At 64.2% G+C, this 138,402-nt stretch overlaps 2 protein-coding genes across 6 annotated transcripts; both read right to left on the bottom strand.

Moving 5' to 3' along the window:
- Positions 1-19,994: 19,994 nt before the first annotated feature.
- RIPK4 (receptor interacting serine/threonine kinase 4) lies at positions 19,995-44,020 on the bottom strand. Of its 2 annotated transcripts, none has more exons than XM_070073138.1 (8): positions 43,778-44,020; positions 36,319-36,610; positions 31,758-31,906; positions 28,931-28,980; positions 25,780-25,938; positions 25,061-25,164; positions 23,077-23,341; positions 19,995-22,312 (listed from the first exon to the last, which is right to left on the bottom strand). In XM_070073138.1, exons 1-8 carry the CDS (start codon positions 43,957-43,959, stop codon positions 21,153-21,155), a joined length of 2,361 nt encoding a protein of 786 aa, XP_069929239.1. In that variant the 5' UTR covers positions 43,960-44,020; the 3' UTR covers positions 19,995-21,152. The 2 variants fall into 2 exon arrangements, with proteins under 2 accessions (XP_069929239.1, XP_069929240.1); XM_070073139.1 differs by lacking the exon at positions 43,778-44,020 and adding an exon at positions 43,033-43,164.
- Positions 44,021-65,388: 21,368 nt separating this feature from the next.
- On the bottom strand, positions 65,389-129,396 carry PRDM15 (PR/SET domain 15). Of its 4 annotated transcripts, XR_011388317.1 has the most exons (25): positions 129,320-129,396; positions 108,293-108,338; positions 106,462-106,555; positions 104,195-104,348; positions 102,388-102,640; positions 97,154-97,255; positions 94,296-94,517; positions 93,115-93,244; positions 92,030-92,211; positions 91,711-91,805; positions 90,586-90,673; positions 86,469-86,636; positions 82,500-82,594; positions 78,609-78,740; positions 77,605-77,739; positions 77,282-77,445; positions 76,736-76,815; positions 75,381-75,500; positions 73,896-74,027; positions 72,688-72,771; positions 72,158-72,336; positions 70,056-70,136; positions 69,195-69,413; positions 66,242-67,654; positions 65,389-65,654 (listed from the first exon to the last, which is right to left on the bottom strand). XR_011388317.1 is itself a non-coding variant. In XM_070073125.1 (24 exons), exons 2-24 carry the CDS (start codon positions 108,327-108,329, stop codon positions 67,163-67,165), a joined length of 3,438 nt encoding a protein of 1,145 aa, XP_069929226.1. In that variant the 5' UTR covers positions 108,330-108,338; positions 129,320-129,396; the 3' UTR covers positions 65,389-67,162. The 4 variants fall into 4 exon arrangements, 3 of the variants coding, with proteins under 3 accessions (XP_069929226.1, XP_069929228.1, XP_069929227.1); XM_070073125.1 differs by having other exon boundaries at positions 65,389-67,654; XM_070073127.1 differs by having other exon boundaries at positions 65,389-67,654; positions 72,158-72,333.
- Between the last annotated feature and the right edge of the window lie 9,006 nt (positions 129,397-138,402).

The raw sequence follows: 138,402 nt of genomic DNA, 5'->3' as shown, positions 1-138,402 counted from the left end.
GCCACCCATGTGTGCATCTGCATCCACACCATGCACCCATGCACTCATGCACCCGTGCCCCATGTATTTGAGCACCCATGTACCCATGCACCCCTGCACCCATGCACCCGAGCACCCACACCATGCACCCATGCACCTGAGCACCCATGTACTCGAGCACCCATGCACCCATGCACCCAGACCTTACGCACCCAGCCTGCCGCGCAGCACTAGTGCAGCCCAGCACTCTGCTGGCTGCTTGAGGACGGACTCCGGCCCGGCTGCGCCCATTGCCCCGAGGAGCCCACTCGCAGAGCCGTTGGTGCCGTAACCCACCAACATGTACAGTGACTCCTGTCGTAAAGTACTTCCCGTCCGTGTCCTGGGCACCATGCCGCCGCGTTCAGTCCACAGTGACGACGGCGCGCAGGGGAAGGGGGCTCCACTGTTCCCAGACCGCCCGCGCTCAGAGCATCTTCACAGCGGAGCGTGGGACTGTGTTAACTTCCTCAGCGCCTCCGCTGCCTGAAGTCCGCCAGCCCTGCCCCCCCGGAAGCTGCCCACCCTGCAGACTCCCCCTCCCCACCCAGCCCAGAACGCCAGAGCCTCCAGGCCTCTGTCACCTTAACTCTGTCTAGAGCATTCCTTCCGGAAAACGTCCCCTAAGTCGCAAAGGCGCCAACGCCTCCTTCCCTGTGTCTCCTCCCTCCAAGACACCGCAGCCACTTCCCACGTTCACCAAACTCTGTTTTCCAAAACTTATTTATTTATTTGAAAACCAGGGCGGCAGAGGAGGAGCCAGACAAGCTGGAGAGCTTCTGCCTGCGGGTTCACGGTGCCTGCACAGCCAGGTCTGGGTCAAGCCAAAGCCAGGAGCTGGGAACTCGACCCAGGTCTCGCACAGCGGGGAGCAGGCACCCAGGCACCGGAGCCGCAGTGTGCAGCAGCAGGAGAGAGACTGGGAGCAGAGCTGGGGCTCGGACCCAGCGATGTGGGGTGCAATGTGGGGTGCACCAGACGCCTGGGCGCCGGGAGGTTCTTTATAACGGATCACGCCATCCCCTGGGGGCGCACCGTGACTGATTCCACCAACCTCGTCTCAGGATGCCGGTTATTTTCAACACCTGGCATGTGAACAGCTCAGTAGCAGTCCTGTGTTCACAGAGCCGGCGCTCCTCCTTTGACGCGGATCTCTGCGAGCGGACTCCCAGAGCGCGTGCGTTTCAGACTTCACGATGGCTTCCCACACAGGCTGCCCAGTCGGGCTGCAGCGAGGCTGGAGGAGGGGCTGCTTCCGCCCAGGACACCGGGCGCAGCATCATCAGCGCCCCCGGAGCTGAGGCATCGCCTTCACGGTCTCACACTCCCTGGGGTCTCACAGGGTCTGCAGTGCACCCGCTGGGCTTCCCCTGAGGCGGCCTTAGAGGGCCCGCACCCAGTCATAACACGCTCAGCCACGGCCACTGTCCTGCTCCATCCCGGCTTCTCCTGTGTGTAGAGAGACTGTGCGCTCAGACAGGAGTGAATGAGGGGTCCCCGCTCTCCTCTGACAGCCCGACGGGTCCCCCTCTCCCACAACAGCCCGATGGGTCCCCCTCTCCCTCTGACAGTCCGACGGTCCCCCCTCTCCCTCTGACAACCCGATGGGTCCCCCTCTCCCCTGACAACCTGATGAGTCCCCCTCTTTCCCGACAGGCCGACGGTCCCCCCTCTCCCTCTGACAGTCCAACGGTCCCCTTCTCCCACAACAGCCCAACGGGTCCCCCCTCTCCCTCTGACAGCCTGATGGGACCCCCTCTCCCCTGACAACCTAATGAGTCCCCCTCTTTCCTGACAGCCCGAAGTGTCCCCCCTCTCCCTCTGACATCCCGACGGGTACCCCCTCTCCCTTTGACAGCCCAATGGGACCCTCCCCCCTGACAGCCTGACGGGTCCCCCCTGACGGCCCCTAGGGTTGGAGCAGCAGTCCTGTCCGCCACTGCCTCCTCCCTAACTGGACCTCAGACAAAGGAACGGGGGAGGAGATGAGGCAGCACAGGGCTGGGTCAGCGCCCGGACCTGCCACAGGCTCCGTGCACGTTCGCTTTGCTTTTATTGATCTTACAAGACAGGCAGAGAGAGAGAAAGAGAGAGCCGTCCCATCCAGACTGCAAATACCAGCAGCTGGGGCTGGACCACGCTGACGCCAGGAGCTGGGGACCCGATGCAGGTGCCCCCGGGGGTGGCAGGGACCCAGGAACTCAAACCATCACCTGCTGCCCCCCAGGGACCGGGAGCAGAGCGGGGCTCAAACGCAGGCGCTCCGACACGGGATGAAGGCGCCGCACGCAGCGTCTTGGCTGCTGTGCCAACGCCGCCCGACCACGAGCGCCCCGGCAATGCGCACCCGTTCCTTTCCAAGGGCTCCTGATGCATCCTGGGAGCAGTGTGACGGGACGAGGCCGCGCAGGCGGGGCCACCCAGCATCTGAAGAGGGTTGCACCTCCTCCCTCCCTGCCGTCCAGGAGGCCGAGGGGCCCGTCGGAGTTCACAATCTACTTGTACCAGGGGTCCTCAAAATTCACGGAAAATCTGAGTTACGAAAAAATTATGGGGCCAGCGTTAGGGTGCAGCCGAGAAAGCCACCGCCTGTGAAGCCAGCACCCCATGTGGGCACCGGTTCAAGTCCCAGCTGCTCCTCTTCCGATCCAGCTCTCTGCCATGGCCTGGGAAAGCAGTGGAAGATGGCCCAAGTCCTTGGCCCCTGCACCCGCGTGGGAGACCTGGAGGAAGCTCCTGGCTCCTGGCTTTGGCCTGGCCATTTCCGTCATCTGAGGCATGGACCAGCGGATGGACGATGTCTCTAACTCTGCCTTTCAAATAAGTATTTTTTAAATATGAAAAAGCAGTAGGCATGGATTTCACGTTTGTGCACCCAAACGGACTCATCCTCTGACGCCGGCGCCAGCTGTGCTTAGGCGCCGCGTGCAAACACTGCGGAGGGAAAGGTGGCGCCCACGGGGCCTGCGGCGGCCGTGCTGGGGGCCCTTCCGCCCCCAGGTCCCCTCCCCGGCCTGCACCTGCCCCGGGCTGTCGGGCCTTCCCGCTGACCCCCGGCCGATGGCGGATGACCCGCCCTTGTCACGCCTCAGGCCCGCTGAGGGGGCCGCCTGGGCCGGGCAGTCCTGCTCCCGCGCCCGCCTCCTGCCCCTGTGCGCGGGAGCCGGAGCCTGCGAGCCGCGAGTGACCGCAGCGGCGCGGACCGCCCATCTCCAGAGCCCGAGGCCCATAGCGCAGGCGCAGTGCGAGGACCCGGACACGGCCTCAGCAGAGCGCATGCGTGCGGGCGCTTCCGAGCCACGCCCCCAGTGGGAGGAGCCTGAGGGACTTCTAAGAAGGGAGGTCATTTGGTGCGTGTTCCACGAATTCTTTGAGGACCCCCGGCGCGCGTGTGCACGAGTGTGTGCATGGCGTGTGTGCAGAGTGTTGAAGCATTGGAGGCGGAGGGGTCCCCCGACCTGGCATCCGCGGCTGGACCCCCAGGAGGCTGGAGGGGGTTCCTTCCCCGATGTGTGGACTGGGGAGGCCCCCAGCTCGGAGGGCTCTGCCCGGTGCCGTCCGCTGACCCCTGCCCCTCTCCACCGGGCACCGCACCCCAGGCACAAAACCTGCCGTGCCCTGCTCGGCCCCGCCCCGGCCGTGTGCTCCCTGCCCTGGGGTCCCACAGTCCACCCCCCTCAGAGAGGAGACCTGGCCGTCTGGCCCGTGTGAGCCTCGGGGCCGTCGTCTCCGCGATGGGACACTGCCTCCCCTGGGGGCTGCCACTGCCCCTTCGGCGTGGGGGGCTGAGCCCAGGGCGGCTTCCGTGTCCCCAGCCGCTCAGGGCAACAGGACCCAGGCCTCTGTCTTTGGCAGGCTCCCAGGTGGTGCCAGGAAGGTATGGGACCCGTCGGGCAGGTCCCGGGAAAGCTGACCGTGTGCCGTGAACAAGGGCAGGCACCGCACCCAGTGTGTCAGCCTCCGCGAGGCAGGGAGGCCCCAGCCTTCTCTTCTGGGCTCCCAGGCCGTGTGGGGCAGAGAGCCCCGCCCTCAGCCGGGCTTCCCTGGTGCCCCTGTGGTCCTCACCCCAGTGCTGTCACTCACCCCGCCCTGCTGCCTCCCCGGTGCCCCTGTGGCCCTCACCCCAGTGCTGTCAGTCACCCCGCTCTGCTTCCTCCCCGGTGCCCCTGTGGTCCTCACCCCAGTGCTGTCAGTCACCCCGCTCTGCTGCCTCCCTGGTGCCCCTGTGGTCCTCACCCCAGTGCTGTCAGTCATCTCGCCCTCAGCCAGGCTTCCCCGTGTGCCCCTGTGGTCCTCACCCCAGTGCTGTCACTCACCCCGCTCTGCTGCCCCGCCGTGTGCCCCTGTGGTCCTCACCCCAGTGCTGTCACTCACCCACTCTGCTTCCTCCCCAGTGCCCCTGTGGTCCTCACCCCAGTGCTGTCACTCACCCCACTCTGCTGCCTCCCCGGTGCCCCTGTGGTCCTCACCCCAGTGCTGTCACTCACCCCGCTCTGCTGCCTCCCCGAGGGTCTGCCTCCCCGTGGGTCTGACTCCCTCTGCACCCACAAGCACTTCCTGGGTGCCTGCTCAGGGCGTTGTGCTGAGCACGGGGCGCATGCACAGACCCCGGGAGCGGTGGATCCAAGCAGGGGGTCCCGACCTGCAGAGACGCAGGACGTGGTGGGCGGAGCTGAGCAGGCACCTCTTGGTTGGGTGGGCGGGGCCACCTTGCTGAGCAGGACTGGGTGGAGGTCGGGCGTGGGGCTTGTTGTCCCATTCCACAGATGCAGAACCTGAGGCACATTCCGCACAGCTGGTTGAGGCCGCATCTCTCTTCCTGTAAGGGGCGGGAATGCGTATTCCAGGCATTGCAGGCTGTGTGTGGTCTGTGTCACCAGGCTTCCTGTCAAACCGTGAAAGCAGCCTGGCTCCCGGGCGGTCCAGGAACAGGAGCAAGGGTGTGGCTTTCTGCCCTCTGCACCCAGGCCTAGGCACTCCCCTGATTAAGTTAAACCTCAAAACCCCACACACATGCGGGGGATGGGATAATCCCATTTTACAGATGAGAAAACTGAGGCCAGCAAAGCACGTGGTTAGAGAGAGCCAGCATCAGCATGGTCTGTGGGCGGACAAGGCTCAGGCCGGTCCTCACTCCGTCCCTGGTGTCGCCAGCCCTGCTTCTGATACCGCATCCTTAACCCCCCGCTCCAAAACGCCACACGCCTGAGTCCGCAAACATGAAACCCAGAATCCCTGTGGGCGGCCGCAACCCTGCCTCTGGCTCAAAGCCCACAGGACCCGGTCTGCACCTCGGGCAGCGTGCATCACGGCTGTCAGACGGTGGGAGCAGCCCACGCGCCCACCAGAGGGTGAACTTGTCAAGAAGAGGCGGCCTCTGCGGACAGTGGGATACGATTCAGCCTCAAGGGACCGCGACGCCTGCGACAGAGGGGGGAGCCGAGGACGTGTGCTCCAGGAACGAGTCGGACAACAGAAAGGCAAGCAGCACGGGTCTGCCGTGAGGCCCGGAGCTGTCGGATCACAGGGCGCAGGGGGGCTGGGGTCCCCGGGCCTGGGGAGAGAGAAAGTGGACTCTCCTGGGGACGGAGGTCTTAGCCTGGGGTGGTGCAAACATTTTGATGGACGGTGGAGATCACACAGCACTGTGAATGAACTGTCCACTGAAAAGTGGGCACGTGGTAAATTGCATGCTAAGGACATTTTACTACAACTTTTATCTTTTTTAAATGATCTTTTAATTCCATTTTCCAAGAACTTTTTTTTTTTTTTAAGATTGAATCATTTGAAAAGCACAGTGACAGAGAGAATCTTCCATCCGCTGGTTCCTCTCCCAAGTGGCTGCAATGACCGGGGCTGGGCCAGGCTGAAGCCAGGAGCCTGGAGCTCCATCTGGGTCTCCCACGTGGGTGCAGGGGCCCAAGCACTTGGACCGTCTTCCGCTGCTTTCCCAGGTGCATTAGCAGGGAGCTGGATCAGAAGTGGAGCAGCCACGACTCAAACTGGCTCTCATATGGGACGGCAGCGTGGCAGGCGGCGTGGCAGGTGGCGGCTTAGCCTGCTTGCGGCACCATGCCAGCCCCTACTTTTTTTTTTTTTAAAGCCACTGAGTGTTACAGAACCCTCCCAGCCCACAGCATAGCTGAGCCCGGCTTGGGGGAGAGGAGGTGGGGAGAGGGAGGGCCAGGCCTGCCTCTGTGAGGGGCCTGGCCCAGAGCGACACACCGGAAGCCCAGCCCGGGCCTGCCGTGCTGCCCAGGCGCCGAGGAAGCCCCTGGGGCGGCTGTGGTGGTGGGCGGGCCCGCAGCTCGCACACCACCCTGCTCCTTGCAGGACCGGTGGCAGTGGGGACTTCCCCTCGGCGGTCCTGGTGAAGCCAGAGCTGTCACAGGCCCAGCGCTGCTTGTCCAGGCCCAGGGAGGAGCTGCCGGCCCCAGAATAGCCCAGCAGAGGTGAGTCATCGCTGAGCAAACAAGGAGCGCGCAGGGCAGGCGTCTGCAGCAGCCTGGAGCGGACCTCAGGGCCGCCTGCCGATGGAAACCTCAATAATGGTGTTACCTACCGTGCACTGAGCTCTCACCACCTGCTGCAGACCGCGCCCAAGCACGCGGCGACATCCGGTGATGCCTCACGGCACCCTCGCAGGCGCCCAGCGAGGTGGGCACAGGCGTCCCCACCAGCCCGGCACCTGAGTCGAGGTTCCACAGGCCCAGGGCCGCCTCCAGCGTCGCTCTGAACCTCAGGGCCTGCCTGTCTCTGCCCCGAGCCGGTTTGCTGCCCTCCACCCTCTGCCCGGGGGACGGCAGAGAGATGACACGGTGTAGAGCAGTGGACGACCCAGATCTGAGCGCAGAGCAAAGCCCTGCTGACAGACAGCCTCCAGCCACGCTCTCGGGAATGGGCGACGCCTGGCCAAGACGGCCCTGAAGGCTCAGGGAGCATCTGCGTGGGCTGGACTCAGGTGCCCTGCTTGTGGTCAGGGTCCACCTGGGCCGCCCGTGCGAGCTCAGGGTGCAGAGCTGGAGGAGAGGGCGGCTCCCCAAAGGCAGCCGGGGGAAGGACCAGGCAGGAGGACAAGTACTTGGGGCACCGGGAGGCAGACGTTGGGCAGGTGATGGGCGGGTGGGGGGGAGACAGGGGAAGCGGGGGTGCCAAGGACTTCGACGTGAAGGTCGCGGCAGGGGAGGAGGCTGCAGCTTCCGGGGGCAGCACGGTGGGGCGTCCCAGGTGGGACTCCAGGCCGCTGTGAGGCTAGGAGGGGGCTGTGGGGTGAACTGTGTCTCCCAAGCGACGGCCGCCAGCAGCAAGCTGCCATCCTGTACAGCTGAGCTGGGCCCTGAGCTCACTGCCCTCCTGTACACTGTGCCCAGGCCCTGAGCTCACTCCATCCTGTACACCTGAGCCCAGGCCCTGAGCTCACTCCATCCTGTACACCTGTGCCCAGGTCCTGAGCTCACTGACATCCTGCACACCTGTGCCCAGGCCCTGAGCTCACTGCATCCTGTACAGCTGTGCCCGGGCCCTGAGCTCACTCCATCCTGTACACCTGTGCCCGGGCCCTGAGCTCACTCCATCCTGTACACCTGTGCTGGGCCCTGAGCTCACTGCCATCCTGTACACCTGTGCTGGGCCCTGAGCTCACTGCCATCCTGTACACCTGTGCTGGGCCCTGAGCTCACTCCATCCTGTACACCTGTGCCCGGGCCCTGAGCTCACTCCATCCTGTACACCTGTGCTGGGCCCTGAGCTCACTGCCATCCTGTACACCTGTGCTGGGCCCTGAGCTCACTCCATCCTGTACACCTGTGCTGGGCCCTGAGCTCACTGCCATCCTGTACACCTGTGCCCGGGCCCTGAGCTCACTCCATCCTGTACACCTGTGCCCGGGCCCTGAGCTCACTCCATCCTGTACACCTGTGCCCAGGCCCCAGCTCACTGCATCCTGTACACCTGTGCCCAGGCCCTGAGCTCACTGCATCCTGTACACCTGTGCCCAGGCCCCAGCTCACTGCATCCTGTACACCTGTGCCCAGGCCCTGAGCTCACTGCCATCCTGTACACCTGTGCCCAGGCCCCAGCTCACTGCCATCATGCACACCTGTGCCCAGGCCCTGAGCTCACTCCATCCTGTACACCTGTGCCCAGGACCTGAGCTCACTCCATCCTGTCCACCTGTGCCCAGGCCCTGAGCTCACTCCATCCTGTACACCTGTGCCCAGGCCCTGAGCTCACTCCATCCTGTCCACCTGTGCCCAGGCCCTGAGCTCACTGCCATCCTGTACAGCTGTGTGTGGGTTCCCCTGGGACACAGAAGAAGACTGAAGGGAACAGTGAGCAAGGGAGACAAGGGCTGGGTGGGCAGTTCCCATTCTCTTCCCCAGCCTTGGAGCCAGAGTCTGGCGTGTTCCAGCCCTCACCTGTGTTAGGTGCTGGCTGTGCAGCAGTAAATCCACCTGTACCAGCCCATAAATCCGCCAAGGGCAGGCGATGATTCTGACTCAGTCACCCAGGACACAGCCCAGACCCAGTGGCTGCTGTTGGAGCCACTGGACACAGCCAGGGGAAGGCAGTCAGGCACTCTCAGGGGCCTGTCCTGAGGTCCACGACCATGGATGGCGTTTCCAAGACTAACACAGAGAGTTTTGTGTTTTCTGACTTTCCCCTGAGAGGAGAGGATGTAACTCTTACCAGGTTATTAGTTTAGCTTTTAAATTTGATTTTTATAACACTACTTAAAAAGTCAGGTAGTGTTGCAGAGCTTGTGGTAATAACAGTGGTTGTCACCGCACCCTTCCCACCTCCAGTTCCTCTGCCGTGAGTCACCTCCTTTCAAGTCTCCTCTGTCTCTTTTGATCTTTACCTCCACATTGCTAACCTGCGTGGTTACATTATTGTCTCTTGGCTTTCCAGCTTTAGCTCATTTATGCTACCACCCCTCGCACACTCCCAACTCTATTCCACCCTACCACCATCGTCACAATTTACTGGCATGGTATCCCAGTAAATTGCCAGATCAATGTTTAGTTTTGATATTATTAAATTCACAACTAAGCCAGTTAGGAAGCTATGACTACCTTTTTTTTTTCTGCAACCTTTCGTTTTTCCTGGAGTTAGATATTGCCTCAGTTTTTTAGATACTTAATTTCCTTTTTTTTTAGAAAGATTTATTTTATTTGTTTGAAAGAGTTACATAGAGAGATAGAGACAGAGAAAGAGGTCTTCCATCTGCTGGTGCACACCTCAGATGGCCACAATGGCCAGAGCTGCGCTGATCCAAAGCCGGAAGCCAAGAGCTTTTTCTGGGTCTCCCACATGGGTGCAGGGGCCCAAGCACTTGGGCATCTTCCACTGCTTTCCCAGGCCACAGCAGAGAGCTGGATTGGAAGTGGAGCAGCTGGGACTCGAACCGCTGCCCATATGGGATGCCGGTGCTTCAGGCCAGGGTTTTAACCCACTGTGCCTCAGCACCGGCCCCTAGATACTTAATTTCATATATACCATTTACCAACCATGTCTCCAAAGTATTTTACAAAGCTACACAATTCCCCTGCTTATCATGTCTCAGTATATGAGCTTAGTTACGGTCCCGAGGAGTCCTGCCGTCTACGTAGGCAGCAGTATTCATCCCGCAAGCCTTTTCCTTTTCCTTTTTGTTTTAAGATTTTTTAAATTATTTGAAAGGCGGGGTTACAGAGAAGCAGAGAGAGAGAGAGAGAGAGACAGAGAGAGAGGGCTTCCATCCACTGGGTCACTCCCCAAAATGACCACAACTGCTGGGGCTGCGCCAGGCTGAAGCCAGGAGCCAGGAGCTTCCTCTGGGTCTCCCACATGGATGCAGGGGCCCAAGCACTTGGGCCATCTTCCGCTGCTTTCCCAGGTGCATTCGCAGGGAGCAGAAGTGGAGCAGCCGGGATTCGAACCAGCACCCACACGGGATGCCAAGGGCAGCATTCCCTGCTGTGCCACGATGCCAGTCCTCCTGCAAGCCTGTTCCCATGTGACGCGCTCTGGCAGCCAGCCAGCCAGAGGATCGTGAATCCCTCCACACAGACGGCTGTGGCTTTCAGGTGGTGTGGGCCGTTGGCTTCCCTGAAGGCCACACTGGGCTGTGGTTATCGACTGGACTTTGCATGTTGGTTTGTTTGTGGAGAGCCGCCTCCTCTCTCTCCACTTTCACACCCTGACTCAGGGCTTCTGCAGCCCAGGAAGCCAGGAAGAAGGAGACAGACAACACGAGAACCCACAGCTCCTGCAGGGACAGGGAGGCTGAGCTGCAGCCCGGGAGGGTGGCTGCCCCGCCCCGGAGCCTGACAGCAGTTAGGGGACCCAAGGCCTGACAGCCACAGCCATGTCTGCAGGGATTAACACTGGTCAAGCACCGTATCGTGGTCCAAGAACCCCTGGAAGAGGTCATGGTAGCTTGTCCATGTGCTGTGAGATGGGTACAGCCAGGATTTCAGGAGCACTGGACCAGACCGGCCAGAGGTGTGAGCCAGCTGCCCTTGGAGTCCCAGCAGGTCCAGACTTCGCATTGCCAAAGCCTGCCAGGGCTTCCCAGGCAGGTGAGGAGACCTCCAGCCCCCAGGGGAGCGCTCCCACGGGGCTCCCACGGGAGAGGGAGGTGCTGGCTGTGTGCAGTGATCTCTCCTCTGGCTGTACCAGGGTCAGATCGCTGGGCCCTGCCCCTGCCCTAGTTACAGCAAGGCTGGCCCCAGACACCAGCCAGCCAGTCCCCTGGCTAAAAATAGTCCCAGCCTGCAGCCAGAGCGCCATCCTCCTCACTGCAGGCACCGCGTGTGGCTGGTGGAGCCTTCCGCGTGCAGCCGCTGGCGGAGGGAAGCTCTCCAGACTGAAAACCATGGGTGCACGGAGCCCGCCTCCAGCCCTGGACACTTCAAAGGCGCTGGGAGAGGAGCTGACCCAGCACTGCTACTCAAACACTGTGGCATGTAAATGTGCTTTTTTCTATGTCTGAGCAAACCACATCAGTCTAAAGATGTGGTCTACCGGGGCCAGCACTGTGGCGCAGCGGGTTAAAGCCCCAGCCTGCAGCACCGGCATCCCTTATGGGAAGCGGTTCAAGCCCTGGCTGCCCCACTTCCAATCCAGCTCTCTGCTGTGGCCTGGGAAAGCAGTAGAAGATGGCCCACGTGTTTGGGCCCCTGCGCCTGCGTGGGAGACCTGGAAGAAGCTCCTGGCTCCTGGTTTGGATGGGCTCAGCTCCAGCCATTGCGGCCATTTGGGGAGTTGAAGCAGTGGATAGAAGGCCTCTCTCTCTCTCTAACTCTGTCTTTCAAATAAATAAAATAAATCTTAAAAAATATGTAGTCTATCAAGACAAGCCCTTAGGGAGTGAAGAGACCCTCCGGTTTTCACACTGTGATAGACACACGATCGTCCAGAACTGGAGCAGGTCAGCAGGTGCCACCTCGCCCTTGCCCTTGGTAGTGCCGGAAGGACAGTGGTTTCTCGTGCTTGGTGAATTACTCCGTTTTAATTTCCCCAGGGGCTGCACTAACAAAGCCAGCGGCTCCCACGGGCGTCCCTTCTTCCCGTCTTGGGAGCGGGAAGTCTGGGGCCAAGGTGCCCCCGGCAGCTCTCAGGGGAGTCCCGCCTGCCTCTTCCAGCTTCTGGGGCCCCTGACAGCCCCCAGCACCCGCTGGCTTGGGGACGCAGCACCCAGTCACGTGGCCGTCTTCCCCCGAGCACCTCTGACCCCGGGTCCACATGTCCCCTTTTCTTAGACACAGCTCCGTCAGATTGGAGCCCAGCCTGACGGCCTCCTTTATTCGATTATCTCATGGAGATCCTTCCTCCAAGTAAGGGATCAGGACCCCCACAAGTCGGATTTGGGGGGCACTTAACACTCTTATTCCCTTATAGAGGAGAGGTGGGGGACAACAGGAGGGTGGAGCAGCTGCCCCAGGCACCCTGGGGTGCCTTGTGGTTTGTGCCCGTAAAGCACTCTGGGCAGACCGAACGCAGGGCATTAAACATAGCCAGCAGAGCGGGGAAGCTGCAGACAGGAGCCGGCGCGGGGGCGATTTCTTATGTGGTTTGTCCGGGAGGCTCTGTCCTCTGATCTCCAGCCAGCCACCTCCTGTCTGGGTCAGGTTTTGTTGGGGAGCAGGTCGCTGGCCCTGGAGCAGGGGGAGGACTTACGGGCTCCAAGGCACAGAGCTGAGGGGTCCCACGCGAGGAAACTCATCACACCTGCGGGGCACCACGCTCACTTGTCTACACTGGATGAGCTCTGGCTCAGCAGGTGCAGTGGAAGCGAGACTTTATTACCAGTCCCGCAAGATGGGCGCCTGGTGAGCAGGCAGCCTGAGCGGTGACAGCGAGCGACCCAAGTCCCAGCGCGCAGGGCCCTGCCCCGGTTCCTCCTTGGGTGAGGACTGTGGGGTGCGCAGTCTTCCCGGAGGTCGCCCGAGTTACAAAGTTACCTTCCTCCCGGCTCTGTCTCACTTTCCTCTTGGGAGCGGGCTACGCATCACGCCCTGTTTGCCTACTCTGCAAGTCAGTGCACAGTAATTTTCCACTCTGTGTTGACAATGGACCCCCAGACCCTGTCTCCCACCGGGCAGGGGTTGTGCTCAGGTCGACGCCCCCTCCGTGTCCCTTTGTGTGGCTTCAGGACCACGCCCACCATTTGCAGCCCTTGAGCCCTGGTTTCTGAGCTGTCAGCATCTTCGAGGTCAAGAACCTAAACCCTGGAGAGACAGGCAGGACCAAGGCTGGACGGGTCCAGGCCATTCTTCCTGTGCCCGGTAACTTGAAGGCCCATTGTGATCATACTTCAAACTCCATTCATTCAGGAGCAGCAGTGGGTCGGCAGGGGTCTCAGCCCGTGGCCTGCAGGACACGTGCCCACGCTGGAAAGCCGGCACCCTAGCCTCAGGGACACACCACGGCACCTGCTCTGCCTCTTCCAAAAATGGACCCTGCCACGTGGATAACAGCACCCCTCTCGGCTGAGCCTGGCTCGCGACTCCCTCCTGCCGCCTCCCCTGGCCCTCCCAGGAGGCCCCGGCCCCTTCCAGCCTCCCACAGTCACCTCTGGCCGACCACGGTGGTCCCAGCCTGGCACCCCGGGAGCAGAGCCTGGAACTGGGCCCCGTGGAAGGCGCGGAATTGGGAGGTGAATCCGGGGAGTGGAGTGGAGGCGAGTGGAGGTGGGAGGGGGCAACTCGGCTGGGGAGTGCAAACAGGCAGGCAGTGACTGCAGTGTGGCCACGCGGGGCGGAGCAGGCTCCTGTCCCGCGCTGCATGGGGCAAGCCGGGCAGCATGACACTCCATCAGCTGCTCAGGATCCTGTACAGCTGGGACTAGCGCTGTGGAGTAGCAGGTCCAAGCGCTGTTGGCCCTGCCAGCATCCCCTGTGGATGGCGGTTCAAGTCCCGGCTGCTCCACTTCCAATCCAGCTCCCTGCTAATGTACCTGGGCAAGTAGAGGAAGATGGCCCAAGTGCTTGGGCCCCTGCACCCATGTGGGAGATCCAGAAGAAGCTCCTGGCTCCTGGTTTTGGCTTGGCCCAGCCCTGGCTCTTGTGGCCACTGGGGAGTGAACCAGCAGATGGAAGATTCTTCTCTCCCTCTCTGTAACTCTTTCAAATAAATAAATCTTTTAAAAAATACGGCATGCTGGGGCCAGCACTGTGGCATAGGGTATTAAGCCACTGCCTGCAGCACCCGGATCCCATAGAGGCACCAGTTTGTGTCCCGGCTGCTCCACTTCCAGTCCAGCTCTCTGCTGTGGCCTGGGAAAGCAGTGGAAGATGGCCAAGTGCTGGGCCCCTGCACCCACGTGGGAGACCTGGAAGAAGCTCCTGGCTCCTGGCTTTGGATCGGCGCAGCTCCAGCCGTTGTAGATATTTGGGGGGTGAACCAGAGGGTGGAAGATGTTTCTCTCTGTCTCTCCCTCTCTCTGTAACTCTACCTCTCAAATAATTTTTTTAAAGAAATGGCATGCGATTTAAAGCATGAGTTGCTTATTTCTGGAAACTTCCATTTAATCTTTTCGGTCTGTGTACCCGCAACCTTAGAAATGGACACTGCGGTGAACACAGGGTGCAGGGAGCGGCTGTGCCGCCCGAGTCCCGTTTGCAATTCTTGGCGTCATTTATAACCGTGGGACGGGCGGAGGGTCTCCTCCAGGCCCCTCAGTTTCCAGGCCTCACCACTTGCCAGGGGGGCCAGGCCCCGTTCTCTCCTTGTGGAGGCCACCAGGACGATGAAGGTCCCACGGAGGGAAACGGAGTGGCAGGTGCGTCCACTAACAGCTGCTGGGCCGGGCCGAGGGCAGTGCTGTCAATGGCTGGGCCCAGTCCCCTCCCACCTCCCACCTCCCACCTCCCACCTCCCACCTCCCACCTCCCACCGAGGCCATGTGGGATGAGCAGGCTTACTCACACCTGGGGATGGCCAGAGGGAAGCCAGCTCGGATCACAGAGAGAGATCCAGGTTTGAGCCGCCCAGGGTCAGAGGCGGGAGGCAGCGGCCAGCGCAGGGAGGAGAGCCGGAGGAGCGAGCTCCTTAGGGGAACTCCGCCCAGCTACTCAGCACGAGCTGGTACAACACCACCGCCCGTTTGCACTTGCGGCTAGGGGGTGGGGAGGAGAGCTCCCTGCTGGTGCCCCCTCCCCGGATGCCACCGGCAGCCTCTCGGGGTCTCCCTGCGTGGAGAGAGCAAAGTGTCTGGTGCCCAGTGGGTTCCCTGCGGGCAGGGATGTCACTGCGCCTCTCTCTGTCCTCGCTCGTGGAAGCCATGGGAGAGCCGAGGCGCTGACGTGGACACTGAAGGCAGCGGCCACAGGGAGTCCACAGTCCGGGGACCCCCGAGACAAGCCCCTCCCACTGGGGCTCCCTTCCTGAGTTTGGCTGGACATCCGGCTTCCGTGACCTTGCTGTCTCCCGCGTGTTAATGTGTCTGTTTTCCCTACCCAAGCGGGGAAACTCAGCAAGAACACAATCCAGGCCCGCCCCTCCCGGCACCCCCACCCAGCCGCTACCCCAGGGCGTGCGCGCACCGCTGTAGGCTGGCTTCTTCTGATAGGAGCTGGTGTTGCTGTCCAGCTGTGGAAGGGGAAGGTTTAGCTCTTTCCCAACACCTGCCCACCCCACAGCACAACCCTCGCTGGCAGTGAAATCAGAACTCGCTGTCTGTCATTACGTCCAGGTCGGCACCGCCACCCCCAGCCCTGTTTCCTCATTTGGCTGCACGCTCAGTTCTGGCTTGGAGGGGGATTTTTTTTCCCTGACAACTGTGTAGACTAAGCATGAAAACATCGCGGCTGCACGGCCAGAAACGTTGGAGCACACGGGGAATCCTTCCACACGATGAGCTAAACTAGGAGGAAGGGAGACCGGTCTCCAGGGGCCACGTGCCAGAGGCCAACAGAGACTGGCACAGTGAACCCCAGCCGGCCCTCGGCCTGGAACAGCCCAGAGAGTCAGGCCAGGCAAGAAGGGTAAGGGAAGTGAACCCTCGAAGAGCCCCCCGAGGGACGTGCCCCCCTCCCCCAACAGCAAAGGCCAGTGACCCAAAGCATGTCTGTCGCACTCTGCTGGGGGAAAACGTCCCTCCTGAGAACTGGTATTGATAGCCCCGTCCTCTTCAGGTCTGGGGTTTGAATCGCCATCACCCGCATAACCCAGGACCCACAGGGCCACGACACTGGCAGAACATGAGCCTAGGTCGGCACTACAGCGGAGTCTCACAAACACAAAATCTCTCAGTAAAATGCCCAGGTGCAAAAGGTCCCCATGGGCAGAGGCCGCTGCAGTGACCTCACAGCCCGACGTCACACAGCGTGCGAGGGCCACGCGGCTGGCAGCCCCCAAGAACGAGGCACCAGACTGCTGGGAGCCTTAGGTAACGGGGCTATCGGATGATGGCCTTAAAGAGGCACGTTTACAATTATTGTAGGGCCAGCATTGTGGCAGAGCGGGTTAATGAACCCGCAACACCAGAGACCACATCAGAGCACCAGTTCAAGTCCCAGCTGCTCTGCTTCCAATCCAGCTCCCTGCCAATGCACCTGGGGAGGCAGCAGAGGCCGACCCAGGTACGGGCACCCCTGCCACCCACCTGGGAAACCCGGATGGAGCTCTGGCTCCTGGCTTTAAAGGCCTGGCCCAGCCGTGCCGGCTGCGGCCGTGTGAGGAGAGAACCAGCGGGTGGAAGATTTCTCTCTGCAACTCTGCCTTTCACATAAATCAATCTTTAAAATAAAATAATTATAGATATAAAACAAGGAAACAAACATAAGACACCAATTAAAAACGGTAACACGATTCAGAAAGAATGCAGTAGAACTGCTTTTGGAAATGAAAAGCACAGTGAATGAAATGAAAACCCCAGTGGACAGCTCACCTGCAGGCCAGGCTGTCTCGCTAGAGCCGGCTCAGCTCAGCACCTCCAGCTCAGAGGCAAATTCTGCAGCGTCAGCAGGAGGTGCAAGAATGGAACACAAACAGGAAGTGGAGATTTGAAAGAGGGAATGCAAAGGACAAGGAGGCACCCATGGCACAGCAGTGACCACAGGGGATGCCCACGGCACAGCAGTGCTTCCCCCAAGCCCACTGCAGCACGGCTGGGCCACGGGGTCCACGCACACCTGACTCTGATGTGTGCCCCCTGGTGAGGGGTGGGCAGACAGCACGGCTGGGCCACGGGGTCCACGCACACCTGACTCTGATGTGTGCCCCCTGGTGAGGGGTGGGCAGACAGCACGGCTGGGCCACGGGGTCCACGCACACCTGACTCTGAGGGGCGGGCAGAGCTGTGTCCACCACTGGACTCTCACCCCTCTTCCATCCCGTTCTCCTCCTCCTCCCCGGAGTCCGTGCCTTCACCCCTGCTGCAGACACACATCCTTCTCACTGCTGCATCAGCAGCGAGCACCGCCCAGTTACTGCGAGTTTGCTAACGCTGGTCCTCAGTGCCGTCCTGTCTCGTGGACGAGGAGCTCCCTGGGTGCCCAGTGCTGCACAGCCCACCCCAAACTGACTCCTCCCACCAGCCCCGGGTCAGAGGCTCCCACAGGTGGCAACATCCAGACCGGCCCCATCGGCTTGAGAAACCTCCTCGGGGGGCCAGTGGGCTTGGCAGGGCAGGCATTAGGTAGAGATGGACGTGCACGGGAAGGGGCTCAGCGTGGAGTCCCCACGGCTGCAGCCCACAGAGGAAGCAGCCCCAGCCTTTCTCTGAGCAGCCGCACCCACGGCCCTGGCCAGCTGCCGCCTCGGCCAGGCTCGTTTTTCCAGTAGCACAGCTGGTGCAGGCAGGTCGGGAGGAGGAAGGAGACACCCACCCGCGTGGGGACCTTGTTCTTCATGGCTGCCCCAGGGGACCACGGTTTGTTGACACCTCTGGGCTCGGTTCCAACTGGCAACACCTGGGCCGGATGTGATTAGGTTCACGGGAGTCCCCCAGCCCCTAAGCCCCTCTCTAGGGCAGGGTCCCCCCTGGCTCCCCTCTCTAGGGCAGGATCCCCCTGACCCCCTCTCTCTAGGGCAGGGTCCCCCTGAGCCCCTCCCTCTAGGGCAGGGTCCCCCCTGGCTCCCCTCTCTAGGGCAGGATCCCCCGGCCCCCGAGCTCCTCTCTAGGGCAGGGTCCCCCTGGCTCCCCTCTCTAGGGCAGGGTCCCCCCTGGCTCCCCTCTCTAGGGCAGGATCCCCCGGCCCCAGAGCTCCTCTCTAGGGCAGGGTCCCCCTGACCCCCTCTCTCTAGGGCAGGGTCCCCCTGAGCCCCTCCCTCTAGGGCAGGGTCCCCCTGAGCCCCTTTCTCTAGGGCAGGGTCCCCCCGACCCCCTCTCTCTAGGGCAGGGTCCCCCCGACCCCCTCTCTCTAGGGCAGGGTCCCCCCGACCCCCTCTCTCTAGGGCAGGGTCCCCCTGACCCCCTCTCTCTAGGGCAGGGTCCCCCTGAGCCCCTCCCTCTAGGGCAGGGTCCCCCTGAGCCCCTTTCTCTAGGGCAGGGTCCCCCCGACCCCCTCTCTCTAGGGCAGGGTCCCCCCGACCCCTTCTCTCTAGGGCATGGTCCCCCTGAGCCCCTCCCTCTAGGGCAGGGTCCCCCCTGGCTCCCCTCTCTAGGGCAGGATCCCCCGGCCCCCGAGCTCCTCTCTAGGGCAGGGTCCCCCTGACCCCCTCTCTCTAGGGCAGGGTCCCCCCTGGCTCCCCTCTCTAGGGCAGGATCCCCCGGCCCCCGAGCTCCTCTCTAGGGCAGGGTCCCCCGACCCCCTCTCTCTAGGGCAGGGTCCCCCCGACCCCCTCTCTCTAGGGCAGGGTCCCCCTGACCCCCTCTCTCTAGGGCAGGGTCCCCCTGAGCCCCTCCCTCTAGGGCAGGGTCCCCCTGAGCCCCTCTCTCTAGGGCAGGGTCCCCCCGACCCCCTCTCTCTAGGGCAGGGTCCCCCCGACCCCCTCTCTCTAGGGCATGGTCCCCCTGAGCCCCTCCCTCTAGGGCAGGGTCCCCCCTGGCTCCCCTCTCTAGGGCAGGGTCCCCCCGACCCCCTCTCTCTAGGGCAGGGTCCCCCTGGCTCCCCTCTCTAGGGCAGGATCCCCCGGCCCCAGAGCTCCTCTCTAGGGCAGGGTCCCCCTGACCCCCTCTCTCTAGGGCAGGGTCCCCCTGAGCCCCTCTCTCTAGGGCAGGGTCCCCCCGACCCCCTCTCTCTAGGGCATGGTCCCCCTGAGCCCCTCCCTCTAGGGCAGGGTCCCCCCGCCCCCGAGCCCCTCTCTAGGGCGGGCACGACACTTACCGGTGGGGGGGGGGGTCTCTGCAGAGCCAGCCGCAGCTGCGGCCTTGCACTCTGGCTGCAGACACGGAGCGTGTGAGGTCGCGGCTGCCGACCGCCGGAGCCAGCAGCTTTTCCCTAAGCTTCCTCCCTCCAGTGTGCACAGGCATCCGTCAGCCGGAAAACCACCTGCTAGTCAGTGCCTCCAGTGTGCACGGGCATCCGTCAGCCGGAAAACCACCTGCTAGTCAGTGCCTCCGCAGGGGCCAGGCACTTAGCGGGGAGGTCTAGGGTGTGCTGCCACTGCGGACGCCGGCCGAGGCGGTCCCCGGAGCAAGGGCAGTGCGCACCCAACGTTTGGCTCACCTAGGATTCTGTCCCCGCCAGCTGCATGGCCACTGTCCTAGGCCCCGCGGGGCTCTCCTGGGCCTCCCCCTGCCTGGCTCAGCTCAGCGATGGAGCCACCCCGTCCATCCTCAGCTAGGCCAGGGGCTCCCTGCTCCTGAACGAGCCAGTAACCCTCACCCCGACCCACCCACTGTGGCTGTGAGCCACTGCAAGTCTCCTCTGCAGGCACTCCCAGGACTTTCCAGAACCTTCCAGGACTCCGAGGTGCTGCTCCAGACCTGGGAGCTCCCTGCTTGGCTTCCCGGGAGGGAACCCGGCCCCAGGAATCGCATCCCTGGTGGTCCGTTGGGCCCCCTGCCTGCGACCTGCTCCACCGGGGGGGGGGGCAGAGGACGCAGGTGGCAGGTGCACCACAGCACCAGGGACAAGCACTTAAGGAAGTGAGGGCGGGAGCTTGGCCCAGCAGGCTATGGCCGCTCAGGACACCTGCACACCACAACCGAGTACCGGGGCCTGACACCAGCTCCGGCTCCGGCTCCGGCGACCTGGGAGCAGCGGCGTTGGCTCAGGTCCCGGCTCCTGACTTTGGTCCCCAGGCACAGAGGGCACCAGGGAGTGAACCATGGCTGGGGGGAGCCCCCTGTCGCATAAACAAACTTAAAGAACAAGGCAGGTGCTGGGGGCGGCTTCCATCGGGGCAGGCTTGCCTCCTGCGGGGTCCCAGCGTGGAGGGCGGGGGCTCAGGAGCGGGGCGCTCGAGGCTGCCCTTCCCTAGCCCAGTGAGACGGAGCCAGGGCAGGGACGTATCCCAGCAGGGCGTCCCTGGGCCTCAAGCCTCTGGTTTGCAGAAGCCAGACAACCTGAGCTCATTTTCAAGAAAAACCAAGTCTCACCAACTTCAAAACAACAGACCAGTCCTTAGCTTTATTGACATCTTTCAGAGTGCTGTCTGGCCTCGCGAGGCTGCACGGGGCGGGGACTTCCTGTTGCAGGGACGCACAGCCCCGCCCACGGGCTCACGAGAGCATCCACAGCACCTTTCTCTGTGCCACGCACCAGGCCACGTCCTGCAGAGCACTGGCCCGAGTACGTGGTCAGGAGGCCCCGTGTGACTGCACGGCCAAGAGACTCGGCCCCATCTCCCACTCCGCCCGGCTCCCGGGTGCCTCGGGCCACGCCCCACCTGCCCGGCCAGGATGCACGGGACAGCTGTTGGCAAAGTGGGTCAGAAAGCAGTCCCTCCCCCTCCATCCGGGCTCCCTCCCCCTTCATCCAGGCCCCCCTCCCCCTCCATCCAGGCCCCCACTTGGCCACAGATCAAGCACTAGAAGACGGCGGATGAGAGGGCGCCCAGCTGAGCACACGGCTCTCGGTCCAGGGCCCAGGCTGCACGGGAGCCTTCAGCGAATCCCACACGTGGTCCCGGGGTCCAAAGCTGTTTCAGGTGACAGGAAATGACCCACAGCAAGTGGACTCACCACGGGGTGGGCGATCGGGCAGACGGCTTTAAGGTCAGCCCTGGTGCTTCGTCCCGCATGGCGATACCCCCGGGCGATGGGAACCAGTGTCATCCGGGTATCCGGCGACAGCTGCTCTCTGGTCCCCTACTCCAAGGGATTCCGTAAACCAGGAACCTTCCGAGACAGTTCTTCCCACACCTCTTCCCTCACGGTGGGCAGTGGGAGGCGGCTCCCCTCGGGCGCTGGGGCGGCCACCCCAGGGCCGCGCCAGCAGGAAACCATTGGGACCCATCGTCCTCCGACCCCAGGCACCCTGACGGGCAGGTGGGTCCGTGGCCACAAGTGTCCCGGCTGGCTTTGGTCAACGCGCCCCCGGCCAGCGCCCACGCCCCTCGCCGTGCGCTAGGTCCATGTTCTGGCAAAGCCACAGCAGGGCAAGCCGAGCGCCCAGCCCGGCACCTTCCGGCCCCCACGCGGCTCACGACCACAGGACAAGAGGCCTGCACAGACCCCCAGCCTCCTGGGCAGCGGGCTAGGTCTGCTCACGACCACAGGACAAGAGGCCCACACAGACCCCAGCCTCCCGGGCAGCGGGCTAGGTCTTGCTGCGCCGCAGGATCGTGGCCGCGGGGCCGTGGCCGCCCTGGGACTTGAGGCTCTGCAGGTTGATGTGGGCGCCGTGCCTGAGCAGCGTCTCCACGGTCTGAGCGTGCCTGCCCTGGGCGGCCAGGTGCAGGGCGCTGAGGCCCTGCGCGTCGGCCAGGTCGATGAGCTCGGCGCTCGCCAGCTCCTCCACCACCTCCGAGTGCCCGTGCGCGGCGGCCAGGTGCAGCGCCGTCTGGCTCAGGGGCCCGCGGGCCAGCACGTCGGCCTTCTCCTCCACCAGCAGCCTGACCGTGGCCAGGTGTCCGCCGCGGGCCGCCAGGTGCAGGGCGGTGCAGCCCTCGGCGGTCACGGCCTCCCTGCTGGCGCCGCGGTGCAGGAGCAGCCTGGCGGTGCTCGTGTGCCCGGTCTCGGCCGCCACGTGCAGGGGCGTCTGCGCCCGCAGGCTGCACACGTTGACGTCGGAGTGGAGGTCCAGCAGGACGCGGGCCACGCGGTAGTGCCCCCGCTGGGCGGCCAGGTGCAGCGGCGTCCTCCCGTCCAGCGTCTGGGCGTTCACGCTCACCCCGGGCTGCTTGGCCAGCAGCCGGACGATGGACAGGTGGCCCTGCCAGGCGGCGTAGTGCAGCGGCACCCACGCGTCCTTGCCCTGCAGGGCCCCGTCCACGCCGCGCCGCAGCAGGATGCGCACGATGTCCTCCTGGCCGTGCTGGCAGGCCACGTGCAGCGGCGTGCGGCCCTCGAAGTCCACCTCGCTGGCCGAGGCGCTCCTCTCCAGCAGCAGCCGCGCGCTGCCCGCGTCCCCGTTCTGCGCGGCGAAGTGCAGCGCCGTCCACTGGTCCTCGTCCTTGGCGTTGACGCTGCTCTTGCGGGCCAGCAGCAGCTCCACCACGCCCCGCACGCGCCGCTCCACGGCCACGTGCAGCGGCGTGGCACCCTTGCTGTTGGTCAGGTTGGGGTTCGCGTTGTTGAGCAGCAGCCACTTGACGCACTCCTCCCGGCCGGCCTCCACGGCCAGGTGCAGCAGGCTGGCGCCGCCGTCCAGCACCAGGTCCACGTCCTGCGGCTGCAGCACCTTCATCAGCTTGCTCGTGTCCCCGGACACCACGGCGTCCACCAGCTTCCTCTTCTGCACGTCCGTGGCGCCCAGGTCTGCGGGCAGAGGAGAGGCAGCGTCAGGGCCGCTCACGGCGGGACACACGCCCTGCGCCGTCGGGGACCGGCGGCCTGGCCGTCCCACTGGGCCCCGCGGTGCTCGTCTCGCTTTATCTGTGTGCGATCGAACCAGGAGACCCGGGCAGGACCCAGGTGCTCGGTGGGGCTCCCGCCAGCCACCAGGCCCGAGTGGAGAACCCGGAGCCAGCCTGGGGCTGGGCGAGCAGGACGGGGCGCAGCCCGCGGGACCCAGGCAGCCCCTCCCGCGGACGAGGCTTGCACGGCTCTCCCTGCGCAGATGCACTGCCCGGGTGACCCGCTCTGGGTCGGCAGCCCCCCCGCCGACCCCACAAGGCCAGCCCCCGTCCAGGAGCTGTCACGAGACTGTTTCTTACAATGACCCTCCAGGGACTGGGCCCCCACCTGGGATGAAGGGGTCTGGTGTCACCCACTACAATACATCCTCGAGGGGACGGGGTGGGGGGGTGAGGGGCGGGGCTAAGGAGGCAGGGCTGCACGCTGGCAGCCTGAGTGGGGCCTGTGAGACGTCCCCGGGGAGGACCATAGCCAAGAAGGTTCTAGAACACGCCTGTCCTTGGGGAAGGTGGCATGCCTCCCTGGCAGCTCTGCAGCCCGCACCCTCTTCCACCAGCCCCCGCGAGAGCTGGCCCGCAGGCGAGGAGTCCACCTCGGGCCCTGGGGTTGGCACCCACGGCGCGAACACGGGGCCCCACGCCCCCCAAGGCCGCCCTCACGCTCACCACCCGTGGAAGGCTCCCGCTCGAAAGACAGCGACAGCGAGCCCCTGGAGGAGAAGGCCGAGTCCACGGAGGACACGCCCGAGAGCCGCTTGCCGCTGCCGCACGCCGGGAGCTTGGACTCGGAGGAGCTGCGGCTGAGCTGCTCGGGGCCCTGGGGCGTCTGCGAGATGCCGGAGTCCAGCTGCGACAGCAGCTCCGAGAGGCTGCAGTCCTTGTCGAAGGCGGGGGCGGAGGCGCGCTGGAGCTGCGTGGACGCGGGCGCCGCCTGCGAGGTTGGAGGGGGCGGTGAGGACGGGAGGGCGGTGCAGACGCCGCGGACATGCAGCCCGGGAGACCTGCTGGGTCCACCCAGCACAGGGACGTGGAACGGGGAACCCAGCACCGGGCACCCCGGATGCCATCTGCCCGGTGGTGTCGCACAGAGCAGCGTCCACGCTAGAGGCAGGATGCGAACACGAAGCAGGGCCATGCGTGGCGGGGAGGGGCCTTGGCCGACCACAGCCGTCACACAGCAGAGACAGGGCACTGGGCCCCTCCTTTGCCAAACCCCTCCCCCACACCCACTCCCTGGAGCTGTTGAGTGTGGCTCGTGGGCTGTGTGTAGCCAAGGGCCCAGCTATGGGGACAACATGGTGATCCAGCCTGACACACCCCCACGGACCCTCTGAAAAGGTCTTTAAGAAAAACAAAAAAAGTGGAGATTATTTGAATATCTAGACGGGAGGGAGAGAGCTTCCACCTGCTGGGTCACTCCCCCAACACTGCATCAGCTACACTGGGACCAGGAGCCAGGAGCTTTATCCGGGTCTCCCACATGGGTGCAGGGGCCCAAGCACCTGGGCCATCCTCCGCTGCTCTCCCAGGTGCGTGAGCAGGGGGCTGGATGGGACCAGTGCTGCTTCACGAGAAGCCGGTGTGGCGGTGGCAGCCTAACTGGCCGTGGCGTGGCACGCCAGCCCCTCCGGGCAGGTCCTGATGGGCAGCTCCACGAGCCCGCGTGGGGAGGGACGAGCGCCGACGGGGTCCCCGACTCTCCCTGCTTTACACCTGTCTGCCCCAAAGCCCCCTCGCTGGGACCTGCCCGGTCTGCTGCATGGAGCCACGTGCTGGCCGCCTGGCCCACCTGTATCGGGGCCGGGCTGCCCCTCGCAGGCACGCCCGTGTGTTTGGGAAGTGAGTGCCCATACAGGTGCACTTATCTCCGACCTCACGCCGCTAACCCGGGGACCTGGCCCCACGCCAGACGGCACGTTTTAAAGCTCGCTCGTCGGCTTCCTGGTGCAGCTCCGTGCCAGCCTCGCACCGCACAGGTACTTGGCGAGCCCCGGCACTCCGAGCTTCTATCACATCTTACATAACCTACGCAGCACAAACCACTCGCGAGCAGCCAACAAGTGACCACACGGGGCCGGCGCTGTGGCACAGCGGGAAGCCGCCGGCTGCGACGCCAGCATCCCATAGCCCATCCTGGCTGCTCCGCTTCCCATCCAGCTCCCTGCCAACGGCCTGGGAAAGCAGCGGAGGACGGCCAAGTCCTTGGGAGACCGGAAGAAGCTGCTGGCTCCCATCCGGCCCAGCCCCGGCTGTTGCAGCCATTTGGAGAGTGAACCAGCGGATGGGAAATTCCTATTTTCCTCTCTCGCTCTCTAACTCTGCCTTTCAAATAAATAAAGTGAATCTTTATAAAAAGAAGTGACCAGATCCCCAAGCCAGGGCTGCAGAAAAACCCAGCCCCACCCCCCTCCACGCTCCAGGCCACGGCACGGGGGCAGAGGCTCTGGGCCCCCACGGCTCAGGCGCGACAGGAGCCCACTGAAACCCAAGCCGGCCGCATGCTGTGCCCAGCTCACAGACAGGAACCTGGAGTCCCTGTGGGACCTGCGCAGGACCGGACGTGAGGGGGCAGTGCCGGCTGGCCGGGGCACCCGCAGAGCAGGCGGTGTGGCAAGTGCACCGGTGAACCCAGCAAACAAGACCCGGCTACCTGGCCGGCGGGCTCCAGGGGGGCCTTCCCGGCGGGCGCGGGCGCCGCGTCTCCCAGCTCGTCGTCGGGCCTCTCGCACAGCTCCTCGGTCTCGGAGGTGATTTCTTTGGGAAAACAACCAAGAGTGCATCGCTCGGATGACTGCCCGTCAACTCTGCCAGCCAAGGCCGCCGCAGGGCAGAGGCCGAGCCGGGGCCCTGCAGCCTGACCCCGGCCGGGCTCCCCGCGCTGGCGAGGCCTCACCACACAGAGCAGGAGCTGCCCTCGGGGGCCCCCACCAGCCAGACGCCCTGTGCCGAGCCACTGGCACCAGCCTGCGAGTCCCGTGCCCACTCAATCTTCTCCCCCGCCACGGGTCTTCCACGCCAGGAGATTTGCCTGGTCACGTCCCCTCCCAAAGACACAGCCGCAGAAGTTTTGGCAATTTTCCAAAGCGGCGTAGGTAGGAAGGACTCGGGCCAGTGGCTGTGTCCATCTCTCAGCACCCAAAGCGGAACCTGAACTTGAATCACCAGGCGTCCAGTCCCGCGGGCTCCCCTGGGCGGCAAACCAGGCCGGAGCTGACCCCTCGGGACGAGCTGCCCCAGCCCAGCCCTGGTGTCGCGAGGCCACACACAGACGCGGCTCCCGGGCGAACCCCGTGTGCAGGGCCCGTCCTGGTCGCCGGCTCTGTGTCCTGGGATGCCCGCAGCCGCGCCCCCGGATGCCCCCGCGCTCACCCTGGAAGGTGGGCCGGGCCTGCGGGTCCTCGTGCCAGCACCGCTGCATGAGGCGGATGAGGCTCCGGCAGGCGCGGGGCCGGGGCCGGCAGATGGGCGGCAGCGCGGGCCGGTGGCCCTTCACCACCTTCACCATGATGTGCAGGATGTTCTTCTCATCTGCAAGGCAAAGGCGCACGGGTCAGGGCTCTGGGGCCGGGGCAGGGCAGGGCGGGCCCAGCCACGCCCTCTCAGAGCCCCCCACACTGAGCGCGCGGCTCTGCCAGCCACAGGCAGCGTGGCAGACACAGAGACCCCATGTGGTGGACACAGAGACCCCCAATGTGGCAGACAGAGACCCTGGCGTGGCAGACATAGAGACCCCCGGTGTGATAGAGAGACCCCCGGTGTGGCAGACACAGAGACCCCAGCGTGATAGACAGAGACCCCACGTGGCAGACACAGAGACCCCCAGTGTGGCACAGAGATCCCACGTGGCAGACACAGAGACCCCACGTGGCAGACACAGAGACCCTAAGCAGCAGATACAGAGACCCCACGTGTGGCACAGAGACCCCGGGGCGTGCTCCACGTGACCATCACCTGCCATGGAGGCAACACTCCTAAACCCCAGAATCACCTCGTGCAGCACCCAAGGGGACCCAATTCTCCCAGTGGGAGAGAAACCTTCCTCACTTCCCGTTCCCAGCCCAGGCCACGGCGGCCAGGACGCCGGCTCTCCCTGTGCCATGCCAGGGCTGGGGTGTGCGAGGGGGCCATCCCCTCTTGGTTCACAACCCAGGGGCCACGCGGTCTTCCTTCACACCCCGTCGCCAGCACACCTGGCCTCTGTCAGGGTGGTGGCCGCGGCTTCTGCCCTGCCTGGGAAGGGTCGAGGCCGGCTCGGTGCGCCAGGCCCCGCCTCCTGCTCAGCTCAGAGCCCCCCTGGCCTCCGAGTCTCTAGTCCCAGCGGCCCTCCCCACCCCACGGCTCCAAACACGCCCAGGGAAGGCAGACCTGTGCGAGCCGCCAGGATCCTACCCAGACCCCCGCCACGGGGCAGCAAGCAGAGGACCGTCCCCTCGCCATCCCCACCGTGCACCTGCCTTGGCCATCACTTCCACCACACAACTCGGTCGTCGGCCAGGCACGCCACTATGTGGGGAGGGGTCAGGCCACAGACCTCCGTGGGGGAGAACGCGGCACCGGGGCGGGGTCACCAGACTCCCTGGTAAGATGACGAAGGAGAGAAGCTCCGTCCTAGCAGGGCTGGCCGAGCCCCGGGCCTCTCGGAATCTGGCGGGAGCTCCGGCCTCACCCGCATCCAAGGACGCTTTTGGTCTCATCTCAAAACAAGGGCCTTCTCCAGGAGCTACAGAGGTACCGGATTTTTACAACAAACAGGTCCTGGTGTCAAAGCCCGAAGACGGAGGGGCTGTTGGAAGTGCGGAGCCACCACAGCTCCCCGCTGGTGCCGGGAGCCAGGCGGGGCGGCAGAAGGGCTCACCGTGGCCCGGCGGGTTAAGTGCCACCTACAACGCCAGCATCCCATACGAGCGCCGGTTCCGGTCTGTGTTAGTCCACTGCTGATCTGCTCATGGCCTGGCAAACAGCACATGCTGGCCAAGGGCTCGGGCCCCTGCACCCAGTGGGAGACCCGGATGGAGCTCCTGGCTCCTGGCTTCAGCCTGGCCCAGCCCAGACTGCTGTGGCCACTTGGGGAGTGACCAGCAGGTGGGAGGTCTCTCTCTCCACAGCTGCCTTTCAAGTAAATCAATAAATCTTTGGGGGAAAAAAAAAAAAAAGGCAACAAAGGGCCCTGGGACGGGCTGCACAGCCGGCAGGCACCGGGCACAGCCGAGCTGCACCCGAGGTGGCTCACACGGACAATCCGGTGCGTGTTTTACAGCAGTTAATAAACAAGTGTTCAACAGAATTATCTGGAACTATCTAGAACAAGCAAATCCGGAGACTGAGAACCAAAGGGTGGTCGCCAGGGGCTGGGAGCAGGGAGAACGGGACTGACCGCTTAATGGGCGGGTGGGGGCTCCCTTCTGGGGTGCAGAACGTTCCGGAAGACGACAGTGAAACGCCTGGACGACACTATGCGTGAACTCAACGCCACAGAACCCTACACTGAGCGACCAGACAGCGTGTGCCTTGTGCACAGACTACCACCCGAGAAACTGGCCCGAAAGGACCCGGCTCCATCCTGTGTGCGACACCAAAAGGGCCCTCTGTCAGCCCGCGTGGCCAGGGTCTCCACACGGACACACTGCACAGCCCACCTGGCCCTGCTGGCTTCGAGGCCCAGAGCAGCCTAGGGAGCTGGACTGCAGGAGCTGACTGAGGACAGGGCACAGGAGAGCGCACACCCACCCACCCACCCGAGACAGCAACTCCACCCACACACCCACCCGAGACAGCAACTCCACACACCCACTCACCCACCCGAGACAGCAACTCCACACACACACCCACCCACCCACCTGAGACAGCAACTCCACCCACTCACCCACCCACCCGAGACAGCAACCCCACCCACACACCCACCCTGGGACAGCAACTCCACCCACCCACCCACCCGGGACAGCAACTCCACACACACACCCACCCACCCGAGACAGCACCTCCACACACACACCCACCCGAGACAGCACCTCCACACACCCACCCACCCACCTGAGACAGCAACTCCACACACATACCCACCCACCCACCCGAGACAGCAACTCCACACACACACCCACCCGAGACAGCAACCCCACACACACACTCACCCACCAACCCGAGACAGCAACTCCACACACACACCCACCCGAGACAGCAACCCCACACACACACTCACCCACCAACCCGAGACAGCAACTCCACACACACACCCACCCGAGACAGCAACCCCACACACACACCCACCCACCCACCTGAGACAGCAACTCCACACACACACCCACCCACCCACCCGAGACAGCACCTCCACACACACACCCACCCGAGACAGCACCTCCACACACACACCCACCCGAGACAGCAACTCCACACACACACACACACACCCACCCGAGACAGCACCTCCACACACACACCCACCCGAGACAGCAACCCCACACACACACTCACCCACCCACCCGAGACAGCAACTCCACACCCCCGGGAGCAGGCGGCCGCTCACCTGCAAACGGCTTCCTCTGCGTGAGCACGCCCCACAGGACGATGGCAAAGCTGCAAGAGAGACCAGGCCGTTAGCACCTGCGAGCCAGAGCCAAGACCAAACACGGCAGGGAGCCGAGAGGCCACTCGGAAACCGGACGGACGGACGGACGGACGGACGGATGGGGGCGGGGAGACACCAGGGCAGAGCTGTCAGAGGGAGACCGTCACGTCGGGGGCTTCGAGGCCAGACAGCAGGAGCTGCGCCCCAGGAGACACCCTGTGCACCTGCGCCCCAGCTCTGAGGGGCTCGGCCTCCGCCCACCTCACTGCCCCTCCGGCAGGCCAGGGCCTCAGCAGGATAAACGGACGGACGGATGAGCCAGGACGACTCGGGGCACCCCCTCCCCTGCTGTGCCCCGATCCTAGAGACACAGATGCACGTTCTGACCCCAACCCTGGCGCCGCGGCCACGGCAGAGCTTGTCACGGTGAGAAGGTGCCCAGACAGCGCCCGGAGGCGCCTCAGCAGGACCCCCAGGCCTTTCAGAACTGAGGATTCAGACTTACAAATAAAAAATCACTCTGGATCATATACACAAAAACCAACCCTCAAATCAAAACTCAGACACGGGGGGCCAGCGCTGTTACAGCCGAGACAGCACCGCTGGCATCCCACGTCCGCACCAGTTCATGTCCCGGCTGCTCCACTTCCGACCCAGCTCTCTGCTGTGGCCTGGGAAAGCAGCGAGGATGGGCCCAGTCCTTGCACCCCTGCACCCGCGTGGGAGACCCAGAGGAAGCTCCTGGCTGCTGGCTTCAGTCTGGCTAAGTCCTGGCCGCTGCAGCCATCCGGGGAGTGACCCAGCAGATGGAAGACCTCTCTCTGTCTCTGTCTCTCCCTCTCTCTCTGTAACCCTGCCTTTCAAATCAATAAATAAATCTTTAAAAACAAAAACGTGAGAGTCTGAAAGCCGGCTCCCTCGCGAACACCTACATCGACAGCGGCTTGTTAGTAAGAGCAGGAGAATTCGCCGAAAACGAACTGAAATCTGAGTTCAAAAGTTGACATCCTTGGCTCCAACACGTTTAAACAGACAGCGGCTCCCTGTCCCCAAACTCAACAAGCTGAGACCGGACCCCAGCGGGCTGGCGCTCAGAGGCACAGCAGGCACAATGGCTATTGTGACACCAGCTGGCCAGGGCCCAGGCGGTGCCGGAGACACAGAGGAGAGCCAGGAAGCTGGGGGCCCGGTCACCGGCACCACACGCAGGACAGAGCCACAGGGAGAGGCCGGGCATGCGTGAGCAAGCCTTCAACCGCACGGGCGAGGGACCCGGCCACGGGGCGGCTCCCCAGGCTCCCCTGCCCCCAGCCCCCGGCCGGCAGGAAGGAGGTGTTGGGAAATGCCAGCTGCTCAGTCCACAACACACAGAGGGGACGGCCGCTGGGAGACCCAGGCCGCTCGGAGGAGCAGGCTCTCCCAAGGACAAGCGGTAAAACCGCATCTCACTGAAACGCAAAGCCGGGGCTGGCGCTGTGGCATAGCGGGTAAAGCTGCCACCTGCAGTGCCAGCATCTCATATGGACGCCAGTTCGAGTCCTGGCTGCTCCACTTCCTGTCCAGCTCTCTGCTATAGCCTGGGAAAGCAGTGGAAGGTGGCCCCAGTCCTTGGGCCCCTGCACCCACGTGGGAGACCCAGAAGAAGCTCCTGGCTCCTGGCTTTGGATCGGCACAGCTCCGACTGTTGCAGCCAGCTGGAGAGTGAACCAGCAGATGGAAGACCTCTCTCCCTCCCTCTCTCTCTCTCTCTCTCTCTCCGCCTCCCTGCCTCTCCTTATCTCTCTGTGTAACTTTGACTTTCAAATACATACATCCATATTAAAAAAATAAATAAATAAAACGTCAAAGCTGCACCATGGGCTGGCGCCACGGCGTGGTGGGTGAAGCCGCCGCCTGCAGTGCCGGCATCCCATATGGGTGCCGGTTTGGGTCCCGGCTACTCCACTTCTGATCCAGCTCCCTGCTAATGCGCCTGGGAAAGCAGTAGAAGATGGGACAAGTGTCTGGGCCCCTGTGCCCACGTGGGAGACCTGGAAGAAGCTCCTGGCTCCTGGCTTCCCTGTGGTCCAACCCAGCCATTGCAGCCATATGAGCCCAATGGATGGAAGATCTCTGTCTCTCCCTCTCTCTCTATAAACCTACCTTTCAAATAAACAAATCTTTAAAAATAAAAATAAAAAAACCTTGCACCGCGCAGAACCTGCGGGCCTGGTTACGTAACTGGCTCTGAGCTGGCCACCAGCATCTCAGCCAGCCGCACTGCAGGGAGCCCACGCAGGCCCTGCAAGCACGCGTCCTGCTCTCATGGACCAAACCCACGTTTCACAGGCACCGAGGGCCGCTATGAGAGCTGCTGTCCTGAGCGGGGAGGGCGAGGCTCAAGCCCCCAGCTGATGCCCACAGGGGACTGGGGCACCCACTGCCTGCACACGCACACTGGGACAGGACCCACTGCACATGGCACACTGGGACAGCACCCACTGACCGCACACGGCACACTGGACAGCACCCACTGCCTGCACACGGCACACTGGACAGCACCCACTGCCTGCACACGGCACACTGGACAGCACCCACTGACCGCACACGGCACACTGGACAGCACCCACTGCCTGCACATGGCACACTGGACAGCACCCACTGCCTGCACATGGCACACTGGACAGCACCCACTGCACACGGCACACTGGACAGCACCCACTGCCTGCACACACACACTGGGAAGCATCCACTGCCTGCACATGCACACTGGACAGCACCCACTGCACGCTGGGCACCCACTGACCTGTACACATCGTGCTTGGTGTCAAAGAGCCGGCTCTTCTCTCGGATGCGCTCCGGGGGGAGGTAGGCGATGGTGCCGAACAGGCCGTCCATGCTGAGGTCGTGTGAGTGGGACAGCCCGTTGCACTTGGCCAGCCCGAAGTCAGAAATCTGCAACACAGCAGGCAGCACGAGACTGGTCAGCCTCCGACGGGGCCGTGCGCGCAGTGGGCCGACGCTGTGAGCACCGCCGCCCTCTGCAGGGTCCCCAGCACCATCCTGGATCCAGGCAGTCCCGCCCCCGGGCAGGAAGGGCGGCATGAAGGGCAATGCACCTGCTCGGCGGGGCAGAAGGGCACTGCTCTACAGAGCGAGAGGTCGAGGGGCACGGGCGCCTGCACTGGGGCGGACGGCGGCCTCGGTCTGCGGCCAGGAGGCCGGTGACGACCTGGGGCAGCTGGTTATGCAGGCCGCCCGCCAGGGAGCCGGGCAGGTGTCGGCAAGCCCTCCACAGGGAAGCGCACTTTCGGCAGCCCTTTAAATCGAGCAAAACACACACCCCACCCCCTCCACGGGCGTCCTGCCTCCCCCCTGGAGGGCTTGCGGAGCGTCCACCCCGCCACACGGGGCCGCCCGGTGCCTGGGGCCTGAGGCTGGGGGAAGCAGGACTTCCTGGGCTAAGGCACCCTCGGGCCTCCCTGAAACCCTCCGTGGTGACGTCACTCGCCAGCAGCTGCCCCGCAAGCCTGTTTGGGGAGCCCCCTTCCCACCAGCACCCCCACCTCCGGGTGCAGATCGGACCCCCGGGCTTTGAAGCCGTGGGAGCGCGGTACGAGGGATTAAAGCACTAAAGGGCGCCTGACCCACGTGGAAACGGCCCCTTTCTCTTCCCCTGCGAGGTATGTGTTTCTTTCCAGCCTTGTAATTAACTCGCAGGCACCGTCTCAAGCACACCTGTGGGGCGGCCGCAGCGGGGCTGAGTCAGGCCCCTAATGCCGGGACGGGAGCCAGGGGGCCCGGCGTCACCACGGCGCACGGCTGGGAGGATCAGGAGCAGGCTCCCGGCCTCGTGCCCGCGCAGCCGGGGCTCCCCACGACCTGGCGCCAGGGCTCTGCGGTCCCTGGCAGAAGCCGCCAGTCCCCAGGGTCAATCCCCGCACCCGGGAACTAGCGCCGCGCTGGGAGACAGCTCTCGGAACCCGGGAGTCGCAGGCCGAGCGCTGGCGCCTGGCACAGGTCATGAAGAACGCCAGCTCACCCCTCCCGCTGCAAGGGCCGTGCTGAGACGCAGACAGGACTGGAGCTAAGGGTGCCCTGAGCCACGTGCCCAGGAGCTCGGGGCTCTGCAGCTCTGTGCACAGAACACGGCCGCCCACACCGGGCCGCCTGGACACAGACGCAGCCCGCGGATTTAAACCAGGTGACGGCATCTCCAACACGAGATTCATCACGTGAGGATCAGCGCCTCAACGCTGGCACTTAGTGCACTCAGTGACGGACGACCTCGAGTGTCATTCCACATCAAGTGCCTTCTTACCCGGCAAGAAGCTGGCGCCGCAGTGCCGGCCCCGGCCACGCTGGCTATGAGAGGGCAGCACGCAGCGGGGACACTCGGGCGGGCTGGGCCCTCCCGAGGGGACTTCACAGTGGGCGTGGAAAGACGAGATAGTTTTGGGACAAACAATGATGAGATCCACACATATAAGGGGCCTCCGGAAAGACTGGGAAACGCGTATTACAACATAAGCTTCTCCTTTAAAGCCATTTCCCACAAACTTTCAGAAGTCCCTTGCATTTCAAGAGTCCAGCGTGGCGCCGGCGCTGTGGCGTGGAGGCTAAGCTGCTGCCCACAGCACTGGCATCCCCTATGGGCGCCAGTTCGAGTCCCGGCTGCTCCACCTCTGATCCAGCTCCCTGCTAATGCACCTGCGAAAGCAGCGGAAGATGGCCCAAGTGTTTGGGCCCCTGCACCCACGTGGGAGACCCAGATTCTGGTCCTGGTTCCTGGCTTTGGCCAGGCCCAGCCCTGGCTGTTGTGGCCACTGGGGCCACGGTGAACCAGTGGATGGAAGATCTCTCTCTTTGCCTTTCAAATAAATAAAAACAAATGTCTCAGAGTCCAGATCAAAGTTGCTGCCTCACATCGCTGTCTGCTGACAGCCACCCAGCCACCCGAGGCCCAGGCAGACCCGGCGGCCGGGCTGGGCTCCCACGTCCCACACCGGGGCAGAGCAGAAGGAAACGCACTTTCCGGCTGCTCCCGGCTCCCGGGTGGTGACTAACCCCTGATTAAGAAGGCTGTCACACAGAAGCAACCCTCTGGGGGTGGGGACAGGCTGTCCCACCCCGGCCCGGCAGGGGCACCGGCACTTCCGGCACCCCCGGGGCTTCGCCTGGACCAGGCACCCCGCGGAGAAGCCTCACCTACGAGCTAAACCCACCGCCAAGGGGAGAGGAAAGGGCTCAGACCCCGGGCACCAGGGGCAGCGGGCGGCACTCCTGGGTCCCTGGGCAAGCAGCAGGCGTCCACTGGGCTCCAGGGCTCCGGTATCCCCGACAGCCGCTGGGAGGCCCCCGCACATTTCCAGGCACACGGGCTGCCCACGGCACTGTCCCCACAGACCCCTAACAGCTGGCACCGGCCCTGGGGCCACAAAGGCCCAGCCCAGAGGCTGCCGGGAGGACGTCGGCTGAGCACGGTCTCCCTCCCAGGGCCTGGCCCACAAGGGCATGCGCGCCACAGCAGCCCTGGAGGACAGCCGGTTCCAGGCGGCCTTCTCCTGGCTTGGCAGTGGGGCTGCAAGGCGGGGCCCCCGTTCCAACCCAGCCAGCTGCTCCCCTGCCCACGACTCCGCCTGACCCGGCCTCCTGGGAGGCCCAAGACTGCCTCAGAAAGCGGACAGGAAAACAACATCAAAAGTATGGGGGCTGGTGCCATGGCACGGCGGGCAAAGCTGCCGTCTGCAGCGCCAGAATCCTATATGGGCACCAGTGAAGTCCCGGCTACTCCTCTTCCGATCCAGCTCTCTGCTGTGGCCTGGGAGAGCAGTGGAAGATGGCCCAAGCCCTTGGGCCCCTGCACCCACGTGGGAGACCCGGGAGAAGCTCCTGGCTCCTGGCTTTGGACTGGCCCAGCCCTGGCCATTGCAGCCATTTGGGGAGTGAACCAGTGGATGGAAGACCCCTCTCTCTCTCTCTCTCTCTCTGTGTGTGTGACTCTGGCTTTCAAATAAATTAATCATAAAAACAAAACTAAAAAAAAGATTATTGTGCGCAAAATTTTTTCCATAATATATTATTTCCATAATAAATTTCCATAATATATATTTTCCATAATTTTTCCATAATATATGAATGTGTGTTAATAAAAAACCCACGTATTACAAATTCTTTTTTCACGAAAATAAGCTCACACCTTTCATTTCATTTTCCACTCGCTTGCTGATACCCGCACCCGGCACGCTCGACCCCTCGCCACACTGCCCAGGAGAGCTGTGCGGTCCAGGCTCCCAGCGCAGAGCAGCAGGAACCCCAGGAGGTGGGCAGATTCCAAGGCCCACGGCGGCGCCCCTCACCCCCAGCCCCTGAGTTCTGTCCCTCTTACATCAGGACCAAACGTCCAGCCACCGACTAGGATCTGACCACGCGCTGCACCTGCCCGAGGACAGCCCAGGATTCCTGTCCAGAGTGGAACCGTCTGCCTCGCCGCCGCCTCCCGGCAGCCACGGTGCACCTGCGCCCGCCGAGAGCTACAGAGCAAGGCAGGCCGAGGACGGTCTCTCAGGGGCCAGGCCAACAGAGAGGGCAGGAGGTGCTGTGGATCCACGGACCAGGCACGTGGGAGGGGTCCTTTCTTGTCCCCTGCGTGAGTGGGACAGGAGTCAGGCCACAGCTCCTGGCTGCTCACTCGCTCGCTCTCCCGTGTGGAGAGGCAGGGAGGCCGTGGCTGCCTCTGTAGACCCACCTCTGACCCAGACTTCCCCGGGGTGGGCGGCCGTCACCACGTGGGGACACAAGGGCACCACCCTCGGGGCCGCGGAGAGACAGAAAAGCGCCACACCCAGCCTTGAGGCCGGAATGACGATGTCCCCACTGCCCACCCCCGCAGCGAGCCCGTTAGCTGGCACGCTTACAAACGTAGCAAAGGAAAAAACCCACAGGCTCCTAGGCTTTGCGGGGGACACAGTGTTCTGCCTGTGCAGGCACTAGCAGGCGGGCTGGTCCCTCTACAGAGCCTCTTTCTAGAACACTCCACAGCCCTGACCACAGAGCATCCCCTTCCCACCACCCTCGGCCCTGAAAGCAGGCAGTCCACGGCCCGACCTCCTCTTAACCAGAATCCACGAATGCACGGGCCCCAAATCCGTCGCGCGCCAGGATCTGGGGGAGAGGGCCCGTGCTTGTTCACGGGAGCCACCTTCCGGCTGCGCCTGGTGTTTACCCAGACCCCACGCTTCCTCCCACGGAAACATGCCAGCCGCACCCCCCTCCCCCAGCCCACCTTGAGGTGGTAGTGGGCGTCCCGGACCCCACGCTCCCTCCCGCGGGAACAGGGGCCTGTCTGTGCCGCGCCGGCCGCCCACCTTGACGTGGTAGTGGGCGTCCAGCAGGATGTTGGCCGGCTTCAGGTCCAGGTGCAGCAGGGGCGGGGACATGCAGTGCAGGAAGTTCATGCCCACGGCGGTCTCGTGGATGACGCGGAAGCGCAGGTCCCACGGCAGGGGCTCCGAGGCCAGCAGCTTCTCCAGCGACCCCGTCTCCATGTACTCCATGACCAGGCCCACGGGCTCCCGGCAGATGCCGTACACGGGCAGGATGTACCGGAACTTGGCCATCTCCATCTTCTTGGCTTCTTCCAGAAGCTCCGTGCGCTCCCTGAGAGAGGTCACACACGGGGCATGAGGGACACGCAGTGGCTGGGAGACGGCCGGCTCTGGGTGCACGCCCCAGGAGCCCACCCCCAGACACGGCTGACGTCTGCGGCCCTGTGAGGCACGGCTGAGCGCCCATGGGCAGCCCTGGGCCAGCGTGCGGGGCCCTGGAGTCTGGGGGTCTCCTCCCAGGGCAGGGCTTGGCCAGAAGCTGTAACTGGCTATCTACCTGAAGAGCCCCCCACCAGCCCCTCAGCCCAAGCCCACCTGCACACTTCGGCTAGGGGCACAGCGTCCGTCCGTGGGATACAGGTACAGGGCTCACTGGCATGCCACAGCCACCACCACCCTCCACCCCCAAAACTCCCATCACCCCCACCTACGGGCACAACACGCGCACCCTGGCCCCCAGTCCCTGGCAACCTCCTTCCGACTCTCTGGCTTGAAGGATAGAGCTGGGGACCGGTGCTGTGGCACAGTGGGTTAAACCAGCATCCCACATGGGCACCGGTTCCGATCCAGCTCTCTGCTGTGGCCTGGGAAAGCAGCGGAGGGTGGCCCAAGTCCTTGGGCCCCTGCCCCTGCACGGTAGATCCGGGCATAGCTCCTGGCTCCCGGCTTCAGATGGGCCCAGCTCCTGCCCTTGTGGCCGTCCGGGGAGTGAACCAGTGGGTAGAAGACCTTTATCTCCGTGTTCACCTAACTCTGCCTCTCAAATAAATCTTAAAAACAAAACAAAGGTGACGCCGTCTCTTGGGGGTGGCGCTGGGTCTACCCCACTGCCCACGGTGCGCGGTGGCTTCCGGGGGCCGACGTACACTTCCCCAGCGTCTGCTCCTCTGACCTGTGCTCAGAGTGGTGGCTCGGGCAAGCGCTCCACCTGTCCCCCTGGGAGCGGCCACAGGGCCACGCACGGGACTCTGAGAGGGCTTTGGCCAGGCTCACCCTGCCCCACAGGGCTCAGGGACCAGCAGTTTGTAACAAGCCCCAGGGAGTGTTTACACTGCCAGGTCGAAGGTCAGCCTCCACCTCCCTGCAGCCTGCGATGGCCTGTGTCCGCCCTGGGGTCAAAAGCTTCAGCCCGCGTTCAGAGGCCACGTCCTGGCCACACAGGACCTGGGTCAGCAGCAGCCCAGCACAGGCCCACGGATGCGGGTTCCCAGGCCTCGCTCCCAGCAGTGGTTCCGGGCTGGGCTGGGAGAGCTGCTCTCTGGGGATAAGGGAACCACCCCGGCACAAGGGCCCCTTCCCTCCAAGCTGGGAACCAACCGGGCAGCTCAGCCTGAGCCCAGGCCTCCGGACACTACAGAAACACCTCCCAGGCAGGAAGCGGAGCAGGTGAGGCCCCTCCCTCCTTGTTTACCAAACAGGAGCTCTTCCCCTAGAGAAATTCCTAAACAGGCCGCAGGGCCCCAGGGCAGCCCGGCCCAGCCCAGCCTTGCAGGGGGTGGGGGGTGGGGGGAGGCACTCAGCACAGGGCCTCTGGGGGCACCTCTAGGTGTGGGCCAGTGGCTGTCAATCAGGGGCAAAGGGGCCCCAGGGGAGGGCGGGCAGTGCCAGGACTCCCGGGGCTGTCCCATCTCCGGCTGCACAAACATCAGCCCCCAGATCATCCAATCGCGGAGGATCATCCAGCCGGGGGACCGTCCAGCCGGGGGATCATCCAATCACGGGGGACCGTCCAGCCGGGGGACCATCCAATCACGGGGGACCATCCAACCGGGGGACCGTCCAGCCGGGGGATCATCCAACCGGGGGACCGTCCAGCAGGGGGATCATCCAATCACCGGGGACCATCCAGCCAGGGGATCATCCAATCACGGGGGACCGTCCCGCCGGGGATCGTCCAATCACGGGGAAGCTACAGTGTGGCTTGCAGTTTCCCCTCCTAGCTCCGGGCCAAGGACCTGCGTGGAAACGAGCCGCCCAGAGCAGGCAGTGCTGGCCCGGGGGCTCCCTGGGCTGAGCTGAGGGGCTGCCCCATACCAGGACACCGCCGGCCACTCTCCCCGCAGCCAGGGGGATCCCACTGCGCGGCACGGGGTGGCCCCCTGGCTCTGCTCCCCAAGTCCTTGGAGGCTGAGAAAAGGCCGGGGGCAGGCTGGTCACTGCGGAGGAAAAGAGAACACACCCAGGCTCCTCCCGCTGGGGACCTCGCCCACAGCACAGGGCAGCCGCCTCCGAGAGTCACCGTGGGCCTGGTTAACAATCTATGTCCAGGGCCCGGGCTGCGGTGCAGCGGGTAAAGCTGCCACCTGCAGTGCCGGCAACCCATACAGACACCAGCTTGAGTCCCGGCTGCTCCACTTCCCATCCAGCTCTCTGCTGTGGCCTGGGAAAGCAGCAGAAGATGGCCCACGTCCTTGGGCCCCTGCACTATGTGGGAGACCTGGAAGAAGCTCCTGGCTCCTGGCCTCGGATCTGCGCAGCTCCGGCCACTGCGGCCATCTGGGGAGTGAACCATTGGATGGAAGACCTCTCTCTCTGCCTTTCAAATAAATCAATCTTTAAAACATTTTTTTTTTAAAAGAATTTGTCTGACTTTGAGATGCCATGATTTTGAAGAGCCCTGTTTGAACTACTGAGAAACGGGCTTTTTTCCTTAATACTATTTGTTGAACTCTTGGTGTGGAGTTACCCTTACGTGCATAAAGTTAATTGAAAATAGATCTTTGTTAAAAATAAGAATGGGAATCGGAGAGGGAGGAGGAAGAAGGGTGGGAGTGTGGGCGGGAGGGAGGGGAGAAGCACTACGTTCCTGAATGTGTATGTACGAATTCAGTTTGTACACCTTAAATAGAAGGTGCCTATATTTAAAAAAAATAATAATAATAATAGGATTTGTGTCCAGGGGCCGGCATCGAGGCACAGAGCCCACACCCGCAACACCGGAATCCCACTGGGTCACACATGTCAGCTCCAGCTCCCTGCTAACGGCCCAAGAAAGCCGAGGGGCGGCCCCAGTGTTTGAGCCCCCACCACTCCCGAGACGTGGATGAAGCTCCCGGCTCCCGGCTCAGCCCTGGCTGTTGCGGCCATCTGGGGAGTGACCCAGCAGATGGAAGACCTCTCTCGCTCTCTGTAACTCTATCTTTCAAATAAGCAAGTAAATAAACCTAAACAAAAAGAACCTGTGTTTCCTACTGCTATGATTTTAATATAATAAAGTGGTCGGCTGCCTCCCCTACCACCACCACCAGACACCGGCCTAAGCTCTCCTGCCGGCCTCAGGGACCCGCGTCCACCAGGGAGCTCCCCCACAGGGCCGCGTCTCCACGTGGAGTGGACATCCCACCCCCCAGCCTAACCTGCCCGGAGCCGACGCGCACCCAATTAGGGCTTGCGGGAGCTCGGGGCTAACCTGCAAACCGCCTCTCCTCCCATTCGCCCCGAGGGCGTGATCCATAAAACCTGGTGACTTCTGATTGGGCTCATTAGCGACTGCCGAGTAGCCGGGGGCGGGCAGCCGGCCACGCCCCTCCCCTCCGCCCCGGTTCAGCGGGTTCCCCGCTCGGCCTTCCCGGCTCTCCCCAGACACCACAGACCCCGTTCACAGCATGTAATTAGAGCCGCGACCGCTTTTCTCCTTAAAGCCGGGGATCCCGGCCCAAATCTCCCCCGGAGCGGGCGCTGGCTTCCCACAGCTGCCGGGAGGGAGCCGCTAGGAATAAGCCGCTGCTTCCGGGCCACACCGCCCTGGCTAGGATCAGAGGAGCCTCGGGCAGGCTGGTGGGCGGGCGAGCAGGCAGGGCAGGGGTCCTGGGCCGCCCGGTGGGAGGCTGGAGACCCGGGGGCAGCGGCTCTCACATGCCCCCCACCCCGTGCTCAGAAGAGCCTGCCCCGTACAACTTCTATCATCCAGCCGCCGCCCCGCCTTTCCGGCCCTCCTCCTCTGCTCCAGGGACACACGCCACCAGCCAAGCAGCAGCCCTCCGGGGGTCAGGCAACATCTGCAACTCAATAAGCCTGGACCGCGGCTTCTCCCAGCTGCCACCGAGGGCGCCGCGGCTAACAGCGACTTAGAAGTGCACGGAGCGGGAGGGAACCCGGCAGGGTCGGGCGGACGGGCTCTAAGCTGTGTTTGCAGCCGCATTCAGGAGCACACAGAAGGTGTGGAGTTGACCCTACTCCTGAGTCCCGGAGCCTGGGTGCTGGGCAGAGCTGGGGCCAGGCGGCCGTGCCACGTCTCGGCCACGTCCCCACCGTCCCCGAGTCGCGCTGACACCGTCTCAACTGAAACCCAACCTGAGATCGCACGGCCTCGCTCAGGCGGACGCGGCAGGGCTGGCACCACCGGGCACAGGGCTGCCGATTCCGCCTCCGCTCCCCCACCCCGCTCTGGTTCCAGGTGGGCGGCGACCCCATTTATGGGCAGCGACACAGGGTCCAGCTCGGGGTCGCCTTCTCCGCTGTTAACTCCGTCTTGTCCTTTAGACAAGTGACGGTGTCACTTTCCCCCGCCGTGGAGAGGGCCCTGGGACGCGGAGAAACATTAGAAAGTTCCGTCCATCCCTTCCCAGAGCGGCTGGAGAGGAGCCCCGGGGGCTCCTCCCGGCTCAATCGGGAATCCCAACGTCCCCAAAGCCAGGGGCCCCTCCGGAAGCCGCGTTAGTTAGAGGGGGAGGCACGGCCCCCCCGGGGAAGCGGCCAACGCCGAGAAGGGGCCTCCTTGGCTGGGGCGAGGCGCTCCGGGAGTGAAGGCCAGGAAAACCTGGGAACCACCTCTGGGAAAAAAGTAGCCGGAAAAATGGTTTCATCATGAGAGCCGCGCCGTCAGCCAGGGCTCCGCGCACCACCCAGCCACGCTCCCAGGCAGCCTCGGAGGGGTTCCCACACTGCTATTTTTAAAACTGACAAGAAAGGGGCTTGGCCAATTGTCAGCGCCGCAGCTGCAGCCCGGGGCTGCTCAGGCTCGCCCCGACTAGCACGAGCCGGCTCCCTGCTGGCGCCGGGGCAGGGACCTCGTGAATCTGAGCTGAGGGCTGGGAGGGGAGAGGGGGGCCTTCTCTCCTAGCCGCTAACAGCACCCGAGGTCAGAGGGCCCCCTCCCCCAGCGGGTTAAAGCCCCTGCCTGCAGCGCAGGCATCTCATATGGCCACCGGTTCGAGTCCCGCTGCTCCACTTCCTGTCCCGCCCTCTGCTATGGCCTGGGAAAGCAGTAGAAGACGCCCAAGTGCTTGGGCCCCTGCACCCGTGTGGAAGACCTGGAGGAAGCTTCTGGCTTCCCACTGGCCCAGCTCCAGCCATTTTGGCTATTTGGGGAGTGAACCAGTGGATAGAAGATCTCTCTCTCTCTCTCTCTGCCTCTCTCTGTAACTCTATTTCAAATAAATAGAATCAATCTTAGAAAGAAAGAAAAAAAAGGAAGGAAGGGTCCCCTCGGCACACTTCCTTACCCCCGGGAGCCCTGACCTGCCCTGCAGAGAAACACAGGCTGGGTGGCCTGCGGCAGCCTGCAGGCGCTAGGGTCAGGGTCAGCTGTGGCCAAGGCCAAGGCATAGATAAGGGCTGGGGCCAAAGTACTCAACGGAGCCAGGGGACTCCAGCCCGGCCTGAGCATCAGGCAGCCCAGCCCTGCCCGATAAAAATCGGCTTCACTGACACCCCCCGGGGGGGGGTCCCCGTGCAGCACACAAAGGGGGCCACAGTCACCCAGGACAGGCCCAGGCCACGCAGCAGGGGTGCTGTCCCTCAAACAAAGCAACACGGAGCCTGGAGAGGTGCAGGGCTGGGGGCCTGCGTGCCGAGACGCCAGGAAAATCCCACTTGCTACTCCTGGGAAGCCCCGGCAGATTCCGGGGGGCCGCGGTGGCCGGCAGCCGAGAAATCCGGCTGTTCCGAGGCCGAGATGCAAGCCCGCAAGGCTGCGGGGGGCACCCAGCTCCCCCATGCCCAGCGGGACGGATGCAAATCCCTACCCAGAGCTGCACACGGAATACGGAACATTTAACCCCGCGAACCCCGCGGCGGGGGCTTCCTTTGCAAACTGTGGGAGGCTAAACCAGCGCGCAGCCACCAGCTCGCCACCACCGGGGCTTCTCGGCAAGGCCAAAACACTTTTCACCGGAGCCCTCGGCGGCCGGCCTCAGGGGAGTAACCCTACCCGACAAGGCCACCCAAGAAACCCCGGAAGAAAGAACCTTCCTTCGGAGGACGCAGGTGATGAGTCAGTGGGGGTGGGGTGGGCACTTGTTTACTTCCCTCTTCCAGTGCAAGAATCCGGGGTGCAAACCTGTGCTGATGCGGAGAACCCACTCCAGACCCCCCCCACCCCGGGGAGAGGGGCTTGCCCACGGGCAGCGAGCCCCGGGCTGGTGCGCCAAGCGCCCAGGACTTGGTCAACACGACCACAGCGCCAGAGGAAGCCCCGGGGGCCAGGGGGGACAAGGACGCGCTTTTGCATTAACCTAGGGAGGGTCCTCTCACCTCTGAGCTGCTGGCCATTCGGGACACCGGTCACCATTGGACTGCGGCGTCCACACCACACCGGGCTTGGGGGTGACGGCAAAAAGCCGCCGGCAGCTCCGGGGTGCCGACTTCTGGCCACGGAGGGAAGCAGAGGGAGGCGGCCCGGGCCTGAAGGCCTGCACCCCGCTCCCAGCCAGGCCGCCCCGGGGTGGTCCAGGCAGCCGGGCTCCCCGGGGGCCCGCGAGCTGACTCCTCCCTGTGTGTGTGTCCAGGGCTGGCCGAGTGCGGGAAATCGCCCCAGAAAACACAGGCACAACACACACTTCCTCCACAGGTGAGCCAGGAACTGTTCACCGCGAGCCGGCGCGCACCTGCGGCACCTCCCCCGCGATCGGCGAAATTCGCCTCCAAAAAAAGCGAGATTATGCGGAGACCACCACGCACCCACGGAACGCGACGGCGGCGGCCGGCGTCCCCGCGGGAAGTCGCGCGCCGGCGGTGCGGGGCGCAGCGGGACCCCGGCGCCGCCCACCGCCGTAATGACCGTCTTGCCCCAATTTGTGCTCGGGCGTAAATTACTAAGTCGGCGGGGCGAGGCGCTGCCTTCACAAAGGCCGCGCGCCCGCACGGCAATCCTGCTAAGCCGGGCGCAGACCGCAGCGCTCGGGCGGGTCCGGGCGCGCCTCCGGGGGCCGGTGGGCCCCGCGCCCCCAGCCCAGGGCCCGCGTCCCCCCGGCGCGCCCCGAGCCCCCGCCGCGCTGACCTGTCGTCGACGTGCAGGCTGGGCGAGCACTTGATGGCCAGCCAGGTCTTCCAGTGGACGTGGCGCACCTTGTACACCTGCCCGAAGCCGCCCGAGCCCACCTTCTCCCAGCCCGTGAACTCGCTCGCGTCGAAGGTGCGCAGCAGCGCCAGCGCCCACGGGCTCCCACCGTCGCCCTCCATAGCGCCCGTCTCCCCGCCGCCGCCGCCGCCACCGCGGCCGCCCAGGTGCCCAGGTGCGCGCCCCGCCCCGCCCCGCGCGGCGTCACTTCCGCTGTGCGCCCCGCCCCGCGCGGGCCCCGCCCGGGCGCCGTCCGTGTCCCCCCTCCCGGGCGCCAGGCCTCCAGGCCGGACGTCCGCGGCCGCCGGGCGCCAGGTCGCTGCCCCCCGGGGCCAGGTCCCTGCCCGGGGCGCCGCGCGCTAGGCTGCTCCTCTCTGTGTTTTTTGAGTTTTTTTTTTAAAAGATTTATTTATTTGAAACGCAGAGTTAGAGGCAGAGAGAGAGGTCTCCCATGCGCTGGTTCACTCCCCAGATGGCCACAATGGCCAGAGCTGGGCTGACCCGAAGCCAGGAGCTTCTTCCAGGTCTCCCACATGGGTGCAGGGGCCCAAGCACTTGGGCCATCCTCCACTGCTTTCCCAGGCCACAGCAGAGAGCTGGATGGGAAGTGGAGCAGCCGGGACTTGAGCCGGTGCCCCTACGGGATGCTGGCACTGCAGGCGGCGGCTGGACCTGCTGAGCCACGGCGCTGGCCCCTGGTGGTGGTGGTGTTTTTAAAGGCGTTGTAGATTCAGTGCAGTGCTCAGAAGTTCACTTTGCAGAGCCACAGCGCCCGGGGTGCAAGCACTGGGGCTGCACCCACCTGGGCACCCGCACCGGCCACTGCTCCCCTCCCCTGTGGCCCAGAGCTTTCATCCCAGGTGCTGCATTTGCAAGCCAGCGGCACCTGCGCCTCTGGGGCTGCCTTTTGTGCGCAGCCTCTCTGGCCAGAGGCTGATGCTGGGGCTGTTTATGAGTGTTCTCGCGGAAGTAACTCTCCGCGTCTTTAACAACAGCAGCCGCAAATCTGACGTCCACTTCAGGGCAGTGCTGTGGCCTCGATGGCTAAAGCCTCCGCCTGCAGTGCAGGCATCCCATATGGGCGCCGGTTCTAGTCCCGGCTGCTCCACTTCTGACCCAGCTCCCTGCTAATGCGCCTGGGAAAGCAGCGGAAGACGGCCCAGGTCTGTGGGCCCCTGCACCCACGTGGGAGACCTGGATGGACCCCCTGGCTCCTGGTTCAGATTGGCACAGCTCCAGCCGTTGCAGCCTTCTGGGGAGTGAACCAGCGGATGGAAGACCCCTCTCTCTCTCTCTCTCTCTCTGCCTCTCTGTAACTCTGCCTTTCAAAAAAAAAAAAAAAAAAAAAAAGCAAAGGTGTTTTCTCCACCTGTGGCAGCCTTGGAGGGACTCCTGGGTGGGCAGTGGACGTGTGGCACAGACCTACACATCAGGGGAAGGTTCAGTTCTGGGCATTGCTGGACTGCACAGCTGGGGGAAGCTGGGACCTGGCCCAGCAAGGGGCACCGGGGGGCAGGACGCCACCGTCAAGGAGAGAGCGACATAGGTTCACCTGCGTGTGTGCCCAGAGAGACAGAAACGCTCCCGCCGGCCCCCTGGTGGCCTCCCTCTCGGCTTCCACTGGCCCTGCGGCTCGGGCACCTCTTATTTTACAACCTGAAATTGAGCCGCCCCGGCCCCACGGGGCCTCTCCCGGGAGGAGCCGGCACTCCCAGCTGGCCGGCCACAGACCTTGCTGGGAGGGGTCCTCCTGGGGAGCAGGGACAGCACACCCTCCTCCTCTTCCTGACTTGGTTACACTGCGTCTCCTGGAGGCTGGGTGTCAGGTGGTGATTTTAAGCTCATTTGTAGGGAATGTAGCTGACATTTGAACCAGCATTTAAAAAATAAGTGGGGTTTTGGCCGGCGCTGTGGCTCACTAGGCTAATCCTTTGCCTGCAGCGCTGGCACTCCAGGTTCTAGTCCCAGTTGGGGCGCCGGTTCTGTCCCGGTTGCTCCTCTTCCAGGCCAGCTCTCTGCTGTGGCCTGGGAGTGCAGTGGAGGATGGCCCAAGTGCTTGGGCCCTGCACCCACATGGGAGACCGGGAGAAGTACCTGGCTCCTGGCTTCGGATCAGTACAGAGCACCGGCCGCAACGCACCGGCTGTAGCGGCCACTTGGGGGGTGAACCAACGGAAAAAGGAAGACTTGTCTCTCTGTCTCTCTCTCTCTCTCACTGTCTAACTCCGCCTGTCAAAAAAATAAATAAAAAAAATCCATACCCCGGCATGTGCCCGCACGCTGTATATCCAGGGCCCTGCTTTGAGTCTGGCTACCGCATTCCAGCTTCCCGATGATACACGTCCTGGGAGGCGGCACGTGACGTCATGAGTGCCCCCCCTCCTCCATTTAAAAAATAAGTGGGGTTTTGAATACATAAAGTTAACAGGAGGGGCCGGCTCTGTGGCACCGGCATCCTATATGGGCGCTGGTTTGGGTCCCGGCTGCTCTACTTCCGATCCAGCTCCCTGCTAATGCACCTGGGAAAGCAGTGGAAGATGGCCCAAGTGCTTGGGCCCCTGCCCGCACGTGGGAGATCAGGAAGAAGCTCCTGGCTTCTGGCTTTGGGTCGGCGCAGCTCCAGCCTTTGCAGCCACTTGGGGAGTGAACCAGTGGATGGAAGATAATCTGTCTCCTCTCTGTAGCCTTGCCTTTCAAATAAATAAATAAATAAATCTCTTTAAAAATACCTTGAGAGTAAACACTAGCATTATTTTGGTGGGGGTGGATGACCAGGAGTGTCGGGGTGCAGCGCCAGGTTTCCCCTCCAGCCCCCAGAGTCTCCCCCGCGTTCACAGCTCTGCAGCGGGGGTGAGTAAGCCCACAGCGGTCACACAATAAAACGGTGCCATCATCTGTTTGACTATCTGCATGCTTCACTGGAGAAATATTTATGGAGTGGACGGAGTGCCTGCTGCAGGCTCTGCACAGGGCTTCTGCAGTGGGACTGGGGGTAGGGGGCTGGCCAGGAGCAAGGGGCAAAGACCGTGCACAGGGGTGCGCCGCTGGCCCATTTCCAAAGAGGGAAGTAATGTGAAATCTCACTTGAAATGCATTGTGGGTCCAAGAAAAGTAGACTGATTTAAAGAAAAGTAGCAAGTGAACACTGGCGGGATCTTGCTCCTCGGATGTGGGATGTGGCTGTCGTGGGGATTAAGACGCGGGGCTGATTAACCGTGGGAGGCGCCCGTGTGGGTGCCCTCATGCCGGGCCCCCTGTGTTCGGAAGAGAGCGTGGGGCACAGCCGAGGACACACAGTAGGGGCACATGACGCCCAGGAGGTGAGCCCCGGGGGCAGGAAGCTCAGAGGGCCGCCGCCGACCAGCCAGGGACCAGGGGGGTACACGTTGTATAGGAGCAGGGCTGGCATACCTCACTTCCAAGCCCACCCCAAAAGGATCCCAAGACCCTTAGCCGGTGTCTCAGTGGGCGACCAGCTGCAGCTCCAGGTCTCAGGCTGTGCCCTTCCCCCCCACGCCCCGGGGGGCCACTTAGCACCCCTCCCCAACCCCTCAAGAGGCCAAGGGAAGCGGCCTCCCGTACCCTGCTGCTGGCACCAGACGGGCCTTGCCGGCCGACAAGGAGCCCGAAGAGAACCCTGGGTGTGCATCCGTCTCACGTGGGAAGGGGCCGGGGCAGTGCGGATCCGAGAAACCGGGAGACACCCGCCGGGGGCTCCCTTGGGGTGAGGCACTGGCATCTCAAACCCTTTCACAAGGGTGCAATGAAGAGATGCTTATGTTGGTGCAGAAACATGTAAACCCACGCGTGGCTTTTCCGTAGTGAGCATGTTTATGAACTCAGTCTCCTCGGATCCAGATTCACCTGTCTGGGGCGCCATCTCCATGGGCTTCGTGAGGGGCGCCCGCCCGGGGCCTCCCGGGAGGAAGGACGGCGACACCTGCGCCCGGTCTGCCTCCAGACTCTCTCAGGGACCTGGGAACAGCTGGCCGCCCTGTCCCGGGCCTCAGCAGGAAGCGGCTCCTGGGGCCCAGGGCCAGAGGGAGGAGCCGCAGAGCCGGCCTGGGGGAGGGGCATGGGGGGCCGTGCCCTCTGCCAGCTCCTCCCCCCCAGCCTCCTCTCTGCTCGCCAGGCGGCACCTGCCAGGACTTGCAGGGCTGTTTTTGAGAATTCCGTGCGTGTTTTGGGTGCTGTTTTCTGAAAGCGCAAGGCTTGTTCACCGGGGCTGTGCCTTCATTAATTCTGAAAAGACGATTTGGGAGCGGCCGGGAAGCTCGCTTCCCAGGGCCACCTGGGGAGGGGGCGGGGTGGTGGTGCTGGAGGGGAAGCCCCCACCGACTCCCCATTTCCAGCTCCCGATCAAGCGCATATTTTCTGTTTACACAAACACTCCCCTTCCAGAGACACCGCCTCTTTAGCCCGCGGCCCCGTCTGCCTTTCCCACGGTCTTTCCCCTGGCCCCGGCATGCCAGGCCTGGGGGCGCGGCACCCAGAGCCCCGTCCGCCTTCAGGGCACTCCTGGTTAGCACAGAGGGCACCGGAGACACGTGTTGTAACAGCTGCCTCCCGCACCTCCTCTGCACCCACCCCACCCCCACCCTTGCCGCCTCACAGTGTCGGGGCTCCTGAGACGGAACCCGGGCCCTCCCTGGGTCCCCTCCTCCCTCCCTGGATGTCTGGCCCAGGCCCACAGCCTCAGGCATCCCTCGAGGCTACAGACTCCTGCACTTCTGTCTCCAGGCCAGACCCTTCCTCTGAGCGTCAGACCCCACACCTAACAAGGTGTCCGCGGGACGGGGCCGGGGGGTGGGGGGTCTCCAAGGTACATCTGAGATGAGCCATGAGTCTCACCTGTCCACCCGGACGGGTGGTGACCCCTCCCCCCCACATCCTAAAGTCCAGCCCTTCGTCTAAGCTGGGCAGCATTGAGGCTGAGGGACCCCCACCCTCGTAGGTCAAGACCGTCCTGTGACCTTGGGACTCCCAGCCTGAAGTCCCGAGCCCACGTGCACCCCCTGAGCGCCCCTCCTCCCGTCCCCCCACCCCGCTGGTGACAGCACCCCAGCCCCCAGCTGTGGCAGGGGACGAGGTTGGAGCTCAGACACCCAGCCGGGGACATCCCCACATCCCCACGCCCGGAGGCCTCTCACTGCCTCAGACAGAGGCAAGCGGAAAGAGGCCAGAAGTTTGAGGCCCCTGGCTGGCTGCTCTGCCAGTGTTTGTCAAAGTCAGAGGACCAGAGGACAGGACCTTGCATTTAACTCCTTGTTTGCTGGATTTATAACTCTGCAATTTGGACACCAGCCACGACGGTCACAGCCGGTACCCTGCCCGGCCCGAGACGCCAGCCCAGGTCAAGTGGACAAGATGCATGGCTCCCCCTGCCCCCACCCCCAGTCCCTCCTGATGCAGCTCCGCCCCTGGGCCTCGGTGGTAACCAGGCCACTCTCCAATCTGTCGCCCACTCCCTTCGGGGTGTTCTGGAGGGAAATGGCCGGCCTCTCCAGCTCCAGCCTCGGTCTCCACTGCTCTCCCGCTGCAGGCTCCACCCACCGCCTCCCTCTCGGCGCTGGCCGGGCCTTTGCACAGGCCGTGCTGTCTCGTCTGCTGTCTCTGACCGCCACGGCTGATGCCTGTTCACTCCTGCTCGGCCCACCTCGGGGTCTCCCCCAAGCCCGAGCCTTCATCAGCTTCCTGTTACAAGCCCACGGCTGGGTGCATCACTGTGTTCATCACTGTGTGGGGGAGGCCTGGCTCCTTCCCCTGTGGCACCTCCCCTGCAGAGGCCCGGCTCTGCTGCCCCTCTGCCCAGCCCTCGCTCCTCTGCCCCCTGCCCCAGCCATACTGGCCTTGTTCTTCACGGCCTAGCCCCTCTGCAGGTGGCTCCCTCTCCCTCCCCTCTGCCACACTCCCCTCCCAGGGCGCCCCCAGCTCTGAGGCCCTCCAACCAGACACCCTCCCAGCCGGGTGTTCCCATGACCCCAGGCAGGTCCTGCGGGCATTGTCTCTAGGGCGCCCTCTCTGGTGACTGGGAGATACAGCAGGGCTGCAAGCTTGGTCTGGTCAGGGCACCCTCTGTGGCTCAGTGATCTGTGGCCGCCCTGGGCGGCGGCTGTTACGTGGTCAGGCCTGGGAAAGCAGTGTGGCCGTTCCGCAAAAGAAATACACAAAGGGACCTGGTGACCCCACAATGCCACACTTGGAGAGAATTGAAAAGCGATACTCAAGCCAAAGCGTGTGTGAGAGTGTTCCTAGTAGCACTGCCTGCAATGGCAGAAGGCGTGGGCAGCCCGCATGTTGTCAGTGAGGGAGGGTACAGCCGGACGGAGGGTGGTGCCCATCACCAAGGCAGTGGGCTCAGGCATCTGCCACAGCACAAGGAAGCCTTGAAAGACAGGTTCGAGGGGCCGGTGCTGTGGTGCAGTGGGGTGGCCGCCGGTTCAAGTCCTGGCTGCCCCACTTCCCATCCAGCTCTCTGCTGTGGCCTGGGAAACAGGAAGATGGTCCAAGTGCTTGGGCCCCTGCACCCACGTGGGAGACCTGGATGGAATTCTTGGCTCCTGGCTTTGGTCTGGCGCAGTCCCAGCCACTGTGACCATCCAGGGAGTGAAGATTTCCCTCTCTCTCTGTGTAGCTCTGATTTTCAAAATAGATAAATCAAAAAAGAAAGAAGAAAATTGATGCTTAGTGAAAGGCCACACTGGCAAGATCAGGTATATTCACGGAGAAGGCAGGCGGGGCGGCCGCGTGGTGGGCTTGGGCTCTCCCATGGGGGTGGCCGCGTGGTGGGCATGGGCTCTCCCATGGGGGCGGCCACATGGTGGGCGTGGGCTCTCCCGCAGGGGCAGCCACATGGTGGGCGTGGGCTCTGCCACAGGGGTGGCCGCGTGGTGGGCTTAGCTCTCCCATGGGGGTGGCCGCATGGTGGGCGTGGGCTCTCCCATGGGGGCGGCCACATGGTGGGTGTGGGCTCTCCCATGGGGGCGGCCACATGGTGGGCGTGGGCTCTCCCGCAGGGGCAGCCACATGGTGGGCGTGGGCTCTGCCACAGGGGTGGCCGCGTGGTGGGCTTAGCTCTCCCATGGGGGTGGCCGCATGGTGGGCGTGGGCTCTCCCATGGGGGCGGCCACATGGTGGGTGTGGGCTCTCCCATGGGGGCGGCCGCATGGTGGGCGTGGGCTCTCCCATGGGGGCGGCCACATGGTGGGTGTGGGCTCTCCCATGGGGGCGGCCACATGGTGGGCGTGGGCTCTCCCGCAGGGGCAGCCACATGGTGGGCGTGGGCTCTGCCACAGGGGTGGCCGCATGGTGGGCGTGGGCTCTCCCATGGGGGCGGCCGCATGGTGGGCGTGGGCTCTCCCATGGGGGCGGCCACATGGTGGGTGTGGGCTCTCCCATGGGGGCGGCCACATGGTGGGCGTGGGCTCTCCCGCAGGGGCAGCCACATGGTGGGCGTGGGCTCTGCCACAGGGGTGGCCGCGTGGTGGGCATGGGCTCTCCCATGGGGGTGGCCGCGTGGTGGTCGTGGGCTCTCCTGCTGGGGACCACAGCGTTCGGAAGTCCAGCGGTGGTTGGCACTGTCCTGTGAGTGCTCACTAAGTGAATGGATGTTTTAAAATGGCTAATTTTATGTCATACAATTTTCACCTCAATTTTTAAAAAGTATATCCTTATAATTTTTGTTTTGTTTTGTTTTGACAAATAGAGTTAGTGAGAGAGAGAAACAGAGAGAAAGGTCTTCCTTCCATTGGTTTACCCCCCAAAATGGCCGATCTGAAGCCAGGAGCCAGGTGCTTCCTCCCGGTCTCCCATGTGGGTGCAGGGCCCGAGCACTTGGGCCATCCTCCACTGCCCTCCCGGGCCACAGCAGAGAACTGGACATATGGGCACAGAATCCAGTGCCCATATGGGATGCCGGCACCGCAGGTGGAGGATTAACCAAGTGAGCCATGGCACCAGCCCCAGATCATCCTAATAATTTTTAAAATAAAGATGACACACATAAATTTAATATATATTTATTTCATCCCTTTTTAAAAAATATTTATTTATTTATTTGAAAGGCAGAGTCAGAGAGAGAGAGAGAGGTCTTCTATCTGCTGGTTCACTCCCCAGCTGGCCCTAACGGCCGGAGCTGGGCTGATCCGAAGCCAGGATCCAGGAGCTTCTTCGAGGTCTCCCATGCGGGTGCTGGGGCCCAAGAACTTGGGCCATCTTCTACTGCTTTTCCCAGGCCATAGCAGAGAGCTGGACTGGAAGTGGAGCAGCTGGGACTTGAAACCACAGCCACAAGGAATGCCAGCACTCGGGTGGGAGCTTAGCCGGCTCCATCCCAGCGCCGGCCCCCAAACACCCACTTCTGAGGGCCCTGGTGCTCCCGACACCTACCTGGCCGAGGCGGCCGCACTGTGGCTCGTGCCCACTGGGCAGCCGGCACCACGAGAGCTGAAATGAGCCTAGAACTTTCTATCGTGACGCAAGCAGAAGGCGCTGTCAGGATGACAGACAGATCAAGGAAAACGAACCCTGCCAAGTGGCTGACGTCACCGGAGAAAGAGCTCACGGACAGCTCTCCCCGTGCCCGGCCAGCCGCTCCAGCAGGAAGTGGCCCTGGGCGCAGCGGGAGGACGGAGGGCGGGTGTGTCCCTGGGGTGGGCAGGGCCTTGAGCTGGGGCGGAGCCAGGTGGAGCTGTCCACTCGGGATGGCCACAGCCAGGGCTGGGAGCGGCGTCCTTGGGGGCAGAGTGGACGCATCTTGGACCACCTCATCCACAGCCGGACCTCAGCCAAGCGGCTGCTGCCAGCTCCAGGCACAAGCTCCAGGAGATGCCGGGGCGCAGAGCTGACCGCAAAGCCGGCCTGCGGGGGCCGGCCACTGAGGGCCCGGGGTGGGACAGCGACCCGCAGCCCCGGGTCACCTCCGTGGGCTGCCTCACCCCTCCCAGTGTCCGCTGGGAACAGCTGGTCTGCGCCCCTCCCCCAGGCACCGGAGTCACTGCGGGGGGGGGGACTGCGGTGCCCCCCAGAGATCTGAGGGTGGTCCGGACAGGCTGTAGGAAAGAGCTGAGGTCCAAAGCCAGTGGACAGAGTCCAGGGACTGGGCGGTGCTGGTGCAAGCTCCTGCCCCCCCCAGTCTGGGGTTCCAGGGAGAAGCTGAGAACACGGGGAGCAGTGGTGGCCCGAGGGGGGGGTTACTTGGCAAGGGTCTTCCTGGCCGTTTGCAGGGTCTCGCAGCCCAAGCCTCGGAGGGTCGGCAGGGATGGGAGGGTGGGGCAATGACAATGACGTCAGCAGCAGCGGCCACAAAGCCCCGGCCCACGGAGGAGCTGAGGGCAGAGTGTGCAGGGGGCCCACGCCTCCCAGTGGGACCGCGTCCAGAAACAGGGCCCTCAAAGCTGATCCAGGGAAGGATGAGGTCATTAGGGTGGGCCTGGTCCAGGACGGGGGCACCCTTAGAAAAGGGGGAGGGGACATGGAGCCGGACACATGTGGAAGAGGATGGCCCCGGGACGGGAGAGCTGTATCCCCGAGCACGGTGTGCCAGCGCTTTTCACCTTTCAGGGGGCGCTCCGGCCACAAGAACCCCAGAGAATCCAATTCTGCTCTGCAGCCACGGGAAACCGAGACGTCCACCTGAGCCGGAGCCCTGGTCCCTGTTACAGGAAGCTCTGCTTTGTCCAAAACAAGGCACGCTGGCCTCCCACGTCCACCCGGGCGGCTGGCCGCAGCTGGTCATGACCTCTCGGATGTCAGTCCCGTGTGCCACCTGCGCTGGGCCGTGGGAGCACCAGGATCTGGGGCCAGCACTGTTCTGGGTGTGTCTGGGGGGTGCTGTGGGGGGAGAGTCACGTTTTTAAATCAACAAACCGAGTGACTTCTCCCAATGTCCCTATCCAGCGTGGGGGACGTCATCCCATGGGCACTCAAACGTCTTCTGCCCGAAGGCCTTTGAGCCCTGAGACATCGGCTCGTCCCCCGCTGGACTCAGACTGGTGGTCATGCACCCAGGTCCCACCCCGGGGTGCCTGCGTGATGAGGACCCTGGGAGGCAGCAGGTGATGGCCCAAGTCTCCGGGTTCCTGCAGCCACGTGGGAGACCTGGATTGCGTTCCCAGCTCCTGGCTTTGGCCTGGCCTGGCCCCTGACAATGTGGGGCGTTGGGGGAGTGAACCAGCAGACCGGAGCCTGCGCCCCTGCTCTGTGTCTCGCCTACCGTCTCCATCCAGTCCCCACCCCAGCCTGTGGGGTCCACGGCTGTGGGGTCCACCAGTCGTGGAAGGGAACTGGTAGTTACAAAGCTGAGTCTGTGCTGAACAGACGTCGCTCTTGCTGGCTTTGTTGTTAGTCCCTCGCCAAGGAGCGTAAGCACCATTCACACAGCCCTAGGTTGTACTGGGCGCCGCCAGCCACGTGGAGAGGGGCTCCGCACACAGAAGTGGGTGTGTAGGCGGCGGGAAACACTCTGCTCTTGGGAGCTGGGCACCTGCAGACCGTGGTATCTCGGGGGTCCTGGGACCCACCCCGGAGGGGACGGAGGGACACAGAGCCCAGCTTCCCCGGAAACCAAACCATGGGGCCTCGCGGGTGTCTTGTGTCAGGCTACCTCTGTGCTCTAGAGCTGGGTGGGCTGAACCGCTGCAGAGTATTTCCCAGGGAGCGACAGCAGCGGACGACCAACCCGAGTGGAGGACGGAGGGGCCGGCGCTCCCGCAGAGGGCCGCCCCCGCCCCCACCCCGGTCTGGGAGGGCAGCCGCGGAGCGGCTCCCCCTCTGCCCCAGGAGGTGAAGTGGCCTCCTCTCTGCTCCCCTGGGTGCCCAGAAGCCTGGCCGGCCTGCTCCTCCCGCCTGAGTCAGAGCCAGGGACTGAGCCCCCCAGCCCGCGGCTGCCAGCGGAGTCTCCTATCGCTGCCCCAGATGGGACAGGGCCAGGACTTCGCTCGTGGACAAAGGATCTGTTTCTGTTTCTCCCGGCTCCCTGCTGCCAGGGCAGCCTGGTAGCATCTCCGTGTGGTGCCCTCTGCCCTCTGTGGGCCACATTGGGAACTGCAGCCACGGCCTCTGGGCTGACCATGCATTGGGCATCCTGCTTTGGGGCGACTGCTGCAGGCACAGGGGGCGTGGCCTGGTTTCTGCGGCCCGGGGTTTCCCAGGTGTGCAGCATGGCGGCGTCTGGGGCCGCGTCGCAGCCCTGCCTGTCACTCCCCCCGCCTCCATTCCTCCCTCTGCGGACGGAGGGAGACAGATACTGCTTCATGGGACTGGAGTGCTGTGGACCTGCAGAACAGCGTGCGTCTGCATGGTCTCCGCGGGGCCAGTTCCGGGGGTGTCTGTCGCCTCCGTTTCCCCGCCCCGCTGTCCCCCCGCCCCTGCTATCCCTCTGCCCTGGGCTCCCCTGGCCACACTGAGGCCCCCTTGTCCGCCATTCACCGGTCCAGTGTGCTTTCCTGTGTCAGACACTGCCATTCTCATCTCTCTTTTTTGTTAAAGATTTATTTATTTATTTGAAAGTCAGAGTTACAGAGAGAAGGAGAGACAGAGAGCTTCTATCTGCTGGTTCACTCCCCAGATGGCTGCAACAGCTGGGGTCGGGTCTCCCGTGTGGGTGGCAGGAGTCCAAGCATGTGGGCCATCCTCCGATGCTTTCCCAGGCCGTAGCAGAGAGCTGGATCGGAAGTGGAGCAGCCGGGACTCGAACCGGCACCCACAGGGGATGCCAGCACTGCAGGCAGCGGCTTAGCTGACTATGCCACAGCACCAGCCTCCATTCTCATGGAGGTCAGGCACTCGGGCTTGGGACATGGGCGTCTTAGCTGCTGGGCCAGACCCCAGCCCTCCCAGACCCCGGCCCTCCCTGACCCCGGCCCTCCCTGACCCCGGCCCTCCCAGATCCCGGCCCTCCCTGCTTCTCATTAACACGCGCCGCACACGCCACTTCCAAGAGCAGGTGCAGGAAGCCAGGCGCGGCCGTCCTAGGTCACCCCTGGGCCTGGGGCGGCTCACGGGGAAAGGACCTGGAACTCCCCCCGCCCCGCCCATCTCTGTGAGACTCAGAAGGCTGCTCCGGGAAAACAGGGCAGCCAGCGTCACCCAACACACCGCCCGATTCCAAAGTAATCTGGGGCCGCTTCCGAACCTGTCAATAAAAGAAGCATTGCGCCACCTAGAGGTCACCCCGGCTTATGCTGACACGGGAGACAGGTGTGAGACGGCTTCCTTGGTTCCACAAGATGAGCTTCGAGGGTGAAGCTATTCACCGGGTGGCCGTCTGGAAGCAAGCGCGGGGGCTGCTAAGAAAACATCTGTTCCTTCCAACAAGTTTTAAAAATAACCAAAACACAAAACCCCCGACATCCTCTTTCTAAAGCTCGCAATTTCTGAACCCCATTTTTTCCTAGTCTTTGCAATAAATAACACAGTCATCAAAGCTTAATGAAAGAGGGGCCAGCGCTGTGGCATAGCAGGTAAAGCCCTAGCCTGCAGTGCTGGCATCCCACATGGGTGCCGGTTCTAGTCCCTGACGCTCCACTTCCAGTCCAGCTCTCTGCTGTGGCCTGGGAGAGCAGTAGAAGGTGGTCCAAGTGCTTGGGCCCTGCACCCATGAGAGAGACTCCTGGCTCCTGGCTTCGGATCAGCACAGCTCCAGCTGTTACAGCCATCTGGGGAGTGAACCAGCGGATGGAAGACCTCTCTCTCTCTCTCTCTGGCTCTACCTTTCTCTGTAACTCTGCCTTCAAAGAAATAAAATAAATCTTTATTTAAAAGTTTAATGAAAGAAACTCTGCAATTTGAAATACAGTTAAAAGGAAAACTGAACTCCTAGCAAGGACATACGCCCGTCTTCCCATGCCGGCTGGAGCAGAGCGAGACGCTGGGGTGAGCCCGCCGGGGCGTCTGTGCGGGTTCTGAGCCCTCCGACACCAGCACCCGCGTCCCGAGGGTGAGATTTCAGAGTGTGACAACGGCACAGTGGCCTCCGTGACAGTCCTGCCGCTCGGCTCCGCTCTGCAAGACGCGGTCCAAGGCCCTGACCCATGCAGGTCTGTCAGTCTGCGGGCACCGTCGCCCCGACTTCAGTCCCCGAGGAAGGGCCGCTCAACGCCTGGCTGCAGCAGCTCTTCCGAGGACGCCGCTCGTGCTGCACGTCGGGAAGCAGCCACTGCTGATTCCAGAACCTTCTCTCTCACGAGACAAAGACGTCAGGGGCTACGAGCGTTCCCGGACAGGAGGCGGCCCCTGCGCCCTGCCAGCTGCTCCCGCTGCTGCACGGGGCTCCCGCTGGGGACCAGGACACCCGCAGCCCGGGGACACAGACACACAGACACACACACAGAGACACACACACACAGACAGGAGGGCGTTCCCGGACAGGAGGCGGCCCCTGCGCCCTGCCAGCCGCTCTCGCTGCTGCACGGGGCTCCCGCTGGGGACCAGGACACCTGCAGCCCGGGGACACAGACACATAGACACACACACAGACACACAGAGACACACACAGAGACACACACACAGACATAGAGACACACACACACACACACAAACACGAGGGCGTTCCCGGACAGGAGGCGGCCCCTGCGCCCTGCCAGCTGCTCCCACTGCTGCACGGGGCTCCCGCTGGGGACCAGGACACCCGCAGCCCGGGCTCGTTTTCCTGGGTGCGACAAAGGCAGGGCTGCTTCCCGCGGGGTGGCGAGGCAGACTGGCAGAGACCGCTCCAGCTCTGCCCGTGGGGGCTCTGTTCTCACGGACTGGAGGAGGAGGAGACGCAGTGCGTGGACGAGGCACCAGCTCACCCGGGCTGCCGGAGCCCTGCCCACACCTGTGTGCTGTGAGAGGTCAGTGACTCGAATGTGCCTGTTTTTCTTCACGTGTTATTTATTTGAAAGGCAGAGAGAGACAATGAGAGAGGGAGAAAGAGAGAGAGGGAGAGACAGAGGCAGAGAGAGAGACAATGAGAGAGGAGAGGTCTTCCATCTGCTGGGTCACTCCCCAGGTGGCCACACAGCCAGGCCTGGGCCAGCCTAAAGCCCGGAGCTCCATCCAGATCTCCCGCAGGAGCAGCAGGGCCCCAACCCTTGGACCATCTGCTGCCTCCCCCGCTGCATCGGCAGGGAGCAGGATCAGAAGTGGAGCAGCCGGGACTCGAACCAGCGCCCCAATATGGGATGCCGGCGTAGCGAGCGGGGGCTTAGCCCACAGCGGCACGATGCCTGCCCTTGAAGAATTAGGAAAGGCTAAGAGAATTACGCAGGTGGAAGTGCCCGGTCCCCCAAGGACCAAGCCCAGCCACGTCTGAAGTTTGTGAATTACATTCAGATTAGCCGAACCAGGAAGATGGTGCTGAGGCCAAAACTGTAGATCCCCCGGGAGACCACAAACGCCAGTCACCCAAGAAAGTAAGCTTGGGGTTTCTGTGGAGTGGTGTGCAAGGAAGGGCACGCCCAAAGTCCTCGGGAAGTCTGTCTTGAGGCAAAAGCTTTGGAAACCCACACCTAGATTTTTCTTTGTTGTGAGAGGAGTTAGGTGGTTGGCAGGCAGGTAGGTGAGGTCCCTGTTAGAGTGGACAAAGGGACAGGGTTGCCACATCTCTTCCGCTCGCTTCATTAATAATAAAATAGGTCATGTCTGGGGCAGTCGGGCCACGCTCTGTTCTCGGCTCGGGACAAAGCCCTCCAAATCACAGCCGAGGGCTATAAAACTTGGCTGGGTCCGGAGTGGAGGGGAGAGACGCTGGGTGCAGCCGCTGAGTCGGCACAGCCGGCTCTGAGCTGTCCTCCCAGCACCGAAGCCAGCAGCCCAGCCCGCCTTTGGCTGGTGAATAACCAGCTAAAACAGCCGAGCTCCGACTGCACCGGAGGCAGGAGGGGGTGGAGGCCGCTGATCACGCCGGGCCGGGAGCGCAGGGCCGCGGGAGCCGGAGAGCCGCGGCACCCTTTGCTGTGACCTTGTAAACCAAGACGGAAAACACGGAAACTAACAAAACAGTTCTCTGGTCTGGAAAGGGGGCTCTGTTCGACCTGTGGGCGCGTGTCGGCTGCTGGGGACATTTAGGGTGGGGGGCTCGGTGGACGTCCGGCCGGGGCAGGCAGAGCTTCAGCCTGGGGCGACCTTGTGCCCAGGGCTGTCCTTTTCCTGACCTCTCAGAAGGCACAAGGTCAACAGAAGCTTGGACGCTGACCCCACGGCGGGGGAGTGGCCCAGCTGCACAGATCTGTGGGGGCAGTCACTCGTGAGGCCGACGCCTTGCCGGCGATGGATTCCGCCTGTCCTCTCCCAGCACAGCGACAGCCATCCCCGGGGTGTCGGTGAGGAAGGCACGCGACGGGCAGGGGCCCCCTTCTCATCCTGGACGGAACTCACTCCTGACTGAGGTTTGGAAGCCGTACGCAAAAGCCAGAATTCCAGGGACACATTTCAGCGCGTGGTTTCTACGGAATCCGTGGCCGGCCTCCCTGACGGGTCACCAACCACAGCCACACGGTCTTTGCTTGGGACGTGGGGACGAGAAAAACCCCAGGTGCTATGGTTTGGGTGTGGTTCGTCCCCCGAGGGCTGAGCGCTGGAGGCTGGGCGGGGGTGTGAAGGCGGGGGTCTCGGGGGCGGGGTCTGCGCCCCGACTGCTCCTGTGACCGGATCAGAGCTGGAACCTCGAGGGGCTGCGGCTCACGGCGGGGAGCTGGGTCCTGGACCACGGACGTGCACAGGTGAGCCTGGCCCTGAGCTGTCTTTCTTCCTCTCCCTCCTGGGGGTCCTCACTCAGAGAGGCTGCCTGCCGTGGTGGGATACCGCCGGGTGCCCTCACCAGACGCGGGGGCCACGCGGTTGGGGTTCTGTGGGGTGACCAAGCCTCTGCTGTCGGCAAAGGCAGCCTCAGGGGACGTGTGACGACGACACAACGAGGCGCGCGGACTTCCTCCACGCTGGCACTTACCGGAAACTTCCGCCGTCCTTTCATTTCAAGCCTGTAACAGGCTGGGTACCGGAGGGCGAGGAGGGCAAGGCGGGCAGGTCGGGAGTGGGGGTGGGGGGCACAGCGCAGAGCATCTGAGTGCTGGACACTAGAAGAGGGGCAGGAGGGCTTGGTCGAACAAGTGTCTTCTTAAAAAGCGTCTTCATTGCATTTGAAAGGCAGAGTTGAGAGAGAGAGAGAGAGAGAGAGAGAGAGAGAGAGAGAGAGAGGTGTTCTCTATTTGCTGGTTCACTCTCCAAATGGCTGTAACGGCCACTGCTGGGCCAGACCGAAGCCAGGAGCCAGGAGCTTCTTCCAGGTCTCCCACGTGGGTGCAGGGGCCCAAGCACTTGGGCATCGTCCACTGCTTTCCCAGGCTCATTACAGGGAGCTGGATTGGAAGTGGAGCAGCCGGGACTCGAACCGTCGCGCATATGGGATGATGGGCCAGGGCTCTAACCCCCTGTGTCACAGCAGCGGCCCCTGGCTGTAGTGCGATAATTCGCCATAATGAAGTTACTTCTCAAAGAACTCCTCCACCAATCAGGACGTGCCACTAGTCATGCAGTTAGCATACAGAATCAAAAGGCTTGAACAATCATGTTTGCCAGCAAGACAAAAACTTAGCTTAATAAAAGAAGTTCAAGGATTAATTAGTGTCTTATTCATAATATTGACTCACTGAAAGTCAGGATTTTCCAGGCTCATGAAGACACAGAAATTTCAAATGACACAATGGCCGAAGTATGAAGTGAACCAAAGCACCCATCAATAGATAAAGAAAATATTCCACACACACACAGACACACACACAGAGGCACAGATACACACACAGACACACACACAAACACACAGGCACACATACAGACACACATACACACACATACACACAGAGAGGCACATAGATACACAAACACACACAGGCACACATTAAGGCACACACACAGAGGCACACATACACACAGACATATACACACAGGCACACACACACGTGGACACACAGACACACACATACAGGCACACACAGACACACACAAACACACAGGCACACACACAGAGGCACACAGACACACATGTGGACACACAGACACACACACATACAGGCACACACAGGCACACATACACAGACACACAGACACACACACACACAGAGGCTCAGATACACACACAGACACACACAGAGGCACATAGATACACATACACACACAGACACACACAAACACACACAGGCACACACAGGCACACATACACAGACACACAGACACAAACAGGCACACACATACACACACGCAGACACACATACACACAGACACACTCAGACACACACACAAACACACATGCACACAGACACACACAGAGGCACACATACACTCAGTCACACAGACACACACATGCAGACACACACAGACACACACAGAGGCACACAGACACACAGGCACACTCAGACACACACACAAACACACATGCACACACACACAGAGGCACACATACACTCAGTCACACAGACACACACATGCAGACACACACAGACACACACAGAGGCACACAGACACACAGGCACACTCAGACACACACAGAGGCACACAGACACACAGGCACACTCAGACACACATACGCACACACAGGAAGTATTCAGCCAGGAAGAATGACCCCTGTCATTGGCAGCAAAGCGGGTGGAACTGGGGGCCTTTACGTTAATAAACCAGGTCCAAAGATTCGGTACCTCGTGCTCTCTCCCACATGCACAGGCTAAAATAAAAAAATTAAGAGTGTCTAAAGTTCATCCGAACACAGGAAAATGATTCCTAGAGGCTGGGGAGTGGAGGGGGGGATGGGGCACAGTGGGGGTGGGTAATGGCCACAGGGGGCGGGGGGAGGGAAGCGGCCACCAGGACCCAGTGGGACAGGAGCATGGCCAGCGCTCAACAGCACAGCCCGAGGCTCTAGCTCGAGCCACCTGCTGCGCACGGTGCTGTGTGAAGAACCAGGAGGGAGGAGCCCGAAGACTCCCATCATAAAGAAAGGATAAGGAGGTGGGAGTGTGATCAGCTCATGGGTACAGCTGTCTTGCAGCACCACACCAATACGCACAATCACTGCACATCCATCAAAAACATATGGGGGCGGGGCTGTGGTGTAGCCGGTAAAGTCGCCCCCTGCAGTGCCGGCATCCCATATGGGCGCTGGTTCTAGTCCCGGCTGCTCCACTTCCGATCCAGCTCTCTGCTGTGGCCTGGGAAAGCAGTAGAAGACGGTCCAAGTCCTGGGGCCCCTGCACCCACGTGGGAGACCCGGAAGAAGCTCCCGGCTCCTGGCGTTTGCGGTGCGCGACCTCCTGTCCCGGCTCGGCCACGCCCAGGCCCTCTGCTCCCAGCCCTGCTCACTGCCCGTGTGCCTGTGCTCGAGGAGTGGCCGCGTGGGAGTGGTTCGGAGCTGCTAAGGTGCCAGGTTGTTTGCGATCGCATCACCAGCTGGTGCGGCCTGGCTGGAGCCGGGTTTTGTAAGCACCAGGACAAAGTGTAGGAAGACAGCCTGCTTCCGCAGAGTGCACGGTGCGAGGACTGGGCGGGGCCACGGAGCCACACCCGGCACCTGTGGGGCTGCTCGGTCACTGCACTGCTGTGCTGGGGGCGTGGTGCAGGGGGCGGGCGGGTGCAGCGAGGAGAAACAGCACAGCCCCTCCCTTCTGGAGGCTCAGGGGAGCAGGAGACGGACACAGCTCCGCTCCTGGGGAACCGGGGAGGGGTTGCCAGCTGGCAAGCGCTGTGAACACACTGTGAGGGCTGGACGCGTGAGCTCCAGGAGGACGAGGAACGGAGGCTGCGGGGGACGTCTGAGGGGCGCCTGGGCATTGCCAAAGGGCAGGCAGTGGTCACTGTGAACGGCACGTGCAAAGGCCCTGGGGTGGGGTGGGGTGTGAGAGGGGACAGTGGCTGCAGGGATACTGAGAGAGCACCTAGCAGCCCACGGAGGACACTGGGCTTGGCGCCTGGGGACGCAGTGCATCGGGGACCTCCACATGCGTCAGCGGGGACCACAGCACGAGTGCAGACTCCCAAGGGACAGGAGGGGGTGCGGAGCAGCCACGCGGCGGGCGGCAGCTGGAGACTCAGAACAGATGGTGAGACCCGGACTGTCACAGAAGCACGCAGGTGGACGTGGGGCGGCGTGGACGCCAGGACTGCTGGCCGTGCGAGGGGCCAGGGCGATGGACGAGGCCCCCGGGATCCTGTGAGCCGGCAGCTGGAAAGAACCGGGTGTCCTTTAACCCAACAGGAGAGGCGAGTGACAGGGAGTTCCGACTGTGGCCGGCACCCCCTCTACCGGGTGGATCTGGGTCAGCGCAGGAGCAGCCTCGGGCTCTGAAAGCTGGTGTGACCGCACGGCACGGCCGCCTCGCCCTCACTGCCCGGTTTTGTGGCGAAAACTTGGGAGGGAAGCAGGCAGCTCTGGGGTGCGGACGGAGCTCCAGTCTGGTTCGCGCCGTGGGGAGATTTGTGTAGCAGCTGCCGCCGGTGGAGCCGGGTCTCGGGCCTCAGCCTCCCTGTTCCCCAGAGGTGTGCCGGGCAGCGGGCATTCCCTGCCACAGGTGGTGTCCGTGGCGCCCTCCCCGCTGAGGATCTGGGTCCACTGGCGGGCAGGCTGCCAGATTCAAGAGCACCCCATCTGCAGGATACGGGGGTGCCAGCTGCCTGCCCTCAGGGACCCCAGGGACCACCCAGGGCCAGGAAGTCACAGTCCCCGGCCAAAAGCCTCTGCTCCCTGGGTGTGAATCGGTAGAAGCCAGTAGTCCCAGATTGCGACCGCCAGTCTCATCCCAGGCCCCGGCTGTGACAGTGCGCAGGGAGAAGGCAGGGCGGGGGTGCTGGCGGATCAGACCCGCCCACCGGGCCCCTGTGCTGTCAGCCCGGCACGGCCAGGAAGCGCCCTCGGTTAAACAAATGGAGCCGGCTGCTGCTGCACCCGCCCGTGGCAGTTCTGCCATTGCTGCGATTCTGGCGTCCCACATCCGAGTGCCAGCTCCCTGCTTCAGCCCAGGAGAGCAGCGGAGGCGGCCCAGGTGCCGGGGTCCCTACCACCCTTGGGGGAGACCCCACGGGAGTTCCTGGCTCCTGGCTGTGGCTCAGCCCAGTCCCTGCTTTCAAAGAAACCTAATGGGCTAACAAGCTCACTCCAGACCACGTGCCCAGGGAAGTGCCACCAGGAGTCCCCTCTGCCACCGGTGTCTCCGTGCTCACTCCCTGTTGACCCACTCGGCCTTCCGGGAAACGCCACGGGCGGCCTTTCTGCGGCTCCAGTTAACGCCTCTGACTTCCCAGCCTGTGGACGGGCAGCCGAGTGGGGCCAGCGGTGCCCCATGTGAGCACCAGGGCCAGTCCCGGCTGCTCCACATCCGGTCGCCTGGGAAGCCAGTCAGGTGGCCCTAATGCTTGTGTCCCTGCCTCCCACGGGAGACCCCGATGGTGCTCCAGGTTCCTGGCTCTGGCCTGGCCCAGCTCTGGGCAATGCAGCCATTTGGGGAGCGAACCAGCAGATGGAAGACCTCTGTCTCTTCCTGTCTTTCAATAAGTCAATCTTCTTTAAAAAAACTTTTACTTATTTATTTGAAAGGCAAAGTTAGAGAGGCAGAGGTGGTGGGGAGAGAGAGAGAGAGAGAGAGAGAGAGAGAGAGAGAGAGGTCTTCCATCCGCTGGTTCACTCCCCAATTGGCCGCAATGGCTGGAGCTGTGCTGATCTGAAGCCAAGAGCCAGGAGCTTCCTCTGGGTCTCCCTTGAGGGTGCAGGAGCCCAAGCACCTGGGCCATCCTCTACTGCTTTCCCAGGCCACAGCAGAGAGCTGGATGGGAAGTGGAGCAGCCGGGACTAGAACTGGCGCCCATATGGGATACCAGCATCATAGGCGGCGGCTTTACCCACTACGCCACAGCACTGGCCCCAATAAATTTTGAATAAGAAAGAGGTAGGTGACGGTGATGGTGGCAATCACAACCATTCCCAAAACACATCCACGTGCCTCCTGTCCCTACCAGGCAGCGGGCAGGAAGCACAGGTCACACAGGGGACAGCGGGAAGCAGCCTCAACACCTTCCGAAGTCCGGGGATGCCCCGGGTACCACCCTGGCCGGGTGGCCGTGCCCCCAGGTTCCGGACACCATGAACCACACAGCCGCACAAGGCCCTCGCAGCCTGCCCTCCATGCCTGGGTCCTGGGGAGCAGGTGCACGCTGGCTCTGTGGCAGTGGCGTGTGGCACAGGCTTTCCTGAGAACGTGACATGCAGCGCTGTTCCCAGGGCACCGCGTTCTGCCTGCAAGACGCACGCCACGTTACGTGGCACACGGCCCACGGCTCCCTAGCTCACCGGTGAGCATACAGGCTTCTGGTTAACTCCGGGTTACCGAGGGGGACTCCCAGGACCCGGCGGCCACGGTGGCGCCATCTGCTCCCCTCCCTTACGGCGGCTACAGCAAAGCCACGCTTCCCGCAGCGAGCGATCCCACACCACGCGGCCACATCAGCCGAGTCGCCGCTTTCTCCTGATATCCGGGTTTCCACACGCGGACGGACAGCAGCCGCTGCAGAGAACCTGAGGCCACGGCACCCCGGAACTCAGAAGTCTGGCTTTTATTGGAATTCTCACAAGGCTGATGTTTGAGCAGTGGGGACACCAGGGCCGCCCCAGCTCCGCCGGGGACTCCGAGCACACCGACGCGGGCTGCAGCCCTGCCCCCTCCTTGTTTAAAAAAATAAAACCGCGACTTCAAAGGCCTTTGTTTCGCAGGGAAGAGGAGCGAGGGATCGGTGCAGTGGACGCTCAGCCACAGGCCCAGGCCCGTCTGCATCGTCCCCCGGGTCGTCTGTCCTTTACGCACTGCAAATGCATAAAGAAATCGGTTTTGATTAAAAAAAGACAAAAAAAACACAACCATCTCAGGTGCCTGGATCTCGTGCCAATTCCATGGTGTCTGGACCACGTGAGCTGAGAACGGGGTCCGCATTCCAGCTCCAGTTCATGTGATGAGATTATTATGTAAAAGCAGTTAATTATTTACATAAATAACATAAAAATAATTATCATAAATTAAAACGTCAAAGGATCTCCCCGTGTTAATGTGAGGTGGCCTTGGGGGTGTGTGGAGCGGGGGAGGGGGACCCCGCCTCGCGCCGGGTGGGCGGGGAGCTCTCCTTGGCTCACGCATTGCACAAAATGGGTTCTGGCCCTGGCTTCCCCCGCCGCTGTGGCGCGGCCTCCCAGGAAGCAGCATGGGGCCAGACTACAGCACGGCTTTAAAAAAAAACCCAGAGAGGCAAAGTCAAACCTGTCCCCGGGCCTCCGGGCTGCCCGCGGCCGGGCGTGGGAGGCTGTGGCTGGCGCCCCGTGACCCCTGGACGGCCCGCGGGCAGCCCGGACGTGTCCCCACACCGGCCGGGCACTTGCTGGCCAGCTCCCTCGCTTACCGGGGGCACTGGAGGCTTCTCTGTGGGAACTTCACCACGTTTATGGTGCGCACCAAATCCAGCGTCTCTTAGCCCCGGCTTTCTGTGAAACTGCAGAGCCCTGGCACTGCCCGCCCCTGGACTCAGCCCCGGGCAGGAGACCACGGTCCCTGTCAGAGACACCCACACTTCTGCACTGTAACCACGGCTTCGGGAACCAGGCCTGGGAGACACCGCAGCCTGGGCAAGCGGGAACCCCTCGCTTCCGGACGTCGTGGCTGACGCTCAGCCACCGCACGCCCAGCCGGCTCGCTCCTGGCACCGGCCGTGGACTGATGGACTTCGTCACGCTGCCGGGTCTCGTGTGTTGGAAATCAAGCCTCTCCTTAAAAAAAATAGAAGCTATATGAAGACGGATTCACGGATATTTCACGCCTGAGCCGGTGGCGTCACGTGACCCCTCGCCCGGCTGGGGGTCACACGCTGTCACGTCACGGTTTGCTCACGTCGCCGTCCGTGCTTTGTAACAAACTGGACTGGGCCGGTATTTCAAAGAAGAGGACAAACTCTGACTTTGCTCGCTCGCTGCTGACGGAGGCCAGACGGGGTAGAGGGCGTTCTGTGGCCACACGGGCACCGGGCTTCGCGGGACTCAGTGCCTGGCCTCGGGGACCCGGGCTTCTCCCGCAGCCCCGGGTCCACCCACCCGGCAGCTGCGTGGGGGCAGGGGGTGCGCTCGGCCCGGGCCGCAGCAGCTTGGTAAGGCATAGCGTGGAGGCGGCTCAGGTCTGACACCCGCCCGCCCGCCGGGGCCCGGGGCCTGAGCGCTCGGACCAGCACGGCTGCCCGGGGCGACTCTGCACCTGCCGGCCGAGCCCGGCTTCCTCACAAGGTCCCCGCGCGTGCCGCCCAGCAGAGGGCGCTCTCTGTGGCTCTAACCCCTCAGTAGCTGAACATCTGTGGCGGCTGCTCGGGCTGCACCTGCGCCGGGGCCGCCTGCGGCTGGGGGGCCGGCGGGGGAGGTGGCGGCGGCGGGTTCTGCAGGACGTCGGCCTGGGGCACTGCCCGCCATGTGAGCGGGTGCTGGTCGCCCAGCTGGCTCCCCAGGGGTGTGATGGAGTTGACCAGCGTGGTCAGGTTGATGAAGTGAGCCACGGACTGCGGGTTCGCGGTTTCCGGCTGCGGGTGGAGCTGGACGTCACTCTGCCGGTTATGCAGCATGGCCGAGCCGCTGACCGTGTCAAAGGTCACGGTGAGGATGGAGTTGTCCAGCTGTAGCTGGCGCTCGGGGGTGGTGAGGTGCCCCACGGCCACCGGCTGCAGGTTGGTGAACTGAGTCCCGGCTGCGGTGGTGATGGGCGTCACGGTGATGTTGGTGAGGCCCACGGAGCTGGACGGCGCCGTCACACTGGGGTCACCGAGGGTCACCACCACCTGGACAGTCACACACAGAGAGGGGTCAGGGAACGGCCTCGCCGCCTGGCACGTGCTGTCAGGGGCCACGGTGTGCCCACGCCCGGCCCGGGGAGGAGACTCCAGGCGGAGGAGGAAGCCAAGGAAAGCCGGTCCCAGGAAAACGAGCGCAGGAGAGGCGCGAGGCGGAGCAGCGGCCACGAGGCAGACGCAGGCAGCAGGGGAGGGGGCGGCCGAGCTGCACCTCCCGCCGGCCGCCGGCCAAGCCTGGAACAGCGCAGCCCTGGAGCCGCAGCGCCCCCGTGCGGGAGGGGCACAGACCCAGCTGATGCGCCCGCGGCCGGCGGGGCCACAAAGACCAGCGCGGGAGGCGAGCAGGCCGACTCAGCACGCGGCCCCGCAGACACGCGAGCCAGACAGAGGACTCCACGCAGGGAGCCCCGGGGGCCACGCCCGTCCCGCGCCTCCCTCCGCCCCTCTGGGGGGGCCCTGGGTTGGCAGGGTCCGGCTCTCCCTGCAGCGGTAAAGGAACACGGTGGGCAGCCACTGGCGGAGGTGACCTGCCACACGGGACTCGTCCATGTATGCTGCACTCCCACGAGAAACCCACGAGCGTGTGATGTGTGCACAGAGGGGCTGGTGGCGAGGGGGGGGCAGCCCCTTGTAAAAGCGACCTGGTGCCTATTCACGTGTGTGTGTGCACAGGTTTGGGTACACATGTCTGTGTGTGCACTGTGTGTAGTGCACGCTCATATGTGTGCATGCACGCATATTTGTGTGCACATGTCCACACACACAAATGTCATGTGTGCACACATGTATTTGTGAGCATTGTCAGGTGTGTTGTGCGCATGCACGCACGTGCTTGTATGTGCACATTTTTATGTGCATGTATGTGCCATGTGTGCACATGTGTTTGTGTGCACATGTGTTTGTGTGCCGTGAGTGTGCACATCCGGCACAGTGGTCAGGACGCCCTGGAGACGCCGACATTCCATGTTGGAATGCCCGGGGTCCCCGCTGGCTGTCCTGACGCCGGCCTCGTGGGAGGCAGCAGGTGTCGGGCCCTCGTCACCCACGGGGGAGCTGAGGGCAGTGTTCACCTCTCGTCCTCGGCCTGGCCCGGTCCCGGCCGCTGCAGGCACTGGGGAGGGAACCGGCGGATGGAAGATCGCTCCCTGTCTCTTTATTTCTCCCTTTCAAATACATTTTCAAAAATTAAACAGACAGAGGTATCAGAAAATAAATACCCAGGGCGAGCACCATGGCACAGGCTAAGCTGCCACCTGCAAGGCCAGCGCCCCGGGGCGCAGGTTCAAGTCCCGGCTGCTCCACTCCCTATGCGGCTTCCTGCGAACGTGCCAACGGCAGCGCTGGGTCCCCAAGTGCCTGGGCCCCTGCCCTCGTGTGGGGAGCGAGACGGAGCCCAGGCTGCTATGGGCGTCTCTAGAGGGAACTCGTGGCGGACGGTCTCCCCTCTGTCACTGTGCCTCTCAAATAAATCAACACATCAGTAAGCAGCGGCCAGGCAGGCCACGCGGGAGCGGGACGGTCCACGCACCTGCTGGATGCTCTGCACGGCGGAGCTGGTCTCGTCGCCCACGCCGCCCACGCCGCCCGAGAACGCGGCCTCCTTCTCCGCGTACTCGCCAAACGCCGCGTCCTCCGGGCCCGGCGCCGCCGCCTCCTCCTCTGGCTTCTGCTTCCTCTTGTGGCCGCGCTTGGCGGCCTTGCCATGCTTCCCGTCGGCCACGTCCTCCGGCTCCAGCGTCAGCTCGGGCTGCAGGGGAATCTCCGTCAGGCCGCCAGACGCCCGGGGGTGGCCACGGCCACGGCCACAGCCGTGAGCTCGCTGCTTTCAGTTTTTAAATTATATGCAAGTCATACTTTCAACAGGGGTGTTTTGTGCTAAAATGAAAACATCTTTAAGTGGATTCTCTGGGGTCCGGCGCTGTGGCGCAGCGGGTGAAGCTGCTGCCTGTGGTGCCGGCACCCCATATGGACACTGGTTCGAGTCCTGGCTGCTCCACTTCCAATCCAGCTCTCTGTTAATGTGCCTGGGAGGGCAGTGGAAGATGACCCAAGTGCTTGGGCCCCTGCACCCACATGGGAGACCTGGAAGAAGCTCCTGGCTCCTGGTTCCTGCCTCCAGCCTGGCCATTGTGGCCATCTGGGGAGTGAACCAGCAGATGGAAGACCTCTCTCTCTCTCTCTCTCTCTCTCTCTCTCTCTCCCTCCCTCCCTCCCTCTGTAACTCTCCCTTTAAAATAATAAATAGATCTTTTTATAAAAGAAAAAAAAAAGCTGAATAAATAAATAAATGAAAATATCCCGCTAGGCAGTGTGGGTGTGGCCCCTGGGGTGCCCAAGAACCCACCCACGCGGCTCCCTCCCCCACCTCCCCCTGCCCGGCTCTGCTCACCTGCACGATGCCGATGGAGGAGGCGTCGATGGTGGTGGTCTCGGGGAGGTGGTCCAGATCATCGATCCGCACTGCCAGGACCTGGGGCGGGGGCGGGGGGCAGGCAGTGAGCAGGGTGCACCTGCCGGAGGGCCACCCTCCAGACACGAGTGTACCCCTGTCCATGGACCTCGTCCCCCTCCCAGGGGCCCGTGGACTGTCCTGCTGAGGACTGGCTCGGGAGTTTGGCTTCCTGAGTCCCTGCACGCGTGGTGCTGTCATCCTGCATCTGTCTTGGTACCAACTCATGCCCCTCACCTACAGGTGCAGGTGTCTCCCTCCGCTGTGGCCCACCCCGGAAGGGCTCGGAGGGGCACCTCCCGCGGGTGCACAGCAGGGAGCCTGTCTCAGAGTCGTCCAGCGGGACCCCCCTCCAGCTGCGGGCACACTCGAGCACTTTGTCACCCAGCAGGGAGGCACCGCTGCAGCGTGTTGGGACGGCGCCGCCCACAGCTCGGCCAGCCTCCTTCCGTCTCGGCAACGCCACGTGGGAGCTGATGGCCGCGAGCTGTGGGGCGGCTTCTCGGGGCCCACATTGGGAAGGACAGCAAGGCACAGCCTGGGCGTGCGGAAGCAGACAGACCCACGCACGGGGCTCCGAGGACGCCAAGTGCGGCTGAGGCCCAGGACCCAAGATGCCCTGGACGGCTATTACTCTTGACGTTATCAGTTTGTGTCTGCTAACAGCTTACTCATACTTTGTGGCTTGTCCTCTGCTGGTAGTTATTTATTTAACGTTACGTATTCGAGAGGCAGCGACAGAGAGACGGAGACAAGAGACAGATGGAGACAGACAGATGGGGACAGACAGGGGCAGACAGATGGAGAGCGCTCCCACGTGCTGGGTCTCCCTCAAGGTGCCGTCTGTGGCGAGGGGGCCTGAGCTGGGACCCGGGCACTCCCTCCAGGGGCTGTCCCGGCACACGACCACCGCCATCGCTGTCATCATCCCCAGAGTCAAAGGCCGGGTGGGGTTGGGACCCCGGCACCCAGACGCGGGATGTGGGCATGCGCACACGTGTCCGCGAGTTTTCTGACTATGGAGGTTCTAGGCGCACGCGCGGTAGAATCCACGAGTCCTTTTGCTGGCTTTAGGGTGGGCTGCTGCTGCTGCCCTGTTTCTCTGTGACGCCAGCTTCCTGTCCCTGGTCCCCTCCCAGGAGGAGCCTTGGGGAACACCGGGCTCCACCGGCTCCCTCGGTCCTCGGCGCTGCCCAAGGCGCACGTGGAGGCCCCTCGCTTTGTGCGCCAGCTGCTTCAGTGGGCAGGACGGGGCCAGGGCACGGCCGCGCGCCCACCGTGCCTTGACTGCGGGTGGGTGTGACTCAGGACCCGGGGACGGGAGCCTGGGGCTCCTCCACCCCTTCCCCCTCAGTGCCTCCTGTGGGCAGCCACAGCCACTCAGAGACACGGGGCCCCGAGCCAGACCGGCGAGCCGGGGCAGAGGGCGTCCGAACGGTGGAAGCAGACACAAGACCCTCACACTTCTACCACCACCACCACCATCATCATCCCCATCACCACCACCACCATCACCATCACCACCACCACCACCACCACCACCACCACCACCACCACCACCATCACCACCACCACCATCACCATCATTATCATCCCCATCACCACCACCACCATCACCACCACCACCACCACCACCACCACCATCATCACCACCACCACCACCATCATTATCATCCCCATCACCACCACCACCATCACTACCACCAACACCACCATCACTACCACCACCACCACAATCATAACCATCACCACCACCATCACCACCACATCATCACCACCACCATCACCACCATCACCACCACCATCACCACCATCACCACCACCATCACCACCACCATCACCACCAGCACCACCACCATCACCACCACCACCATCACCACCACCGGCACCACCAGCACCACCACCGGCACCAGCACCACCACTGCCACTACCATCACCAACACCACCATCACCACCATCACCACCATCACCATCACCACCACCACCAGCACCGCCACCATCACCCCTGGCCGGGTGCGGGGCAGGGAGGGCCGCAGACCTACCTCGGGGTGCTTGCGCCGCATGTGCCGGCTCATGGAGGCCCGCGTGGACACCTTGGTCCCGCACAGCTGGCAGCTCTGCGCCTCCACCTTGTCGTGCGTGAGCTGCACGTGTTTCTGCAGCATGTACTCCGTGACGTACTTCTTGTCACACACGGAGCACGTCCACTGCTTGCCCACTTCTCACGGTGCAGGCGCGCGGGGAGGCAAGGAGAGGCCCAGGTCAGCCCCAGGCGCCCTGGATGGCACGGGCTGAGGCGTCCCGTGACAGCTGCCCGCCGGGTCCGAGCTTGGGCCCAGGGCGGCACCAACACCGACACCGACACGGACACGAGTGAGTGGCCGCCAACCCTTGGGGGCCCCGCCCCTCACTGCACCATGGAGGCAGTATCTACAAATCCAAGGACGGACACTGGCGAGTGCGGGCTACTCCAGAGGGCAGGGGCCGCCATCGGGCCGGGGCAGCCCGGCTACTCTGGCAAAGCGCTCCCACCGCCGCCCGCCCGCCCGGGCCGCGCCGGTGCCTCACCTACCGGTGTGGATGAGCTTGTGGGTCTCCATGGTGTTCCTCTCGCTGAAGGTCTTCCCACACAGCTCGCACATGAAGTCTTTAATCCCTGCAGGAGAGCAGCTCCGTCTCACACGCGTGCTACCTGCGTCCCGCCGCTGCCACGCGCAAGCAGCTCCGTCTCACACGCGTGCTACCTGCGTCCCGCCGCTGCCACGCGCAAGCAGCTCCGTCTCACACGCGTGCTACCTGCGTCCCGCCGCTGCCACGCGCGAGCAGCTCCGTCTCACATGCGTGCTACCTGCGTCCCGCCGCTGCCACGCGTGAGCAGCTCCGTCTCACACGCGTGCTACCTGCGTCCCACTGCTGCCACGCGTGAGCAGCTCTGGAGGCCCTGGGGAAGTCGGCTGCCAGTCACCACCCACGCCCGCCCCAACCACAGCCACGCCTCAACCACGGCCACGCCTCAACCACGGTCACGCCTCAACACAGCGCCGCGTCGGAGCGGGGGAAGACGGCGGAAGGTTCTGGACGTGGGGTCTACACCTCGGTGCCCCGGGAGCACGCGGGAGACACAGCGGCAGACGCTGGGGCACGGCCGAGTCACACAGCAAGTGCGCGCGGCGCCACGCAGGCTAGACAGCCACGGAGACACGCGCACTCGCCCCAACTCTCGGGAGCCCGTGTGGACAGCGTGCTCAGCACGGACAGTGTGGGCAGCATGGACAGTGTAGACAGCATGGACAGTGTGGACAGTATGGACAGTGTGGACAGTGGCCCCGGCTCACCCGTGTGGCGCTTGTAGTGCTTGAGCATGTGGACAGCATGGGCAGCACAGTGTGGACAGCATGGACAGTGTGGACAGTGGACCGCGTGGCCCCAGGGCCCAGGCTCACCCGTGTGGCGCTTGTAGTGCTTGAGCGTGTGGACGTGTGGACAGTGGACAGTGGAAGGTGGACAATGCACAGTGAACAGGGGGACAGTGCACAGTGTGGACAGTGGACAGTGCACAGTGGACAGAGTGGACAGTGTGGACACTGCACAGTGGACAGTGCACGGGTGGACAGTGGACAGTGGTCAGTGTAGACAGTGCACAGGTAGACAGTGCACAGTGCACAGTGTGGACAGTGCACAGGTGGACAGTGCACAGTGTGGACAGTGTGGACAGTGCACAGTGTGGACAGTGCACAGTGGTCAGTGCACAGTGGACAGGTGGCCCGGGGCCCGGCTCACCCGTGTGGCGCTTGTAGTGCTTCAGCATGTTGACCTTCTGCGCGAACTTGCGGTGGCACTCCTTGCACTCGTACTCCTTGATGCCCTTGTGCAGCTTCATGTGGTGCCGCAGCGCGTGCTTGGTCTTCATGCCTGGGGACGCGGGCAGGCGCCGGTCGGCCGGGCCCGGAGCTGCTGCCCCCGCACCCTGGAGAGCCCCGCGGCCATCCGGGTGGCGGCTGGCGGTGAGCTTCCGGCCTGACCATCGTGACCCAACTGGACGGCGGCGGAGGCGGCCCGGGCAGCCAAGGTCCCTCCAAGGGGACGCCGCGTGCTTTCACAGCGACCCTGACCCCTGCTGCCTCTGGAGTTGACCCCAAAACCTCAGTGGCTCGGGCCAGAGGGAGGGGCGGCCCCGCCGCAGGCTTCGGATTAAAGGGTGGGGGTCTTAAAGGGCCAGGCAGGCCAGGGTGGTGAGCCGTGCGGTGCAGGTGGCCTGTGGCTACCCAAGGTGCTCCCGTGTGCTAGGGCAGAGTGCAGCCCCACGGCCACCGCTGGGCCCAGCCGAGAGGCAGGAGGCTGCTGGCTGAGGAGCTGGCTGGGGGCCAGGACGGGGTCTACACTGTGGCCTTGGCCTTCGCGTGGGGATGAGAAGTCTGACCACAGCTCTGCCCTCAGCAAGTGGGCGGCTCCCGTCCAACAGCCCACAGCCGGGACGCCAGGCCCAGGAGACGGCCCCAAGGCCAGCGGCCAGCAGGAGAGTGCTGCGCTGGGCCAGCAGGGGGCGCCCGAGCGCCGCGGTGGAACGCGGGGTCACCTCGCTGTGCGGGACCATGGTCCCCTGCCGGAGTGCGGTTTTACCTTGGTCACTTCTGATCTTTCCACTACAACACCACCCGTGCGCACAGGCGGGAGCCTCGGGTCAGCGTGGGATCCGGTGTCCCCCGCACTGGCCCTGGCTCAGGAGCAGCCCCTGCACACAGCCTGCCGTGCGGCCCCAGCCGGCCGTCCTATGCCAAGGGCACCCGCCGCGGGGCCGCTGTCCCGGGCCCCACAACCGCGGGCGCTGCCGTAGCGGCGTCCAGGGGCTTCTGCGGGGCTTCCCAGCCTGTTTCCGGTCTAGACCTGCGCCTTGAGGGGCCCAGGCTGTGTGCGTCGCTGGGGAGGGGGCGCCGCTCGGAGGCCACAGCCCGCCCGTGCCCACCCGTGGCCCGCGCTGTCCCGCCTCTCCCTCCCTCCGGCGCTCTCCCTCCCCCGCTCTCCCGCCCGCCCCCGCGTGCACCTTTCCCGCACAGGTACTCGGTCGCCCATGGGATGTCTCCTCCCGGGGGGGGGGGTCGGGGGGGGAAAGGGGCGCCCGCCCGCCCGCGCTGTCCCGCCCCCCACCCCCGCACCTTTCCCGCACTCGGCGCACAGGTACTCGGTCGCCCATGGGGTGTGTCCTCCCCGGGGGAGGGGGCGCCCGCCTGCCCGGCCGCTCTCCCGCCCCCCCCCCCCCCCCCGCACCTTTCCCGCACTCGGCGCACAGGTACTCCCGGATGTTGTCGTGCACGCGCATGTGTTCCTTCAGCATGTCCTTCCGGGCGAAGGACTTCCCGCACTGCTCACAGGCGTGGCTCTTCACACCTGGACGGAGACGCGGCGGCCGCTCAGCGCCCGGGACCCCCGGGCCCGCGGCCGCGCTGCCCCAGGCGCCCCCTCCCTCACCCGGGAGCCCACCTGTGTGGATGAGCTTGTGGCACACCCGGGACCCCCAGGCCCACGGCCCCCAGGCGCCCCCTCCCTCACCCGGGAGCCCACCTGTGTGGATGAGCTGTGGTGCACCCGGGACCCCCAGGCCCACGGCCCCCAGGCGCCCCCTCCCTCACCCGGGAGCCCACCTGTGTGGATGAGCTTGTGGCGTGCCCGGGACCCCCAGGACCCCCAGGCCCCCAGGCGCCCCCTCCCTCACCCGGGAGCCCACCTGTGTGGATGAGCTGTGGCACGCCCAGGACCCCCAGGCCCGCGGCCCCCAGGCGCCCCCCCCACACCCGGGAGCCCACCTGTGTGGATGAGCTTGTGGTGTGCCCAGGACCCCCAGGCCCACGGCCCCCAGGCGCCCCCTCCCACACCCGGGAGCCCACCTGTGTGGATGAGCTTGTGGTGTGCCCAGGACCCCCAGGCCCACGGCCCCCAGGCGCCCCCTCCCACACCCGGGAGCCCACCTGTGTGGATGAGCTTGTGGTGTGCCCAGGACCCCCAGGCCCGCGGCCCCCAGGCGCCCCCTCCCTCACCCGGGAGCCCACCTGTGTGGATGAGCTGTGGCATACCCGGGACCCCCAGGCCCGCGGCCCCCAGGCGCCCCCTCCCTCACCCGGGAGCGCACCTGTGCGGATGAGCTTGTGGCGTGCCCGGGACCCCCAGGCCCACGGCCCCCAGGCGCCCCCTCCCACACCCGGGAGCCCACCTGTGTGGATGAGCTGTGGTGCACCCGGGACCCCCAGGCGCCCCCTCCCTCACCCGGAGCCCATCTGTGTGGATGAGCTGTGGCACCCCCCGGCCCCCAGGCGCCCCCTCCCTCACCCGGGAGTGCACCTGTGTGGATGAGCTTGTGGCACGCCCAGGACCCCCAGGCCCCCGGCCCCCAGGCGCCCCCTCCCTCACCCGGGAGCCCACCTGTGTGGATGAGCTGTGGCACACCCGGGACCCCCAGGCCCCCGGCCCCCCGGCGCCCCCTCCCTCACCCGGAGCCCACCTGTGTGGATGAGCTGTGGCACACCCGGGACCCCCAGGCGCCCCCTCCCTCACCCGGAGCCCACCTGTGTGGATGAGCTGTGGCACCCCCCGGCCCCCAGGCACCCCCTCCCTCACCCAGAGCGCACCTGTGTGGATGAGCTTGTGGCGCTCCAGGTTCCCGATGCTGTTGAAGATCCGCCCGCAGATCTCGCAGGGGTGGATGTACCTGGAGGCCGAGCGCTGGGTCAGCTGCAGCCCCCACGGCCCCCGACGGCCGCGGGCTTCCACTCTGCCCAGGTGCCGCGGTCCCACGGCCCAGCCCCTCAGACACGACTGCGCCTCCAACCGGGGGAGGAGCGGCCCGTGTCCTTACAGAGGGCGGGGGCACCGGCACACGGGGACGCCCATGAGACACGGGCGGGGGGGCCTTGGTGGGGAGCAGCCTGCCGCACCCCAGCTTCAGAGCCGCAGAGCCTGTTCTGAGCTCCTCCGTCATGGCCACCCAGGCCGCTACCCCAGCCTCCAGCCCCCTCCAGCAGCCCCCAGGGCTCCGGCCGGGCCCCGGGGGACACGGCTCTGCTCGTCCTGCAGGCCGGCTGCATCCAGGCTGCCTTTCCGTCACCCAGCGCCTGGCCCTGGGGCTGCGGGGGCGGGCAGCGCCCGGCACACCCCCCCCCCCCGCCCCGGCTCACTTCTGCACGTTGGGGTCGGGCAGGTTCTCGCGGTGGATGACCATGTGGGCGTGGTAGGTGGCCTTCAGCGCGAAGCGCCGGTTGCAGATGCTGCAGCCGTGGCCTTTCTCCTTGTGCACCTCCATGATGTGCCTCAGGTACTCCTTGCCCCGGCCGAAGGTGAGCTGCGGGGGCGGCAGGCCGCTGGCACCCTGCACTGGGCCCCCGGCATCCCTGCCCCGCGAGGGAGGGCTGGCCTCGCAGGAGACCCGACCCCCTCCAGGGCGGCTGAGGGCACAGGCGGGGACGGGGAGCCCGCCTCGCGCCCCAGCCCCCGGGGCTACCTGACAGCGCTTGCAGCTGTACTTGTGGGGCTCGGAGGCCGCGCTGCCGTCCGAGTTGCCGTCGCTCTCCTCCGAGGAGATGCCGATCTTGCCGATGAACTCCTCCCGCTGGTGGTCGTCCATCAGGGCGATGTCCTGGGAAACACGGCGTCTGCTTTCCAACACGGAGCGCACAGGGCCGTGCCCTGGCCCCCAGGGAGCCCCGCGCAGCCCCAGGAGGTGCAGCCTTCCCGGGACAGGCACCGGCCAGCGCGGGGCTCCCCGCCTGCTCCCCGGAGCCCCCTCCTCCCCCTGCGTCTGGTGAACGCCTGCGGGAGAGGGAGCAAGGGCCAAGCCGACAGCCACTGCGGGCTGCAGCTGTGCCCAAGGTCTGTGGCCCCCAAAATCCATGGCTTCCAGTGATCTCCTCCAAGGTGACGGAACCGGAGGGGGGCCTTTGGCAGGTGACTAGAGGCCAGGGAGGTGGAGCCTCACGAACAGGGTAAGCGCCCCGACGAGGCAGGCCACAGGCCTTGTGTACGGAGGGTGCGGCCGCTGCTTCGGTTACACCTGCAGCCCTGATTGGAGCGCCAGCTCGAGTCCCGGCTGCTCCACTTCTGATGCGGCTCCCTGCTAATGCACTGGGGAGGGCAGCAGAAGGCGGCCCGAGTGCTTGGACCCCTGTAACCGCCAGGACGGAGCTCGGGCTCCCTGTTTCAGCCTGGCCCCGCCCCAGCGGTTGCAGGCTTTTGGGGAGTGAACCAGCAGATGGAAGACCTCTCTCTCTGTCTTCCCCCCGGTCCTGAAACTCTGCCTTTCAAATAAATAATCTTTAAAAAGAAAAGGCCACCCCCCTCTCTGAGAACGCCTTCGTCCCGCCATCCACGGTGAGAGCCCGGCCTCTGTCACCCAACAAACTCCCCCGTCATGGCTTCTGCCGGCGCCGCGGAGCCCGCCCCCAGAACTGCGTGCAGCGGAAGGCAGGTTTCGGAGCCCGGCCCGGGGAGCAAGCTGGGCGCGCGCACCTTGAAGTGGACGTGGATGTGGTCCCTGAGCACGTCCACACGGAAGAACTTGCGCCCGCAGATCTCGCAGGTGTACTTCTTGTCGCCGTGCGTCAGCAGGTGCTTGTTCATGTTGCTCCGGCAGGAGAAGACCTGCGGGTGGCGGCGGGCGGCTGAGGGCCCGCAGGCCCCACGGGGAGGACCGCGGCGGGCGGCTGAGGGCCCGCAGGCCCCACGGGGAGGATCGCGGCGGGCGGCTGAGGGCCTGCAGGCCCCATGGGGAGGACCGTGGCGGGCGGGTGCTGGACCTACAGGCCCCACGGGGAGGACCGCGGCGGGCAGCTGAGGGCCTGCAGGCCCCACGGGGAGGACTGCGGTGGGCAGGTGCCGGACCTACAGGCCCCACGGGGAGGACCGCGGCGGGCGGGTGCTGGACCTACAGGCCCCACGGGGAGGACCACAGCAGGCGACTGAGGGCCTGCAGGCCCCACAGGGAGGACCGCGGTGGGCGGGTGCTGGACCTACAGGCCCCACGGGGAGGACCGCGGTGGGCGGCTGAGGGCCTGCAGGCCCCACGGGGAGGACTGCGGCGGGCGGCTGAGGGCCTGCAGGTCCCACAGGGAGGACTGCGGCGGGCGGGTGCTGGACCTACAGGCCCCACGGGGAGGACCGAGGCGGGCGGCTGAGGGCCTGCAGGCCCCACGGGGAGGACCGCGGCGGGCGGCTGAGGGCCTGCAGGCCCCATGGGGAGGACTGCGGTGGGCAGGTGCCGGACCTACAGGCCCCACGGGGAGGACCGAGGCGGGCGACTGAGGGCCTGCAGGCCCCACAGGGAGGACTGCGGCGGGCGGGTGCCGGACCTGGCATCCGCACAACATGCAATGGAGCCGACCGAATCATCACCGTCTACACCTATGGTCACGAGGTCACAGGCAAGGCACACGAGTGCGTTTCCAAACTTGGTTTAAGCAGAGTAATCTCTCTCACTCCACTTCCCTTTTAGGTTCCCAGATGGAATGAGCCACCTTCTGGGCCTCACTAAAAATGGCCGCTTGGCCCGACTCTTTTTAGCTCGCTGGAATGTCTCACGAGGACACGGCCTCTCGAGCGGCCAGCCGCGCACGGAAGCAGTCGCAATCTCAGGGAGCCGCTGTCAAGTTACGCCTCGGCCTGGGGGTGGTGTCTCAGGCACGCTCACGTCCACACCGCCCGTTTCCTGCTGTTTCCAGCCCAGCAGGACGGCTGCACTGGGGCCGGAGACTCATCCGTGGCACCCTCGTCCCCCGGGGGTCACTTGGCTGGGGCTGGGATACCGAGGCTCCTAAGAGACACGTGGCCCCCGTGCCTACCAGGGTGGCAGCTCAGAGCACTGCCAAGATGCCCCCCGTCTCCGAGGCCTCCCCGTGGGTGGCCTTCCCCAGCGGCCAGGAAACCCAGGTCCAGGCCGCCTGCCGCTCACCTGCCTGGCCAGCTGCTCACAGAGAGAACACAAGATGCCGAGGGACAGAAGGTTAACGTGTTCTTGGACAGCTCTAGCCCAGACCGCCCAATGACACAGGCCAGCAGCGCGGTGGCCACTGTGGAGGGATGCAGGGCTGGAGGCTGGCTGGACAGGAGGGAGGGTGGGCAGCTCTGAGAGGCTCGGGGTCTGCAGGTGCCGGCCACAGCAGAGCCCCCACCTGTCACCTCTTTCCACGGTTTCAGTGGCCTGAGGTCAAGCATGGTCCAAAGAGAGACCGTATGTAAAATTCCATGAGCGAGTGACCTTGCAGTATGCGCAGATGTGAGCGACATGATGAGCTCCCGGCCCGAGCACTGTATCCACACCGTGTCCGCTACCCGCCCGTTAGTTACTTAGTAGCCACCTCATCATCAGACTGCAGACACGTGGCACACACAGGCTTCCCCGGGATCCCCTCCTCTGCGGGGGGTTCCGTGCTGTGTCTTCACAGGGCAGGCCCCGCCCGGGATGAGAAGCGGTTGGCAAGACCGCAGAACCCGGTTATTAACACACGGGTTATTTCACCACCTGCCTCCACCTCCAGAGAGCTCGCCCAGGGCCACAGTGAAACACGTTCACACGCCAGTCTGGGGGAGGGGCAGCTCTGTGCACAGGGTCCCCCAGCGGTGCTCCCCGGGGACCGGAGGTCACGGGCAGGACGAAAGGGACACGCAGCACAGAGCACAGGCTGCGTCCACCTCGCCAGCCCCGCACCCTCCCCACTGCAGCCCTGCAGCTCAAGGTTAGAGGCCTGTGTGGGCCTCCAGGCTGTGCTGCTGGCCCACGGCTTCCGGCACACTCTGTGGTTGGGAAACAAGCCAGGAAATTCCATGGGAAAACACGGGATTCCACTTCCTCCCGGGCCACCTGTCCATGCAGGGTCCACACTCCTGGAGCGGAGGTGCCTGGTGTGGCGGTGGCACATCTGGCAATGTCGCCTGCCAGCAGTGGCTCCAGGGGCCACCTGCGTGCCAGGCAGGGCCGGGCTCAGAGATGCGTGCGGCCTCTCTCTCGGAGCACGTGGCCTGGCTCGGCGGGGACCCACATTCTCACCCTCAGAGCTGAGTCTAAGGACGAGTGACAGCACTCCCAGGGGAGGCCAGGTGCTCACCGGCAAAGGATGGGAACCTCTGCCCGTGCTGTCCTGACACCTGACAGGCCTCCCTCAGGCTCCTGGGAGGAGCTGTGCGTCTCCGACTCCCGGCCCTCAGAGGCCCTCGCCCCATCCTCACCCCCCGGGGGAGGCCGCAGACCCCAGCAGCAGGTTGTGAGCTGCAAAGCACGGCCCGAGGGGAACGCACTGCTGGGGTCACGCAAGGTCACTCGCGCCCTGCAAAGCTGTCGGAAGTGCCGAAGGCCCACCGCCAGCCGAGCCTGGGGCAGGGAGCGGCCGGTGGCCAGGGACGGCCGAGCACGCGGTCCCCTCCGCGCTGCACGTGCAGCTCGGGCGTCCACCCCAGGAAGGGCCTGTATAAGGAGCTGCCAGAGGGCAGCGGGCAGGCTCGGAACAGAGACAGGCGCGGGAACGCGGAGGCTGCGTGCCTGTCCCGGCCGGCGCTGAGCACAGGCACTGAGAACCGGCGCTGCAGCCTTAAAGTGCACAGCGCCACGTGATCCTCAGCCTAAAAATAAACTTAGGGGGCAAGCGCTATGGCATAGCGGGTAACGCTGCTGCCTGCAGTGCCGGCATCCCATACGGGCGCCGGATCGAGTCCTGGCTGCTCCACTTCTGATCCAGCTCTCTGCTGTGGCCTGGGAAAGCAGTGGAAGATGCCCAAGTCCTTGGGCCCTGCTCCCACGTGGGAGACCCGAAGGAAGCCCCTGGCTCCTGACTTCGGATCGGTGCAGCTCCAGCCGTTGTGGCCATTTGGGGAGTGAACCAGCGGATGGAAGACCTCTCTGTCTCTCAGCCTCTCTGTGACTCTGCCTTTCAAGTAAAATAGATGAATCTTTACAAAATAAATAAATAGATATAGATAGAGGCTGGCGTTGTGGCACTGCGGGTGAAGCCGCCACCCGCTACGCCAGCATCCCATGAGTGCGGGTTGAGTCCCGCTGCTCCACTTCCGATCCGGCTTCCTATTAATTAGGCCTGAACGTCCAGGAGGGGCACGGTTCCTCCCAGGAGCCCGTGTGGACTCCCGTGAGGCCGTGGGAAAGCGGCAGAAGCCGGCCCCAGTGCTCGGGACACTGCCACTCACACGGACCTCGATGGAGCTCCGGGCTGTGGCCTGGGTCACCCCTGGCTGCTGCAGCCATCTGGGGAGTGAAGTGGGCGATGGGGGAGCTTTCTCTCTCCCTCTGTACTTCCGCCGTTCAAATCAATCAATCAATAAAATCCTAAAAAAACTTTCAAAGAAAACGATGCGCTCTCCATCCCAGGTCCAGGCCTGACCCAGGGCGTTCATTACCTTGCCACACACAGGACATCCGGAAGGTTCCTTCTTGTAGCGAACAAGGCTCTCCCCGCTGGCCTCCAAGTCCTCTCTCTTCACCCGCCGCACTCCTGAAACGGCAGCCGCACCAGGGAGTGAGGGCACAGACAGGGCTGAGCCCACACCTGACCCCGCCCGGGAGAGGGAGGGCACAGACAGGCCCTGCCCAGGGAGAGGGAGGGCACAGACAGGGCTGAGCCCACACCTGACCCCGCCCGGGAGAGGGAGGGCACAGACAGGCCCTGCCCTGGGAGAGGGAGGGCACAGACAGGGCTGAGCCCACACCTGACCCCGCCCGGGAGAGGGAGGGCACAGACAGGCCCTGCCCCGGGAGAGGGAGGGCACAGACAGGGCTGAGCCCACACCTGACCCCGCCCCGGGAGAGTGCACACAGAGCAGACTCACCCACACCTGACCCCACCCCGGGAGAGGGAGGGCAGACAGGGCTGAGCCCACACCTGACCCCACCCCGGGAGAGGGAGGGCACAGACAGGGCTGACCCCACACCTGCCCCTGCCCCGGGAGAGTGCACACAGAGCAGACTCACCCACACCTGACCCCGCCCCGGGAGAGGGAGGGCACGCTCAGAGCACAGGGACCCACACCTGACAGCCCTTCTCTTTCCCATCCTTGAGGGGGGCAGGGCACCCACAGAGCAGGGACAAGCGGGCCAGGAGCCCAGGGACTGCGACGGTGAATTGTTCCTCCAACGGTCCCCCCCACTGGTGGAAGGAAACTGGGAGCCGCAGGCGGGGGTAACTGCTCTTGCGTCTGCCGTGTGCAGCCGGGAGGGTGCTGTGTTCAAGTCTGCGGCGTGCAGGCCTGGGCGAAGCCGCCCCTCCAGAGGCTATTTCCACCCAATCCAAAAGGCACAGCCCATTACAGCACCCTCAGGTGGCCGTAACAGAATTCTTTTTAAAGTTTCGTTGTTGGCTTTTGTTTTTGTTTTTTAATTGAAAGGTAGAGTTACAAAGAGAGGAGGAAAGACAGAGAGAGAGAGAGGTCTTCCATCTGCTGGTTCATCCCCCAAATGGCTGAAACAGCCGGGGCCGGGCCAGGCCGAAGTCGGGAGCCTGAGCTTCTTCGGGTCTCCCGTGGGGGTGCAGGGCCCAAGCACTTGGGGCGTCTTCCCCAGGCACGAGCAGGGAGCTGTGTAGGAAGCAGAGCTGCTGGGAGCCGAACCAGCGTCGCAGGCGTAGGCTTAACCTCCTACCCCAGGACGCCAGCACCAAACAGATATATTTTTTTAACTAAAAAGCTGCTTGGGGCCGGTGCCACGGCTCACTAGGCTAATCCTCCGCCTTGCGGTGCCGGCACACCGGGTTCTAGTCCCGGTCGGGGCGCCGGATTCTGTCCCGGTTGCCCCTCTTCCAGGCCAGCTCTCTGCTGTGGCCCGGGAGTGCAGTGGAGGATGGCCCAAGTGCTGGGCCCTGCACCCCATGGGAGACCAGGAAAAGCACCTGGCTTCTGGCTCCTGCCATCGGATCAGCGTGGTGCGCCGACCGCATCGCGGCGGCCATTGGAGGGTGAACCAACGGCAAAGGAAGACCTTTCTCTCTGTCTCTCTCTCTCACTGTCCACTCTGCCTGTCAAAAAAAAAAAAAAAAAAAAAAAAGCTGCTTGGAAATTAAATCCGTGCAAGGAGCACCGGGGTGAAAGGTCAAAGGTCAGCAGATTTCCAGGCACAGAGCTGGGAGCTGGGATCAGAGCGGATTTTGCACAGTGACACAGGGCCCTGGCGCCAGCCCGTGTGCTCTCCTCAGGGGCTCTCGCCCCCACCCTGGGGGCATCGCTGGGTTACTGGCCTGACCGCGGCACTGGCGTGCTGGGGCTCCAGGGGCCGACACCCCAGCTCTGAGCTCCAGGTGAAGGAGGCACGGGCAACAGCTCGGTACCATGTGTCTGCACCTGCAGGTGCCGGGTCACGTGAGTCGTGGAAGGCAGCCCAGCCATGCCACGGCACAGGCAGGCAACTCGGGGCAGGGCCTGCGGCTCCGTGCCAGGGGCTTCGGGAGCGGGCGCTGGCCCACGCTTCCCACCAACCCTGGAGGGGGACAGGGGGTGACTCTCCCCTCCACACAGGCAAGCAGCCTGCCCAGCACACAGCTGCTGAGGGTGGACCAGGTGTGGACAGGTTTGTAGCCATGACAGAAGCCCAGAGGGAAAGGGTCAGAGGCTAAGGGGACGCGCGGCTCGGGGTGCTGCGGCGTCCACACACAGGCCTCGCTCACCCACAGCCTTGTCGGGTGACCTTCTGCTTCCCACGAGCACCCTCTGTAACAAGCTCTGGCAGGGCTGGCGCTGTGGCGCAGTGGGCACGCCGGCCTTGCACACTGGAGCCAACGTACCGGGAGGCAGCAGATGGTGGCCCGAAGCACTGGGCCCCTGCGCCCGCGTGGGAGACCCGGATGGAGCTCCCAGCTCCTGGCTTCCGCCTGGCCCAGCCCTGGCTGTTGTGGCCGTTTGGGGAGCGAACCAGCAGATGGAAGACCCCTCTCCCTCTCTCTCCCTCTCGGGATCACTCGCTGAGTCTGTGGCCAGGATTCATGGGAACGCGAGCCCGGATCCACAGCCTACTTCTGCCGAGCTCCCGGGGGGTTCTTTCCTGGAGCAGGGTCTCTGATGCCCCGCACAGCCCTCGTGTCCCTGTCACCCAGGGCTGCTCCGCACTGCTCTGCCCCCACGCACCCCGAGGCAGAGCTGAGCCCACGGAAGCGGGCCATTAGCTCCCACTTGGTATCTCAGCAGCCGCGAGGCCGGGCAGTCCGCTCCCCGGCCGGTCCCAGGTCTGCCACAAAAGCTGCACTCACCAGAGGCCACGGGGAGCACGGGGGGAGGGGTGGCCCAGGACCCTCCTACCCTCGGCACCGCCGGGCCACGCTGCTCCCGCACACACCGCACGGCCACGGGCACACGCTGGCTCCTCCTGCGGCCACACTGGAGGCTCTCCACTCCCTACAGCCCCTGCGCGCACTTCCCGCGGCTGCAGCGCTCTGCTCCCACGCTCTGGTTTCCTCCGCTCCCCAATGCTCCGTCCCCACGCATCTGTCCGGCCCCGGCCCAAGCTCCAGTGTCCGGCGTCCATCTTACCAGCGTGAAGCCCCGCGCCATCATTATGTCCATCCATCCATCTGGCCAGCCAGCTCTGGCCAGCGTGAGCCCCGCCCCGCCCCGTTCTGTCCAGCCCTGCTCCGCCCAGCTCTGTCCAGCCCTGCCCCGCCCCTTCCCGCGTATATCCAGCCTGCTCTGGCCAGCGTGAGCCCCCCCCATCCAGCCCTGCCCCGCCCCGTGTCTGTCCGCCCACCCCGCCCCGTGTCTGTCCGCCCACCCCGCCCTGTCCAGCTCTGCCCAGCCCCGTGTCTGTCTGCCCCGCCCCGCCCCGTGTCTGTCCAGCCCTGCCCCGCCCTGTGTCTGCCCCCCTGCCCCCCCTCTGTCCAGCCCTGCCCCGCCCCGTGTCTGCCCACCCACCCAGCCCCATCCAGCCCCGCCCCGTGTCTGTCCGCCTGGCCCGCCCCATCCAGCCCTGCCCCGCCCCATGTCTGTCCGCCTGGCACACCCCATCCAGCCCCGCCCCGCTCTGTCCAGCCCTGCCCCGCCCCGTGTCTGTCTGCCCCCCCCCCGTGCCCCCACTCTGTCCAGCCCTGCCCCGCCCCGTGTCTGTCTGCCCCCCCCCGTGCCCCCACTCTGTCCAGCTCTGCCCCGCCCCGTGTCTGTCTGTCCCCCGCCCCCACTCTGTCCAGCTCTGCCCCGCCCCGTGTCTGTCCAGCCCTGCCCCGCCCCGTGTCTGCCCCCCGCCCCCCTCTGTCCAGCCCTGCCCCGCCCCGCCCCGCCTGCCCCGCCCCGTCCAGCCCCGCCCCGCCCCGTGTCTGTCCAGCCCCGCCCCGCCCCGTGTCTGTCTGCCCCGCCCCGCCCCGCCCCGCCCCGCCGCGCCCGGCCCGCCCTCACCCTCCAGGTGCCGGCGCTGGTGGTCCAGCATGACGTCCTTGCGGTAGAACATCTTGCTGCACACCTGGCAGGCGAACTTCTTGTCGCCGTGCTTCTTCTTGTGCTTCGAGAGGTTGCTGTTGGTGGAGAAGAACCTGGAGCACATCTCGCACTGGAAGGTCTTGTCGTCTGCAGAGGGCGGCACACGCGGTGAGCCCGGGCGGGGAGGGGGCGTGGCCCAGGCCGGGAGGGGGCGTGGCCGGGGCCTGGGAGAGGGGAGGGGCGTGGTGGGGATGGGTGGGGTGGGGAGGGTGTTGGGGGGGACGTGGCCGACAGGGGATGTGGCCTAGGCCGGGTAGAGCGGGGGCCGTGGCCGGGGCCTGGGAGAGGGGGGAGGGGTGTGGCAGGGGGAGGGACGTGGCGGACAGGGGATGTGGCCTAGGCCGGGTAGAGCGGGGGCCGTGGCCGGGGCCTGGGAGAGGGGGGAGGGGTGTGGCAGGGGGAGGGACGTGGCGGACAGGGGATGTGGCCTAGGCCAGGTAGAGCGGGGGGCGTGGCCGGGGGATGTGGCGGGGGGGTGGGGTGGGGGGGAGCCAGGGGACATGGCCGAGGCAGGGACATGGCCGAGGCTGGGGAGAACTGGAGGGATGTGGCCGTGGCCGAAGGGGGACGTGGCTGGGGGGCGTGGCCGTTGGGAGGGCGTGGCTGATGGGGGGACGTGCCGGGGGACGCCCCTCCTGAGCGGCTGTGCGGTGCTGGCCCAGGGAGCCCTGCGCGGAGCTGAAGCCTCGGCTGCCGGCCCCTCCCAGCGGCACCACCTCCCACACCGGGAAAGCTCCCCCGGCCCACCACCCTCCCCCGGCCCCCACGGCCTCCTGCCAGGCGCCAGACCTCCAAAGTTCTGTCTGAAGAACACACGGCTCCTAGGTGCTCCCTGGTGGGCACACGGACTCCCCACACTCCACACTCGGCCACGTCTCTAGCACCGCCGCCCCCTGGTCACTCCTCTAGGACGCAGGACCCAGGCGGGCTGCCGTGCACACTGGTCCTCAGGACCCCCGCAAGCCCACTGCCCACCCACCCTGGCCCCTCGAGCCCACTGGGGCCTCTGTGTCCAGCGGATGCCCTCTCTCCCTGGGTCACAGAGCGGTGACAGAAGGGCTGGCACAGGTGCGGGGGCACAGGTGCAGTACCCCTCCCAGAGTAAGGGTCCAGGGACACAGGCTGCGGCCTTGCTCCTGAGCTGCGGGCTGCATCCTGATCGGCCCCCGCACTTGTCAACGCTTGCACAACGCACAAACCTGCGCGGCGCAGACGGGGGCCTTTCTGCCAGCAAAGGCCCGGCTCTGCGGGGTCTCAGGACCCCTTCCTGGGCTCTCTCACTGCTGACTCTGGTTGAGGGGCTGCCCTGGGCATGTGGGACACTGGGCAGCAGTCCAGGCCCACCCACTGGCTGGAGCTCCCCCTCCCTTGAGCCGTCCGTGATGACTGAAGTAGCGGCCCCACCCCCACGCGAGGGTCTGCGAGCGCAGCCTCAGTGTGGCCCTCACTTCACCCACGTGGCGGTCATGCAGCCAGGTGGCCAGCGGGGACGCAGACACCCCCCCAGGTGGGCCCGCCCCTCCCCCCGCGGGGAACGCACAGCCCCAGGACGCTCACAGGGCTTGGAAGCAGGACGGCCAGGGGAGGCGGGGACTCCCCACGGGGCAGCACTGACCGCTGCCGGCCGGTGGGCAGCAGGGTAGCCGCAGCTCAGGGCCTCCCCGCCAGCCTGTGAGAACGGCAGCTGCACCGTCTCCTGGGCCTGCCACGCTGCCGCCTCCTGTCACTGAGAGCCGCTACTGCCAATTCCACCTCTCCTGGCCTGGACCGGCTCTGCCCACATGGACACGCCCCCACGCACCAGCGCTCGGCCTGTGGCAGTGGGGGATGGCGGCATCACCGTTCCCTATCACACTATACCCCACCCGTGCACTCCCATCTTCCTCAGCTCTGCCCACACGGACACGCCCCCTCGCACCGGCGCTCGGTCTACCATGGTGGGGGATGGCAGCATCACTGTCCCCGACCACACTGCACCCGACCCGTGCTCAGCTCTTCCCAATGGGCAGATAACACAGCAGCTGCAGTGCCTCCCACAGGTGGTCAGGGGCCTGGTTCTCAGGGTGGCTTGACGGGACGTGGGCCCTTTAAGAGGAGGGGCCCAGTGGGCGGTCCCTAAGCCAACTATAGGGATTAAAGGTGTCCTCCCAAGAGCCAGATGTTCCAGGAGCCAGGGAACGCGGTCTCTCACCATGACCGTCACTCAGGCCCCCACAGAGGCTGAGCCCACAGGGCCCCCGATCCTGGGAGTGTGAACCCCGGAACCTGTTTTCTTCATGCAGCTAGCCTGCCTCGGGTGTTTCGTTACAGGACCACGGACGAGACTAACACGGGAGGTTTCTCTCCTGAATGAATGATGGTTCTTGGCACGAGTTCTGGGCGCACCAACAGCACCCAGTGCATGGCCACACCTTCACGTGCTGTTCCACCGAGCCACCAACGCCACCCCCACCCCACAACCCGGGCCTGCTCCTCAGCTCAGGGCAGGCGCCCCCCCGCCCCGGTCCTGGGACCTGGCAGCCCGCGGAGGTGGCGGACGCGGGCTGCCTCACTCCTGCCCCTCTCGCAGGCACACACCTCCCCCCACCTGCTGCCGGAGGTCCCTGACCAGGCTACAGTAAGCACGGTGGGCAGGGCCTCCTGCAATCCCATCTGATGAAGGGCGGGCGCAGGTCCCCGGGGCGGAGAGAGGATTTCTAGGGGAGCCCAGCTGCGGGGGGTTGGCGTCTGCACCTCGCTGTCCCCCAGGCGGTATGGGGAACGCCTGCATGAGTTACGCGGCCCCCGCCCCAGGAAGACGGTCCGGTGAGTGGGCCTGAGAGACACCCAGCAGCCCACGCGTGTACAAGCGTCTCCCCTCCTTGCGCAAATGCTCGGTCTAATGGCCGGGGGTGCCCACGCTCGCTCAGCCTCAGTGCTGCCAGAGGGCGCTAGCAGCACACGGGCAGCGTTGACGCCACTGTGCGCAGTGCTCAGCCTGAAACTTCAGCTGCAGAAGGAGGCCGCCTTGGACGGGAACGGGGGCACGGCTCAGCGCCGTCAGTCCACTCTGCCACCGGCGGCTGGCCAGGGCAGGCGGCCGCGCCTCTGCAGAAATAGCCAAGGCCAAGGACGGACTTCCCTTCCCGACGCCCCCACCCCCGCGGCCCCTGGCAAGGGACCGGGACCCTGAGCCTGGGCAGCACACAACGGAGGCTCAGTCTGTCTGCGCGTGCTGCACCCAATGGGAGCGCAGGGCTGCACCCCAAATCTTGGGAACACTTGAGACGGAAGGGCTCAGAATTCAGGGAGCAGCACGCCAGTCCCTCTGGCAGTTTCTGGCGCCACTGCTTCCACGGGCCCAGGGCCTGCGGCGCTCTGGGAAACACAGCTCCTGCCTGCCGCTCAGAACCCTGCCACGGGAGGAGGGACACGTGGACACAGGTGCAAGGAGCCTCAGCCCAGCTGGGAGCCCTCAAGGCAGGACAGGCCGACCGACCAAGGACCCACCGTGGGCACCACGGCACACACGGCAGCAGCTTCCTCCAGGGCCTACGAGCGGCGGCCCCAGGCCGGGGAGCAGGGAGGTTCGGCCGACGCTGGGGAAGGGACTTGGGGATGGCCAGCCAGCACCCCGACAGCAGCTGACACGCAGCACGTGACACGGAGCACATGACACGGAGCACCCAACGGGAACGCAGTGGGCATCAAGGGCTGCCCCAGTGGGTCTCTAAGCCAACTGCCCCCCGGCCCCGGCTTGCCAGGAGCCCTAGGGCGTGGAACACAAAGACCCCAGGGACCTCCTCCTCTTAGCCCGGTGACTGTCCAGTGCTCGGCCTTGTGCGATCATCGCTGGGAGGCACTGTGGGAAACAGGGAGGCCTGTCCCCCCAGCGCCGCACCCCGAGGGCATCATGCATGTTTCCATGACGACCGGCTGACCCGCTGGCTGCACGCCCCCGAGAGGTAGCGCCCAGCACAGCCCGGCCATGGGCTTCTGCTGGACAGAAGCCGACACACAAAAACCGTCCCTGGAGGCAGCGCCAGCGCCCGCTCACCTGTCCTGCAGTTGTGGAATTCCAGCGCGCTCTCGATGCGGAAGGTCTTCTCGCAGGTGCCGCAGCGGTAGCGGAACTCACCGTCAACCTGGCCGGACACGGCAGCGTCAGCGAGCCGGCCGGGCTCTCCCCTACCCCACGTAGGGCACCCAGGATCCCCCCGTCTGGCCCCAGAACAGCCCCCCACAGCCCGCCCCCAGGGCACCTGTCCACGGCCCGCCCCTGTGCCCCCGTCCATGACCCGCCCCCATGGCCCCCACCCACGGCCCACCCCCAGGGCCCCCGCCCACGGCCCACCCCCAGGGCCCCCGTCCATGGCCTGCCCCCACGCCCCCCATCCACGGCCCACCCTCATGGCCCCCACCCACGGCCCACCCCCAGGGCACCCATCCACGGCCTGTCCCCACGCCCCCGTCCACGACCCGCCCCCACGGCCCGCCCCCAGGGCCCCCACTGACGGCCCACTCCCATGCCCCCCATTCACGGCACCTGTCATGGCCCCCATCCACGGCCTGCCCCCACGCCCCCCGTCCATGGCCCACCCTCATGACCCCCATCCACGGCCCGCCCCCATGGCACCCATCCACGGCCCGCCCCCACACCCCCATCCACAGCCCACCCCCACGCCCCCATCCACGGACCACCCTTATGGCTCCCATCCACGGCCCGCCCCCATGGCCCCCATCCACGGCCCACCCCCCACAGCCCCTGTCCACGGCACACCCTCAGGGCCCACATCCACAGCCCACCCCCCACGGCCCCCATCCACAGCCCGCCCCCACGGCCCCCGTCCATGGCCCGCCCCCACGCCCCCCACCCACGGCCCACCCCCACGCCCCCCATCCATGGTCCGCCCCCCACGGCCCCCCCACGGCCTGCCCCCCACGGTCCCCGTCCACGGCCCCCATCCACGGCCTGCCCCCACGCCCCCCCCGTCCACGGCCCCCGTGCATGGCCTGCCCCCATGGCCCCCATCCATGGCCCGCCCCCCACGGCCTGCCCCCACGGCCCCTGTCCACGCCCCCATCCACGCCCCGCCCTCCACGCCCCCCGTCCACGGCCCACCCCCCACGGCCCCCATCCACAGCCTGCCCCCCACGACCCCCCCGTCCACGGCCCGCCCACCTCGTTCCTGCTGTGCTTGTAGGACACGTGCTGCTTCAGGCTCTCCTTGCGGCTGAACAGCTTGGCACACTCCTCGCACTTGAAGAGCTTGTCGCCTGCGGGGTCCCGGCCGAGGTCAGGGGACAGGCCGGGGCGGAGGCAGCGGCGCGCCCGTCGGCCGGCCAGGGCGTCCCGGGCGGGGCACTCACTGGCCAGGGCATCCCGGGCGGGGCACTCACCGGGCGGGGCACTCACCGGCCAGGGCGTCCCGGGCGGGGCGGGGCACTCACCAGGCGGGGCACTCACCGGCCAGGGCGTCCCGGGGGGGCGGGGCACTCACCGTGCGAGCGCACGTGCCGGCTCAGGTTGCTGCTGTTCTGGAAGACCTTGCTGCAGGCGCCGCACTGGTACACGCGCTGCGGCCCCGCCAGCTGCTTGCTCAGCCTGCGCCGGAGGCCGTGCCGGTTGGACAGGATCAGGCTCCGCTTGAGGGCCACGGTGCTGTTCTGGTGGTGGCTGAACCTGCCCGCCCGACAAGCAGACAGGTGAACGACAGCCAGAGGGGGCCGCGTCGTGGCGCAGCGGGTAGAGCCCGCATCCCGTGTGGGCGCCGGTTCAAGTCCCAGCTGCTCCTCTTCCCATCCAGCTCCCTGCTGTGGCCTGGGAAAGCAGCAGACGATGGCCCAAGTGCTTGGGCCTCTGGTGCCTACATGGGAGACCCGGATGGAGCTCCTGGCTTCAGCCTGGCCTAGCCCTGGCCATTCCAGCCATGCAGGGAGTGAACCAGGGGATAGAAGACTTCTCTTGGGGCTGGCGCTGTGGCACAGTGGGTTAAGACCCTGGCCTGCAGCGCCGGCATCCCATATGGGCACCGGTTCTAGTCCCAGCTGCTCGTCTTCCAATCCAGCTCTCTGCTATGGCCTGGGAAAGCAGTAGAAGATGGCCCAAGTCCTTGGGCCCCTGCACCCACATGGGAGACCCGGAAGAAGCTCCTGGCTCCTGGATTCGGATTGGTGCAGCTCCAGCCGTTGCAGCCAACTGGGGAGGGAATGGAGGACCTCTCTCTCTCTCTTTCTCTCTCTGCCTCTTCTCTCTCTCTGTGTAACTCTGACTTTCAAATAATAAATATATAAATCTTAAAAAAAAAAAGACTTTCTGTCTCTGTCCTCCCCGCCTCTCTCTTTTAAATAACTAAATATTTTTTTAAAAAAGGAAAAAGCAGATGGTACATTTTATCTTACATACATTTACCCACTGCAGGAAAACTTGTGTTTTTCTAGGTGTTTACACTCTAACGCCTGAGTCCCAGAAGCTTCCGGCTGCTCCCAGCCAAGAAATGAAGCCTGACCCTCTAGGACTGGGCAGCGCCCGGCCCCAGCAGGGACGCGGCCACCGTGCGGGGCCCGGGCACCCAGGGTTCCTTACTTCGGCACCGCGCTGCCGTCGCTCGTGCCGGCCGTGAACTTCCCGAACACCAGCTCCATGAAGCGCTCGTCGGGCGGCGCGCTCGCAGGCTCGTCCGGCGGGACCTCGGTGACGATCTCTGCCACCCGCTCTGTGCGAAGGGGACGCGACAAGCCGGTCACCAGCGGGCAGGGCCGCGGCAGCGGGGACAGAGGGCCAGCGGCGGCCCAAGGCGCGGGCACAATGGCTAAGACGGACACGGAGAGAACCGAGGCTGTGCCCGTCAGCCTGCAGTCGCCCAGACGACTGTGACCGGGGAGTCTAAAACAACAGTGGCACAACACGACTTCAGTCTGGGCTGTGGGCACGCAGCGGCACCTCGCCACCTCGTAAACCCACCCTGGAGAGGTCTGGTAGTGGGCGATCCACCTCGCGGATGCTCAGAAAGCCGAAGACCTTCCGCACACACGGCCCCGGCTGAGCCCAGCACTCGCGAGGCCAGGCGGGGCCCACAGGCCACGCAGCCCCCTGCTGGACGGCCCCTGACGGCCACGGGCACTCAGTGGCACGGCCACGCCATCGCCCGCTTCTCCCTGTTCCCAGAAGGGCAGGGCTCCCCCAGGGCTCCCTCAGCCCCTCCTCCTACCACTGGCACGGCCCACAGGGCCTGGGAGCCGAGAGAACCCGGGAGAAAGGGCGGAAGCTAAGAGTGGTCGCCAAACGCCCCCTTCTGAGTTCGTCCTTTTCGCTCTGAGGACGATGAAGGAGTTCCCACTCTCAGAGGAGTGGTGTCCCTGCTGTCACTCGGGCGGGTGTGACACGACAGCACCCGGACAAGAGCCTGGCAGGGACCCACACCCACAGGGTGAGGTCACACAGCCCTCCACACCCAACCAGGCGCTGCAGTCACAGCACCGACTCCCGTGGGGGCCTGAGGACAGCCACACGCCCACCTGCACCCACACGGGACGGAGCTCTGCTTGGAAAGCAGCGATGGGGGGACGCACGTGGAGGTGTGCCCCACGATGCCGTGGACGGGAAGCCAGCAGTCCCGGGCCCGACAACAAGGGGAGAGCAGGGAGAGGCCGGGGAAGGAGAGGCTCCTGCTCACGGTGGGGGCGCCCCTACGGCAGGCCCAGAGCGCCGGGTCCGGCCCAGGGAGGACCGTGCCCACGCGGCACTCCCTCGGGGCCCAGCCCCACCTGCCGGCTCCTTGTCTTCCGTGAGGCCGAGCGACTGCTCGGTCCTGGCCGCTTTGGGCTTCCGGCCCCTCCGAGGCTTTCTCTTTGGCTCTTTGGCGCTCCTGCCCTCGGGCACGGCCGCAGGCTCCCCCCGCGGCGCTTCCGGCTCCTTCTCCGCGGCCGCCTCGCTCTGGCTGCCTGGAGGAAGGCTTTTGGTGTGCTCCAAGTGGCCCAAGAGATGTTCTGCAAGGAGGGAAGAGTGACAGGTGCCCGTCCCACACCCACACCCAGCAGTGACACTGACGGGAGCCCCTCCCACACCCACACCCACAGCCAGCAGGGACAGTGAGGGAGCCCCGCCCACACCCACAGCCAGCAGGGACAGTGAGGGAGCCCCTCCCACACCCACACCCAGCAGGGACAGTGAGGGAGCCCCGCCCACAGCCAGCAGGGACAGTGAGGGAGCCCCTCCCACACCCACACCCACACTCAGCAGTGACACTGACGGGAGCCCCTCCCACACCCACACCCAGCAGTGACACTGACGGGAGCCCTCCCACACCCACACCCACACCCAGCAGTGACACTGACGGGAGCCCCTCCCACACCCACACCCACACCCAGCAGTGACACTGACGGGAGCCCCTCCCACACCCACACCCACACCCAGCAGTGACACTGACGGGAGCCCCTCCCACACCCACACCCACACCCACACCCAGCAGTGACACTGACGGGAGCCCCTCCCACACCCACACCCAGTAGTGACAGTGAGGGGAGCCCCTCCCACACCCATATCCACACTCAGCAGTGACACTGACGGGAGCCCCTCCCACACCCACACCCAGTAGTGACACTGACGGGAGCCCTCCCACACCCACACCCAGCAGGGACAGTGACGGGAGCCCCTCCCACACCCACACCCAGCAAGGACAGTGACGGGAGCCCCTCCCACACCCACACCCAGCAGTGACACTGACGGGAGCCCCTCCCACACCCACACCCAGCAGTGACACTGACGGGAGCCCCTCCCACACCCACACCCAGCAGTGACACTGACGGGAGCCCCTCCCACACCCACACCCACATCCAGCAGGGACAGTGACAGGTGCCCCTCCCACACCCACACCGACACCCAGCAGGGACAGTGACAGGTGCCCCTCCCACACCCACACCCAAGCACTGGGCCGTCCTTCCCAGGCCTTTAGCAGGGAGCTGGATCGGAAGTGGCGCAGCTGGGATTGAACCACTGTTCCTGGGAAAAGCTGCGTTGCGGGTGGCGGCCTAGCGCCATTGGTGACTCCTTTCGACCCTACACTTCCTGCACGTGGCTCCCTGTGGGTCACGTTCACTCCCTGCCGCTCACAGGGCGGACCCCTCAGCCACGCCCCTCATGCCAAGGTTCCCCTGCCCCTCTCGCCTCCCTGGGGAACGCTGCGCCCCTGGCCCCTCACGCCTTCTCAGCTTTGCTCCAGGAGTGGTCGCTGCACGCCCATCTCTCCGGGAGGCTCCTCGGGGCAGCCACCCACCACACGTCACCTTCAGTTGCTTCCTGGTCTCTGATTTTTATTTTTACAGCGCCCTGTTCTCACGACAAGTTTGCAGCCTCACCCCTCACGCAAACCGGAGGGGCGTGGTCACGACATCGTGGCCCCTCGGCCTCCCCACTCCATCCCCACAGAGGGCCGTGGCCACTGCCCTGGCCCCTCAGGCTGCCCCCCAACAGCAGTTCCTAGAGATTCCCTAGCCCCCACCCCCGCCCAGGGAGGAGGGCGTGAGCAGGTAGCTGAAAGGGTGAAGCCCGACTTGGGGTCCCCTGCACACGCGACCCCCGAGCTCTGCTGGCCTGCGGGGAGCAGCCATGTGGGGGGGGATCTGGGGGAGACGGCAGGGAGCTGGGGTCTCGCGGGAGCAGCCATGTGGGGGGGGTCTGGGGGAGACGGCAGGGAGCTGGGGTCTCGCAGGAGCAGCCATGTGGGGGGAGGGATCTGGGGAGATGGCAGGGAGCTGGGGTCTCGCGGGAGCAGCCATGTGGGGTGATCTGGGGAGACGGCAGGGAGCTGGGGTCTCGCGGGAGCAGCCATGTGGGGTGATCTGGGGAGACGGCAGGGAGCTGGGGTCTCGCGGGAGCAGCCATGTGGGGTGATCTGGGGAGACGGCAGGGAGCTGGGGTCTCGCAGGAGCAGCCATGTGGGGGGATCTGGGGAGATGGCAGGGAGCTGGGGTCTCGCCGGGAGCAGCCATGTGGGGGGATCTGGGGGAGACGGCAGGGAGCTGGGGTCTCCCCAGGGTCACACAGACGTCCGCCCGCCGGCCCTGCCTCTGCTCCGCTCTCTGCTCTGCCGCCTGAAGACCGCAGCGGGCGCAGACTGCGCACTGCCCACTTCTGCGTAGCTGCCTGCAAACTTCTCACGGGCTCCGGAACATTCTGCCCATCGGCCTGGTGCTGATCACCTGCCCCACGACCCCTCGCTCACACCCTCACAAGTTCAGGGCCAGGGCCTCCAGGCACAGGCACACTGCACTCACCTGGGATCCCGCCCCGGCTCCCCTGACTGACACCTGCCACCTGTCTTTACTACAGAAAGCCACTCCCCCAGGAATCCCCTGGGGCTCCGCAGAACTGGGGAGGGAACCAGCTGCTTCCTGGCCACCTTAGGTGGAAGAGTGGACCTGGGCCGGTCTGCAGATAAAGGGGCAATGGGAGGGGAAGCCGAGAAAATGGAGGGGCCCACACGGTGCTGGCACCCACCCACCCGCCTGCTGAGCGCCCCTGAGTTTGGGCGGAGGAAGCCCCAAGGCCCTGGTCCCAGTGACTCTGCAGGGAGGAGAGGGCGTAGGTCTGAGGGGCCCAGCCCGAGTGCACACCCAGAGCTCACCGTTCAGGACCTGCAGCTCAGGGAAGGTGGCCGAGCACACCTTGCACGCCCACTGGCCAGGCTCTGACTCGGCGGGGGCGCTGCTTTCCGGGGTGCCGGCAGCTGCAGGAGACAAGAGGGGAAAACATGATGTCCGAGGGCTCGCCGCCCCCCCGCCCTGGGAAGCCTCAGCCCAGGGCCGGGGGCTCGTCCTGATGGCGACCTCATGAGTGCTTCTGGCTCCAGGCACCGCCCTCGGCCTCCCACGCACGTGCGGGAGCTGAGCAGAGTGGACGCAGAGCCGCCCGCTGCAGGCCCTGTCCTGCGGCCAGACGGGACCACACACAGCCCCTCCTAGGACTCCAAGGAAGAAGCGCCCCCCCCAGGACCCGCATTTCACCCCCCAACCTCTCACTGGCTCATGCAACAAGAGGCGTGGAACCTGAGCCGCCAGGTGGCCCCGTGCCTGCTGCTGTCCCACAGAACCCGCGGTGGCAGCCATGCCCCGGAACTCGGCAGCAAGGACGCCAAGACCCCGGCCACAGGGAACGTGCTGCTCCCTCTGGGAAAGACAAGAACCGAAGGGGCCACGTGGGGAGGGAGGACCTGACCTCAGGGCAGAGCCTCCTGCGCCCAGGGGGAGCCCACACCATGGTGTACAACCGCCATGGTCCCTGGACCCCACATGGGCACCAGCGAGGTCTGCAGGGTGTAGACCGACGTCACCACTGCCGGTCTTTCAGAAACACTAGAAAACGCCCCTCACAGGCACCATGGTCACGCCAGCCACATGTGCCCGAGGCCACGCCACTCAGAGGCACTGTGGTCATGCCAGCCACACACACATGTGGTCATGCCAACCACACACACACGTGGTCACGCCAGCCACACGTCCCCATGGTCATGCCAGCCACAAGCGCCTGTGGCCACGCCACTCACAGGCACGTGGCTCCGCGTGACCATGGTCACGCTGCATTCACAGTCCCCGTGCTGTGAAACACGCTGTGCTTGTTTCTTCTAGAACATGATTCTGACACCTACTGATGACATCAGCTCAGCCCATGCTGCCGCCCACGCGGACCAGGGAGGGTCCCTGACCCTCCGGGGGCAAGGAAACCCCCTCACTGGGAGCCCAGCAGAAACACAGCTGGAGAAGTGAACCTGCTCCCGGGACCGAGGCGCATGGCCGACTTGTAGGAGTGTCACTGCCCCTAGGGCCGCGCCTGTACTGCAGCACGGGCCCCACCCCCATCTTGGCCTGGTGCACCCGGCGCCAGCGCAGCACCTGCCGTGCCCCTCTCGGCCGCAGGGCTGCCTGGGAGCTGCCGGCCCTGCCAGCATGGCAGAGAGGACCCACGTACGAGCCGATGGACACGCGCCGCCTCCACAGCCCCCAAGCAGAGCCACGTAAGCGGAGACTATCTGGAGCCCGGCTCCGCCAAGCTGGGAGACTGACTGACGTCAGGAAGGAGCGAACGTGCAGGACACAACCAGACACAACGAGACAGTGACCACTGGATGGGTCCGGCCACGGCACCCAGCAGCTTCTGGGGGAAGCACTCCGAGGACGCCCGGCTCTGCCCACCCCCGGGTGAGAGGCGCAGTAACGGCCACAGGGCTTCACCCTCCCCCAGCAACTGTCACACTGCCGGCACCCAAAGCCAAGTCCTCACTGCCTGGACGATGCAGTCCTCCCTGCACACTGAACCTGCTCCAGGGTCACGCAGGCCCCCAGCCCTGCACACGCTGAACCTGGGGCCAGGGTCACGCAGGCCCCAGCCCTGCACACTGAACCTGCTCCAGGGTCACGCAGGCCCCAGCCCTGCACACACTGAACCTGGGGCCAGGATCACGCAGGCCCTCAGCCCTGCACACGCTGAACCTGGGGCCAGGGTCACACAGCCCCCAGCCCTGCACATGCTGAACCTGGGGCCAGGGTCACGCAGCCCCCAGCCCTGCACACGCTGAATCTGGGGCCAGGATCACGCAGGCCCCCAGCGCTGCACACGCTGAACCTGCTCCAGGGTCACGCAGGCCCCCAGCCCTGCACACTGAACCTGCTCCAGGGTCACGCAGGCCCCCAGCCCTGCACACTGAACCTGCTCCAGGGTCACGCAGGCCCCCAGCCCTGCACACTGAACCTGCTCCAGGGTCACGCAGGCCCCCAGCCCTGCACACGCTGAACCTGGGGCCAGGGTCACGCAGCCCCCAGCCCTGCACACGCTGAATCTGGGGCCAGGGTCACGCAGCCCCCAGCCCTGCACACTGAACCTGCTCCAGGGTCACGCAGGCCCCCAGCCCTGCACACGCTGAACCTGGGGCCAGGGTCACGCAGGCCCCCAGCCCTGCACACTGAACCTGCTCCAGGGTCACGCAGGCCCCCAGCCCTGCACACTGAACCTGCTCCAGGGTCACGCAGCCCCCAGCCCTGCACACGCTGAACCTGCTCCAGGGTCACGCAGCCCCCAGCCCTGCACACGCTGAACCTGCTCCAGGGTCACGCAGCCCCCAGCCCTACACACGCTGAACCTGCTCCAGGGTCACGCAGGCCCCCAGCCCTGCACACTGAACCTGCTCCAGGGTTACGCAGGCCCCCAGCCCTGCACACGCTGAACCTGGGGCCAGGGTCACGCAGGCCCCCAGCCCTGCACACTGAACCTGCTCCAGGGTTACGCAGGCCCCCAGCCCTGCACACGCTGAACCTGGGGCCAGGATCACGCAGGCCCCAGCTCTGAGGCTTCTCACCCCTCCCCGGAACCCATCATCTATTGAGACACAGTTCCTAAGTAGCAGGCGGTGGGGGCTCCCACACCTGGCGTCAGCTGGGCAAGGTGCTAGGCGCGCCCCTTCCAGAATGGTGCTGTGCCCTGGGCGCCTCCTGGGGGCTGGGGAAGGGCGTGGGTGGGTTCCAGGGAGGCCTGGGGCAGGTGGGACCCCAGGTACCGTCTGCCCAGAGTGTCGGTGCTGGAGGGCGTGGTGGGCATTCCACAGGTAGAGAGAACACAAGGAATGCAACAACCAACCAATTCACCAGCGCCAATGACTCGGCTTTTCCAGAAACACCTGCTGCCGTGCGTCCCAGCCAGAAGCGACAGCCACAGGACGCACCTCTCTCGGCTTCAGTCCCCGAGTCACTCACTCCCTTCCCCGGTCAGAAGCCAGCGGCGGGTGGGGTGTGCTCAGAGTGAGCCCGCACTCCGCTCACACCAAGATCCGGTCTGACCATTGCCGCGTGCACAGGAGTCACGGGCCACCCCAGGGTCCCCTCGGGCGGGAGGTGGCTCTGCTGCCCCCCGCGGTCCCGGCTAACTGTGCTAAAATGCATTTCAGGCTCAGTTCCGGTTTAAAGGGTTTCCCAGCACGGGAAGAGCACTCAGAACCACTACTCCAACAAAGGCAGTGACCTCTGACTTTGACCTTGCGAGCCGTGAGGGCTGTGACGTCATCCAGGACTCAAGGCAGCCTCTAATGACCACACCCCGCTGTGACGGGCAGTTAGAGCCGGTCACGGGCACAGAGTGGCCGCTGCCCAGGCCTTGAGGACATGAGAAACCCAGGCCCAGATCTCAGCGACGTGGAAGCTGCCCGGGGAACCCAGCCCCACTGTGGCTCTGAGCAAGTGGGCGCTGCCCCAGGGCAGGCCGGGTAGCGGGATCAGCAAAGCCGAGGGGCGGGGCCTGGGTGCCGGAAGGGAGGGTTGAGCTCTCCTGATCTTGTGCCCTTGGCTATCAACACACGGAACTCTGCACACGGCGCGTGGTCGTCCTGGGTGTCTGCAGAGGGCGCACCCTCGTCCTGCAGCCCCCACCCACGTTCCTGCCAGCACCCCAGCAGCTCCCATGCCACCAGCCCTCACCAGCCAGCAGTGGGCTCCACGGGGCCCCCAGAACCCAAGCCTGCCTAGAACCTTGGCAACAGGATCTTTGCAGGGGGGTTCAAGGTGGGGTCACACTGGACAGAGCCACCCCCTGTCCTTATGAGGCCGAGACACAGAGACACAGGGAGAAGACAGAAGCGGGGGGTGGGGTGACGCACGCCCCGGCCCAGAAGGCTGGCAGCGCCAGGAGCTGGGGGCCGGAGACAGACGCTCTCCCTGAGACCCTGGGGAATCCAAGCCCGCCAACGCCGTGCCCTCGGACCCCCAGCCTCGAGCTGGGGGGATGCGTTTCTGGGGCCAAGCTCCCCGCGGGTGGCATCTGTTGGGGCAGCCCAGGACACCCTGTGGCCATCTCAGGCTCCTGCACTCCCCTGACCTGGGGGCATTACTGAAAACCTCACTTACAAGGAATCAACCCAGCACAGACCAGAAGGTTCCAAACGTGTCAAGAATCGTTCTCCATGGCTGCCTGGACCGCACTGCGAGAGCAGGGAGCTGACTTTCACGTGAGACCCCGGTCGCTGCGGGGTCGCAGCAGCCAAGCCAGTGTCGCCCCTTGAGCAGCCGATCTCCATGGCAACCACGAACCACGCCGGCTCCCCCTGGCGGCACGAGGCCCCGACAAGGGAAACCGTGCTCTGAGGTCACGCTCCAGCACATACCGGTGATTCCACAGGGTTTCCCGGGTAACGTGAAGACCCTCCCCCACGGGGATAAGGGAGATTCAAAACCCAGCAGGGAGCCCCACACGAACAACACGACGCCTCGGACCCTGGTTAGTCGTGGCACCGCAGTTGGTTCCTACAGCAGCAAGGACTTGGGCAAATGGTTCATGGGGCCACGCCTAGGCCTGTGAACACACATTAACACACGTGTGTGCACCCACACACACACAGATACACGTGCACCTGCAAGTACACACACTGGTGTGCATATACACACAGGCTCGGCCACACGCGTGGACACTGGCACACATGCACGTCTGCTCATGCGTGTACTCACACACACACACACACACACACACACACACACGGGCCCTGTGGACAGCGCCAACACTGCAGCCGGTGCTGCCTGTACTGCACCGTGACCTTGGGCCAGTTCCTGCCCCTCTCTGGGCTGCTCCCTCTGCCCCCACATGGGAACCACGCTCCCACCTGCAGGACTGGGAGGGGCCGCTGGGCGGAGCGCCCGGGGCAGAGCTGGGCCCTGGCTGTGCTCCGTCCAGGGCGGAGCTGCCCGCTGACCCGAGTCTCAGCAAGGACTGGCCGGGGTGGGGCCGGCCGCCCGCACCCCCGGCACAGCTCCCGGCCAGGGTGGGGCCCGCTGCCCAACCCCCCACCCCCAGCACAGCTTCCCGCCAGGCCTGGGGTCGGGGTACCGTGGACGCCGGGGCAGGCCGGCCGCAGCATGGGCTTGTCCATCTTCTTGGCGTAGAAGGCGGCGTACCACACGCGCAGCTCGGTGCCGGCAGGGATGTCCCGCGAGGTGGTGAAGTACACGTCGCCGCCGTGCTGGTAGGCGGTGAGGTTCTGCTGCTCGGCCTCGGCCGCCGGCCGCACCAGCATCATCCAGTTGCAGTCGTCCTCGTTGGAGGTGTCGAAGCACACGGGGTGCCCGTCTTTCTGGAACACCTGAGGGCAAGCCCCGCCCACCGGGGCGGGGGGGCGGGTTACACAGGCAGGGCCAGGCCCAGACACGGCCGTCCACGGGTGGAGGGCACCAGGCGGACCCCGGCTGAGCCCGGCCAGGCTGGCCGCAGGCAGGAGGAAGCAGGAGACACCAGCAGAGGGCGCTGTTTCACCAGGACACCTCCGTCCCCGGACGCCTGCGCTCCACACGTGGCCCGGTGGCACCAGATGCCTACAATCCACTCGCGTTCCACAAGGACACAGGGACCCGAGCTCTGCACCCGGCCTGGGGACCGTCAGGGACGGTCAGGACAGCTGAGTTCCACTCCTGCCCGTGGGGAGGGCTTGCACCCTTGCATTGGTTCCCAGTGGGCATGGCATGGCCTAAGGGACGCTACTACATGCCCACTCACAGCCCGTGACATTCCTGGGACGCTAGCCTCTCTGCTCGGTGCAGCTGTGAACTGGACACGCGTGGGCACCGGGGACAGCTGAGTCCCACTCCTGGCCCTGTTACGAGCGCGCCGGGCGGCATCGGCAAAGCTCCTTGCACTTTCTAAGCCGCCCCTCCTGGGGCCCAGCAGTGCTGCAGGTAGGGGCGGGGCGGGAGCAAACATTCTGAAAGCCAAACTAACCCCTAACCCCACGTGTGTGTGTTGGGGGGGGGGTTCACGCCCTGTCCTCTGATGGACTCTCGCTCCTCACTTAGGCGACCTCTCACCTCCACGGAGACCCTCCTGGAGGAGCCCCTCAAAGGACAGCGCCCGTGGAGTGGGGGGAGGAGGCAGGGGTCCCGGGAGGCGGGTGCCCAGCCCACAGCCCTTGGCTCTGGGGGCTTTGGGAAACTGCCTGGAGCACACGGCTGCCGGCGGCCGGGGTGGGCCCCCAACCCACGCAATCCCCGAGGCCGACCCTCAGGATCAGGGAACGGGAATGACACCCGGTGGGCACGGACGACTTCTCCCCAAGGGCCCTGGTCGCCGGTGCGTCCCCAGCAGGCCCGCGGCCAGCTGCCTTCTGCAGCCGGGTCTCCGCCCTCTCGCTCCCCTCCCCCCTGTTCTCTCTCTCATCAGTAAACCCAGTGCCCTTCCTTCTGCTTGCTGCCGAGATGGTCCTGTAAGCTCAGCTTCCCAGAGGACGGCCGAAGCCCATGGCCGAAGCCCACGGCCACTGGCTCCCTCCGCCGGGCTCAGGCCGCGTCTCTCGCCAGCTGTTCTGCCATCATCGGCTGTGTCCCCTCGCTGCCCGGACAAGAAGCTCGGCAGGGCCACCCCCACTCTGTGCAGGTGTGCGATCAAGACGCCGCCCAACGCCAGCCTGCCGGGCGCCCTCCGCACACAGCTCGGCTCGGACCGCTCTCCAGTGCAACACCGATCACTACAAAGCACCGACTTACCCATCAGGCTCCTGGACTAGGAAAACCAGTGAAAAACACGGAACATTTTCCTGGAAGCTAAGCAGAGCCACAGCTTCAGGGGCTTTGCCAAGGCACTGGCACGGCGTTGCCGCGGGGTGGCCACGGCGGCTTCCCGCACGCCTGCGGGCAGCGGCGCTCACCTTGAGGGGAAACGCTGACTCCTTCTCCCACTTGGCGACCCTCCTGGACTCGAACGGCCCAAACTGCGTGCGCTTGACCAGCTGCGTGACGGCGAACACGCCTTCGGCCCCGTCCTCCAGCCGCCGGATCTCCAAGTTGGAGGGAAGCGATGACCTGGAAGTGAACGCGCGGCTCACGGGGGCCCCAGCCCGCGGCCACGGCAGCAGGGGCCGGCAGGTCAGGACGCCCTGGGGGTGGCTCTGCCGAGGCCCACGGGAGACAGAACACGGCTCGCCCAGGGAGAGCGGAGCCAGGCTGACGTCGAGGCTGGGAGGACTCCCTCTCCCTCCCCTGGTCATGGGGCTCCCTGGGGCTCAGCTCAACTCCCACCGCGAGGGGCTGGCAAGATCCAGCTGGGCCCCTGGGGGTGGCCATGCATGCACGGAAGGACGCGTTCGACCCCGGGGAGGACGGCGGGCACCCGGCGGGCACCGCACGATGCAGGGCACGCGGAGAGCAGAGGGGAGACATGGGGAGGGGGTCACAGGAAACTGCACAAGACTGGCACGAGTCCCCAGCCAGCTGAGGTGGCCATGTCACTGCGGAGGTGGCCCTTCTCACTGAACTAGGAGACCGTCAGGGACAGGGTGCGGGAGGAGGCGAGGACACGGGTGGAGACTCCACGTGGGGTGAGGGGCCGGCGTTGTGGCACTGTGGGTTAAGCCACAGCCTGGGACGCCACCATCCTACATGGGCACAGTTGGAATCCCGGCTCCTCCACTTCCAGTCCAGCTCCCTGCTGTGGCCTGGGAAAGCAGCAGACGATGGCCCAAGTGCTTGGGCCCCTGCACCCACGTGGGAAACCAGGATGGAGCTGCTGGATCCTGGCTCCTGGCTTTGGCCTGGCCCAACCCTGACCACTGCAACCATTCGAGGGTGTGGTGGGGGGAGGTGAACCAGTAGATGGAAGACTCCTCTTGCTCCTCTGTCTCTCCCTTTTTCTCTGTAACTTTGCCTTTCAAATAAATCTTAAAAAAAAAAAAAAAAAAAAAAAAAAACCAGACACATAGTAGATTAAGCCACCGCCAGCAGTGCCGGCATCCCATATGGGTGCCGGTTCGAGTCCCAGCTGCTCCACTTCCGATCCAGCTCTCTGCTGTGACCTGGGAAAGCAGTGGAAGATGCCCAAGTGCTTGGGCCCCTGCACCCACGTGGGAGACCCGAAAGAAGCTCCTGGCTTCGGATCAGCCCAGCTCTGGCCATTGTGGCCATCTGGGGAGTGAACCAGGGATGGAAGACCTCTCTCTCTCTCTCTTTGTAACTCTAACTTTCAAATAAATAAATAAATCTTTGGAAAAAAAAAAAAAAGAGGCAGAGGCGGAGGCGGAGGCAGACACCAGGGTGCTGGGTCCCGGGAGCCCACCCAGAGGGCTCCCACCATGGGACCAGCACTTTCAACTGAACTTTTTTTTTTTTAAAAAAGATTTTATTTATTTGAGAGGTAGAGTTACAGAGAGAGAGAGAGAGAGGTCTTCCTTCCACTGGTTCACTCCCCAGATGGCCGCAGGAGCCGGAGCTGCACCGATCCGAGCCAGGAGCCAGGAGCTTCTTCTGGGTCTCCCACGTGGGTGCAGGGGCCCAAGGACTTGGGCCATCGTCCACTGCTTTCCCAGGCCACAGCAGGGAGCTGGATTGGAAGAGGAGCAGCCAGGACTCGAACAAGCACCCATGTGGGATGCCGGCGCCACAGGTGGAGGATCAACCTACTGCGCCATGGCGCCGGCCCCTCAACTGAACTTTCGTGGGCGACGGGCGGCCCCAGAGGCTCCGGGAGCTGACGGCTCTCACCTTCAGGCAAATGAACTCTGCACTCTGCTTTCGCGAAGCTGCGTCACACTGAGCAAAGAACAGGTAAGTGGTGTGCTGGGGGGGCGCACGGAGGCTGCTGAGCCAGGCTGACAGGGCAGCGGCACCTTCAGTGTCACACGGGCCAGCCTCCCGCGTGCCTGCCACTTCCCGCACCTCCCCTGCGCGGCTCGGGCTGGGGGAGCAGCCCTGGAGCGAGTCCCGCTGGCTACCTCCAGGCGGGCCCTGGGCCCCCGCCCACCGGGTGCACCTGCCACTGCACCTCTGGGCTGGGAACACAGACAAGAGCCACTGGGGAACCTGCTTGGCCCCGTCACTCGACACACAGACCGGTGTGGCCACGCAGCCGTGCGCGTGCTGACGGTGGTGTCCCAGGGACCCCGAGCTCCGGGAAGCTCGGCGACACGGGGCGGTCACTCACCTGGCCCTGCTCAGCACAAAGGAGTCTTTCACCGTGACCACTGGGCCCAGCTCGGGACACTCGGAGTCGTGGTACTGGCTGCAGTCTTCACACCCTGCAAGCACATGTCAGAGGGCGGGCGTCAGAGGGTGGGGTGGGGCATCAGGGGGCGGGGCGGCAGAGGGTGGAGTGTCAGAGGGTGGGGCAGGGCGTCAGAGGGAAGGGCATCAGAGGGTGGGGTGGGGTGTCAGAGGGCGGGGCGTCAGAGCATGGGGCGGGGCATCAGGGCGGGTGTCAGAGCATGGGGTGGGGCGTCAGAGGGTGGGGCGGGGCATCAGAGCATGGGGCGGGGCATCAGGGCGGGTGTCAGAGCATGGGGTGGGGTGTCAGAGCATGGGGCGGGGCATCAGAGCATGGGGCGGGGCGTCAGGGGCAGGTGTCAGAGCATGGGGCGGGGCATCAGAGCATGGGGCGGGGCGTCAGGGGGCGGGTGTCAGAAGGTGGGGCATCAGGGGGCGGGGCGTCAGGGCAGGGCGGCAGAGGGTGGTGTGTCAGAGCATGGGGCAGGGCGTCAGAGGGTGGGGTGGGGCATCAGGGGGCGGGGCATCAGAGCATGGGGCGGGGCGTCAGAGCATGGGGCGGGGCATCAGAGCATGGGGCGGGGCGTCAGGGGCAGGTGTCAGAGCATGGGGCGGGGCATCAGAGCATGGGGCGGGGCGTCAGGGGCAGGTGTCAGAGCATGGGGCGGGGCATCAAGGGGCGGGGTGTCAGAGGATGGGGTGGGGCATCAGAGGGCGGGGCATCAGAGGGTGGGGCGGGGCATCAGAGGGCGGGGCGTCAGAGCATGGGGCGGGGCATCAGAGGGCGGGGCGTCAGAGCATGGGGCGGGGCATCAGAGGGTGGGGCGTCAGAGCATGGGGCGGGGCGTCAGAGGGCAGGGCATCAGAGGGTGAGCGTCAGAGGGCAAAGCTTCTGTCAGCAGGCGGGATTCAGGGACGGAGACCCCCCACAATGCAACCTGGGTACTGGGACCCCTCCTGAACGGGTGAGACACACCCGAGTCGCATAACAAAGCAAGCAAGCCAGGGCACCACCCCCAGTACCCCACAGCTGCAGAGTCCTTCAGTAAGCACCTGCCTGGAGACACGCTGGGTACTAAGGCAAGTACCCACAGAGAAGCACCAGGGGTACTAAGACAAGCACCCACAAGGGGACACGAGAGGTACTAAGGCAAGTACCCACAAGGGGACACGAGAGGTACTAAGGCAAGCACCTGTGTGGGGACATGAGAGGTACTAAGGCAAGTACCCACAGAGAAGCACCTGCGTGGGGACACAAGAGGTACTAAGGCAAGCACCCATGTGGGGACATGAGAGGTACTAAAGCAAGTACCCACAGAGAAGCACCAGGGGTATTAAGACAAGCACCGTGTGGTGACACGAGAGGTACTAAGGCAAGTACGTGCCGTGTGTAACGAGAACCCCTCCCGCAGGAAGAGGTGCTGCTGGCGGCACACTCGCGGCCACACGGCCACCTCTGGGTGGTGAAGAACAGGAGAATCAGGTCACCAGTGAGGGCGGGCCACAGAGCCACAGCCCCGCTCTCCAAGCCTGTGCCGACCCAGCGCTGCCCCCTGTAAGGCGCCCTCTGCTGGCAGCCCTGAGAAGTGGTCCTGTCACCACCACCGGGCAGGCGCCTGCTCCCGCCCTACATCCCGTTCCTGAAGGCGGGCAGAGTCCTGCAACTCTGACCCAGCTTCTCTGTTCCACAGAACCACACGCGGGTGCGGCTGAGCCCAGACAGCAGGCGCCGCGGCCGCACGCTGGTCCCGGACAGGTGCACGGTCACTTACAGACGAACATGATCTCGTCGCTGCCATCTTCCGCCATCTCTGACACCTGTCGGGGCACGAAAGAGCCTGGTTAGGGACGCGCTTTGGCCACAGCCGTTTCACAGACAGCTACCAGAGGCCTCCCCAGCCTGGGCAGAGACCTCACGCTGTGTCAAAAAGGAGACAGTGGTGGGGTCTCCTCCGGCTGTGGGCTGGGAGTCCTGAAGCCCTGTTCCCCCTAAGATAAATGTTTCCAATACAAGCCCTGGACTTGAACGGCCTCGGGTTAGGGGTTCCTCATGAGCTCCGACTTTCACCTTTCACACCAGCAGTTCTTTCCACTGCTAAAATAAAGACTACCACTTAAAAAAAAATTTATTTATTTATTTATTTATTTAAGAGGTAGAGTTACAGACAGTGAGAGGGAGAGACAGAGATCTTCCACCCACTGGTTCACTCCCCAGATGGCTGCAACGGGGCTGATCCGAAGCCAGCAGCCAGGAGCTTCTTCTGGGTCTCCCACGTGGGTGCAGGGACCCAAGCACCTGGACATCTTCCACTGCTTCTCCAGGCCACAGCAGAGAGCTGGATCGGAAGGGGAGCAGCTGGGACTCGAACCGGCGCCCACATGGGATGCTGGCGCCACAGGCAGGGGCTTTGCCCGCTACGGTTCGAGTCCTGGCTACTTTTCACACCAACGTCTTTTCCTCGCTCAGTGGGCAGTGAATCCCTCAGGGGCAACCTCCCGGGGCACAGCTCCTCTCTCTGGCCTCTGCCTCGCGCCGAGCGCCGCCGCACACCCAGCTCTCTGGGACTAAGGCAGCGCACGGCGCCGCGAGGACGTCCTGTCCCTCAGGGCTCGGCCCGTCCAGCCACGCACCCTGGAAACCACCTCTGGGCAGGCGGCTGAGCACGGCTCGGGCTGCGGTCTGGGCTCGGGTGCAGGGCCTCGCGGGAGCCGCACCCAGCGTGTGCTGCCAGGCCACCGTTCCTCCTGCCGGGCGCTGGTGTCCCCTGTGGGGCTGCCCCTGAGACCTAACCCACAGACTCCTGGCCCCACTCCGCCCACCACCGCAGCAGGAGGACCGGCAGGCAGACTGCCCACCCCACCACGCCGGGGGCTACGCTGGGGAGGTGTGCGTGTGTCCCCGGACCCCGAGCTCCTGCTCCCCCGCCAGCTCTGCTGTGGTCCAGTGCATGGTGGGAAATGGGCCTTGGAAGATCCCCGCAGACCACAGAGGACAAGGGGCGCTCACTCTGGTCTTGCGGCTGGAGAGGCCCGGGGCGGCCGCCTGTCCCCAGAGCTGTGCCCTGGCCGACAGTGCAGCCAGGCAGGGGCCCCGGTGGCTGCAGCCCTCGTACTGCGTGTCACGGCCCGAGGCCCTTAGAGCAGTGGCCCTGGGCCCTGTCCCGGCCACTCTGCAGTTCTCAGCCAGGATCAGACGGCACAGCCGCCCTGGGCGGTGGGAGGCCTCAGCTTCCAAGCCTCTGCTGTCGGGGCAACATCCCGCCGCAGTCGCGGTGTCCCACTGCAGAAGGGGGGGCCTCCAGACTGCTGAGCCTGGAAGAAACCCCAGCCGAGGCCTGGAGGAAGAGAGGGCTTGGGGAGGACTAAAGTGCAGGCCGCTCCACGGGGACGCCGACCCCAGGCAAACTCCGTACACGGTGGGTCTGCGCCAGGAAGCGGCAGGGGCACACGGCCTGGAGGCTTCTAGGAAACTCAGCCCCACCCAGACCTTCGGACTGGCTCCAGGGTGTGGCTGGCTCTGTCTGAGGGCTCACAGGTGACCGTGTCATGGCTCAGGTCTGAGAACCCTGGGACACTCGGAGGAAACACCCACCTGCACAGCGGTAACCACGAGAGACTCCGGTCTCCCTCAGGAAATCAAGTTCAATATGCAGTCAGCGGGGCTCAGGTGCACCCAACCTGGCGGTAAGGGGACAGCGTGGCCCAGGCTAGGTTCTTAATGACAAGTGCAGCTCGCCCGGTAGGCGCTGGTGACAAGTGTTAAAAACAAGTTCAGGGTCTGGTGCTGTGGCATAGCAGGATAAAACCCCAGCCTGCAGGGCTGACATCCCATATGGGCACCGGTTCGAGTCCCAGCTGCTCCTCTTCTGATCCAGCTCCCTGCTACGGCCTGGGAAGGCAGTGGAGGATGGCCCAAGTCCTTGGGCTCCTGCATCCATGTAGGAGACCCGGAAGAAGCTCCTGGCTCCTGGTTTCGGATTGGCCCAGCTCCAGCTGTTGTGGCCATTTGGGGAGTAAACCAGCAGATGGAAGACCTCTCTCTCTCCCTCTCTCTGTAACTCTATATTTCAAATAAATAACAATAAATCTTTTTAAAAAACGAAACAAGTTCAAACAAGACGCCCAGGGGCTGGCACTGCGGTGCGGTGGGTTAAGCCACTTCCGTTATCAGAGTGCTGGTTTGAGTCCCGACAACTCTGCTCCCAATCCAGCTCCCGGCTAATGCACCGGGAAGCAGCAGATGATGGCTCACATCCTGACACCCGCGTGGGAGACCCGGATGGAGTTCCTGGCTGCTGGCTTCAACCTGATCCAGCCTGAGCTGCTGCAGCCACCTGGGGAGTGAAACAGCTCTCTCTCCAGTGAGACTTCCCTCGCTCTCCCCTTCTGTCACTCTGCCTCTCACATACATAAATCAAATGCAATGCAAAGAAAGTCCCAAATGCAGTCCGATACGGGATGTGGGCATTGCACCTGCTGCGCCTGAGAGCCAGGGCTTCCGTCCGGCAACCAGAAACCTGCTGAGAGCCGAGCACTGTGGGAACGAGCGCGAAACACGTCCAGTGTGCCGCTGTGCTGTGTGGCTTCCCCCCAGAGGCCGCCCCTTCCACGGTTCCTGCGCCCACGGCAGCCACGGCCCCACACGTGAATATCTGTCTTGACTCTCCTGAGAGAGGGAGACCGCGTCCCCATCCTTTCATCACAGCGTATTCTATCTAATCCGCTGTCAGCAGCCGCTTCGCCGGCCAGTTACCCACAGGAACACAGCGCCCAGGAGCACCTGCCACGGCCGCCATCCCGGGGGTCTGGGAACGGAGCCCCTGCGGAGTGGCGGGGGGAGGGGCTGCTCAAGTGTTCACAGAGCGATACAAGCAGGGTTTGGGGCCAGCCCTGGCTGGAGGATTGGACGCGCCAGGATCGGCAGGAGCGGGCGGCGGCTGGCCGGGGCGACAGTTCTCACCGTCAGCCCTGTCTACCAGTGTCACGTGAGCGCACACTTGTCACAGTGAAATGGCTGTGCAGCGGCATGGGCACCGCCCACGTCCTCATCTCCCGCGCGCTCTTCAGGTCCGGCCACTCAAGCGGTCCCGGCGCGTGCCCAGCCCAAGGAGCAGCTCTTCCCACCCAACCTGACCCGGCTGTGCTGGACACAGAGCCCTCTGCCCTGTGTCTCTCCTGGGCCGCCCCTCCCCCTCGCCCCCTGGCCACTCAGCCCGGGCTGTGGCTTTCCCGTCCCCACCACGGCCACATCCACCTCTGCAGCTCACACAGAAGCCACGGCGAGACCCACGCGTGTGTCCAGCTGCCCACCTGCACCTTCCCGGGAAGCCCTCAGCAACTCCAAGGTCAAGGGTCAACAGACCGCCTGGCCGCTCCAGCTTCCCTGCCGGGGAGCCCCTCCCACTCCCAGCTCGGGGATCAGAGCCGCCAGGGTGATCTGGAGCCCCAGGGTGATCTGGAGCCCCAGGGTGATCTGGAGCCCCAGGGTGATCTGGAATAGCCAGGGTGATCTGGAGCCCCAGGGTGATCTGGAATAGCCAGGGTGATCTGGAGCCGGAACCATCCTGCCCGCAGCCCTAGCTCCACCTCCCACCCGCAGCCCTAGCTCCGCCTCCCTTCGCCACACCCACCTCCCGCCCGCCAGCTCTGGCCCTGGCCTGCCAGCCTGCCACTTCAGCGGTTTCCCACTGACCCTGGGGCCGACTCCTGGCCACGATCGGGCCCTTCTCTGCCCCCCGACTCGCCCCAGCCCCTGCCTCAAGGCCGGCGGCTTTGCATGTGCAGCCCCCACCCCGGCCCCTCCTCTCGGCTCCGCTGCGTTTCTAAGTCACGGCTGCAGGTTTCGCTCTCCAGGGTGCTGCCCGCTGTTCACAGGTGCGCATGCGCGCCACTTCTCTATTCCCCCTCCACGTGTTTAACGCTTCGTCGGCAGCCTGGACCATCGGCGTCCACTCGGCCCCATCCACAGCACCCACGCCGGCCACAGGCTTGACCCTCGATTACAGATTCGGCCCTATCTAGCGCCCTCCCCAGCGGCCACGCCCCCGGCCCCGCCCACCACACCCCCGGGTGTGGTCAGCGTCCCCGGGTCACCCCCAGGACCCCATAGACGCAGCCCCGCCTCACCGCCCAGACACCCTCCGCCTCCTCCACCGTCCCGGCTCTCAAGACGTCACCGGGCGGCACGCACGCTGTCTGTGCCACAGATGTTTGACCAGGACAGGCAGGCTTGGAATGGGTCCTCCGACCCCCTGCCCCTGCCCAGCTCCGGGGTGCTCGGTGCCCAGCACCCTGCGCGGGGAGCTGAAGAACCCGTCGCCGGGAGCTGCTCAGAAAGGCGCCGTCTGCATCTGCGCAAGCTTCCCTGGGTCAGCAGGGCGCTCCCCCCCACAGGAAGTGCCGCGAACACTCGAGCCGGCTTCCAGGATTCACAAGGCACTGCTAGGGGCGAGGTTCCCAGGGCCCACACTGTGGTGCAGCAGGTAAGGCCGCCACCTGCAGTGCCGGCCCCCCACATGGGCGCAGGTTCCAGTCCCGGCCGCTCCACTTCCAATCCAGCTCCTTGCTAATGGCCTGGGAAAGCAGTAGAAGATGCCCAAGTGCTTGGGCCCCTGCATGGTGTGGGAGACCCAGAAGAAGCTCCTGGTTCCTGGCTTTGGATCAGCTCAGCTCCGGCTGTTGAGACCAACTGGGGAGTGAACCAGCAGATGGAAGCGCTCTCCCTCTCTCTCTCTCTGGCTCTACCTCTATCTGTAACTCTTTCAAATAAATAAAATAAATTAAAAAAAAAAAAAAAAGGAGCGAGGTCCCAGGGCCCCACAGCGAGCAGCTCAGGGTCTCTGGGACCCCTGGAGGCAGCCCCACCAGTGCATCCCATGCAGGCAGCCTCCTCGGGGACCCCCCCCCCCTGCCACTGAGGGGTCCCAGCTACAAGCACTTCCAAGGACAGACCTGCAGCGGCGGGTGTGGTGGTGCAATGGGTCGGGCCACAGGGAACGCCCGCATCCCACGGCGGGGTGCCTGGCTCAACCCCACTGCCCTGCCTCCCACCGGCTTCCCACTGGGCATCCTGGGACACGGGGAGGGGGGTACCTGGCTCAGCCCCACTGCCCTGCCTCCCACCGGCTTCCCGCTGAGCATCCTGGGACCACGGGGGGGGGTGCCTGGCTCAGCCCCACCGCTCTGCCTCCCACCAGCTTCCCGCTGGGCATCCTGGGACCACAGGGGGGGGTGCCTGGCTCAGCCCCACTGCTCTGCCTCCCACTGGACCATGGTGGGGGTGCCTGGCTCAGCCCCACCGCTCTGCCTCCCACCGGCTTCCCACTGCGCATCCCGGGAGGCAGGGATGCTGGCTGTACCATGTGGTCCCTGCCCGAGCTGCTGCGGCCATTTGGGGAGTGAACCAACAGATGGAGAATTCTCTATCTCCCTCTCCCTCTTTCAAGTAAATGAACACAAAATAAATATTCTTAAAAACATGTGCAAGTGGGGCCAGCCTTGTGGCGCAGCGTGTTAAGCTGAGGCCTGTGATGCTGGCATTGCCGGTTCGAGCCCCGGCTGCTCCACTTCTGATCCAGCTCCCTGCTGTGGCCTGGGAAGGCAGCCGAGGGCAGCCCAGGTGCTTGGCTCCTGCTCCCACACGGGGGACCCAGAGGAAGCTCCTGCCTGGCTCTTGGTGCGAGGCTGAGAGGGGCTCCGTGCTGGGCCTGGACCAGCGGCCACTCACTCCCAGCCTGGCCTCCGCAGGCAGGGGCCGAGGGCACTGGGGTCCCTCCCCACACCTGGGAGGTCGGCCAGTGTGCGGCTTGCGTGAGTTTTCAACACACAGCACGGTCCTGCGGGAAACCCACCTGGAGCCCTCGCGAGGTTGCCTGAGTCACAGACATGGAGCCCAGGGCAGAACAAGCAGGGGCAAAGCCCGCCCTCAGCCTGCCCCGGGGTGGGGAGGGGTGAGGGTGACCCCAAGGAAAGGACGTGGCGCTGCGGGTCCCAGGCAGTGAGGGCAAAGCGGGACTTCAGCAGAGGTGAAGTTTTGTAAAAGAGTCTACGAATTGGCCGTGGACCCACAGAAGCTACGTGTTCCTGGGGCACCACGGACGTCTGGTACAAGCAGAGGTCTCGTGGCGTCCCAGCTAAATGCCTGCTCCCCACACACGCATCTCCCTGGGCGAAAACACACAGAATCCTGGCTTCTAGTTTTGTTTTTTTTTTTTTTTAAAGATGTATTTTATTGGGGCCCAGCGCCATGGCTCACTTGGTTAATCCTCCGCCTGCGGTGCCAGCATCCCATGTGGGCGCTGATTCTAGTCCCGGCTGCTCCTCTTCCGATTCAGCTCTCTGCGGTGGCCTGGGAAGGCAGTGGAGGATGCCCAGGACCTTGGGCCCCTGCACCCACGTGGGAGACCTGGAAGAAGCTCCTGGCTCCTGGCTCCGCACTGGCACAGCGCTGGCCATTGAGGCCATCTGGGGAGTGAACCAGAGGATGGAAGACCTCTCTCTCTGTCTCTGTCTGTAACTCTACATCTCAAATAAATAAATAAAATATATTTTTTAAAAGATGTATTTTGTTTATTTGCAAGCAGGGTGACAGAGGAGACAGAGAGGTCTGCCATCTGCTGGTTCACTCCCCAGATGGCCCCAACAGCCTGCACTGGGCCAGGCTAAGCCAGGAGCTGGAACTGCATCTGGGTCTCCCATGTGGACAGCAGGGGTCCAGGCGCTTGGTCCATCTTCTGTTGCTCTCCCAGGCCAACAGCAGGAAGTTGGATCAGAAGCAGAGAGCAGCCAGGGGTTGAACCGGCGCCCTGACATGTATAAGTGGCGGCTCAGCCTGGCCCACGACACGGGCCCAGTTTTGTTTTAAATGCACAGTGCATCGTTGCTGGCCATGGTCACCCTTCGTACTCCTGCTAGCTGTGACCCAGCAGCCACCACCCAGCCGTGCCCCTACCCCCCCTTACAGATCACGTGGATGTGACCAGCAAAGGCAGGAGGCGAGGAGTGACCAGCTGTGTGGCCCTGGGAGAGAAAGCCTCACGTGGCCAGAAAAGCGGTGCTGTGGGGAAGGCGCTGGGGAGGGCACACTGACTGCATGAGACCTGCTCGTGCCCGGCTGCGCCCCTCCTGGCGCGCTCCCCGAGAAGCTGGGCAGCGAGGGTCCTGCCCCTTAGTGCAGGCGGCCAGGCGCGCTCGACAGCGCCCCCCGCGGCGGCCCGCGCGGCAGCACCCCTGCGGCTCGGACAGCTCCCAGCCGGCTCAGTTGGAGATCATCACGGATTCACACAAGGCCTCAGAGGAGGCCCGGCTGCCAGGCGGACAACCCAGCGCCCCGCTGGGGTCCTAGAGGCAGCACACGACGGGCTCAAGGCTGCCACCCAGAGAGACCCGGACGGCGCTCCTGGCTCCTGCAGCCACGTGGGGAGTGCACCAGCCGACGGAAGAGCTCTGTCTCTCTTTCAAATAAATAATCTCTCTTTTTTTTTTATTTGACAGGTAGAGTTTACAGAGAGAGACAGAGAGAAAGGTCTTTCTTCCATTGGTTCACTCTCCAATTGGCTGCAACGGCTGGAGCTGTGCCGATCCGAAGCCAGGAGCCAGGAGCTTCTTCCAGGTCTGCACGTGGGTGCAGGGACCCAAGCACTTGGGCCATCCTCCACCGCCCTCCCGGGCCACAGCAAAGAGCTGGACAGGAAGAGGAGCAACCGGGACTAGAACCTGGCGTCCATATGGCATGCTGGCGCCACAGGCAGAGGATTAACCAACTGTGCCACGGCACTGTCCCCAGTAAGTAAATCTTTAGGGAAAACCCCACGTTGAGATGGCATGGGCGTGGGTACAAAGCGAGCCTGTGTAGCCCGACCTCACTTTTGCTGTAGATTCCTGTGACCGCCGGAAGTCCAGATCCCAAGCTGGACACGCCCCGTGCAGGGCCTCGCCCCTCCCCCTCCAGCTAGGCTGCTGTCATTTCGAGGACGGCAGGTAGGGGTCATCAGCCAGCACGGGGCCCTCAGGGGCGGGATTGGGTTCACTTAACGCCGGGCCCAACACCCTCCTGGGCTGTCCTGTGGCCAACGGACACGCCCGCGGCTGCAGAAGCAGGTGCCACCCCATTACGCAGGGCTGCGTGCTGCTCGGCGCCCAGGCCTGGCGGTGCACGGGCGTCTGCACGCGTCCCAGGGACCTGCTTGGCAGAGCGGCCCCTCCGCACCGTCCCGGGACCTGGCGGCCATCACTGGCTAAGGATGCTGAACCACCTCTGAGCGCTGGACAGCGGCTGCAGAGCCCTGGGCGAGCGCCCCCTGCCGGCCCTGTTCCTCGTGGCAGGGGAGCCTTGCGGGGGCAGCTGGCGGGCATTTTAGGGGGAGCCTTGTGGGGACAGCTGGCGGGCACTTTAGGGGGAGCCTTGCGGGGGCAGCTGGCGGGCACTTTAGGGGGAGCCTTGCGGGGGCAGCTGGCGGGCATTTTCTCCCTGGCTGCAGCCCCCTTCCCATCCTCTTCTGCAGGGCAAAGGGGTTTAACTTCGGGGCGTGGGGGGGGTCCGACCTAGTGAGCGTCCTCTCAGTCCTGGGTTCCACCGCTGAGACCCCCGAGGTCTTCACCGGCAGCTTTACGCGCCGGCTGTGCACTGGGAGTGCGTCTTCACATGCGCTGTGCGGCTCGGGCTCGGGCTCTCGGGTTCGGCTTGTGGCTGTCCAGACCCCCTTGGCCAGTGGGCGTGGCTCGGTGTGCGGTTCCCGGTCTGCTCTGCCGACCTGTGTGCCCGTCTCACCCCCCACCCCGCCTCCCCCCTGCCCCCAACGCGCATGTGCAGTGGGATCCGTGCGGCCGTGCCCGACTCCCCTCCCTCTATTCTGTGTCAGGGCCACTTGGCTGTTCCAGCTCCTCTCCACACAGATCTTAGCACACTCCTGTTTACAGCCAAAAAAGCTGGCCGAGATTCACGTATCTGATTTTAGCAACATTTTCTTAACTCAATAGACCCAAAACGCTATCATTTCAACATGCAGGTATATAAAATACTACTAAAGACTTTTTTTCAGGCCCAGCATTGTAGCACAGCCGGTTAAGCTGCCACCTGCGACACCAGCATCCCCCATGAGCACCGGTTCGAGTCCCAGCTGCTCCACCTCTGGTCCAGCTCTCAGCTAATGCTCCCGGGAAAGCAGAGAACACAGCCGAGCACTCGGGCCCCTGCTACCGACATGGGAGTCCAGGTGGAGTCCTCGGCTTCACTGTGAGGAGGTGTGAGTGCCTGGGGATTTCCAGGCTCCTGGCCCAGCCCTGGCCCAGCCCTGGCCCAGCCCTGGCCGCCCTGGCCATCTGGGGAGTGAGCCAGTGGATGGAAGATCGCTTTCTCTCTCTGCAACTCTGCCTTTCAAATACATCTTAAGATCTTTTGTCATACTGTTAACAATCCAATATGCATTTTAAAAATGATTCCATTGGGGCCGGTGCTGTGGTGTAGAGGGTAAAGCCGCTGCCTGCAGTGCCGGCATCCCATGTGGGCGCTGGTTCGAGTCCTGGCTGCTCCACTTCTGATCCAGCTCTCTGCTGTGGCCTGGGAAAGCAGTAGAAGATGCCCAAGTCCTTGGGGCCCTGCACCTGTGTGGGAGACCTGGAAGAAGCTCCTGGCTGCTGGCTTCAGATTGGCCCAGCTCCGGCCATTGCAGCCAATTGGGGAGTGAACCAGCAGATGGAAAACACCCCCCCCCGCTCCTTCTTTTTCAAATAAATAAATAAATAAATATATAAAAATAGTTTATTTATTTATTTGAAAGGCAGAGTTAGAGAGGGAGGGAGGGAGATGGATCGATCCTCCATATGCTGGTTCACTCCCCACATGGCCGCTGCAGAGTTTCTCGTTGGTCTCCCACGTGTGCTCAGGGGCCGAGCGCCTGGGCCGTCTGCCGCTGCTTTTCCCAGGGCATCAGCGGGGACTCGAACCCGTGCCCATGTGGGATGTGGCGTCATAGGTGCCGGCGTAGCCCACAGTGGCACCATGCTGGTCCCAACAGCACTCGTTAGTGGTGTTTCACATACTGAAGTCTGCAGATTGTCTACACCTACAGATGGGTATGAGGGGCCTTAAAATGTGAATTATTGAAAAAAACGGATTTCACCGCTTTGGCACCAAAATAAACTTGTACTGACGTGTGTGTAGGGGTGTTTGTGCAGCAGTGTTGTGGGGGTACTGTATGTGGGGTGTTGTAGCGGTGTTGTGTGTGGATGGGGTGCTGTGGGGTATTGCACTGTAGCGGTGTTGTGTGTATGGTGTCGCTCCCCCGCTCGCGGAGGAACGACACGGGACCCTGCGCTGTTCTCCTTCCCCGGCCCTTCCCGGGTTTGCTGCCGCCCCCCCCCCCCCCCCCGCCTCCATGGAGGAGCGGCACCGGCGAGCTCTCCCACCGACTCTCTCAGGGGGGCGCAGTCACGCATGTTGTCTCTCCCCCCTTTTAAGGGGTTGGGTCAGGAATCGGCTAATTAACGAAGGGGTTGGGTCAGGAATCGGCTAATTAACGACGCAGCTGTGTGAGATTTGTTTCCTCTCTCTCAGCGCCATATGATGGGAGATCAGATGCATAGAGTTAGTCTTAATAGTCTCAGCGGTCTAGTCTAGTCTCGGTAGTCTCAGTACTTATTTCGCCATGTTGCGGGAGACAGGCCCTGCTCCCCACATAAGGGGTGTTGTATCTATAGTGGTGCTGTGAGGTGTTATATGCCGGGGTGTTGTGTGTGGACTGTTGTATGTTGGGTGTTGTGTGGGGGGTGTTGTGTGTATATGGGGTGTTGTGTGTACTGGTGTTTTGTGTATATGGGTATTGTGTGTGTGATGGTGTTAGTGTGTTTGTATGTGAGGAGTTATGTGTGGGGTGTTGTATGTGTGGTGGTGTTTGGGGGTGCTGTGTATATATAGGGTGTTGTGTGCATATGGAGCATTGTATGCCGGGGTATTGTAGGGTGTTGTGTTGTAGTGGTGTTGTGTGTGGGATGCTGTGCTGTAGTGGCGCTGTGGGGTGTTGTGTGTATATGGAATGTTGTGTGTGGGGTGTTGTGTTGTAGTGTTGTGTGTAGCATTTTGTTTGTCAGGTGTTGTGTCATAGCGGTGTTGTGTGTGTGGGGGGTACTGTGTGTGGGTGCTGTCTGGGGTATTGTATTGTAGCAGTGCTGTGTGTATATGGGTATTGTGTGTGGATGCTGTGTGTATATGGAGCGTTGTATGTCGGGGTATTGTAGGGTGTTGTGTTGTAGTGGTGTTGTGTGTGGGTTGTACTGTAGCGGTGCTGTGGGTGTTATGTATCAGGGTGTTGTGTAGGGTGCTGTGTGTGGGGTGTTGTAGCAGTGTTGTATGTCAGGGTGCTGTGGTGTTGTGTGGGGTGTTCTAGTGGTGTTGTGTGTAGGGTGTTGTGTGGGGTGTTGTATGTCGGGGTGCTGTGGTGTTGTGTGTGGGGTGTGGTGTTGTGTGTATATGGGTATTGTGTGTGGGTGTTGTCTGGGGTATTGTATTGTAGCAGTGCTGTGTGTATATGGGTATTGTGTGGATGCTGTGTGTATATGGAGCATTGTATGTCGGGGTATGTGTAGGGTGTTGTAGTGGTGTTGTGTGTGGGTTGTTGTGCTGTAGTGGTGCTGTGGGGTATTATGTATCAGGGTTTTTATGTCGGGGTGTTGTGTGTCGGGGTGCTGTGGTGTTGTGTGGGGTGTGGTGTTGTGTGTATATGGGGGGTTGTGTGCATATGGAGCATTGTATGTCGGGGTATTGTAGGGTGTTGTGTTGTAGTGGTGTTGTGTGTGGGATGCTGTGCTGTAGCAGCGCTGTGGGGTGTTGTGTGTATATGGAATGTTGTGTGTGGGGTGTTGTGTGTCAGGTGTTGTGTTGTAGCAGTGTTGTGTGTATATGGGATATTGTGTGTGGGTGTTGTCTGGGGTATTGTAGCAGTGCTGTGTGTATATGGGTATTGTGTGGATGCTGTGTGTATATGGAGCATTGTATGTCGGGGTATGTGTAGGGTGTTGTGTTGTAGTGGTGTTGTGTGTGGGTTGTACTGTAGCGGTGCTGTGGGGTGTTATGTATCAGGGTGTTGTGTAGGGTGCTGTGTGTGGGGTGTTGTAGCAGTGTTGTATGTCAGGGTGCTGTGGTGTTGTGTGGGGTGTTGTAGCGGTGTTGTGTGTAGGGTGTTGTGTGGGGTATTGTATGTCGGGGTGCTGTGGTGTTGTGTGTGGGTTGTTGTGCTGTAGCAGTGCTGTGGGGTATTATGTATCAGAGTGTTGTATGCTGTGGTGTTGTGTGTGGGGTGTGGTGGTGTGTGTATATGGGGTGTTGTGTGTGTGGGTGTCTGAACAGGATCTAGCACGAGGCACTGACGACAGGGCAGTGGTTTGCAAAGAGCCCCGGTCAGAGCAGCGCGGATTTCTCTAAAATTGCAGGAAAAACTGGAGGAGGAGCTCGGGCGGGAGGGTGAGACGGCGGGTCTTCCCAGGAAGCTCCCGGGGACAACAGACAATGCTCCAGACATCAGCGGGTGACACACGGACAGCTCACTAAGGGACAAGGCCGGGGCCGGCGCTGTGGCACAGTGGGCTAAGCCACCACCTGCAGCACTGGCATCCCATGTGGGTGCTGGTTCGAGTCCTGGCTGCTCCTCTTGCGATCCAGCTCTCTGCTGTGGCCTGGGAGAGCAGTGGAGGATGGGCCAAGTCCTTGGGCCCCTGTACCCACGTGGGAGACCTGGAAGAAGCTCCTGGCTCCTGGCTTCAGATTGGCCCAGCTCCAGCCATTGCGGCCATTTGGGGAGACATTGGATGAATGATCTCAACACCCGCCCCATCTCTGCCTCTGCATAACTTCTGCCTTTCACATAAATAAGTAAATCTTTCAAGACAACAAAATGAGAGAGAAGGGCGAGGCCACGCCGACCGGCGGCACCTGCCAGGGAAAGCTCTGCCTCGCCCGGGCTCTGACTGACCGGGGAGCAAGGGCAGAGCAAGGCCAGCGGCACGGATGCCCCTGCCCCTCCCCACCCCGGCTCGGCTGGCACATCCTGGCTGGGGACAGGGAGCAGGGCCTTCCGTGGGAGTTCTCAAAAACGGGATCCACCTCTTGGGGGAGTAGGGACGGGGTGACGCGCGGCTTTGCTGGTCCAGTCCTGAAGACGAGGCACAGGCACAGCAGTGGCCGCCAGGAGCCCAGGTGGCCAGCCGAGGGGAGGCGTGGACCCCTAAGCCAGGGCGAGCGGCGGTTTGGGGGTCCGTGTGCTGGCTTTCCGGGGGGCCGCAGGCCGCCTCTGCTCGGCAGGAGGAAGCTTTAGCGAAGGCTCCCCAGCGCCACTGTCCACCCCACCGCCTCAGCCTCTCATCAAGGGCGACTGTGGGGGAGTGGGCTTATTTATTTAGCTAGCTGACAAGGGGGGGGGGAGGGAGAGGGAGAGAGAGAGAGAGAGAGAGAGAGAGAGGGAGAGAGAGAGATCTGCCAGCCACTGGTCCACAGCATGCCCCCAGATGCCCACAGCATGGGCCAGGCGAAAGCCGGGAGCTGGGGATTCAGTCCAGGGCTCCCACGGGAGTGGCAGGAAGCCCACCTCCCGAGCCGTCACCCACTGCCCCTGGGGCGTGTGCACAGCAGCAGGGAGCTGCACGTGGAGTCTGGACTCGACCCCGCACTCGGATACAGGACGCGGGCACCCAGCCGCGGTCCTAACCTCCCCGAGCCGGTCCTGGGGGCGCCTCACTGGACTCCGCCTTCCAGTCCCGCCCGGCTCCTCGTGACTTGCATGGGAGTCTATTTCCTCGGTCAGTGCCACAGCGGCGGATGCGCCGACGCCGGGGGCGTTCGGGGCGGCCCAGGCGGCTGCCGTCATCATTTACGAGGGTCTCGAGCGGGACGGGGCTCGTGCCGAGCTTCTCAGTGCACCTGTCGGCGCCACTCTCCACCTTCGGAAGTCCCGCCACGAATTCCTAGGTGTGCCGCGTCCTCCGCAGGCTCGCACCACAGGGCAGCAGTGGCGCGAGGGGACGACAGAGCGGCTCAGCCCCAGGGTCACCCCGGGGGCCTTCCTCTGCGTACACCTGTGCCCCCACTCTGCCCAGCCCCTCACGTCTTCACTCTTACCCTGCCCCCACCTCCCAACCCCAGCACCACGTTGGTGAAGCCGACGACTGTAACACTATGAACCTACGTATTTCTTTTCTTGCACAACTCTTAAAGCCGACCGATGATTGCTTTGTGCAGGTCTTGGGTGTGGCTTTGCCATGTGCTGCTCTTACAAGTGGGGGGTGTGTCGCAGGGCTGGTACGTGTGCAGGGGCATTGTGTGTGTGTGTGTGTATGTGTGTGCGTGTGCGTGTACGTGTGTGCGTGTGCGTGGCTGTTTGTCGTGGTGGTGGTGCAGCTCGGGCAGGCACGGCTGCCCGCATTCAGCAATGTCTCGGTTGCTCCGCAGTCAAACCACCGAGAGGGGTCATGGCTCTCGCCGCGTCCAGCGCCGCCCCAGCCCGGCTGCCCACCAGACCGACACGAGCCGCCTCCAGGCCTGCTCCTCCTGAGTGTGGGGCTTCCTGCTCTCGGTCTGTTTCCTGGATCCAGCAGGTGTGTGGGAGGCGGGGCTCCAGGTCTGTGCAGATCCCAACTCAGCTCACAGGCCAGAGCAGGACCCTGGCGGGCATCCCGGCTGCTGGCCACGCTGCGTGTGCTGCCCTCACCCCACTCCCCAGGCGGCTGCGTCGGCCCAGCGCCCCACAGGCTCCGTGCCTCTGCCTCGAGCCGCGTCACCGACGCAGCCCTCCCTGAACGTACCCACAGTGCAGCGACACGCAGAGCTGTCACCTGGAGATGCTGACGGTGCCAACCACAAAACCGCGTCCAGCGGAGGTCACACAGCACAGGCTCGCCCCGGGGAAAGAGCGCGTCTGGAAACCCAGGCTTCCGCTGCAGGCGCGCTCACGAAGCCGGGGCCGGCCAGAGCCGCCTGCGCTCACAAGAGGCTGCAGGCCTGGACGGCTCCCGGAGGGGCAGCTCGGCCCCGGCCACTGCGGTCAGGAGCCCCCCAGGTTGCCCAGGGGCCCCTCTGTGCCCCAGTCTCCACACCCCGCCCCCCGGTTCCTTCTTCCAGAAGCTGCCCCGGTCTGCGTGCCCCTGCACGTCACAGCGTCACAGGTGGGCCCCAGAGAGATCAGGCCGGGCGAGCGGGGTGATGCCGCGGCCCCGGGAGCCGCCGGTTAGCAAGCACGCTCAGAGCTGGCGGCTGGCGGCCCGCGGCCCACCCGGGGTACTGGGCAGAGTCCCAGCTGCAGCTCCGACCCCAGCTGCCTGCTGGCACGCGACACGTCTGGGACGCAGAGGTGACGGTTCAAGGTACCGGGCGCCTGCTACCTATGCAGGAGACCTGGGCCCCGCCCCCGCCCCGGCCCCAGCTGCTGCAAGCATTTAGGGCGCACGTTTCCTGCTCTGTGTGTGTCTCTGCCTGTCTCCTGTGATACCTTTCGCCCTGGGAGGCCTGTAAGAAGACCCTCGTCAAACGCTGGCTCCCGGCAGCGGGACTTCCCAGCCCCAGACTGAGGAGAAGCACGCGGCTTTCCTTTAAAACCCCGCGGCCTGCGGCATCCTCTCACGACAGCAGCAAACGGACTGTGCAACCCCCTCCATCTGCCACGTCCTATCCAGCCTGTCAGCACCAACGCTCGGGCCGGCGCTGTGGCACGGAAGGTTGGGCCGCCGCCTGCGTCTCCGGCAGCCCACGTGGACCCCGGTTCATATCCCGGCTGCTCCACTTCCGATCCAGCTCCCCGCTAATGCGCCTGGGAAAGATGTAGAAGGCCCGAGTGCTGGGGCCCCTGCACCCACGTGGGAGACCTGGAAGCAGCTCCTGGCTCCCAGCTTCAGCCTGGCCCAGCCCTGGCATTGCAGCCGTCTGGGGAGTAAACCAGCGGATGGAAGCCCCCGCCCCCCCGCCTCTGTCTCTCTGCCATTCAAATAAAATATTAAAAAAAAAAAAGACACAGACACCCTTCTCTGAAACCCTGCTGGCCACAAACGCCACCCTTCACACAGGAACGCCACCCATGTTCCTCTGACGCTGCGCTCGGTGGCACCCGGGGACGCCCTGCGGGTCCCAGGAGCTCAGGCAGGGTTCACACTGCACACCGAGGCTCCCCCAGGGCCCCGGCCCCGGCCCCAGCCACGCCTACTCGGAGGGTCACTCGGAGCTGGGCCTCCTGGGGGCACCTGGTCACTGGGGAGGCCGCTCGAAGGTTCTTGTGGGCCAGCCAGGAAGACAACCTCCTCCTCACCTGCGACCCGCCCTCTGCACACTCCTGCCACCGCCGCCGCCCGCCAACCAGCAGGGCCGCCTGACCCTGGACTGTGAGCTCCCAAAACGTGAGCCCCGGTGCACGCCTTTCCCCAGGCCCCCGGTTACGGTGAGGACAGCCGTGGGGCACACTCAGGCTCCCTCGGTCACAAAGAACCCGGCAGGACCCACGTCGCGTCCTCACCGCCTGCTCTCTGGAGCAGAGGGTGCGTCCCCGTACCACTCCCACCACCTCGACACCCACCCCCAGCCCCCAGCCCAGAGCCCTGTCCTCTGTGGCCAGGTCCGGGTCTCCTTGCCAAGCCTCTAGGCTGCCCACACCCCTCGTCCAAGGCCTCTGCGGTGACGACCAGGCAGGCACCCCCGTGGATCTGTCACCTCCAGAGCCAACATCCAACAGGACCCTTGTCCCCCCCGACCCCCACCCCATCTTGGCAGCTCCATCTGATGCCCGGTACCAGGCACAGCAACCTCTCTGCCAATATCCTCACAGCAGTGTTTTATAGGGGGCCGGCGCTGTGGCATAGCGGGTGAAGCCACCACCTGCAGCGCTGGTATCCCATACGGGTGCAGGTTCGAGTTCTGGCTGCTCTACTTCCAGCTCTCTGCTGTGGCCTGGAAAGGCAGTGGAAGATGGCCCAAGCCCTTGGGCTCCTGCACCCACGTGGGAGACCCGGAAGAAGCTCCTGGCTCCTGATCAGCCATTGCAGACATCTGAGGAGTGAACCAGCAATGGAAGACTTCTCTTTCTCTTTAACTCTGCCTTTCAAATAATAAATCTTCGAAAAATAATAGGAAAGTGACAGAGCAGAGACCTGAGAATCATCCACCTGCTGGCTCACTCCCCAGATGCCCTCCACAGCCAGGACTGGGCAGGCCGAGGCCAGGAGCTCCACGCAGGTCTCCCATGTCCTGGAGCTGTCACCTGCTGCAGGAGCGGATGGGAAACACAGCAGAGTCTGATGTGGGATGCGGGCGTCCCAGGGCGGCTTGCCCCGCTGTACCGCGAAGTCTCGTTCACCCCGGTAAACACAGCTACTGGCGCCCCAGCGCCGGGGCAGGCGCTGTTCTGACGGCCGCAGAGCTGACCACGCCCCTCCGTGAAGTTCTGTGTCCATTTCCACGGAATGTAAGCCCAAGGTTACATGTGTGGCTTCCAACGCCCTCCTGGCCTCCCACTGTCAGCTCACAAGTTTGCCGCTAAATCCCGACTGCCCGGGCCCGCTATGGTTGTGCTGGCCTCTCCTGCCCTGAGGTATTATTGTAACAACGACAACGGTGACAACAGAGACGCAGTGTGCCGGGGCGGGCGCCGTGCCACAGGGCGCCATCTGCCACTTGGACGCCTGCATCTCACACTGGAGCGCCGGGCTGAGTCCCAGCTGCTCCGCTTCCAATCCAGCCTCCTGCTGACGTGTCTGGGAGGGCAGTGGATGGCAGTCCAAGTGCTCGGGCCCCTGCCACCCACGCAGGGGACCCGGAAGGAGTCCAGGCTCCTGGCTTCGGCCTGGTCCCGCCTTGGCTGCTGTGAGCACCTGGGGAGTGAACCAGCAGGTGGAAGGTCCTGTCGTCTCTCCTTCTCTGTGTCATTCTTTCAAATAAATAAATGGCTTTTTTTTTTAAATATTTTGACAGTTACAGTGAGAGGGAGAGACAGACAGTCTTCCATCTGCTGGTTCACTCCCCAGATGGCCGCAACGGCTGGAGCTGGGCCGATCCAAAGCCAGGAACCAGGAGCTCCTTCCAGGTCGCCCACATGAGTGCAGGAGCCCAAGCACTAGGGCCATCTTCTGCTGCTTTCCCAGGCCATAACAGAGAGCTGGATCAGAAGTGGAGCAGCTGGGACTTGAACCAGCGCCCACATGGGATGCCGGCACCATAGGCAGAGGATTAACCCACTGCGCCACAGCACCGGCCCCAATAAATATCTTTTGAAAAGCTGCCTGCGCGTTGGTAAGCAATCTTGCAGCCCACGGCTGCGCTGCAGGGAGCAGACAGGGCTGTCTTCCCTGTTAGCTCGCATCAGCTCTGTGCAGACTTCTGCCCGCGGTGCAGGTGCACCACAGCGCTGTCCCAGGGAGAACGGGGGCCCTCGGGGGCCCATCCCCCACCCCACGAGCACCACACTGCCCTGGCATCACATCTGGTGGACCCTGAGCCTGCTACACCACGGCCACGGCCGACACGGGGTCTGCACAGCTGGCAGAACTGGGGGAGCCGGGGGAGGACCTGCCTCCAGGGCCCCGGTGCCCCCACACCAGCACAGCCGTCCTGTCTCTTCCCCACTGCCCACCTCCCTCCAGTCCTCCAGCCGGCTGCTCCCCAACTTCCCCTCAGTTCCCCTCCCGCCTCCCCCCATTTCTCTTTCATTTCATTTTTTTTCCCTTAAAGATTCATTCATTTTATTTGAAAGGTGAGTTACAAAGAGGGGGAGAGATCTTCCACCTGCTGGCTCAATCCCCAGATGGCTGGACCAGGAGCCAGGAGCTCCTCCCGGATCTCCCACGAGTGTGCAGGGGCCCAAGCTTTGGGTCATCTTCTACTGCCGCCCAGGCCATAGCAGGGAGCTGGAGGGGAAGTGGAGTACCCGGGACTTGAACCACTTCTTATACAGGGGGCCGGTGTCACAGGCCACAGCGGCAGGCAGGGGATTCCGGGGACCCTGGCACCTCCACTCCCCCTGGGTCGGGGGAAACAGGTAGTCTGTAAAGACCCAGATCTGGCTGCCACCCCTGCTCAAAGCCCCCACCCTGTTTGCTCAGAGCCTTCCCACCCGGGCCTCTTCCTGGGACCTCCTCACCCCCAAGGCACTCATCTAGGTTCCAGAGGTGGCCCCTACCCCACCCGCCTGCCCCTTCTCCACACCCACGCCGGTCCTACCCAAGCTTCACCCTCCACAGGCTGCCCTGCCCACCCCTCCCCCAGCGCGGCGTCCCCAGGCCTGGGCTCTCCCACCCTCTGCAGCTCCGGGCACCTGCCTGGGCCAATACCGGCCACCGTGGGCTCAACATGTCCATGGCCCAGCACAAGGATGCCTGCATGAATTGGGGGCAGACGGCATGCTGGACAGGTACCGTCCACGCTGGGGGGGTGGTGAAGAAGCACCCTGGGTATAGAGGTCCCGGCTCAGCCCCTCGCACTCCGAGACCCCACGGGTGACCAAGTCGGTGGGCAGCGGTCGCCTTTTTTCGTGCACCCCAAGTGCAGAGCGCCCCCGGGAGGTGGGCGAGCCTAGACCCGAGGCTGGCCTTCATGCACCTGTCCTCTCATCCCTGTCCCACACAGAATGCCCTAGAATGTTCTTTCCTGGTCACTTTGGCGCAAAAACTCGAACCGTGGAGAAAGCAGGGGTTTCTCTCCCCGTGAAAACCCACCCACGGCCATTCACCAAGTGAGCAGCAGCCCGGGAGGCGGCGGGTTGTCCAGGTCCCAGACCCGGCGCAGGGCGGGCCCGGGGCTTCCCTGCGCCTCCGGGAACAGCCGGCATTTCGGGGGCGCCACCCGAGGCTCCCCCCAGGTCGGCCGCTCCGGGCGCCTTGCAGGGCCAGCTTCGCGAAGCCCGCCTGGGCGGCTGCAGGAACACACACGGGTACGCGCGGCTCCCCGCTCCGCCACGGCCAGGCACCTCTGGGGCCCCGCGGGCCGGGGGCGATTCCTGGGCATTTGCGGGGAAACAGGCGAGCGAGCGGGCTCCGCGAAGGTTCGCCGAGCGCGCACGGCCAACGGCTGAGGCCAACAGGCGGGCCGTTTCCCGCGTTCCCACCCGCGCTCCCCAAACTGCCCGCCGGCCCGGGGGGTGGGGGAGGGCCACGCGCGGCGCCCCCACCTGTCCGCGCAGGCCCCCGCACCCCGCTGCCGCCGCGGAGGCGCGCGGGAGGAGGAGGCCCGGGCCCCGTGCCCACCGCCCCGAATCCGCCCTCCCCCGCAGACAGGAGGCCGGGGGTCCAGGGCCGCCCCCGGGGCTGCCCAGGGCCCCGGGGAAAGCGCCCCCGCCGGCGCCGAGAGCAGCGCAGACCCCCGCCCGCGCCCCGCGGAGACGCGGCTGGGGGCGCGGGCGGGGGGCCTGGCGGGGGGCCCGGCGCGGCCCGGCTGAGGGATGGGCGGCCGGCCCCGCCCCGCGCGGTCGAGGGGCTGGGCGCGGGGCCCGGCCGCGGCCGGCGGGCGGGGGGCCCGGCCGTGGGCGGGGGGCGCGGCCGGCCCGGCCCGGAGCGCCCGCGACGGCGGGACCCGGCGGGCGGGCGGGCGCGCGGGGCGATCCCGGAGCGGCTCCGCGAAATCCAGCCGGGTTTTGACTCCGATCGCCGGCGGCGCCGCGGCCGGCGAATGTAACAAAGAACAGTCGGCATGGCGGCTGGACCGGGGCGGCGCGGGCGGGCGGGCGGGCGCGGGGCGCGGGCGGCGGGCGGCGCGGGGCGCGGGCGGCGGGGCGGCGGCGCGGGCCGCGGCCGGGGGCGCGCGCCGGCGGGGGCGGCGGGCGCGGGCCGGGGGCTTTACCTGCCTTTGGAATGTGCAGAGAGGGGTCGGATCCGGACTCCGGGTTGCGATCCGCTCCGGAAACTGCGCAGCACCGGAAGCCGGGGGGCGGCTGCGGGGCATTGTGGGAGTTGTAGTTTGCGGGGTGCGGGCGGAGCGGGGCCGCGGGGCGGGAGCCGGGGGCCGCACGGCGGGGGCTGGGGGTGCGGGGGGCTGCACGGCGGGGGCTGGGAGTGCGGGGGGTCGTACGGTGGGGGCTGGGGGTGCGGGGGGCCGCACGGTGGGGGCTGGGGGCGCGGGGGGTCGTACGGTGGGGGTGCGGGGAGCCGGCGGGGCGGGAGCTGGGGGAGTAGGGGGCCGCACGGCGGGGGCTGGGGGCGCGGGGGGTCGTACGGTGGGGGTGCGGGGGGCCGCACGGCGGGGGCTGGGGGCGAGCGAGGTCGCACGGCGGGGGCTGGTGGCGCGGGGGCCCGGCAGGGCGGGAGCTGGGGGCCGCACTGCGAGGCCGCGTGGGGCCGCACTGCGAGGGCGCGTGGGGCCGCATGGCGGGGGCTGGGGGCGCCCAGGACTGCGGGCCAGAGCGCAGGGGGCTGCCCGGCGGGGACGCGCGGGCGTGGGCAGCACGTGTCAGGCAGCTGACGGCGTGGATCCGGCGTGACAGCTCCGGCCTGGTCTTTTTCCGAGGGCTGCGTGGAGCCTGCGTTTATCTGGGGGAGGGGAGCGGGGAGTGGTGATGACGCGGGGCGGGGGGTCCCATTTCCGACCAGGCGGGTCTGGGTTTGCCGCACAGTCCAGATTCCTGAATGTAGCTTATGGGACGCCCCCGCCTCCCCATTCCAGGTCGTCCACAGCGGGGCACCGCCTCTGTGGCCCAGGGGGTCTTCCGAGTGGACGCGGGCCAGCGAGGGCCGCGCTGGGGTTGGAACCCGGCCCAGAGCCGCCGAAATCCGGGCGGCTGGACGTGAGCTTGTTCCTGCGTGCAGACGCCTGACTTCTGGCCCCGGGGTGGGGGGGGGCAGCCATCGTGGACAGTGAGCTGCTGCTCCCCGGCTTGCTGTGGTCAGGGGCGAGCGGGAGCCGGGTGAGGGAAGCGGGGTGCCCTGGCCTCTGCGAGGAACAGGCTCCACACCACTGCTGGGAGCGGCACCAGTGTGCGCGGCCGGGGACCCCGCCGTCCCACGCCTGTCTGTACACCTGTGTTTCCGCGTCCAGTCCTGTGTGGCCGCGCTGGGCGCAGCGCCCCGGGACGAGGGCGGGTGCTCTGCAGGGTGCAGCCGCCCAGCCAGGGTCTCCTGGAGGTAGATCGTGCAGTGCATCCTGAAAGTACGCACAGGGGTTTGCCAGCGCGCAGCCCCTTGCTAGGGCCCAGCACCTGCGCCATCGAAGGGGAGACTGGCGCGCCAGGGCGCGTTCGCAAGGTGCACCGCGTCGGGCTGCGCAGGGCGGCTCGGATCTTCCCGCCCATCCGCCCTCCCCGCCTGCCCACTCCCCCGCCTCCCTGCGCCCAGGCCTGACACCCCCACCGCCTCTGTCCCTCCAGGTCTTTGGTTCCCTCCAGGAACACACACTTCCCCGGGTTTTCCACAAGCTCTTCCTTCAGGTTTTGCCCAAATGCTCCTCACCAGTTCCCGCCCCCCGCCCTGCAGCGAGGCCACTCCCACTTCCAAGGTCCCCAGGCCTCTGTATACTTGGGCAGAAGCAGGTGAAGCCGCCCTCCCACCGCTCTGCTTCTGCTCCAGCTCCCTGCTGACGCTCCCGGGAAAGCCGTGGGGGAATGGCCAAGGCACTTGGACCCCTGCACCCACGTGGGAGACCTGGGCGGAGTTTCTGGCTCCTGGCTTCTGCCTGGCCCAGCCCCAGCTGTTTGAGGAGTGAACCAACAGGCTCCCTCTGGGTCACGCCACCTGTCAAGTCTTAAAAACAGAAAAAGAGACGAAGTGGCAGCTCCCAGCAAGGGCACCAGACTGCACGTAGAAGAGCTCCGCCCACCTGAAGCTTGGAGGCCCAGGGCGCCTCCCGTTGGCAAGGCTCCGGGAGAATTCTCAAGGTCTGCCGTGTACTCCTTTAAAAAGGCGGGAAACTGGACCTCTGCAGGCAGATTGGAATCCTGAATTCTCGAGGTCAGGGAGCGGCGTTCTGTTTGAAGTGTCACACGTTCATTCTGGGCTGCTAACGCCACGTACAATCTGACAGAATTCAGGGATCCGGGTTCCGAGGGCGAGCCCTGTACTGGGCGTACAGTAACCGGGTGCCTCCGTTCCCAGATAACGCGTTCCAGAGGACTCAGACGTGACGGCTCGGGGCCCAGCGTGTGGCTCAGCGGGTGAAGCCGCCGCCTGTGACACCGGCATCCACATGGGCACCAGTTCCAGTCCCAGCTGCTCCACTTCCCATCCGGCTCCCTCCCCTGCCATCCACACTGGAGACCCGGGTGGCTTCAGCCTGGCCCAGCCTGGCTACTGCAGCCATTTGGGGGAGTGCAGCAGTGGACGGAGGAGCTCAGTCTCTGTGTCACTCTGCCTTTGAAATGAAGAAATCTTAAAAATGATACCTCCAGGGGCCAGCACTATGGTATAGTGGGCTGAGCCTCCGCCTGCAGTGCCGTTATCCCATGTGAGTGCCAGTTCATGTCCTGGCTGCTCCACTTCCCATCCAGCTCTCTGCCGTGGCCTGCAAAAGCAGTAAAAGATGCCCAAGTCCTTGGGCCCCTGCACCCATGTGGGAGACCTGAGAGAAGCTCCTGGCTCCTGACTTCAGGTCGGTTCAGCTCCGGCCATTGCAGCCATCTGGGGGGTGAACCAGCGGATGGAAGACCTCTCTCTCTGTAACTCCACTTTATATAAAATCTCCAAAGACTGTAGATACATGATAGGAAGGGGGGTATGTGATACACAGAACAAGCAGATAGGACAAAACTGATGAATCTTGGGGTGAGAGTCCATGGGTGATTCTGTAGGTTTGAATTTTTTCTAAAGGGGCCGGGGCTGTGGCACAGTGGGTTAAGCCTCTGTCTGCAGCACCAGCATCCCACGTGGGTGCAGGTTCAAGTCCCGGGTGCTCCACTTCCCACCCAGCTCCCTGCTAATGTGCCTGGGAAAGCAGTGGAGAATGACCCAAGTGCTTGGGCCCCTGCACCCACAAGGGAGACCCGGAAGAGGCTCCTGGCTCCTGGCTCCAGCCTGGCCCAGTCCATTTGGGGAATGAGCCAGCAGAGGGAAGATCTCTGTCATTCTCTCTCTCTCTGTCTCTCTGACTCTAAAATAAGTAAATCTTTAAAAACAAAAAACTTTTCTGAAAGTTGAAGCTAACACAACGAACAAGGTTTCCATCATCAGTGCTGAACTGTCCCATTGTGGCGGCCACTGTAGGCGTCACGTGGCAGGGGTGGGAGTCCCTGCAGAGGAGATTCATTCCGTGGGCTGGGGCAGGCCGCGTGAGCCGGTGCTGAGGAGCCACCTGGGGACCAGGGGCAATAAAGGGGCAGATTCCTCTCTCTCTCTCTCTCTCCCTCCCTCCCTCCCTCCCTCCCTCCTCCCCTCCGTCAGCCACACACACTCCCTCACCTGCCAGGACACCGGCCCTCCAGGCTCTCTGACCTTGGGACTCCAGCACTTAAGCCAGCGGCCCCAGGGGCGGGGGCCTGTGGCCTCACACAGGTGCACACTCCTGCCTGGCCTGCTTCGGAGGCTTTGGACGCTCCCAGCCACGGGTCTGCAGGCTGGAGAGGGCCTCTCGTGGGACTTGGGTCTCCAGAGGCCACTTCTGCCGACGGGCCCCTCACCCATCTGTGTGTTTCTTTATACACAGCCCACGGGTCCTCCCCCGCTGAGAATACCAGCTGCATTCGTCCTGAGCAGACCCCGTGTGTGGCATGGTGGCACAGCAGGCCACACCGCATCCCATATCAGGGGGCCGGTTCGAGTCCTGGCTACTCTGCTTCTGATCTGGTATCTTTTTTTTTTTTTTTTTTTTTTTTTTGACAGGCAGAGTTAGCAGTGAGAGAGAAACAGAGAGAAAGGTCTTTTTCCGTTAGTTCACCCCCAAGTGGGGCACTACGGACGGTGCGTTGTGGCCGGTGCACTGTGCCAATCCGAAGCCAGGAGCCAGGTGCTTCCTCCTGGTCTCCAATGCGGGTACAGGGCCCAAGCACTTGGGCCATCCTCCCCTGCACTCCTGGGCCACAGCAGAGAGCTGGCCTGGAAGAGGAGCAACCGGGACAGAATCTGGCACCCCAACCAGGACTAGAACCCGGTGTGCTGGCGCGGCAGGCGGAGGATTAGCCTAGTGAGCCGCGGCGCCGGCCCTGATCTGGTATCTTAATGTGCCTGAGAAGGCAACAGATGGCCCTGCCCTCTGTGGGGGAGACCAGAATCCATTTGGGGAGTGAACCAGCGAATGGAAGATTCTGTCTCTTCCTCTCTGGAGCTCAGCCACCAGGATCTCGCCACAGCCTGAGAGCTGTGTGTTTCCAGTTAACAGGTCTCAGCCGTCCTGCTTTGCTCCTTCATTAAATCCCGGCCTTCTGGCCGTGGGGGTGGGCGTTGCGGCCCAGCCGGCCACACCACTTGAGACGCCTGCAGCCTGCCCCCCAGCGCCACTTCCAGACCTGGCTGTCGGATTCTGGTCCGGCTCCCTGCTAACACACCCAGGAAACAACCAGCCACGGCTCAAGGACTTGAGTCCCTGCACCCACATGGGAGGCCTGGACGGAGCTCCTGGCTCCTGACTTCAGCCCGGGCTGCTGCAGCCATCTGGGGAGCAAACCGCCATGTGGAAGCGCTCTCCCGCCCCTCTCCATCTCTGCCTTGGAAATACATCTTGAACAAGAATCTCCTGGGGCAGGTGTTTGGCATGGTGGTTAAGGTGGCCTGCACCCCCTACTGGGTTCCAATCCCAGCCCTGCTGCTAATTTCAGCTTCCCATGAATGCAGACGCTGGGAGCAGGAAGCGATGGCCCAAACGCGAGTCCCTGCCACCCATACAGGAGAACCGGATGAGTTCCAGGCTCTTTGTTTTGACCTGGTCCAGCTCCAGCTGTTGCAGGCATTTGGGCTTAAACCAGCAAAAAAAAAAAAAAAAAAAAAAAAAAATCCCTGTGTCTCTGTCCCTCTACCCTTCAAATAAAATGAAAATTAATTAGTTAAAAATATATAGAAAGGGGGCTGGCATTGTGGCACAGCGGGTTAGGTCCCTGCTTGTGACACCAGCATCCCACACTGGAGCGCCAATTAGGCCCCAGCCGCTCCACTTTTTTTTTTTTTTTTTTTTTTTGACAAGCAGAGTGGACAGTGAGAGAGAGAGACAGAGAGAAAGGTCCTCCTTTGCCGTTGGTTCATCCTCCAATGGCCGCCGCGGCTGGCGCACCGCGCTGATCCGAAGGCAGGAGCCAGGTGCTTCTCCTGGTCTCCTATGGGGTGCAGGGCCCAAGCACTTGGGCCATCCTCCACTGCACTCCCAGGTCACAGCAGAGAGCTGGCCTGGAAGAGGGTCAACCAGGACAGAATCCGGCGCCCCGACTGGGACTAGCACCCGGTGTGCCGGCGCCACAAGGTGGAGGATTAGCCTATTGAGCCACAGCGCCGGCCTTGCTCCACTTCTGACCCAGTTCCCTGCTAATGCACCTGGGAAAGCAGCAGGGATGGCCCAACAGCCAGGCCAAAGCCAGGAGCCCAGAACTCCATCTGCACTTCCCAGGTGGAAGTGGAGCAGCCGGGGCTTGAACCGGTGCTCATTATGGGATGCCAGCACCACAGCTGGCGGTTCAACCCGCTACGCCCCCGTGCCAGCCCCTAGTTTTTTGTTTTTAAATAAATATTTTATTTTGAAAGATAGAGGAGTTACAGAGAGTAGAGCCAGAGAGAGATAGAGGTCTTCCATCAGCTGGTTCACTCCCCAAATGACTGCAATGGCCGGAGCCGAGCTGATCAGGAGCCAGGAGCTTCCCCCAGGTCTCCCATGTGGGTGCAGGGACCCAAGGAGTTGGGCCATCCTCCATTGCCTTTCCGGGCCATAGCTGTGGTGGAATGAGAAGGCTGTGCCAAGATGGCTGCTGGCAAGCATCAGTTACTCAGGAATGGCTTCGGAACCCACCTGGCAACGAGCCTGCCTGGCAACAGGCAGTGATTGGTTAGGGCATAAACCACCCCTTGACCGGATTGGCTGCCTTGGCTATATAAGCTGCTGCACCAACTGAAATAAACGAGTCTGTGGGCTGCTCACCTCTGGCCGGCTTTCACCCGAGTCCTGGGGTCTGTGTGTTGACTCCGTGCCTCTTGCCCCCACCACACTCTTCCTCTCAGAATGAATCCACCTCAACACGTAGCAGAGAACTGGATCGGAAGAGGAACAGCTGGGACACGAACTGGCACCCATATGGGATGCCAGCGCTGCAGGCTGGGGCTTTAACCAGCTGCGCCACAGCGCCCGCCCCTGGCCCCTAGTTTTTAGTTTTAATCCGAGGAATGCAACAGACAGAGGGGAGTGGAATCAGCGTATGTGTGAACACCAGCTCCATACAGGGCCCCGCGCCTCTCAGCACGTGGTCCCCACCCATGACTGACAGTGTCTCGCACCGGGGAGGCCACAGCCTTGATCTGCCCCGCTGATTCGGGCAGGGTTCTGCCACCTGTCAGCTGTGTGACCTTGGGCAGCTGTGTGACCAGGTGCCCCTGTAAAGCTGGAGCAGAACGTAACTCCTGGAGTCACTTCAAGGACACGAGTCAGTCCACATAAACTCGGACGCACGGGGCCAGCGCTGGAGCGCAGGGGGTTCAGCCGCCACCTGTGATGCCGGCATCCCATAACGGCACCGGACAGAGTCCTGGCTGCTGCACTTCCGATCCAGCTCCCTGCTCGAGCCCCTGCACTCGTGTGGGAGACCCGGCTTCAGACCAGCCCACTGCAGCCACTGTGGCCATTTGGGGAGTGAACCAGCAGATGGACGACCTCTCTCTCCTGCTCTCTGTAACTCTGACTTTCAAAGAAGTAATCAATAAATCTTAAAAGAAAACAAGCTTTGGACACACAGGCCTTGGCACACGGCAGGTGCCCCCTAGGGAGTGAACAGACCTTCACCCTCAGATACAGGCGGACGAGCCGCAGGGCCTTATGTTCAGGGTGAGTGAGGGTGGAGGGGAGAGCCAGGTGCAGTGGCAGAAGGCGGGGCCTGGGGAAGCGCCTGGATTGGACGAGGTGGGCCAGGCGCAGAGAGGGTGGGGGGAGAGCAGCCTCTGCCTTCTGCTTGCTGTCACGGACAGAACAGGATGTGGCCCCTCAGATCCGAAAGACACTCAAACCTCAAAGTCTCGTGTTGACGGTGAACGGCCAGCGGATCAGGGTGCAACCGTGATCTGACGATGGCGGCTGGGAGGCGGGGCCGGCGGGAGGTCCTTAGGTCTCGGGGAGGTGTGGGGTGGGGAGGCTGCCCTCAGATGCTGGTTCTTGCAAGAGCCTTGGTTACTGTAGCCAAGTTCTGCTCGCGTCTCCCCTTCGTGGTTACTGTAGCCAAGCTCAGCTCGTGTCTCTGCTTCCTGCCTCGCCGTGTGCCTGTGCTGCCCCTGCGGCACCAGGCACAGCCCGGCACCTGACTACCGGGGCCACCTGGTTTTGAACGTGAACCTGCCAGTGTGGGGGCAAGCAAACCTTTTCCTTCCCGAGAAGGCCCCTCAGGGATGTTTAAACAGTGAAGCTGAGGCACTCACGCAGGATGGCTCGTCCCCCTACTGTCCTCGTCAGGTGCCTGAACCCGTGGGCTCAGCCCATCCCCGACCGGGAGCCCAAAGCTGCCTAGCACGGGGCTCGGTTAGTGATGCGCCCCCAAGTCTGACTTTCGCATGAACGCCGTGCTTGCTACCCGGCTGGAATGCCAGTTCCTGTGTTCGCAGAGATCGTCACAGAACCCCTACCAGGGTGCCAGGGGCAGGCACGCGTGCAACTTCCTTTCTTTCTAAAGATTTTATTTATTTGAGAGGCAGAGTTAAAGACAGACAGAGGGACAGAGAGAAAAGTCTTCCATCTGCTGGCTCACTCCCCAAACGGCCGCAATGGCCGGAGCTGGGCTGATCCAAAGCCAGGAGCTTCCTCTGGGTCTCCCACGTGGGTGCAGGGGCCCAGGCACTTGGGCATCGTCCACTGCTTTCCCAGCTGCGCTAGCAGGGAGCTGGATCGGCAGGGGAGCAGCCAGGACACGTGCCCATAAGGGCTGCAGCTGCCGCAGCAGGTGGAGGCTTAGCCGAGGGCACCACAGCCCCGCCCCCACGCATGCAACTTTGTAGCGACAGCTTCCAGAAAGATCCACGGGCACCCAAGCCCAGGCAGCCTCAGCAGGGCGGAAGGGGGCAGCGCACAGCCACGGGAGCTGCAGCCGTGTGTGCTAGCTGATGCCTCGGGGTTCCTGCTGGGAATGGCCGCTTCCTCTCCGGGGGTCCATCCTGTGGGAGCCACGTGAGCCACGTGAATTCTGTCCGTGAACCGTTTGCTGACGCAGACACGCAGCACCTTGCACTTCCAGGAACGCTGAGCTTGTCATGTGCCCCCCCCGGCGTCCCACTCCGCCCCGGGTCTGTGGGGCAGGCTGGGCAGCAGCACAGCCTGTGTGTGCATGTGCGTCTACACAGGGGCTGTGGGCTCACACCGCAGTCACCGTGGGAGCCGGACTCCAGGGAAGACAGGAAGTGACTTCCTCACAGGGGGGCGAGCAGGGAAGACAGGGAACTGACCAGCCCAGCCACGGGATGGATGCAGGGGCCCCGGGCGTCCGTTTCCACGGAAGTTACTTAATGGAGAAGGCAGGGCCGGGTCTGTCTAGACCCTTTAGGGCGGGGTGAGGTGACCGCTGGGACAAGGTGCACACTCCATCTCGTCCCGTCTCCATCCTGCTGCTCCACTTCCCATCCAGCTCCCGCTTGAGCCCTGCACTTGTGTGGGAGACCCGGCTTCAGACCGGCCCAGCTGCAGCCACTGTGGCCATCTGGGGAGTGAACCAGCAGATGGACGACCTCTGATGGGTTAACCTGGGCAGTGCAGACTGGCAGGAACACCTGGAGACCCCAGCCCCCTGCCCCCTGCCCCCTGCCCCTGGGGCTCAGCAGCGGATTGGAGTGGGAAGGC

The sequence above is a fragment of the Oryctolagus cuniculus genome, chromosome 4 (genome assembly GCF_964237555.1).
Source record: "Oryctolagus cuniculus chromosome 4, mOryCun1.1, whole genome shotgun sequence".
Taxonomy (NCBI): Eukaryota; Metazoa; Chordata; class Mammalia; order Lagomorpha; family Leporidae; genus Oryctolagus; species Oryctolagus cuniculus.
This window is presented reverse-complemented; position numbering and strand designations above follow the sequence as displayed.

Coding starts and splice junctions, on each gene's coding strand:
- PRDM15 (XM_070073125.1), bottom strand. CDS start 108,329: ATGGCGGAAGATGGCAGCGACGAGATCATGTTCGTCT. Junction 86,637..90,585: donor ATTCCACAACTGCAGGACAG/GTGAGCGGGCGC, acceptor CGCCCTCTGCAG/ACGACAAGACCTTCCAGTGC. Junction 72,337..72,687: donor CCACAAGCTCATCCACACCG/GTAGGTGAGGCA, acceptor CTGCACCGTGAG/AAGTGGGCAAGCAGTGGACG.
- RIPK4 (XM_070073138.1), bottom strand. CDS start 43,959: ATGGAGGGCGACGGTGGGAGCCCGTGGGCGCTGGCGCTGCTGCGCACC. Junction 31,907..36,318: donor ACGCCCACTACCACGTCAAG/GTGGGCGGCCGG, acceptor GCTGTGTTGCAG/ATTTCTGACTTCGGGCTGGC. Junction 25,939..28,930: donor GCAGAGGAAGCCGTTTGCAG/GTGAGCGGCCGC, acceptor TTTGCCTTGCAG/ATGAGAAGAACATCCTGCAC.